General features: G+C 46.9%; 2 protein-coding genes across 12 annotated transcripts in view; both read right to left on the bottom strand.

Annotated features, from left to right (window-relative positions):
- Positions 1-2,862, bottom strand: part of GAL (galanin and GMAP prepropeptide) — a 4,774-nt gene extending 1,912 nt beyond the window's left edge. Inside the window, exons 1-3 of the mRNA XM_081153600.1 lie at positions 2,441-2,862; positions 1,893-1,961; positions 1,234-1,288 (exon numbers count right to left, since the gene is read on the bottom strand). Of these exons, the coding sequence (XP_081009726.1) occupies positions 1,234-1,288; positions 1,893-1,961 (124 nt within the window). The 5' untranslated portion in view covers positions 2,441-2,862. The remainder of the gene's footprint in view (positions 1-1,233; positions 1,289-1,892; positions 1,962-2,440) is intronic.
- A 23,211-nt stretch (positions 2,863-26,073) lies between these two features.
- PPP6R3 (protein phosphatase 6 regulatory subunit 3) lies at positions 26,074-125,739 on the bottom strand. 11 transcript variants are annotated; one of them, XM_081152792.1, is made up of 24 exons: positions 125,598-125,739; positions 97,510-97,661; positions 87,861-88,093; positions 83,332-83,518; positions 80,253-80,390; positions 77,818-77,883; positions 75,588-75,700; positions 73,274-73,387; positions 69,121-69,250; positions 66,474-66,626; positions 64,481-64,630; positions 63,493-63,557; positions 62,194-62,309; positions 60,591-60,676; positions 53,842-53,928; positions 48,471-48,568; positions 46,824-46,878; positions 45,886-46,016; positions 41,999-42,120; positions 39,466-39,619; positions 38,099-38,205; positions 36,223-36,373; positions 30,732-30,851; positions 26,074-27,558 (listed from the first exon to the last, which is right to left on the bottom strand). In XM_081152792.1, exons 3-24 carry the CDS (start codon positions 88,085-88,087, stop codon positions 27,507-27,509), a joined length of 2,622 nt encoding a protein of 873 aa, XP_081008918.1. In that variant the 5' UTR covers positions 88,088-88,093; positions 97,510-97,661; positions 125,598-125,739; the 3' UTR covers positions 26,074-27,506. The 11 variants fall into 11 exon arrangements, with proteins under 11 accessions (XP_081008918.1, XP_081008920.1, XP_081008923.1 ...); XM_081152794.1 differs by lacking the exon at positions 125,598-125,739 and adding an exon at positions 125,357-125,482; XM_081152797.1 differs by lacking the exon at positions 125,598-125,739 and adding an exon at positions 125,357-125,470 and having other exon boundaries at positions 48,471-48,517.
- Positions 125,740-128,140: the final 2,401 nt, after the last annotated feature.

The following is a 128,140-nucleotide window of genomic DNA, read 5'->3' as shown; positions in this document are numbered from 1 at the left end:
GGTTGCAGGCTCGATCAATGACTCATCACTGATGTTTCTCTCTCTCTCTCTCCCTCTCCTTTCCTCTCTCTGAAATCAATAAAGATATATTTAAAAAAAAGAAAAAGAAACTACTGGAAGAAAAACAAGGGATCTAACCAAGTGGCCTGGAGTGAGGAAGGGACGGGTTTGGGCAACTGAGGAGATACTGGAGGGGGGGGAGGAAGGGGGCGGGGCTCAGGGTGTCTGGCTCCATGGCCTGGCGGGTTGTGTCATCTCCAGGACCAGACAAAAGAAAGTTAAGTCATTTTCCCAGACAGAGCTCCTGGCACTAGATTCAGGGGAAGGGGAAGGGAGCTGATCCTTCCGACATGCGGTCGGGCGTCTGCTGCCAACGCGTCCCTCTGGGCGCTGTTTCTACGCGGATGTAGAAATCAAGGGCAAGCACTAAGTTGAAAAGACTTCTAACAACCACCTAGGTGACAGCTCCCAGGACAGCGGGAAAGAGTGTGTCCTAGCTCAGGATGCAAGGTCTCCTAGGTTGTCAGCATTCCAGTGACACAAACACACATTTGTTGAAAGGCTCCTCCTGTCTTTGGGGCCAGTAGCACCCAGAGACGATGTGCTTTCTGAGGGAGAGAACTTGGGGTTCAGGAAAACATGCACCCCTTGAACCACTGAAAAGACCACGTGGGACCTGAGGCCAAATGCACCCCGTGGATCCCGCCTGTGGCCCATCTGGTGTTTGCCGTCTGTGCCGGGCTCTCAGGGACCCTCCAGGTGGATAAATAACCATCCGAGTAGGAGAAAGTGTGTATTTAAACTCTGGGATTAAGAACTAAGATGGCCCCAGAGGCCGTTTAAACTGGGTGGAGGCGGCAGCCCTGAGGCATGGGGCAAAAAGGGGAAATCCAGTGGAGAAGGCAGGAGACAGGGTGCCAGGGTGCAGGAGGGGCCGGGGTTCCAGACCCAGCCCGGTGCCTCAGGCTGGGGAGGGGCCGTGGGGGGGGGGGCTGAGTTCAGGGAGTGGCGCAGGTGCCACCTGGACACATGGCAAATGTTAACCCACATGGAAGCCCATCCTTAGAATCTCAGGAAACCCCCACTTCCCTTTATCTGACCGACAGTGGACCAGCTACGTGTCAGGATGACCACCGGCCCCGCAGATCTCAGACAGAACTGGACCCACGCAGATGGCCGCAGTCGGCCCAGCAGGTTCAGGGTCTCGAGAGACCCTGGACGCGTGTCACTTACGTGGACCAAGAAGGTAGCCAGCGCTGTTCAGGGTCCAGCCCCTCTTTTCCTTCACCTTAAATGGGAGAAAGGGGGTCAGGTGGCCAGGACGTGCCCGGCACAGGCTGTGTGGCTCGGAGAAGCCCAGGGGCAGCTTCCGGGCGCCGCCCAGCCGGGCACCCGCGGGTCACCGGCGCCCCTGGGCCACTGGCACAGGAAGCTGAGCGCAAACCTGCAGCGGGAGGGAAGGAACCCGCCACCCAGGCTTTCCGGGCACAGTGTGGGAATTAGGGCAGCGCCCGGGCTTTCGGGAGCCGCCAGGAGCTCCAGGTTTGCCCGAATACGCCGAGTTCCCAGGACAGCAGGCTGCGGGCTCCACCCGAGCGCAGACCAGACCCGCCCGCACCGCCCGCTGCCGAGGGGTGCCGAGGGGTGCCGAGGGGTGCCGAGGGGTGCCGAGGGGTGCCGAGGACGCCGGCCCGGCCCAGCGCGTCCGCCGGTGGCGCTAAAGCCCGCGGCGCCCGCGTCTCCTGGGCTGTCCACGCGGGGAGCGGGCCAGGCGGGGGGCCCCCCCGGAGCGAGCGCCCGCACCCCCCAGTCTGGTTCCAGTGCGATCGCCCCTCGCCCGGAGGAGATGCGGCTCGCGGGGCGGGGGGGGGGGGTCCCCACGCTGCACTTACCGGGGACCCGAGCCCCAGGGTGGCGGCGAGGAGCAGGGAGGCGAGCAGCAGGGCGCCGCCTCTGGGCATCTGCAAGGGAAGGGCCGCGGGCGTCGGGGGAGCTCGGACCGGCCGCGGGGGGCGGAGGGACCGGGGACCCAGCCGTTCGCGCCCTCAGTGGCCGGTGCCCCGGCAGGGGACGGGGGACGGGGGACGGGGGGCGGAGGGCAGGGGACGGGGGACGGGGGACGGGGGACGGGGGGCGGGGGGCGGGGGACGGGGGACCGGGGACGGGGGACGGGGGGCGGGGGGCGGGGGGCGGGGGACGGGGATGGGGACGGGGGGCGGGGACGGGGGGCGGGGATGGGGACGGGGGGCGGGGATGGGGACGGGGGGGCGGGGATGGGGACGGGGATGGGGACGGGGGACGGGGATGGGGACGGGGGACGGGGATGGGGACAGAGATGGGGACGGGGGACAGAGATGGGGACAGGCCAGGGGCAGGGGCGGCGGCGCCGCGCCCCGGGAGCGCGGGCGGGCACCTCGGTTGGGCCCCGAGGGCGCGGTACCTTGAGCGGGGTCCCGCGTCCGGCGTGTCCGGCGTGTCCGGCGTGTCCGGCGGGCGGTCAGCGCATGGCGCGGGCGCGGGCTCGGCGCGGGCTCGGCTCGGGCTGGACGGGCGGCTGCGCTCCCTCGACGTGTCCGCGCCGGGGCCCCTCTTTATGCGCCGCGTCCGGGGCGCGCGGCCGCGTCACGGGGCTCAGTTCCCGCCCCCGAGAGGGGCGGAGGGACCCACGGCGGCTCGTCAGGGGGTCCCCCCAGCTTCGCGGGGCCACGCGGGGGTCTGCATGGGGGGAGGGCGGCAGGGACAGCGGAGAGACCCCTCCAAGCTCCGCGGGAGAGACCCCAAAACTGAATGGAGAGCCCCCCAAACCGCCCAGAGAGCCCCGAACACCCCGCGGTCAGTGCCGGAGGCCCCACCCCCATTCCCAGGGCCCTGACCTCAGGGCCAGCGAGCCCCGCCCCCCCCACATCGCCCCGCCCCCCAGGAAGGCCGCTGAGCTCCAGGGCCAGAGACCCTGGGGGGCAGGGTGGGGGCCACCCCTCCATCCGAGCCCCGCCAGCCGCACAGCCCTGGGCACCCTGTCTGCTTACTGGCGCCCAGCTCTCTCACCTCTGGGTGCCCAGTGGCCTTCAGCAGCCCAAACCCCAGCCCTGTTTTGCTAAAAGGGGGTGAGTCAGCCAGGGCTGTTGGGCTGTGGGCCCCGGAAGACCATCCCCCCCAGAGCTGTGGGCGCCCCTACATCCCACAGGCACTGCTGGCTTGGAACTGGTCCCTGCCAGTGTCCTCCGACTCCCAGGTTCAGGACACAGCAGTTTCGAGCAGGATCAGGGAGTGGCCAAGCCCTTGGGGACCTGGGGGGCCCAGAGCGGAAACCAGCCCATGCTCCCAGAGGTGGCCAAGGGGTGGACAGGCGGGTGGGCAGCAGAAAGGCTGTGGCAGGCGGCGAGGGAATCAGCCAGGAACCCGCCCGTCTCACTTGCTCCAGGAAAACTTGCTGAGCTTGGGCCAGGCCCGGGGGCTCCTTCCTGCTCACAGACCCCGGGGCACGCGGACAGGGCGCCTCCAGGCTTCTGAAGAGGGGCGAGGCCATGAGGCAGGAATCCGCCCGAGCCCCTCCTCCCTGGCACTGAAGTCCTCCGCAGTGGCACAGAGGCGGCCCCGCCTGCAGGTGCCGCCAGCCCGCGCCAGCTGCCGGGAGGCTGCGGCCTTCTCCCCGCCTGCCAGCTGAAGATGGGGTTGGCTGATGTCATCAGGGACCTGGAGTGAGCAGGATCCAGGACGAACAACACTGACCACGATGCTCCTACATCTACCCTGCATCTACCCTGCATCTACCCTACATTTGTTTGTGAACCTTTTGTGCAGACAGCTCAGGCCACCCCTAGAGGACAGCCATTTGCCTCTGCACAGATGAGAAAGGGCGCAGGGGCTTGAGGACTTGGATCCAGGCCAGCCGGCTGGTTGGCAGGGAGCAGGGTCCTCGCCTGGGTGCCAAGTACTGCCCTGGTTTGCTAGAGTGCCAGGAGGGGCGCTGGCAGGGAGACTTGGCTTGGTTGGGGGGTGTCTTGGGAACAGACTCCTGGCTGCAGTGGGAGTGACAGGGTGGTTCTCCGGGGCACAGTTTGACTTCCAGCCACTTCTATTTCTGGAAGGTGGGAGGACAGCAAGGAGCAGGGGGCCTGACCAGGACGCACAGACTGATGCCCCCAAGGAGGGCAGCGGGAATTGGGGGCAGAGGGACAGCTGAGATGGGGGAGCAGAGGGCAGTGTTCTGTGCCTCATCATGGAAGTGACGGTCACACCCTGTCATGCCCGGTGCCAGAGTATGTGGGCAACATTGGGGAGCGGGCAGGGGCCAGCCACAGGCGCCCCAGCTACCTGAGAACTGCTGGTTTAACGGGGTGTCCTGCCGCATCTCGGGAACACTCGCTTTTCTTCTGAGAACAAAGGTGCCCCGTGCGGGGCGCGTCTTGGCCAGTTTCACCTTCTTCTGTCCCAGGTGAGGCAGCTGCCTCTTGCCGTGGACGAGAGCTTGAGGACCCCTCTGCTCTCAACTCACGTTGTCAAGGGGCCTCTGAGTCCGAAGAAGCAGACATTCTCAACTGAAAACTTGGGTCAGACGCCCAGCCACGGAGCCAGGGTTCAGGCCTCACAGCGCAGGGAGGCGGCCCCTGCAGACAAGGAGCGTGCACGTGGGCCCTGGTCAATGGTGCACTTAGTGGGGGGCCAAGTTTTTATCCAAACAGCCCCAGACCTTCCTGGAAGCAGAGCCCTCCTGAGTGCAGGGCCCGGGGGGCAGCCTGGGGCCTGTCGAGGGTCCTGGCGTGGCCCCGAGGGGTGTGGCACGTGGACTAGAGAGCAAGAACACGCGGTAACCAGACACCTGCCCTCTGGCACGTTCCGCACGTGTCTCGTGGGGAAATCGTCAGCAGCATCCACGTGTGTTATGAACCCATTTAACAAAGCTACACCGGGTGACACCTGTGCTCAAAACCAGCCGCCTCCTCTACTTCACAAGGCCTCTCGCCGTGACCCACGGGGACAGCACAGGGCTGCTCCCCCCGGTCTGGGCGGCGACTGTGACCCTGGGCGGGGGGGCCGGCGGAGCAGGCAGGAGCCAGGCGCTGCCGTTTCCGCCCAGGTCAGCCCCGGGGGCAGCGCTCAGGGAGACAGGCGCTGCTTCCGGCACAGCCTGTGCTGGAGCCACAGCCGGGCTCTAATGGCTCTGTGTGCTCAGCGGTGACCGGATGGGAGTCACCGTCACTTTGTCATCTTGAAGAGGGCCCAGCGTGCGGCAGACAAAATGGGTCACCATTAGAGTAATGGGAACCAAGCAGAAAGCATAATTTTAGCCTTGCATAGCGTGCTTCCCTTAGAAGTCCTGCTCACCACCATCAAGAAAGACCAACGGGTCCGACCAGCGAAAAGAGCACAGATGCGGAGAAACCCGGGCAGTGCCCGCACTGGCACTCAGCCATGCGACGTGCCCTGGGACAGGCCGCCTCCGCCCCCCCCCCTCCCCGGACTGCAGCAGGATCGACAGCAGGCATCCCTGCCCTCACGGAGACCCAAACACACAAAAGCAATTATACAGAGAACAGCCTTGTCATCGTGAGAAGAACCCGACGGGTGAACAGGATTGGCCAGGTGGAGCCCAGCACATTCCAGGTGGAGGGGATCGCAGGGGTGGGCCCCCATTCAGGTCCTTGTCCCTTCCTGCTTTCAGCTGCCTGGAATGTGCACCTGAGGGCTGGAGCTGAGCAGCTGTTTTGGATCACGAGGTGATGACTTCGGATGACAGCAAGACCGAAGGCATCTGGGTCCCTGGGCTGCCCACCTCCAGGCTTGTAGGCCAACGTTATTTGGGACTTAAAAAAAATTATATATAGTTGGAATTACTCCTGTTTAAAACAGCGTTTCACACAAAAAGGTCAACGCATGCTTGATGAATTAATGAATACAAATAAATGAAGGGATGTGCCGCCTGGTGCTGGAAAGGAGCTCACGTTGGCGAGATGGGCTCATAAACGGGAGGGGCTTGGAAGAGGTGACAAACCGGGCTGCCTGCCGGCGACTCATTACTGTTGGAGAAACGGAGAGGCGGCTTCGCGCTCTAAGCTGGCTTTCGTTTGACCCCGCGATGATTGTGTGACCTTCAACCTCCCTCCCTCGACTCCTAGCGGCTAACCCCACCCCCACCCAACCCACTCCAGTAGCTAACAGCGTGAAAATATCCCGCGTCGCCCCCTAAAAACAGCCCGATGGGGACGCGGCCACGGAGGGAGGCGCCGTAGCTCCTTGAGCGGGTTCCCGAGTGTCGCTCCTTGGTCCCCTCTGCTGAAGGATCCTGACGTGTGGGGAGACCTGCTGACCCCGTCACAGGAGCAGACGGGGCTTCACTGGGTGCAGGGCGGAGTGGACAGAGGGGCCCATTAGGCGGCCTGTGGGGAGACCCCTCCTCCCGCTTCTTTGAACCTCCGGCTGTGAGGGGGCTTCGGGGCCGGCACTGGCAGCACCTCACTGAGATCCGGGTCCTGGGTCCAGCAGAAGTTCCGCTGGACGCTGCTGCGGGCAGTTCGCGGGCCGCCTGAGGCCGGGCCCGAGGCCGTGGTCTTCTCAGTCGCACAGTCTGTAAACTTTGAAATAAGCCCCGAGCACGGTCAGTCCAGACCCGGGGGCTTCCGCATCCCTTCCCGGCCCTGGCCGCCCTCGTGTCACAGCTGGAGGCCGCTGGCATGTGTGGCTCTCCCGGGGGAAGCCGCCTGGGGACGGCTGTGTGTGGCTCTCCCGGGGGAGGCTGACCTGGGGACGGCTGTGTGTGGCTCTCCCGGGAGAGGCTGACCTGGGGACGGCTGTGTGTGGCTGTCCCTGGAGAGGCTGACCTGGGGACGGCTGTGTGTGGCTGTCCCTGGAGAGGCTGACCTGGGGACGGCTGTGTGTGGCTGTCCCTGGAGAGGCTGACCTGGGGACGGCTGTGTGTGGCTGTCCCGGGGGAGGCTGACCTGGGGACGGCTGTGTGTGGCTGTCCCTGGAGAGGCTGACCTGGGGACGGCTGTGTGTGGCTCTCCCGGGGGAGGCTGACCTGGGGACGGCTGTGTGTGGCTGTCCCGGGGAAAGCCGCCTGGGGACGGCTGTGTGTGGCTGTCCCTGGAGAGGCTGACCTGGGGACGGCTGTGTGTGGCTGTCCCGGGGGAGGCCGCCTGGGGACGGCTGTGTGTGGCTGTCCCTGGAGAGGCTGACCTGGGGACGGCTGTGTGTGGCTGTCCCGGGGGAGGCTGACCTGGGGACGGCTGTGTGTGGCTGTCCCGGGGAAAGCCGCCTGGGGACGGCTGTGTGTGGCTGTCCCGGGGAAAGCCGCCTGGGGACGGCTGTGTGTGGCTGTCCCTGGAGAGGCTGACCTGGGGACGGCTGTGTGTGGCTGTCCCGGGGGAGGCCGCCTGGGGACGGCTGTGTGTGGCTGTCCCGGGGGAGGCCGCCTGGGGACGGCTGTGTGTGGCTCTCCCGGGGGAGGCCGCCTGGGGACGGCTGTGTGTGGCTGTCCCTGGAGAGGCTGACCTGGGGACGGCTGTGTGTGGCTCTCCCGGGAGAGGCTGACCTGGGGACGGCTGTGTGTGGCTCTCCTGGGGAAGCTGGATTGGGGGCGCGCTGAGTCTGGGTTCTGTGGGGCGGTTTATCCTGAGCTCCTGTTCCCTTGTGCTGCTCCCCTGCCCACAGTGCTCACTCCCTTGGCATCGGGACGCATGGCTGAACGTGCCCGCAGAGTCGCTGGCTCAGCCCCGAATGCCATCACCTCCGGGGAGACGGGTGAACCATGCCTGGGGTCCCCAGAAAAACATGACAGCTGTCCTGGGGGCCATCGAGCCTCTCAGTGAGCCCACAGCCCCACACCCGCTGCACCCCACACACACACTGTGCAAACTCATCCCTCCCAGGAGAGTCTCTGAGTGGAGCAGGGGGACCTTGCTCTGGATGGTCCCACTATGGTCACCTCCGTGTCCCGGGCCCCGGCTGAGCCATCCTTGCCTCCCGGTGGGGAGCCTCCCTTTCCTAAACCCACGACCAGCACCCCGTCCCCCCAGCTCCCCGCCCGCCCCCTCCCCCTGCTCCTCCTCCCGCCTCCATGCCATATCCCCCCAGTGGTGAGTCTGTCCTGATGAGCTTCCCGGGGCATTGCTGCTGGTCAGAGCTCCGCTGGGAGTCCAGGAATCCACTTGTGCTCTGGGCCGACTCACCCAGGTGGGTTTTTCCTGGTGGCTCGGGCTGCAGGAGGGCAGAGCCGATGCCCTGCAGTTGGGGTGCTGGGAGCTGGTGACTCAGCTGCAGGCCCTGGGCAGCTGCACCTGTTTCCTGGCCCTGAGTCAGGCCCACAGGCAGCCCCCCTGGGCCATGTGGGAGCCCATCTGGCTAATGGGATGTGGGTGCCGGGAGAGAGGACAGGTGGCCTGGGGAGGGGGGCACCACGGAGGGCTGTTGTCAGAAGCCAGGGGGCCTGGGCTCGGCCGACAGGCAGCCTCATTGTGCGCCCGCTTCTCAGGGGCACCGGATGCGTCAGAGGACTTGAGACAACGAGCATCCAAAGCCCTTTGGCAGAACAACCCACATTCAAAAAGTGCACAGTGAGTGTCGGGCTGGCTGGACGTTGGCACAAACACAGGGCCCCCAGCCCCCAGGTGGGCAGGATGTGCCCGGTTCCCCAGTCACTACCCGCCGCCCCGCCCAGGCCCCCGCAGCGCTGAGTGGCTGGGTGGGGTCAGGCGTTTCTCCTCCCGACCGCCTGAGTGTCCTCCGTGGGGCTTCGGGTCTCTGTAAACCCCTGGCCTGCGAGGGAGCCCCCCTGAATCGGCGTCAGGCCACAGCCCATCAGAGGGTGATGGCGTCTGGCCTGAGGCCAGCTCAGTGTGGACGGGAGTTGAGTGAGTCACTTAGAAGGCCGTGGGCACAGTGATGGCTATCGGGTCTCAGGGTCTCGTCACTGGGAGCCAGGCTGTTGGGAAGAGCTCGCCGCCCCCCTGCTCCATCCGCTGCTGCGGAGGCCCCGCTCTCCCCTGCGAGGTTCCCGGGAGGTAGTTTGGGGGAACCCAGGAAACCTACACAGAGGCCGGGAGAGGGGCCAGGGGGCGGATTCAAATCTGGCCTCGGCATTCCCGAGCCGTGTGGCCTGGATCTGCCACCAGCCCTCCCTGGGCCTCGGTTCCCTCGGGTACACTCCCAGCTTCCCGGGGTGGGGCGATTCTGCGGCTCCCGAGATTCAGGGGGACGAGGCCCTGCCTGACCCTCTCTCCCCGAGGCCCACTGTAGCCCGGCATTGAGCTACCTTAATGCTTGTCAGAGATGTAACATTCGCAAAAGACTGAAGAGTGTGAGCGGAGTGAGATTCACCCATAATCGTATTACTTTTTAAAACAGTTTTTAAAATGAGAAATGCGAGCTCTGTCACCCCTGCTCCTAGAAGGAACCTCTGCAGCGGGCCTGCGTGCTCTCCTCCCGGCATTTCTGCTTTCACTGTGCTTATACCTGCAATTAAAAAAAAGCAAATGGACTGTTGGGATGTGATTTTTCTGCAACTTGTCCCTTCCGTCTGCACGACTCAGGTTTCCAGTCGAGGACCACCGGGCTCGTGCTCTCTGTGGCCAGGCACGGCCCCGCTGCCTGGCAAACGGCCCAGCTGGCCTCCCCGAGGTCGGGGACATGCGCCCAGTTCCCAGTGTCCTGGGACAGGAAGAGCCCCTTACAAACACCAAGTGACAAGCGACCCCCTGGAAAGCGCTCATCACAGCCTCTGGCAGAGTCCACGCGCCCTTGGCCCCAAACCCTGCTGGGTGCCCGCGAACCTTTAAATGTTTGCCAGGCTGCCGTTAAAATGAACCGAGACCAGCAGCTTAAACAAGGGGAAGGCGGCGCCTCAGGCCTGGGGGCTGAGGCTGAGGGGCGTCCGCTCCGGGGCCTGCTCTGGGCAGTTCCCGGGTCTCCACGGGCCAGTGTCCTGAGGGCTCTGCCCCTCTTTGTGGCTGGAGGACACTGAGTTTTACGGAAGGACCACGCTGCTTGTCCGCTCGTCTGTGGGTGGACGCTTGGACTGTCCCCACCTTTTGGCGATTGCGACGCCCCCGCCAACGCTCATGTACAAGTGTGGTTTGGGCACCTGTTTTCAGCTCTTTCGGGCGGACACCTAGGAGTGAAGTTGCTGGGTCATAGCGCGATTCCTCACTGAGCTCTTCGAAGAACTTTATTTAAATTTTTGATATTTTGCTCATTGTGGATATTGTACATTTATTTATTTTTTAAATGTTTTTATTGATTTTTTTTGGAGAGAGGAAGGGGTGGGGAGAGAGAAACATGAAGAGGCCAGCGTGGGCTCCATGCTTCTGAAAGCAGCCGGGCCTGGTGGGAGGGCGGACAGGACGCTAATTAAGAGGAAGTCAGATCAACAGGACCTTGCGGTCAGAGTTCTCTTCCCGCTGCAACGTGACCCTGGGGAAAAATTAAATTCTCAAACCCTCTGATTATATTTGAAGAGGCAGGATGACCTCCCAAAGGAAGGATCTGCCAATTACCACGGCCAGGGCCATGCTTTTCCCGAGAGCCCAGCTGTCCTGCAAGCTGCCCAGATGGCAGCCCTGCCCGAGGACCCCGGCCCCCAGCCCAGGGAGACTGCACCCTGCTGGCACAGGGGTGGGTGGGGAGGCAGCTGCTGTGATTGTAGCAGAAACACATGGGTGCAGCTGTTGAAACTGCCCGGGGTCTCCTGGCCACTGCTGGCCCCGCTCAAGCCCAGCAAGCGCTTATCCGGGGGGTCCCGCTGAACTCTCTCCCCAGCCTCCCATGTCCAGTGTTTTCGGCTACTTATTGCCATGTAATAAATTGCCCCCAAACTTAGTGATTTAGCCCTAGCTGGTGTTGCTCTAGAGTGTCGGCCTGTGCACCGAAGGGTGGCGGGTTCCGTTCCCGGTCAAGGGCACGCACCTCGGTTGCAGGTTCGATCCCAAGCCCCAGTCGGGGCCTGTGCGGGAGGCAACCAACCGATGTTTCTCTCTCCCTCCTTCCCTCCCTCCTTTCCACTCTCTCTAAAGTCCATGGAAAAAATATCCTCAGGTTGGGTTAACAAAAACAAACGAACAAAAAGCTTAATGGTTTAAAACATTTACTTGCTCCTGGTTCTGCAGCATGGGCAGGATTTGGCAGAGAGCCTGTCTCTGATGACCCGAGTGGCTCAGCAAGGGCAGGTGGATCCACTTTGGAGAAGCTGACTCATGGGCTGGGCGGCCAGCCTCACGTGGCTGCTGGGCCTCCTCAGGCTGGGGCCGAGTTCGAGAAGGAGAGGCCTGGGCCTGGCAGAGCCGCGCGGCTGAAGCAGTTACAGGCTCCGCCTGGGCGCAAGGGGTGGCGCAGTGCCCCCGCCTCTTGGTGGGCAAGTATGGGACTATTTGTGGTGATTTTTGATGCCTCTCACCTGTTACCAGACTCAAGGCGTCGGCCGCCGGGGGTGCTATAGTCAAGAAGGAGCCGCGGTTGTCTCGGGGCAGTTGTATTTATTTGCAGCCAGTAAAAAAGACACAGGATTCGCACCCAGAGCTCTGTGTCCAGAAAGGAGGCTTAGCCATTGCTCAGGGACACTGTTCGGTCAATTACTCATTGACTTCAGTTGGCTGCATTTGTCCCTTGAGTTCCGGTCAAGCTCACCCCGTTTTACAGCCGATCTGAAAAATACTGTGCTGCATTTTAACAGTTAGCAGGCACAGCCTTTAGTGAGGACCCCCAGGCCTCGAGACCCTTGTCCTACCCAACTTCCGTTTGCCTGCTCCTTCCGTCCAGGCCCCCTCTGCGGCGGCCGTTCCGAGCCGACCAAAGGGTAGGTCCAACCACAGCTCCCTCCTGCCAGGAAACCCCGGGGCTCCATCACTGTCCCAGGGATCGAGTTCGAACGACATGCTGGCCTTCGAGGCTGTCCAGCGTCTTTCCATCCCTCCCCAAACATTTGGTCTACACCCCAGGCCAAACTGTACTCAGGGATGCACTTTTCTCTTTTTGCTAACCTGAAATAAAAGCGAGAGGCCACAAGCCTTGGTGTGGTATCGGAGCGTAGCTACTGGGGACGCGCTGATTCCGGGGGAAGCAGAGGAGGCGAAGGTGAAGGGAGCTCACGAGGAGGGGAGGGAGGGCAGGGCAGCAATTACACCCCCGGAAGGGGGGCATCGCTGTAGGTGCAGATACCAGAGCACAGCGATGTTTGTTCTAAGCAGCGTTTGTAGCTTCGAGCCCGGTAGCCGCCAGTCCAGTAGTCGTAGTATCTGCTTTCTGGTTATCTTTGCAGACACTTCTTAGAAGCAGAATGAATGACACTGAGACGGTGACACTGGTCACTTCCAAGGAGGCGGGGGTAGGGGGTGGGGGGCAGGAGGGGGTGGAGGGGGCCCTGAGGACCCGGCCCCTCCCTGGCCGGCTCAGCTCCTAGGGACACAGTTGAGCTTTGAGGCAGATGAAAGCGATGTCGCTGGTGCAAGTCCCGGGGCGCCCGCCTTGCCTGTTCGGGGGCAGTTTGCCGAGTCCCATTAGCAGCTGCTTTCTCTGCTCTGTGTCTGAACTACAATAATTTGGCTCCTTTGGTCACTTGGGTTTGATCTCCCTTTTCCTGCCCCCGTGGGGCATGAGAGGCCCATTACGGGAGCTTTCATCTGAGGGCTTCTTTACGCGTCTGAGCCCTGCGGGGCCTGATGCGTCAGGAGGGGGCCGAGGAGGCAGGCGGTGGGCAGATGCCCCGCAGGCCGCGGCGGGCAGGGGGGCCGCTGGGGGGGTGGCTCCCTGGGGTGGGGGAGCTTCCATGGGGGTTTTCATTCCATTGCAAACACGTGTTGCCAATTTAGGTTGTTGGAGAAGCCTCCCTCCAGCTGACACAGTGAGTCCAGGTGGAGAGAGGGGCAGGCCCCTTACCCAGCGGGGTCGGGTGCCCTTCAGGGAGGGGCAGCTGGTCCAGGGCAGTTGTGGGGCCCTGGGGGGGCGGCCCGTGGAGCTGTGCCCCTGCGGACACTGCCTTGTCCCCTGGCGGCACAGACGCAGGAAGCCGGGAGCAAGTGGCTGAGGGGACATTAGAGGGGAGGCGAGGGCTCCCCGCACCCCTGGGCCCTGCAGCTGGCTCTTACCTACTGGCAGGGCTTTACCTTCTCCCTCGGGCTGGTCATTTTTAGCTGACGTGATTTACTGGGGTGAATTATGACAGATGGAAACCACAGCCGCCTGTGTAATCACAGGTATCATCCCAGTGGGAGCGAAGTTAACTCACCTCCTCGCTTGGTTGCGCAGAGAAAATGTTTGTGTATTTTTAGTTTGGTTTCCTGTTGTTTCTCGCACTCTGTGGATCAGCTAATGTCCCCGGGGCCTCCACGTGTCCCAGACCCGAGCCGCCTCTCCGGGGCGTCCCGATTCTCTCTATAAGTCCCTAACAGTGGAATGACCGAAGGGTAAGGGACATTCTTAAGGTTCTTGACATATGCGGCTGAACTAACTGCACGCGGCCCCGCACCCCGAGACACAGCTCGAAGCTCCTTGAGGAGGCCTGTTCCTGGGGCTCCACCTGGACACGGGGCCCGTGATGCCCGGACGCTGAATGATCGTCACAGCCCCGCGCCTGCCAGAGCCGGGAGGGGGCTCGCGACCCTCTGGTGGCGTTACCGGCGTCTCCCAGGTGCCTGGAGGGGCTTCGCCAGCGGGCACCGTGGCGCGGGTCTGGAAGCCCGGCCCGTGCTCCTGGCCGCTCCTCGCGGGACAGCCACCTGGGCGCGGCACTGTCCCCCTCAGACAGCCGGGTGCTCCCGTTGGTCCAACCCCCTCCCTCAGCACCTGGGTGGGGCCAAGCCCGAGGGGCCAGGTCTGAAGAGTGAAAGTCTCCTGCTAGGAACGCGCTGGACCCTCAGGAGGCTGGGGGGAGAGAGAAACGGAGCCTGGGGCGCAGGGGAAGAGCCCTGCTTCCTCCGTCCCGGCCCCAGCTGCTCCCTTGTCATGGTCCCAGAAATTCACCTTGAACGGAGTCTCCTTTTTAGCTTAAATCACCGTAAGTCACCTTACGCCGATTTGTTACAACATTTTACCCAAGACTCGAAGTAACTTGGAGCCGAAACCATTAACCTCCTTCAACGAGGAAACAGACTCAGAGAAGTTAAGGAACTTGCTGGAGGTCACCCAGCAGAAAGGGCAGAGCCAGGATTTAAAGCCAGGTCACCTGGCCCCCGGGCCCCCTCCCCAGGCCTTCTCTCACCCCACCACCCCCGGGGCCGCCTTCCGCGGGTCCTGGGGGCCTGCCCTCCCCCCGCGCCCGCCCTGAGTCAGTGCTCTAACCCCCGCTGCCTGGCTGCGGGGAGCCTGCTGGTAAGTGGGAGTCTCGGGGGACCTCAGCTCCAGCTGGGAACAGCCTCGCTCACTGGAAGATGTTCCCAGAACCGACGTCAGACATTTCACAGACACGGGCACCATAGCTCCCAGTGCGGGAGGCCCAGCCTGTCAGCTTCTAGAAAGTTCTGGGCTGGGAGGCCCCGGGAGGCCGCTGTCCATGGCGTGGCAGGTGGGGAAACTGAGGCCAGGCCAGCAGCTGGCCCCGGGTGGGGTCACAGGACTCCGGGACCAACCCCGCCCCCTTCTCACCATGACGCGTATTGTCTGAAAGTCCCCGAGCGACTGGGAAACAGGCAGACGCCGGGCTGTGCTCGGCTCACGGCTGTTCTAGGTCAGACGCGGGTTGTTAGCGGGAGGGAGCCCGAGCCCAGCTCCGGCGTGAGTGTGCTGGTGTCGTCGGGTGCAGGCGTGTCTGTGAGCGTGTGTGTTTGTATGTGTGCACGTGTGGGTGTGCGTGCCCTGTCCGGTGTGCCTCTCTGGTGGGACCTGACCCTGGGTCGTGGCCACCTTACCCTGCCTGGAGTTCCTCTGGGGGTGTCTTCTGGGGGTGATGGACCTTTTCTGTTCCCAGGCCCTGCCTGGGGTCTCTGTCCCCTGATCTCGGGCTCCTGGGCGTGGACCTGCCCAGGGAGGGGCGGGGCGGGGGCCCTGTGCAGGGACCTGGGGCCTGAGCCGCTCTTTGCCTTTCCCCAGCTGGCGGCACTGCCCGGGGGCTGGGCCTGGCTGGGGGGGCGCCCACCCTGAACGAGCGCCATCCTCTCGCTCACGCCTCTCCACCTCCCTCCGAGGCCCACCGCTCTGGAGGACATATGGACTCCGTTTACCAAATCGGATTTGACTTATTGGGTTATTTCTGCCCTTTTAAAAAAGCATCACCATGCCTGGTAGGTTTCCTGATTGAATAAATATGTAGCAAATGAACTTTTATGTTTTCAAAAAGCCAGCCCCCTGAAAGCGTCACGAGTGGGGCGCTTCTGCCCGCCGCCTGCCCCCCCCCCCGGGTTCAGTGCCCCGGTGGAGACTGGCCCCCCAGCCTCCGGCCCCGCAGGCCACCAGGGTCACTCTGAGCAAGAAGGAACCCCTGGTACAAGCAGCGCCCTGCGTGGCGAAGGGCCGTTACCCCACGGGAGGGCCCCGGCCCCCCAAGGCTGTGCCCCCTGGCGTTTCCCCTCCCCCTGGGGCAGGCTTGGCCGCTGGCTGGGGACGGTCACCCCGCTAGCAAGGGGGGAGGCTAAAGAAGTGTCCCACCACCAGCCCAGCTCCCAGCCCCCACCTAGCTGCCCACCTGACCCCAACCTGCGGGGGGAGGCAGGGAGCCGCCAGCGGGGCGTCGGAGCCGGGCTCCCAGGCCGTTGCTGAGCAGGTCAGGCCGCCCGCGGGCACCGGCCAGCCAGGTGGGACCGCGGGCTGTCCTCGCTCAGGTGCTCGGGCCTCTAGGCTGTCCCCTGGTGTCCCCCGCGTGGCAACGGCCGCCCGCGCACCTGGACAGCCAGACAAGCAGGGTTCCCTCCTCCGGGGGTCGAGAAGATGAGCTCGTTCCTGTCAAACTCTGGAACAGTCGGGAGGAAAGAGGTGCTCCAGGGGTGCTGGTCACGTCTCCGCGTCACCCTCCCATGGCGGGCACCTTGTCCCCAGATGGGACAGCCCGAGGCACTGCGAGTAACTGGTTCCACCGACACGGCCACGTCACACAGACACTGTATCTTGTGACAAGTTTAGAAGGAGAGCCCCCAGCACTGCACCGGGCAGTTGGGGTCATCCCTGCCTGCACCCCCCCGAAGCTGGGGTTTCCACGGGCCCGGCTGAGGCAGGTTCTCCACTGAAGGGATTCAGCCCCTGGGCACATGGCAATGTCTGGAGACATTTTCAGTTGTCACGACTGGGGGGCAGTGCTCTGGGCGGCGAGTGGGAGGGGGCCGGGGTGCTGCGGACATCTCCCGGTGCACGGGGCACCCCAGGAAGTCCCCCAGGAGCTCCAGGCGGGTGCTAGCCCTGCTGCGGGTGAGGACCCGCGTTCCAGAGGCAGGTGAGGAAGACAAAGCCACGCGGAGCCGGGGCCCTCGGCTTAAAGCACGGTCTGCATTTTTCTTCTAAACGTTGGCTCCCAGGGCTCCGTGGCCCACAGACCGAATGGCCACCTCGCCCCGCAGGGCTCCTCCCACCGGGCCCTCCTGTGCCCTCTGGCCTGAGCCCATTCTGTTCCTTCCCTGCCCTGCCCTTCCAGCAGCTGGCGGCTGGCCTGACACCCAGGTCCACTGTTTCCTGGGGTGCCCTGTGCACCGGGAGAGGTCTGCACAGCTTCCCCAGGGTTTTAGTCTGCAGCTTAACCAACGGGCGTTTCCTTCTCACTGTCCTGGAGGCCGGGAGTCTGAGGGCGAGGTGCTGCGGGGTCATTGCCGTCTGAGGCCTCCTCTCTGGGCGGGCAGGTGGCCGCCCTGTGTGCCCCTTGACTCGTCTACACAGGCAGGAGGGAGCAAGAGCGAGCTCTCCGGTGTCTCTTCGAATGAGGGCACCAGCCCCATGATGGGGGCCCCACCCTCAGGACCTCATCAGCCCTAATCACCTCCCAAAGGAGTTGGGGGGCACCGGGTCAGTCCACAGCAGGGAGCCACAGCTTCACCCTCCCTGCCCCGGTGTCGTTCCTCTATCCCCAGAAGCCCGTGTGGGTGCCTGACCTATGTTTGTCAGCCACACTCCAGGGAGCCCCTAAAGGGCAGTGCCCCCCACCACGTCGGGGGCTCCATAAATCTCGCCAGGGTCTCCGCGGAGCCTCTCTCCAGCGGAGCTGTGGTCTGGTGACGCCCTGCTGGAGACACCCGTGGGCCAGCAGCCCTGCCCAGGGGCCCAGCCGGCCGAGCACCCGCCCCTCCCCTTCAAAGAGAGGAGCCAGGGCCCCACCAGACACCACCCCTGCCTCTCATGCTTGGAGATGGGGCCCCGCGCTCCCTTTTCATCAACAGAGTGGCGGCACATAATGGCCTAATTTATGCTGAAATTATCTGCAATTTGGGCCATTGAAGCTCACGGACTGACGACCTCGGTTCCTGAGCACAGGAAAGACGAGCTCTCTGCAGTGGCTGCTTCTGTGCTTATATTTTGGGGGGTGTTTTTTCAACGTGTCCATAGCTGAGACATGAGCCCCTTCAGTGAAGCCTGAACCCCTCCACGTCCTTCTAGAAGCTCCGGTGCTGGCGGCAGGCGGCCTCGCGGGGCCAAGGCCACGCCGGGGGCCGGATGCTGATGGACGGAGCGGGGACCTGCGGCCGCCGCCTGGGGCGAGTCTCCGTCTCATTTGCATCTTTACTGCGTTACCGCTCGCCGTTGATAACTCCAATATTTGAAAATGTTAAGGCAAATAGAGATTTATAGATGCCTCTGCTCCGGCGTCGCCTAACAAGATTGGAATTTCATTTTTAAAATCACATCTCAGGAACATTTGCTGGAATGAAGAGCTTGAGCGAAGAACGTTCTGGAGAACTGACCCTCGGGAGTGAGGGCCGCTCGGGCGGAGGGCGGGGGAGCTGGGCTGAGCCGCTGCAGGAGTTTACACCCGAGGGCTCAGGGCACCAGGGGCCGGGGCCACCTGCGGCCCTCCCGTGGCAGCCCCTCCCAGGCCTCACCTGCACCTGCTCGGGACAGCCCTCTGTCCCCCGTGAGGCCTAAAGGGCAGCCGTCCGTCCCAGGAGCAGTGACCTTTGGGGCTCCATCGAGGTCAGCAAACGTTTCCTGTAAAGGGCCAGACAGCGACTGCTTCAGGCTTCGTGGGCCTTCTGGTCTCTGTCACAGCTGCTCAGCCCTGACGCTGTGGCCTGAAAGCTGCCACAGACAGCACGCGGGTGACCAGGCTGGCTGTGGGCCAATAGAACTATGGAAACAGGCAGTGGTCAGGGTTGGCCCGTGGCCCACAGCCAGCCGATGCGCTAATGTAAAGGGTCCCCCCGAGTCTACTCAGCTCCTCGCCAGGGTTCAGGTCCACGGAGCTGCAGGGCTCAAACCACAGTGGGGAGCATTCCTGTGGTTTTCGGGCACTTCTGTGAGTCGCTAATGTGGCAATGGCTGTCCCCGTGTGGGCCAAGGCCACTCCCACGTGCCCCTCCCTGGGCTGAATAATATTCCACTGTGTGGATGGGCCACATTTGCTATCCATCCATCCACCGGCGCACACTAAGTTGCTTCCGAATTTCACCTATTGTGAGTGATGCTTCTATGGACATGGGTGTGCAGATATCTCTTTAAGAACCTGTTTTCAGTTCTTCTGAGTCTAAATGGAGACATGGGATTGCTGGATCATATGGTAATTCTAATTTTAGTTTTTTTGAGGGACCACCAAACAAGGAGACAGGAAGGGGTGGGCTGAGCCTCCCCACCCTCAACAGAGAGGACCGGCGTCAGGGCTACTGCTCACCTTCCTTCCCGGGGAGAGAGGGACTGCTGTGAGGACTGAGGGCTGGGCCTGAACACCTTCTCCCTGCCCCTGAGGGGAGGCGCGCCCCTCAGGCCAGGCCAGAGGGCACAGGCAGGTTGACAGAGGCCCCTGGGTGACTGGGGCTCCTGCTGGGGCCCTGGGCAGCTCTCATGTGGCATCCCCGCGAGCAGGGCCCCATCTCGCCGAGTCCTGCCCTGTGTGCAGAAACTCCGCTACCACTGGAAGCCCCTCACAGTCGCCACGCTGTGTTTTCAGAGCAAACGCCCCAGGAGATGTACCAGGGTTGATCTGAGGCTGCAGAGAGCATGGGCGAGCTGTTCCCGACTTGGAGTCCCCAGCAGGAACAGTGGGGAGAGACCACGGAAATCCTAATGCTGACACATGCTCCACAAAATCATGTCCGGGCCCCACAGCCCCAGCCCCAGCCTCAGCCTCGGAACAGCACCCCCTTCCCGGGGGCCCAGGGACCAGAAGAGGGGCCGGAGGAGGGGCGAGGGGGCCCAGCTGGGATGAGGGTGGGGACCCAGGCCCAGGTCTTGAGGCTCCCAAGTTAGGGTGGGCCTCCGAGGGACAGAGCCACGCCAGGCCGGAGCACCCAAGAGCCAGATAAATATACTGTCTGAGAAGCAGGTCATTTTTGTCTCCGCAGCACAGACGCCCATCCACAGCAGAACGGAAGATAAACTGGTCGTTTGTTCAAGAAACTGCAGAGCAGCGAAGACCAGCGAACTCAGGCCACGCACAACCTCGTGGGCTAAGCTCGGGGGCCTGAGTGAGTGGGAAGCACAGCTGTGGGTGACCTACAGGGAAGCTGGGGACTGGCCCCAAGCACGTCCTCCAGTCCATCCACCTTTGGGGGGGGGTGTCAGCTGGAAGGGGGCGGGGTGGGGGGTTCGGGGAACGCTCGATCTTCTGGGTGTGGCTCCTGGAGTCTGCACGTGCGCGTTCACTGAGTGGGTCCTTACGAAATACAAGTTCGCTGCACCTGTTATGCCGCAAGTATTTCCAAGTCTGTGGTTCTGGCTGATGGCAAAGGTGCCAGGTTTTTATTTTGACTTTTGTATGTTTAGGGGCCACCGTCCCCTGCAGAGGGTAAGCTCCATGGATGCTGGGACATGGGGTCCCCAGGGCCTGGCATGCAGCAAGAGCCAACTGAACCATGACTGGATGTGGGGTTAAAGGTGGCCTGCCCCCCAGCCTCACCCACATTTATGGGTGGGGCCACTCCCAAGGGGAATTTGGGTGTTGGGAACCTGCTGGGAAGGGGTGAGGCAAGGAGCAGGGCTGCAGGACAGGCCCTGAAATGGCGGGAGGTGGGAGATGGGCACAGTGTCCGAGGCCTCTGGATTGAAAGTTGCTGGGGCAGCTCCAGCCCAGCACAGGCTGAGAGGGGAGGGGGAGGGGAGCTGTGATGGGTGTCACTTGCTGGCCATCTCCCAGCTCCAAGCCCCAGGCCACTGTCCTGTCCTGCAGCGTGCACTGGGCACACGGGCGATCCTGGTCACTGGCCGGAGCTGAGGGCGTGGTGGGAGGGACCTGGCTCTCTCCCCTCTTCCCTCCAGGGTGGGGTCGGGCCACAGTGCTGGAGAGCCCCTGCTGCCCCCTCCGGCTCTCCAGCAGGAACAGGGGCCCATCAACAGCATGGGTGGGCGGGAGCCTGTGGACCGGGAAGAGCCGGGCAGGGGCTGCGGAGGGCAGGCTGTGGGCCCCGGGCTGGGCTGGAGGCATCGGCCCAGCATTGCTGCGCTGGCCCGGGCTGAGCTGAGAAAACCCAGCTTTGGAGGCTCTTTGGCATCGCCCCCCTAATGGGCTTAATGTCCTGGCTGAACTCTATAATGCCAGTAATTTTGCCTCCCACTCACAGATTTCAGGGAAAAAAAAAAGCATACAATGGCCCGAGTCCATGTTAGCGAGGAATAAAATAGGGAAAAACAATAGTAAAAATTACTGCACAGCTTCCATCACCTTAATTCTTTATCCACTCGCTCATGCCCCCCCCCCCCATTTTCCTGAATTTCCAACAATGCAGGGGGTTATGGTTAATTTCCAGAAAGGGTAACCTTTTTGGAAATGCACCCTGTCCACAAATGAACAGCTGCTTGTGGTAATTAAAGTAATGCCATCCTGGGCTCCAACTGCTGGTGCTAATGAGGCTAATTGACGACAGCGGCATTAACCGTGATTAGTCATAACGTCTAATAGAATCACTGGTGCCGGTGAGTTTCTGCAGGGAGGGCTTCCATCTGCTTTCAGGCTCCGTCTGCTTGCGGGACCTGGACCCTTGGCCGTGCACGGCTCTGGAAAGGGCTGGGTCCCCTTCTGCCCGCATGCAGTAGCCAGGCGCTCTTTCCAAAGGCGCGGAGCAGAGTGCTGGGGAGGGACATCGCACGGCCGCTGGCGCCAGGGCCACCAGCAGGACCTAGGGTTTGGCGCGGACACCTGGTGTCACGCAGGAACCAGATGCTCCGAGCCCGGGGGGGGGGCACTCCAGAAACGAGAAGAGCAAGGGCGTTAGGGAGCCCCCCCTCCCCCAGGCTGCAGCTCCTGTGGCTCCAATGCACCCCTGTAACCCCTCTTGGAGCCTGACGCTCCAGCTCTTAGGTTCAAGGAGAGAGCAATAAAGAAGCGGCTTTGAGTTTGTGTTTTAAGGGTAACAGGAGCTGGGAAGGATGGAGAAACCGAAGGTGACGCGAGGGCACGGAGGAGGGAAGGACCCCGAAAGTGCCAGGTGGAAACCCCAAGGCCCGTTTCAATAACTGAGGTCGGAGGAGGGGCCTCCCTGCGAGGCCCCGCCCCCAACCCGCCAATCTAGCAGCCCCGCCCCCAGGGAAGGCGGGACGTCCGCCTCGCAGGGCATCTGCTTCCGGTGGAGACCGGAAGACTCTATGGAAGAAGGGGCGGTGCCACGACTGCTCAGCCAATCGTGGCTGCGCCTCCGTCTCGCGCGGCTGTGGGATTGGCCGGTCCGGCCTCAGCGGCGACCCGGAGGCTTTGGCGCGAGAGTCCCGGAGCTCTGGCCGCCCGGCCGGTTGCGGGCGCCTGGGGGGGACTCGGGGGTCGGGGGGGGGCGCTCCGTTAGCAGCCTCCCCTCGGGTCCCCCGGCTAGGCCAGGGCCCTTAGACCGACTGGCGCGTGGCGGAGTCGAGGCCGGAGCAGTGGGTAAAGCGGGCGGCCTGTGTTTTTTGAAAACACTTTCCCTTTGCGTTCGGCTCGGCGGGTGACGTGCTGAGCTCGGAATCGCGGGGGGCCCGCCGTCCCTCCGCAGGTGCGGGGCCGCCCCCGCTCCCGGCCCGCGTCGCTTCTAGTGCGGAGTAAGGCGAGCGGCGCGGCGCCTTCCCGCGGCTGCCCCCGCCGTCGCCTGGGGTGCGGGGCGCCCCGGGCGCTCCAGCCGGGGTTCGCTTTCTCTGTGCCCCCGGCTTGCGTGCGCTCCTGGGGTCCACAGCCTAACGCCTCCTGGCTAGTTTGGGGGGACTCTTGCCGATGTCCCCCCGCCCGCAGGCTGCTGTCTCGGGCTCCGGGGACGGGCGGGCCCGTCGCCTGAACGTTTTCTGCAGACCTGTCCGTCCGTTCGTGGCTCTGCTCTGTCCGTACGGGCTGCTTCTACATTCATCGGGCTCCTAATTCCAACTGTTGTACGTCTCAGTTTCAGGATTTCCATTTGAGATTGTTTTTGTAATAGATTCCTGTCCTTGGGTGAAACTCTCCAACGGGTCACCTGCCGTCTTGAACATACCAGTCGTATTTTAAAGTCCAAAAAACTGCAGCATCCGCATCAGCCGCGTTTGGTCCAGTTCACGCTTGTTTCCTGCTGATGGACTATTCGTGTTAACCTTCTGATCCGTTTTCCTGCTCTTGGGACATTTTTTACCTTTTGTCATCACGAGTAAAGCGCCCACACACACACCCTCGTACACCTTCTGTGGACTTTTTTTCTTCTGCGTGAATATCTGGTAGAACTGCTGAGTCATAGGGCAGAAATGTCTCCCAAATTTAAAGAATGAGAAAGAAAACTTGCCCAGCATGTTTCCAAGTTAAATGTATCATTTTAGACAGTAATACATGGGTTCTCGGGGCTCCACACTTTCAATAATTGGTATTGTGGGTCTTTTCTGGCCATTCTAACGGGGGATGTTTTTGTGGTTTTAATTTGCATTCCCTCGTGAATACTGAACAGTGTCCATGTTCTCACTGGCCACTTACATCTTCTTTGTGATGACCTGTTCCAGTCTCTCACCCATTTGTTGACCTGGGCTTTTCACCTTGTTTTTTATTTGCATTGTGCTACTTCCAGGACTTGGGTCATTTTCTCCTGCAACTACATTTTGAAGAACAGAAAAATTTCATTTTGATGAAAGCTCATTTTCTTCTGTATTTTGCATTTGGTGTCCTAAGAAACTCTGACCCATTCCAAAGCTATTTAGATGCTTGTTTTCTTCTAGAAGCTTAAGTGCTTCTGCTTAGACCTATGATCTATTTTGGATTTTTGTCTATGGTAGGAGTCAAGGTTATTTCTTCCCAAATAATCCAGCACCCGGTTGACTTTCCTTTCTCCTCTCCCTGTGATTGCTGGCGATGTTGAAAGTTAGCTGACCATGCATTTGTGGGTCTAGTTCTGGATTCTGTTCCATCTCATTGACTGGGGGTTGGCAAACGTTTTCTGTAAAGGGCGACAGTAAATCTTTTTGGGTTTGCAGGCCATATGGTCTGAAGCTACACAATGTATCTATCGCAGGAGCAGCCAATTGAGAGTTGGGGCCAGGAGCAAGTCGGGGAAGTCCCACAAGTGGCTCAGAAGTCTCTAATCCCGCAAGGTTATCGAGTTGAATTCTCATACACGTTGGTCTGTTTTGTACATCGCTCATCAGCCTGTCTGTTGCTATGGCCGTAACATTTTTATTGTTCTGCTGGCTGGTAGAGATTCTGTACAGCTGGTCTCCACTCCCTCACTCATTGCTCTTACTTTGAAATCAAACTGCCAAAATTCTAAGGAAAAAGCACCAGGATGGGATTGGGAGTGCACTGTAATCACAGCTGATAACTGGGTCAGGCTTTGTTGTTACATCTTAAACGTGTTATAATGTTACACTTAATCTTCACAACTCTGTCAGTTGCTGGGTAGGCATCCTTGGACAAACCACTTACCCTCTGTGTCCCTCCTGTGCGTGTAAAGTGGGGATCGTGCTTTTATATACTGCTGTGAAGAAAAGCCAGTGCCCACAGAGCACTTAGGACGGGGCCTGGCATAGAGTAAGAACTGTGTTATGTTAACAAGTAGAGAATTATCCAGACCACCAAACCAAACTCCCCAAGTGCCTTCCATAGGCAGTGAAGTAGCGTTGGCTGCATTTATACCCTACCTCATAGGGGGCATGGTGCTATCTATCTACTAGGTTAGTACTGAGTGATGGGTATGGGTGGCAAAGGCAGAAGCCAGTGTCCACCAAGTGATAAAGGGCAGTAGGGGAACGGGCTCTGGGGGAGAGCGCTCAAACGAAGTAGAGTGAACACAGGCTGTGGGAGTCACTGCAGAGCAAAAGCCGCCGCCAGGAATGTACGAGCAAGTGGGCAGCCGTGCTCCACTGAAACCCTGCCTACCGGCGGCGGGCTGGAGCTGGCAAGTGGATGCCACTGGCCCTGAAGCATAAAGACCATTACATCCGCCCGCTTGGCACGAAGGCGCTCGCGTTTTCGGGTGGTACAGGTTTTAAATCAAACTGGGCTCAGAGCCAGGATTCAGAGACGAGCAGGTGACACTACTGGGTTGAGAAGTGGGTCAAGAGTTAACAGCTGTTAACTACTGCCAACTACTCCCCGTCGGGCAAGAATGGTTCTGTCTACGGTAAGTCTATGAACTTGTTACTACGGCTTCCCTCTGGCAGCAGCCCCCGAGACTAAGAAGGTAACCGCTGGGACGTGAGCACAGGCCCTGCGCCCTGGGCCTCAATGCGAGACGCCGCGGGGGGGAGGGGGTGACCCATGGGCTCTGACCCCACCAGGGGACGTGTTTATGCAAATAGAGGGGAATGGAAAGTAGTTACATCTTATTCTTACCCTCACCTGCGGATGTTGTTTACACTGCTTTTCAGAGGGAGGGACGGACACTATTGGCTGTCTCTGGCAGGCACCCCATCCAGGGCCTAGGCCGAGCCTGCAACTGAGGCACATGCCCTTGGCTGGAATCGAACCTAGGACCCTTCAGTCTGCAGGCTGGCTAACGCTCTAGCCACCAAGCCAAACCGGCCAGGGCAGGAGGGACCACATTTTAAACACCATTATGGAACAAGGGAGGGATTTTACCACCAGAGTTATTGGTAGAGCTGGAAGCCAACAAATACAGCCTGGGGAAGACTGCTCACGGAGCAGGCGAGCCAGGGGTCCAGACGAACCCCCTGAACGGGAGCGTGGCAATTCCCCTCACCAGAGGAGTGCGCCAAGTGCCGGGGGTGGGACGAGCCCGAGCCCGAGCCCATGGGCGGCGCACTCTGCTCAGGCCACCTGTCGTTCTGCACGGGGTCTGACACACAGCACGGGGGCTCGTGCCAGGACCTGTTACAGGTTGAGGGTGTCTCCCTCGTTACAGCCCCACACCCTGTCTGGCTATTGGAGCCCACACAATGCACAAGAGGTGGTTTCTAGAAATGAAGAATCAGGTTTTATTTTGTCGTTATTTTTCATACAGATTTTTTACTGCAGACATTGGTTAGTGTCGCAATTCAGTATGGCCAACACACAGAAACTGAAGTAGAAACTAGTGCGTGCGCGCCCGGTCTGGTCCTCGGGCTGGCACCCTCCAACCGCAACGTTCTTGCCGCCATTGTGTCCTTCCCCGCCATGTAAGGCAAGCACACAAAACATGGCCCCCAAGAAAACCCCCACGCGCGCTCAGCAGCAGGAGGGGAAACAAAACACTGTTACCTTGGGTGGGATGGCGATCCAACCAAATCCAAGCTGTAGGGGTAGCACATGCCACCCCGGAGCCAAGCCCTGGTGTCGCCAGCAAAGCTCTCCACCAGGTAAGACAAAAGCACGTCCATCCTTCGGCAGTCCCCGAGGTCCTGTGCCACGTAAGTCAACATCCTTGAGACAAGCGGGAGGAGCCCTGTCCTCTGGTGGTGCCAGGTGCCAGAGGGGACGTATGAGAGAGTCTTGGAAGAGGCGCCCACAACAGAAAGGGTTCCTGAGGCGGCGTGCAGAGGCCAAGAGCACCGCGTGCCCGCCCCAGGTACACTGCTGACTCCACTGTCCCTTAGTGCCTGGTCTGCCCAGTAAACCTCGGGAGGAGTTTCCACACCACTTAAAATGAAGAGTAAATAAGAAATAAGGCATCAGACATTTGATTCTTTTATTTCCATATGCAATGTAATGTTTAGGCACGTTGTTTGGGATGCTAGTCCTAAAAAAAAGTGTTGGCCATTTCTCAGAATATCCTTTTGGTTTTAAATACTGGTCAGGAAAAACAAACGATGTAAAAATAGGTGGATACTTTTCTATTACAGAAATGAAAAACTGATTTGCATCTAAAATTGCAAGAGGTGAAGTCATTTAACCCTTTCACCAGACGGCACGCAATATACAACATATTGCTTCAGCTGTTTGAGAAGGCTGTGATGTATTTTTATATTGACATAGAAAATTATAAATTACATTGAATTAGTATCCATAATCACTATATATATACATAAACCAGTTCTAAAAAAAATAGACTGGCTGAGAATTTACGAGTGAAAACCTCACAGGGCACAGGAAACAATTAACATGCTTAGGTGCCAGAATCTGATTTCTAGGTTCACACACTAGCCTTTAAAATGAACGTACTCTAATTCCATTAGCAGCACGAGCATTTTTCGGTGGACTTCCTAATATGATTCAGGTATATTAAATATGTAGATTGCTCTGAAATGTTCATTGGTGATGCCTGTTAACAAGGTAAATTTTGGTGAATGGGTTAAAAGGCAGATGAACTACCGAAACAAAACAAAAACAAAAAACAAAACCAAACCACAAGCCATGTACACTCCAAAAATTCTAGTGTTTCACCTGCAGGAATAATCATTTCAAGCAAACGAGACTTTAACAGAACATATGGCTTCACAATAACATCAGTTCATCAGCTAAGTTGCAGCAATAAATACTTCATCTCTACCGAGAGACTTACATTTTTTGATCCGTTTTAAACAATACAGAAAACAGTTACCAATCAAAAACTGGTTATAAAAAGAACAAGTATTTCTTATTCAAAATCACTTTTGTGAGTTAGAACAACCGAAATAACACTTAGAGGGCATTTTAATCCCACTACTTCCTCCTTGCCAACCTGGAAGAAAAATGAATTCAGAATTTTGTACAAGGTGAAAAAGGTATGAAAACTGCCTAATACTTTGGTCACACTAATAATTGTCAAATAGTTGTTTCAAATACAATAGCTCTGTGTACTCACTTTTATAAAACTATTCTTACAGCCATTTTAACTATAGTATTACCACTATTATTACATGGGTGGCAAGATCTTATTTCACAGGCTACCCATTATTTAGAACAATACAATATAAACATACGCAAAAATTCTTGGTATTTGTCAATGTGCAATATTTGTACATGTCTGAATTTCTCTGTACAATGTCTTAGCATCTAGAGTAGAAAGGTTGCTGGTCCTGATCCCGTGCAGAGTGAGGGCAGCAGGGGCACATAGCGGCCCCAGCTGAAGCCCCAGAGCCCTGAATGGTGCAGCCTGCAGTCCTCAGTCAGCAGCAGAGGTCACTCATCATACAGGGCCATTAACGGATGTGTCGCCTGGCACGCTTGGCTGGTCAGTCCTATGGAGTAAGAGACAAACATCTGAGGCACTTAGGCAGAAATGTGAGATGGAAAATTAACTTCATTTAGCTCCCCAAGGGTGGATGAGGTTTACTTTAACATTGTTTGGGCCATGCCTAGCACCAAGCCTGGCACTTCAGTTACATAATGAAACGCTTTGTAAATGAACTTATCTAAAGCTCCAGAAACACTAACTGAAGAGCACTGGAGCTTCAGTTACCCGGCATCAGCCAGGGCCGCAGACGAGCAGGCTCCGGGGGGGAAATCCCGCTCAGAGCTTAGCGCAGACCCAGGCTAGGCCAGTGCTTTCAAACTGCGGTTCCCAGAGCCTTCGGGCCATTTCCTCATCCCTCCTTCAGTACAGCCTTTTATCTCTTCCATATACTGGGATCCACATAAAATTTAACTTGAAAAACAGGAGTCTGCTACTAAGAAAGGGAACAAAAGAAAAAGCTTGTCAACAAGACCCACTACAAACAAAGATGTGCCCTGGAGTGCCTGGCCGGGTGGCTCAGTCAGAGCCTTGTCCCAATGGGCCAAGGTTGCGGGTTCGATCCCCAGTCAAGGCACATACAAGCAGTGACCAATGAATGTACAAGTGGAACAACAAATCCATGCGTTTGCCTGCCTCTTTCAAATCAATAAAAATAAGGTGTGCAATGCAGCACACATGCCCCCACAAATCAATGTGAGGTTTACGGTGAGGAGGAAGGAGGTGGGGCACTATATGGACAGAATCAGAAGGTGTGCCTGCCCTTCTGCCAAGGTGAAAACCTGAACATGTCAGGCACTCCAATGGTGTTGCCCTAACGTCCCCTAACAACCTATAGTTGGGGAAGAAGGACGCTTAGAGGCCAAACTGGGAAGCACACAAGTACCTCTAAGCTAGCATCAAAACTTACAAACAAGGCTTTCAGGTACCTGCTGGTTGTAACAGAGCCAACATGCCAGCTCCACACATAAACATACTAATTATACTTGATGCTCAGGTCCCACTCACTGTATCAGAAACACAGGAACCGTGAGTTCTGGAAGCAGACATAACTGGCCACATCTCCCTTCACCACTGACAAGCTGTGTGACCTTACGTTAATTTCTTAACCTCTCAGTTCAGTTTTCTCCCCCTGTAAAAGGGGGACAATAATCCCCATATAAGGGTTCATGAGTATACAATGTGTGCCAAGTGCTCAGCATGCCAGTGGGCACACAGGTGTTGGACACACTGGCGAAGAGTGAAAAAAATAAAGCCTGTGGCCCCACAAGTCTTCATGGGCAACAGTGCACGCCTGTCAATGTTCAGCTGTGCCAGGAGCCACACTGGGGAAGACTGCACACGAAGTCTAAGTGGCTCGCTGTCTCCAACACTGCCATAACTGCTTTAAGAACACGTGTGACTCATCAGAAAACTTACCCTGTCCCTGCCGTGGCAGCAGCTCAAATGTCACCTTCTCAGAGGCCTTGCCCCCCACCCTCCCATTTATTCTTCATCCGCACCTTTTCTACGCATCCCCATGCTGCCTGTTTTGCTACTGCTCTCTCCTCAGGCCTAGACCAGCAGTTGCCATGCTGAGCCGTGTGCTGAAAGGATGGAAGGACAAACGCCACATGGACACAGGGGTGTCACTTCTTCCACTGGCTCACCTGGCATTTCCTCCACCACCTCAGCCCTGCAGGTGGGAGGCGGGGCTCTTCATACCAGGTGGCCCTCAGCAGGGAGGAGCACGTGGGTTTCCCGAAGCAAACAGAAGCAAAGAAGTCTGCACCCCCGAGAGCCAGGGAAACATGCCCACAGCTCGTGCCTCTCAGGTCAGAGGAGCCACAACCAGACTCCCGAAGCAACTATCCAACTGGGACAGACTGGATTATCCTGCCTTCTAGGCAGGTCTCAAAATAAAGGAAACTTGTAAGTAGAAACCAGACGCATGACAACTGATTAGGAATCAGACCTATGAAGGGGCTTTATAAAAAACATACACGAAAACCCAGGCAAAAAAAAGTGACTTGCCCAAACCCTTAGAAGCACAGCTGGGGCTGGATTCCCCACAGCTGGAGCATCAACCTGCCTCTTCCTCCCAAAGCCTGCAGTAAAGCCAACATGCCAAAACAGTTCTCATTGTTTTATAAACAGAATATATGTATTTTTAAAATCACATTCATTCTGGCTGTAATTTTCATGAGAGAAACAAAGGCAGAGCTTGCTACACTAAGGTTGTTTGCAGATCAGTGGACAGAGTGCGCCCCCTGCTGGCCCCGCTGGTTATGCTAACCCTAAAACGCCTAGAAAATTGGGGAGGGAGGGTTGGCAAGGGGGAAAGTCTAACTTCTCTGAAATGACCTTAAAGGTTACTTTATTCCTTAGGGAAGGAATATTCAGACTTAGAAATATTTAATCAGAGAAGTTAACTCTGGGAAGTGCTGAGCAAAGTCTCTGTGGTCCCAGGACAAGTCTTCATCCTCTGGCAGGAGCTCCAGGCCACTCTTGATCAGCCCTTGAGGCTGTGTGGTCGCACCGGGACTCTGGCCTGGCCTATCCCTTCAGACCCTGGCTCAGCCTAAGCAAAAGGTGCCCAGAAAGAAAATCTGGTAGTGGGATTTCCACACTTGGAGATAAATATTTTGCAAAAACTAAACCAAATGCAATCATCAGAGTGGAGAATATTTAGCTCCACATACAAAAGGGTCTCCAGGAAGGTTCTCCATGCATGTCACATGGGCACATCCATGGGAAAACGGGCACCAGGAGCCGTTCCTGCCTGGTGGCTGCATGACTCTACAGGGCCAGTGGCTGTCATGACCAATGGAATCCAATCCTGGACGGGGCTCAGGCAGTCTCAACTTAGCGCCTCATCAAAAAACCCCAAAAACCTGTGTGTGTAATGCCAGCATGAGACCCTTCTGTTCCTGAAATTTTGTAAAGAGCCAGTGATGTTACTGTATCTCCAAAAACAGTCCGCCTTTGGCTTCTGGGGTAAGGAGACAAACTGTTATTTCTAAGTTCTGCGCTCAGTCACCCTGATTCCATAAGGCCTGAGAAAATGGTACTCTGTCACTGATGCTCCAGGACCATTGTAATGACTCCCCCCACCCAGCCCACTCCCAGGTGCCAACGTCCCCCCCAGCACCCAGGAGACAACAGCAGTGGCCAGGGCAGGGCCTAGGAAGTGGGTGTTACCTCTGCTCGGAACTACTGCTGGGGGGCCGGGGGGCCGCAGATTTCGCCTGGGCCGGCTCGGGGCTCTCCTCCACACCTTTGCAAGCAGCATCTTGAGAGGTAGACAGTTTTCCTTCCTCGCTGTGGGAAAGAGGAGGAGAGGCAGCATTAGAGCCCTGAGGTGCCAGCGCCCAGTGGAGGACTAGGGCACATGCAATGGTTCTGGAGTCATGACTGCCATGGAGTCAAGCCCTGGGGCTGAGCATGCGCAGGTGAGGGAGACGGGCACGGACAGTGATTGGGGAAACCACAGGAGGAAGGATCACGCAGGAGGAAACTCAAAGGGTCGATGTGATGCAGCTGTGTTGATAAGAACGGCCCCCATGATTTACATACCGATAGGATTTCAACACTCTGACGCCAAGTGTGCAAAACAGAAAAGAAATGTACAAGAGTTTCAGAACACTCCTATAATGAGGGGTGGGGCTAATATGTCCACGACTGCGCATAAGCAAATCTGCAGACTCGGTGGAGGTGTCAAATGAACCTGTTTGAAGGAACGAGTCTTTAGTTAAGCATTTTGCTTTTCGGGCTGAGCCCACCATTTAAACAGCCCATAGGACAGACCCTGTCAGCTTGCTGGCTGAGGTCAGGGGAGCAGAGTTCCACGGCGCCTGAACTTCTTCAGCTGCTCTCCAGGAGTGCAAACACCCTAAGGGAAGAAAGCCGAGAACTGCGGCCAGAAAAGGCAGAAACCCCCAGTGAGGTCAGAGGGCTTGGGGAAGTGGAACACGGAAGGTTTTTCCCCCTCGATGGCTCTTGGTGAAGAAAGACAAGCAGCACTTTCAACTGTTTGTGGGCTAAAATTTCAGACTTTTACCTATTCTGTCTGGATTTCCATTTTGACACAATCAAGATGGCACTAACATGAGGTAAAAGCAGCTGGAGGTTCCCTTTGGGAAGGTTCAGCATTCTCAGAGCTGGGCCCGGTCTTGGATTTGCTTATGAAAAGCCTAATTTTAGGATGACTTCTTGGGTGGCTTTCAGGTGGGTCTGGGAAATTTGTGAGGAGGAAAATGAACTAAGGTCTAAAGATGTGCTGACAACCTGACCTGCCTGGTTCATTACTCATCCTACTCTTGTTACATACATACAGGATGGGTCAAAAGGAGGTTTCCAGTTGTTCATATGGAAAATAATACAAGAGTAAGTTAATAACACAACACACTCTTTTGTGTACTCACAACTGGAAACCTCCTTTGCCCCACCCTGTACTTCATTCCTGTAAAATGCAGTCAACTCAGATGTGTTTTGAGTCACATAACTGGCACCGAACTGTACACCCCCATGTATCATCTCTGTGATGAGCACGCTTTGGAAGGCCCATCTCTCCCTGCACACACAGTGCCCCCCAAGGCGTGCAACTCCAGTTCTACCTGCTTCTGGCAGCGACCAGTACCGAATCGCCCTCCGCCACCTCCACGCCTATGTACAGCAGGGCAACACATGCCACCATGCAGGGCTGCAGGGGACTGCAGGCATTTCTCAGCCGTGGGAAGGCAGCCATCCTCCCATCCACAGGGAAGTCCAGTCTGCATTCCCCCGAGCAGGGCGATGGGGCTGCTGTAGCCCCCCGAGTCCGCCAGCACTCGGCACTGTCCACACACGCCTGCCAGGCTCCGAGAGGCGTCAGGTGACGACAGCCTTCTGAGCATCTCTTGATTTTTAGCCCTTTTGGATTTCCTTGTCTGTAAACTGTCTACTGATATCTTTTGCCCATTTTCTGATTTGGGCTTTCTATCTTTTCCTTACTGGTTTATAGGAATTGAATAGTAAATGTTAGTTTCTTATTGATTTAGATACTGTAAGCTTTATCCCCCTTGATTTGCCATCTGCCTCTTAACTTTGTCTACAGTTTATCAGCCAGAAATTCTTAACATTGATGCAATCCAAGTATACCCTTCGCATTATGGTTTATGCTTTGGAATGTTTTCTTGTTTTGTTTTTAAAAAGAAAGTCCTTTTCTGCAGTAGGCCAGAAAGATGCACTGCATTTTCTTCTAACTACCACAGACTTTGGCCACATCACTTAACTCCAGTTTCATTGTCCTCAACTGGAGAGTGGGAGGACACCACAGTACTTACCTTCTCCGGGTCTTAAAAAGGGAAGTAAATGAACAGTTAATACATGGGAGCCGTTTTAGACAACTGTGCCAGGCACGTGGAAAGTGAAAGCACCACACATAGGCTCCCATCTCAAACACTGATCTTCAACCCACCAGGACCTGCCTTCAGAATGGAGGTCAGGGAGGCTCCGATTTCACTGGTCCCCGGTCCCCATTTGCCCCAAGCCATCCCTGCTGTTACTGGGCTCTCTCCCCAATCACACTGGCCCCTCACCTATTTGTGTGCTAATATCACAGTTTTAATTACTGTGACTCTGCAGCATGACTGAATATCTGCCACGGCAAGTCTCTTATTTCATCTTCCTTACGATTCTCTAAGCAATTTGGAAGCCTTTTTATTATTCCAGATATTTCAGAGTATGTTTATCAAGTGCCTTTTAAAATCCCAACTAAGCCCAGCCAAGCGTGGCTCAGCGGTTGAGCATCAACCTAGGATCCAGGTGCTCGGGGTTCGATTCCTGATCAGGGCACATGACTGGCAGGCTCGATCCCCTGTTAGGGGCGTGCAGGAAGCAGCCGATCAATGACTCTCTCATCATTGATATCTCTCTCTCTCTCTCTCCCCCTCTTCTTTCCTCTCTCTGAAATCAAAGATATATTAAAAAATTTTTTTTTTTAATAAAAAAAAATAAAATCCCAACTAAAACTCTGAGTGAAACTGCAGTAAACATAAAGATGGATTTGATAAAGTGGGAGTATTTGTAACCCTGAGCTGGCCCATCACAGAATAAATGGGCCTCCACTTGTCCAGATCTTCTGGGGCCTCTTTAATTGGCACTTCCAAGTTTTCTCTCTCTCTCTCTATATATATATGGGTAAACATAATTCCTAAATAATTTATAGTTTGATGTATCTTGTGACAGGTACTTTGTCTTTTACTATACTCCTAGTTGCTTATTGCTGATGCACAGAAATGGTATTGATTTTTAAAAGTGACCTCTTACCCAGGAGCTTTGCTAAACTTTTATTCGATAACAATCATTATCATCTGCAAATAAGTCTTAGCACATCCTGTCTAACCTTACCTCTATTTCTTTTTCTTCAGAAATATCAAATAATGTTCTTTCAGTCTATTAAAAGAAGGTGAATCACACTGACAGATTTTCTAACGTTGAACCAACCTTGCATTCCAGGAATAAACTCTGATCATTATGAATTAATTTTAATACGCTGTTGGATTTAGTGAGCAAATACTATAGATAGGATTTCTGCATTTAGATTGCTTGTAAGGAACATGAGTTGGTCATTTTCTGTAAGTATCCTTACCTGGTTTTGGAATTAAGATTTCATTACCTTATAAAGATTGAGGCAGTTTTTGCGTTTTCTATTTTTTGTAACAACGTAAGACAGAAACCAGCAGACTCCAGTGCACGAAACCGCGCTGTGTCACTGCTGTAACTGCCCCGCACCCCGCCAACCTGTGACCCTGCTACAGAGTCGGTATGCTTTCACTTCCCCCACAGGTAATGGCATGTTTGTACCTTGTCCACTTAAACAGACTGCTTCTCTCTTTTTTACTGATATTAGGTTCTTCCTTTATCCTACTACTATTTCTTTGCTGGGTATGGCTTGTCTTTCCAATTTATCCCATCTTTCCCTTTATGGCTTGGCTTTTTTTTTTTTAGTTATAAAGTCCTTTACCTCCAAAGCTAAAGATACCCTCTCATGCTGTCTTCTGAAAGCTGTAGGTGTACCTTTCATGTTTATGTTATCTTTTTTCTCCAAAATGGATCATTATTATCATTAGTCCATTTTTTCTTGCTGAACTGTAATGTCATTCACTCTAACATGTATCAGGTCCATTTAAGTGTAGAGGGTCAATGTGTAGGTAACTCTGGGCCAATGCCGCATCATCTCAATAACAGATTTAATAAGAAGCATTGATACCTCATCTGGTGAAGCCTCCTCACTTTATTCTTCAAAATGATCTTGGTTGTTCTTGGCTCTCTTTGGCCTTCTTTATAAATCTCACAATCAATCTCTCATTTTCCATGAAAAACTCCACTGGGATTTTGATGAGAAACACATTCCTTTTCTAGATTAATTTTAAACAAAACTCCAGAGATATCTTCCCATTAACAAACATGGCATATCTCCCTATTTAGTGAGACCTTTATTGTATCTTTCAATCTTAGTTATCTTATAGGACACGTTTAAATTTTAATTAAAAAGGGGGGACACCTGTAGGACATCATGTATTGGGACACAGCATGCAACTAATTTGTGTATCTAGTAAATTTGGCTAGCAGTTCTAATACTTGTCTATAGATTCAATTACTTGTCATAATCTACAAACAATAATTTTATTTCTTTCAAATCCTTATTCCTTTATTTTTATTTTATGCTCCTTTTGCTAAGACCATCAGCACGGTGCTCAAGAGCAGCAGTAACTGCAGGTCCAATTGTCTGGGCCATGCCTTTGAAGGGGGTCTGTCTAAGGCTCCCTGTTAAGATAAAGTCCTGCTGTGGATTCTTAGTGGACACCATTATCAGTTTCAGGTAGCCGTTTTCTATGCCTAGGCTGCTAAAAAGTCATGAATTATTTTGATTTTTATCAAATGCTTTTCTCTATCTACTGAAGGTCCAAGTGGTTTTTATCATTTTCTCTCTGTGAATTACCTTAATGATATTTACAATGTCACAACATCCTCACATTCATGAGATATATCCTTACATGACTTAAAACATGGCTGGATTTGGTGTGCTAGCTTCTAAGTTTTGTGCATATATGCCCACGCATGAAATTAGCCTACCATTCATTTCCCCCTTTCATGCCGTCTGTTTTGCCGTGACCTCACAATGGGTTGGGGAGTATCCCCTCCTGTGAGTTGAAATGCTCTGCATAACATGGAGACCAAAGCTCTAAGCACTGTTTTAACTGCAGCCTGCAAGTTTATATAAGTTTTTTCATACTCTTTTTTTTTAAAGCTATCATCATTTTGCTACTGAATTCTAAGGACTGCATGATGTTTGAAAAAATGATCAGTGTGATATTTGGTTGTGATGGGCTGAGCTTTGTAGCTTGTATACAAGTCAATTTCTACTATGACTAAAAATCTGCCAATTCTTTATACTCATGTATTTTGAATCTGCTAGACTTAAACTACAGGGAACAGGCAGAGACACTTAGGGACCCAAACGTTTTTTTCCCCCCCAGGAATCCAAACTTTTCATCTCTTAAATTTACTGAGTTTACCGGAGATATTAGACAGTAGGCTAAGGTCTGAACACACATTTGAATCAAATTAAAGACATTAATATTTGAGGTTTCTCCCCATCATCCTCCCAACAACCTGAAGCTGCCAGTACGATCTCACCCCCGGTTACCTTTTGAAGACCGCAGTTTCTGTCTTGGCATCTACAGTGAGGCTGAGAGTTTCCTTCATGCCGCCATTCATCACCGTCTCAGTTACCTTGCCTGTACTTTCTGCATCTTCCTCTCCGTCAGAGCTGGCTTCCATGGCCACACTGCCTGGCACTGAACAAACAAACACACAACACACAGCTGATGGTCACCCACACCAAAACCAAACAAGAACTGTCACCCCTCTTCTTTGCAGATCTGTCCAACCAATGTGACATCTCCACCCAAAGAAGAGTGTGATGGTTTGCCTGTTGTGGCGTGGGCCAATTCTGGATGGGCACCGGCCTCTTCACAATGCCCGCTGGAGAAACGTTCCATGGGTTTACTTCAGCACAGGACCAGCGAGTCCTCGCAGCCCTCCAAGCTGTGTCTGCCTACACACCCAACTTTCCCCAGCAGACCCTGCTGTTCCTAATGCTCTCCAGCCCACAGCTCAGGGCAGAGGAGGCAGGATGGATTCTACCTCCCCTACTTCCACCCACAGGACACACTCACAGTGCTGCCACGGCCTGTCCTCATCTCTTTCAGTTGTCCCACTAGGGTCCTATCCTTTTTTTCAAATTCCTTACTGTGGTTCCTTGTGGATGATTTCTTTTTTGTGTAATAGGGAGCCATCTGGTCTACTGGTTATAAGCTTGGGCTCTATAGTCAGATTTCCTGAATTCTAAGCCCAGCCTCACCACTGACTAGCTATATAACCCTGGGTAAGGCACCTCACTTGTTCGTGAAGCTTTTTTTTTTCTTTTTTAAAAAAAATCTTTATTGATTTCAGAGAGAGGAAGGGAGAGGGGGATAGACAGATAAAAGCATCAATGAAGAGAGTCATTGATCAGCTGCCTCCTGCATGCCCCTAACTGGCCATCGAGCCTGAAACCCAGGCATGTGCGCTGACCAGGAATCGAACCCAATCTCCTGCAATCTCTTGGATTAGGTTGATGCTCAACTGCTGAATCACACCAGCTGGGCCGTACCTGAAGTTCTTAACCACAACATGGGGAATAACTGAACCCACCCATAGAACTGTTGAGGGACAAAGTGAGGTCATGTATACAAAATGTTTAATAGAATGACAATGAAACCAATATTAGTACTGGTTTTATTACTTTCCCTGCCCCTTGATCCCTGTGCCCTCTACTGTATCCTCACCGCTTTCTCTAAGGACTGACTTCTTTGTTCCCTCCACATGCTACAGATTTCCCCTCACATCCCCTTCACCAACCTCCTCCCTCTCCCCCACCTCCCAAAGTCCTGTCCTTCATGCTGAAAACAGTTCAGGGCCCACGCTAGAAACGACGTGCACATTTTGAATACCAGGACAACCCAGGGGTACCCCGACCATTCTCTCTGTTCATGAAGGCGAGAGGGAAATAGCCTCACAGCCTGAGACACACCCAGACACACACATGCTCCTGCAAAGTAAATCCCAAGGGACAAAGAACAGGGTGCTGACTGGGCTTGGAAGGCACATTAATTCAGGTCCTATTCCTCCAGGGACTACAGGCTGAGACCTTCCACCTTTTGGGGCCTGTCTCCTTTTCTGCACATTACGGGACTGAGTGGCTGAGTGCTCAGGGTCCTTACTCCCTCTAGGATCGACATGCTATGGTTCCAGAGCAAACGCACGATGTCTTTTCTCCAGCTGCCCTGTGGACATGAGACCCACCATTTTCCTGGCTCCTTTGAGCTCTTGAGCCTGAGAGTGGACAGTCAAGTGTGGTTTTATAAACCTGCTACATGGATAAAGATACCTTTTCAGATCTAGAAAAGTTAAGCGCCATTAAAGCCTGAACAACCACAAAGTGATGGCCTGCGGGCCGTGCCCTGGCTCTCTGCACCCACCTTCGGGCTGCACGGCCAGTGCGGCAACACTGGGAGTCAGAGGGTCCATCGGTTCAGTGCTAGTTTCCATTTCCACTGGAGAATTACTCCTCAAAGATTCTTTTGTACTTTTAGAAAAGAGAAAATTCATAGGTTAGCAGTGGGTAATAGCCCCCCATTACCATTATTCACAAGAAAACCTTTGAAAATCAGTTCTGCTTCGCTGGGAAGGCACCAGCAGTTGGTTACAGACCCCCAGGACACTCAGATCTACGTGTGGGACGCAAACATCCGTTCTCAGCAGGGCAGAAAGCAAGGACTTCTCCCAGGTTCCTAGCAGCCCCAGCCTCTCACTTCCCCACAATCACAGCTCCCAGGGCAGGGACAACGGCACACACTGCGCAGTATCAAGAGCATCTCCGTGTCAGTCTACAAAAGCCCTGACTTATGGAGAGCCAAACTGCCGGAGGGCCCGGCCCTCTTAGAACACTGACCAAGAAAACTCGAGCTGTGTACAGGAGGAAGGGAAGCAAGCCGCTTCAACAACGTTCTCAGGTAACCAAGGGCTGGTATGGTCCAGTTAGAAAAAGAGAGAAAAGCAAAAGGTGGAAACATGACTAGAGTCAAGATGGTGAAATAATTCATATTTTGGAGACATTTTCCACCAATCTTATTTATTTCTGAAGAGCAGCTTGCTTACTGCTACTATTAGAGTTGCTATAAAGCAACGTGGGTTTTAGCCTACTCTTTGGTTTGTCTAAGATGGTAACTGCTCACTCATCTTTTCATAGAAAAAATAAAACATTCTGCAAATCAAACTAAGTCTAAAGAGATGCAAAATCCATGGTGAATACTCAAATGCCGACAATACTGTTCAGGAAAATTACGAAATGGGCGGTTGCTGTCATCGAGAATAAAAGTAAGACTGACAGCCTACATGCCACACCCAGTAACTTATAGTACTAGATGAGCTACATGTGGGAGATAAGTCCACAGTATTAAACTCAAGACACAGGAGGTTCTGTCAGATCCCTAGCTTCTCATGACTCTCTCCTCAGTCCTGTCCTGACAGCTGGGGGGGGGCCACAGCAGGCCTGGGAGATGCCATCTTCATCAGCAGCCCTTCCACTAGCTCCCTGGGGCCAGGTCTTCCCAGGCTGCAGGTGTAGGACCTACTCCTCTCTCCCTCAGCTCACCCTTGGTGAAAGGAAGGAGGGTGGAGACTGTTGTTCTGGTACCTCGGAGCTGTGTCAATATCTCCCCCATGCTGATTTTCAGTCTTGTTTAAGGGACTTGGGAGTAAGTCAGGGTGACAAACGGTGCCAACGGCAAGCACACACCACCCGTTCTCCTGTGGAAAGGTGTGGAGAGCTGGCGCGCATGCTCACCTCAGGGAGGACGTGAACTCTGAGAAAGAGGCCCAGCCCGTCTCTTTCGCTGGCATCGGCTCCTCTGTGCTCCAGACATCAGAGCCCACGGAGTCTAAGGGAGCACCGTGGGTTGTCTCCATGGGGACATCAAAGTTGGCTGACCAGTTGGGTGCTAAAGAGGGGAGGAATTTCACTTTGAGGACACTTCAGTAGTTAATATAACACAAGGTATTTTTCAAAAACAGATTCACAATGACTGAAAAAGATGGGGGTGTGGGAAAAAGGTATCCCTTCTCCCACAATCACTGGGTAGGAGCAGAGAGCACTATCACCTGGAGGGCAGCCTTACAGTATCCGTCCTATCACACACTGCAGTGCCCTCTGATCCTTAGCAATTCCCCTAAGATTTTTTCCCCAGTAGAATATCACACAAAGATGCAAAGCTACCCATGAAAGAATATACTAACGTTAACGTCTTAGTTTTATCAAATTTCCCAAGGTCATATTAACATTGGGAAGGAAGGTGGGTGAAGGAAGCTACTCCCTGGAAAATCTTTGCAACTTTTCTGTAAATCTAAAATTATTCTAAAATAAAACGTTTGTTAAAAGTAAAAGAATATGTTGCTAATTCAACTGCAGTAAATGGGAAACAACCTTAACGCTTCCCTGTCTGCAACTGGCCTACTTCAGCCCTTAAGGGACTCCCAGCAGTCTCCCGTGGCCAGCCTCCTGTGGCTAATCTCCTATAGTTAGCAGGGACACCAGGAAGGATTCCTGGGATGCAATAAGCAATGTATTTGGTCCCCCTCCCCCACTCCAATCTCTGAAATGAGCTGACTGGTGGGTGGGGGCTCCTGGACCACCTGAGGAGGGGGCTGGTTGCCAGGGAAACCAACCTTGTAGGAGGGAAGAGGGGCTGGAAGTTGAGCTCATCATTAGCGGCCATGATTTAATCAGTTATGCCTACTTCATGGAGCCCCTATAAAAACCCCAGGTATAGGGTCAGAGCTCCTGGGTGAGCCCTGACAAACTGCACGGGGCCAGAAGCTCCTGTGCTCAGGGCCCTTCCAGACTGTCTTATTCATCTCTTCATTGGCTGTCCGTGTGCATCCTTTAAAATAGCCTTGGTGATAAGCTGGTAACAGTAGTCAAGGGCTCTTGTGAGTTCTGTGAGCTGTTTTAGCAAATAATGGAGCCCAAGAGGTCATGAAACTCCTGATTTACAGCAGGCTGGCTGGAAGTACCGGAGGCCCAGCCTTCTGATTGGCATCTGAAGTGGGGGAGGGCTGTAGAAGCAAGCCCTTCCCCTATGAAAGCCCAGCCAACTCCAGGTGGACAGTATCTGAATGGAACTGCAGGGCCCCAGCTGGCATTGGAGCCTTGGTCTGAGTGGGAAAAGCCCACCAGCTGGTGTCAGAAGTGAAGCTGTGAGAGCAGAGAGAGGTTTTGTTGTCTATTTTCTAACTCCTACAGACATGGGCTGATTTCAGAGGTGGGAGGTAGGGATGGCGGGATCTGCATGGAGCATCTGATTCCTGTCTGCAGTGCCTCTCACGATGACACCTGCCTGCCAAGTTTGGATCTGACTTGCAAGTCTGTTTAAATGTCACCTCCTCAGAGATGTGTCCCTTCAGCTGACATGAGGCCTGTAATTTGTGCTCAGTGCACCCCAAGCTTCCCCTTCCCAGCACTTATGCTGACTCCCCAATCCTCACTGGACACAACTGGGTGTGGAAACCCCTGCTCTCTCTCGGGGCTATTTCCTATCACACTGGGGACTCCAGGCTGTATGGAAGGATGCTAGCCTAGGGAATTTGCCAGCCATTTGGAAGATTATCCTTGAGAAAAAAGACTGAGAAGTACCTGTGTACAACAGAGAAGTCCAGTTCTAAAGACCTTCCTGTGACTTTGGGCAAGTTCTTTCACTTCCCCAACCTAGGTTTCCTCATATGTTTAATTCCGGCAGGGACCCCACTCACTGAGTTTCACTGAGGATGCAGTGAGGGCCTGCACATCGTAGGTGCTGAATTGGGGTCTGCTCTGTGCTTCCTGCCCCTCAGTCTGTATGAGTGGGCAGGGCTGCACTGACACCAAGGGATGATACTGAATGCTTGGAAATCTCACGTGAAACGCTTAGAAGGTTAACAGTATTTTTAACAGGCCAGCTAATGCAAGTCTTCTCATCAAGTAGCAGGACATAAATAAGGGAGTTTCAGGGTTGCAGGATTACAAATAAACTCTGAAAAGCCCATTTAAATCTGTTTAAGCTTTAAGGTGTTTCCTCTGGCTCAGTGCATTCATGATTCTATGAATCACAACACCGCCTCATCTTGCCACAGCTGCAGGGTCTCCCCCTTGGCACCAGCACCCAGAGGTCACAGTGTGCCCTGTCCCCTAGGCAGGCTCACACAGGGTTTCCACACAGAGAGGAGAAGAGGAGCCACCATCAGAGGTGTGACCTGCTCCTTCCCTCAGGCCCCATCAAAAGACAACATGTTTTAAGGACTGTCCCAACACAAAGCAGCACACATGGGAGAGCAAGGCAACTCACGCTCGCTGAGGTCCACCTCCATCTTGTCCTCCGTGTTGGCGCTACTGGAGTCAAACAAGTCTTGTTTGGTTCCGTCTTCTTCCTCAGAGTCTGTGCTTTCCTCACTGTCTGTACTCCCCGAGCTAAGAAAAAAGGGACCGGAATAGTTAATGCTGCGTATGGGCCACCAGCTAAACCCAGAAAATTCTACAGGTCACCTGACAACAGAAAAGAGCCTGGCACTTAACTGGAACTTGCCTGTCTAATGTCATTTCATCAGGACTCTGCTCTGTGAGCACACTGCCTAATCCTTTACTCAAAGATCTAGACCAAGACCTAAGGCTGCCTTCCAACAGGTATGCAGAGGTGGCTAGTGGTGGTGCCAACCTGCCTATTCCTAATGACCAAGGATACTGAACTCCTTCTCCCTGCTGCTTTTCTGAAGATTTTTCTCATCTTCAGTGAGCGTGAAAACTGGGTTACTGTCGTCTTTCTCATGATAGTTCTGAGAGTTCTCCACAGCCTCTCCTACAAGTCCTTTACCAGACATGTGACTCGCCATGTTTCCTCCTAGCATATGCTCTGGCCTTTCATTCTCTTAATAGTGTACTTTGAAGGGTAGAAGTGTATAATTTTGATAAATTTAAACTCACTAAAATTTTTTTTATGTATAGTGTTTTTGGTATTTTATCTTACAAATCTTGCCCTGTGTGGCTCAGTGGTTGAGCATAGGCCTATGATCCAGCAAACCTCAGTTCAATTCCTGGTCAGGGCACATGCCTGGGGTGTGGGCATGACCCCCAGCAGGGGACGTGCAGGAGGCAGCCAATCAATGACTCTCATCACTGATGTTTCCATCTCTCTCTGAAATCAAGACATATTAAAAATAAAATTTAAAAAAATCTTTGCTTAACCCAAGGTTATGACGGGTTTCTAGCATAAGTTTTATAGTTTTACATCTAGGTCTATGACCCATTTTGAGTTCCTGTGTATGTGTGGTAAGAGGTATGCACTGAGCTGATTTTTTTGCATGCACATACGCAACTGTTCCAGCACTATTTATTCCAAAGTCTATCCTTGCTCCACCGAATTGTTTTACCATCTTCACCAAAAATCAGTTGTTAATGTACCTATTTATGGGCTCCATTCTGTCCCCCAATCTAGTCCCTGTCCTGGCAGTCACACTGTCTTAATTACTTGAGCTCAGGTTATGCTGGCCTCCAATTCTGTCCTGTATGAAAGCTGTTTGGGCTATTCCAAGTCCTTTGTATTTTCACATGAATTTAAGAATCAACTTGTCAACAGCTAACAAAAACTTATGATTTTGTTTGGGGTTGCACTGAATCTAGACCAATCTGGGTAGAACTGGATTCTTAACTGTACTGAGTCTTCCAACTTATAAACACACATCCTTTATCAAGTCTTGGTGTCTCTCAGCTGTTTTGTAATTTTCAGCGTGCAGGTCTTCCACATCTCTTGCCAGGTTTATCCCTAAGCTTTTAATACTTTGGTGCTACTACGAATGGCATTGTGTAGTTATTTCTATTCTAACTGTCTGTCTATGGCAGTATACCGAAATACAACTGTATTGACTTTGTACTGGGCGATCTTGCTAGACACTTAATTGTTCAAGTAGTTTTTTTGTAGATTCCAATTAACTTTCTACATTGGCAGGCATGCTATTTGCGAATAAAGATAGTTTTATTTCTCCTTTCCAACCTAGGTGTGCCTTTTATTTCTTTTTCTTGACTTACTGCACTGGCTAGAACCTCCAGCACAATAGTGAAAAGCAGTGGTGAGTGTAGTTTATTCCTGACCTTGAGGGGAAATCATCTGGTGTTTTACCATTATGAATGATGCTAACTGTAGGTTTACCTAGAAGCTTTAATCAGGTTGAAGAAATTCCCTTCTATCTCCAGTTTGCTGAGAATTCTTAGAAATAGATGCTGGATTCAGCCACATGCTTACTGACTTTAAAATGTTAAACCAAACCAACTCAGTATCCTGGAATAAACCTTACTTGGCCCTAATATATTACTGTTGCATGTATTTGCTAAAGTTTTAAAAGGATTTTTTGGCTTTGGCTGGTGTGTTTCAGTTGGTTGGAGCATCATCCTGTACACCAAAAGGTTGTGGGTTCGATTTCCAGTTGGGGCGCTTATGTGAGGCAACCAGTCAGTATTTCTCACATCAATGTTTTTTTCTCTCTCTCCCCCCATCCTCTCTAAAATCAGCAAACATATCCTTGGGTAAAGATTAAATATATATATGGAGTTTTTGCATCTATGTTCACGAGAATAATTGGTCACTTTTCTTGTAATGTAGTGTAGTACCAGCTTCTGGTATCAGGCTGTGCTAATGTGGCAGCATAGAATGAGGCAGGTACGATGGCCTCCTTTCAACTTTTTGGAAGCTTCTGTATAGAACTGGTATAATTTCTTCCTGAAATGTTTGCCAGAATTCACCAGAAATGTCTGTAACAGACACAGGACTATTCAGGTTATCTTTTTCGCTTGAGTTTTGGTAGTTTGTATCTTTCAAAGATTATCTTAGTTGCCAGAGTAACCGTCCTAGAGCTGTTTGTAAGTATCCTTTTAGTGAGTATCTGTGGGGGTCTGTCATGATGTCACCTCTCTCATTCCTAATATTAGTAATGTGTATGTTCTTTTTTCTTAATCATTCTGTCTAGAGGTATAACAATTTAATTAATCTTCTCAAAGAACAACTTTTGATTATAATGACCTTCTCTATTGTTTTTCTGGTTTGCATTCTAGTTTCTTAAGGTGGAAGCTGAGGTTATTGACTTGAGATGCTGCTGCTTTTTAAAAATAATCAGTTAGGACTAAAAATGATACTTTAAAGTATTGTTTAACTGCACCCTCCAAATTCTGACATGCTGTTTTTATTTTTTTTCAATTAAAAATAGCGTAATTTCCCCTCTGATTTCTTCAATTCATGAGTTATTTAGCTTCCACATATTTGTAGATTTTCTAGAGCCCTCTCTGTATTTATTTCTAATGTAACTCCACTGGGGTCAGAGAACATAGTCTGTATGACTTGAAACCTTGTTTACTGAGACTTGCTTTATGGTCTAAAAACAGTCTCTCTGAATAACTATTTCATGCGCACTTGAAAAGAATGTGTGCCCTGCTGTTGGGCGGAGTGCTTCACAAACGTCCAGCAGGTCAGGCTGGTTGGTAGTACTGATTTCTGATTTCTTCCTATTGTTTTATCAATAATCTGATTACAACTGTGGATATGCCTACTTCTTGCAGTTCAATCAGTTTTTCTTCATGTACTTTGAGGCTGTTATCGGGACACAGACCTCCAGCTGCTGTTCTCTTAACTAAAGACTCTGACAACGAACACGCAAAAAACAGAAGCACGTCTATTTAGGTTCTTGTGAAACAGTGACTTAAAGAATGTAAGGGGGAAAAAGACTGAATTGATTCTGATGGGTATCAACTGACACGAGTCTGTCTCCCCAAGTTAGATTAGCTCTTAGAAGCTTCTCCCTCCTTGGGGAAATATTCGGTCTGTGTAAGAAACAATACGTACCCCAGCTGCTGCTGCTATGGCTGGTGAAGGAGCACTTACTCACTGCTCCATGACTATGTCCCAAGCATCGTTTCCCAGTGAGACGAGGCTGTGCCACAGTGTTTCATGAACTACACATAAGCACTCCCCGCGTGTTCGGGTGGGTCACCTCAACTTGCCCATTCTCCTGTCACACTAGAGACGGGAGTACTGGCACCAGCTCATCACAGCAGTTAACCAGGTATTTCTGATTATGACAAAAGCTTTGGTCTAGGCCAGATATAATGTTAGAAGAGGCTACAGTGATTTCTCCTAATGATCTTTGCTTTATGCACTGGGTATTATTACTACTGAAAGAGACTCTGCTTTACCTGGACCGTCTTTGGGATTCTGGCGTAAACGCAATGTGCTTCTCCTCCCAGATGTCTTCCTCATCAGAGCCGCCATCATCAAACTGCTGGATTCTTTCCTTACAACATGCTTCAAACAAGGCAATGTTTCCCTAAATAAAAACAAGAGGAGAAAGAGAACAAAAGTTTAAAGCTCAATTTTTCTCCAAAAGTTAACAATGTAAATTGCATTCTTCTATTTCCTTTAAAAAACAGTGATTACATACACCAAAATAAATTGTAAATATCTAATGTCAGCCTCTGTGGAAGTAACAAGTTCCATCACTAAGACTGGACTCAAAACTAGCATTCAAGAAGCTGAGACTGTCTTTGTGGGCTCACTTTCATCTAGTGAAAGCACCCGCTCACCTGAGATGCACTCCCCTATCTGTTGGACAGGAAAAGCAGTTGTATTTCCTCTACTCTTCCAGTTTAGCTAAGCAGTGATAAGCACCAACTGAGTTCAGCACTTTCTACATTATCACATCAGCCAATAAAACAGTGATCTCTCATACTAATCAACATAAAGATCAATACTGTGCCACTCAAACAACACTAATTCAACAGATCAGTTGCTGAATTGGGTGACTGGGTGTCAGAACTGCCCAGGGCTGAGAGGCTGATGATGACCTAGCCCAAACTTCTATTCTGCTGACGTATAGCAGATATAAAAGGTAGCAGGCTAGCATCAAACTTTATTCTGAGTTAAATGTCTACATTGCAATCAAAAGTGACCCTGGTTTTATTAGCCCTGTCGCAGCTTAACCACAGGGCAGGCAGGCCGCGTGAGTGGGTAAAGCCCCCATCTAAAAGAAGGCTGCTGGCCCCAGAGGCCCCAGTGCACACGGCACCCACATGCTGCCTGTCACGCCCAGCTCCCACTTGTCCTTACTGCTCATGCAGGAAACCTGAATACTTACACTTTCATTTGTATTGAGGGTAAAGTTGATGTCTGATACCCGATCGAAAGAAACACTGTAAACAAAATATAAGTGTTGGAATAGTTAATGATCTAGACTCACAGAAACAGTATTCATGAAATTTCCCAAATTTAAAATATTTATACTATCACTAAAATCTCTATACGTTAAAAAAACACACACCCTGCTTGCATTAAATGATCCCCTCCTTTGGAATGAAGGAACTCATATAAAATGGGAAGGCTGAAATGGAAGCCTTTTGAGAAACAATAAACACACCCTCAAAACCGTCCTAGGAAACATTTTTAACATCCACGGACAACCATGGCTCCATAATCAGGAAAAAGGTTACTCGCAAAGAAGAAACAAGTCAAAACACACACAAAAGCTCTCAGACACTAAGCTTTCCCCAGGCACAGCCAAAGTCATACATACAATACACAGACATCCCTGAAATCTTCGGCTCTAATATGGCATCATTAGAAAGAAGGTAGGGAGTAAAAAAATTCATAGCCTAGTAACATAATTTTTTAGTAGGTGGGACTATCATCATTCTTAAAAGATCTGTTCTAATCAACCATTATTCTATGCCCCCAATACAAATTTTAAAGAGATCGTGGAGCCCTAACTAGAATATTAAGTGCAGACAGGAATGTGCTGAGATGCCACGTGGGGAGCCGGGAGGTTCCGGTGTGTGAACCCCTGCGGTTCTGACACCAACACTCCCTTTGGACTTCTCAGGGCTGTTGACAGCCTCCCACTCCTGAGCCGAAAGTGGAGCCTGAGGCGCAGGTGCCAATGTGGCCTTTTGCACGGCAGTTACGGTGTGCTGAAAGTCTCTGAGCTTCTCCATGTCTAAACTCCATGTGGCTGTGACAGACGACAGCTTCCCCTGGCTGTAGTTCAACAAACTATTGTGAGGAATCGCAACAACCCAGCGTTCACAGCGTCATCAGCGAGTCTCCTATGACAGCAGCCACCCAACATTCAAAACTCCGTTCTCAATGAGCTGTACTGCCTGTCTCTTAAACACTTTATTCCCAAGGACAGATGCTAGGTTTGTTTCCATTTCTGTGGGTCATGCACACATCTCCTATCCACTGGTTTTCTACAGCACCAGTAATCCCCACTGCTGTGCTCCTCTTACCCTGATTGCAGAGAGAGTAGTCTGACTGCCTGGCTCTTGCAAAAAACCCAACTCTACTTTCTAGTTGGTCACCTAGAGAAGAGAACACAGGAGGGTGGAGCTGCTCCTGCTGTTACATATACCCGCACCGTGTGCTGTACGGGAAACTGCTGGCTCACACCAGGGAACTAATACAGGGGCTTCCGGCTTTAAATAATGCCACCTAACACTAATAGTTAAAAGGGCAAAGCATGACTGAGTTTCTAAATCTAGTAAAAATAAACCTCTGTGAAAGAGGTCAAGCCCAAAGGCAATGCCTCTTAGTGGGAGACAATCTAATTCCTCCCTGTGTTTAGGGTGCTGCATGGCCGGGCAGGCTGAAAACTAAAGGAACACCAGGGAGGGCGGGTTCCTCCTGATTCACGGATGCGGACAAGTTCCAAAAATCCAGGAAAATCACAAATGTCTCACCAACAGCAGGGGCACACGAAACAAATATGGGAGCAGGAAAACATACTCACTTGCCAATGTCATCTTGATCTGCAAACTTCTCATCGTTGAAGCCAAACTGGTCAATAAAATTGGACGTCATTTGTTGCATCTGATAATCAGAAAAGGCCTGGCAACCCCAGGACCAGTGACAGTGATATAATGATTCTAATGACATTCTACACACTACTTGCCCACTTGTGTTCCAGAAACCACCTTGCTTACACAGTCATGGGGCTTTAAAAGTTGGTGTGTTTTCTAAGAAAAAAATCAAATAATTTCAGACATAATCTGAAAGAGGAAATGCTTGGAATTTGACCCACAAATCACTCTAATGCAGATATCACTGTAATACATGTTAAATGACCACTCTGTCCTCTCCTACATATTATCTTGAGAGAGGACTGGGTTGTCCAGTTCAAAGAGGTAATTTAAGTGACATGTGACAGTTTGAAATTATAAGGTGTATCAGCTACTTCTGGACACAACCAACCTTCTCATTAAGATCCAACACGTGGTGACCACCCACCACCCTCTGCACCCCCCGCCCCAATCCATTACAGCAATATAGCACTAGAGAAACAACCACGACCCTACAGACACAACGTTCTGGGACACTTAAAAAAAAAAATAAGAAAAAATAAGTCTTAGAGGCTGGGAAGAATATAAAAGCACCTTCTATCCTACCTACCTTAGAGACAGGACAGAGAGTTTTAATGCTGACCTGAAACCCCTCTGAAAACCCTACAACACTGTTTCCTACACCATTTCTAGAGAGTATCAGCTCACCTGGGTTTTCTTAGGTGAGAAATAGGGGAATGTTCCAATGGGCTCCACAAAAATGTTGGTACTCTAATTTAAAAGAACAGCAGGCCCAGGGAACAAGTGAAATCAGGGAATATATTCTGTGCCATGGTCAAGAGTAAAGAATTTATGAAGATAAGCCAGTACCACTCCTCAATCTATCCCAACAAAAAATATGGAGACAGCCCAGCCGGGCGTGGCTCAGCGGCTGAGCCTCGACCTAGGATCTAGGAGATCTGGGTTCGATTCCCGGTCAGGGCACATGCCCGGGTTGTGGGCTCGATCAATGACTCTCTCATCATTGATGTTTCTGTCTCTCTCTCTCTGCTCTCCTTTCCTCTCTCTGAAATCAATAAAGATATATTTTTTAAAAATAAAAAATAAATAAATGTGGAGACATAACAATGTGTGTGCTGCCCTGAGGACAGAGCTGTGGACAGGTGAGACTGCTCTTTCCCGCAGGCAAGTCCCATACAAGGGACATGAGCAGCAGCAGACGGCTGAACTAAAGGCATCACTCTGGAGGCCCTCGGAAGGAGGGAGGCTATAGCCAACTTGGTCCTCTCTGAGCAGAGCCCATGATTCCACCCTGCAGACATGTCCCTGGTCCTTCCTTCCTGATTACTCATTCTGATGGCAGGGAATTATGGCATGAATAATCCAAGTTGTGGATAATTGAAAAAAACATGTTATATTTGGCTTTGGAAGGCATCTTTTCCTGAAGTCTGAAAAAAACTTTAGCTCACTGAAACCTAAAACCTCGCCTTTCTCTAACTCCAGACACCCCCTGTGGCCTCTCTGCTCACTCTCACTGCCCACAGCCATGACACTGTGAGCTCCCGGGGGCACAGGCCAGCCGCACAGGCATGCTACTAGGCGACCGGCGCTGAGCTGTGGGAATCTGGCTAAAAGAGAAGGGGAGGCACAGGTTCCAGGCAGCTGGCCTGAGCCTTGGGTATGCTACTGGAAAATATGATGTGCAGCATTCAGATTCATTGAATCATAGAGGAAGGAACTAGCCGTTCTTTTATAAGGTAAAATAACCTTGGTAACTTCAAAGATGTGGTAGAGAATGATGAGCCGTCCTCCTGAGCTCCTAAGTTTACTGAAAATTTGGTCACACAGGGAAAAGGTCCCCCTCAATTGTTTTGCTTCACTTTTTTCCTTTAGTTTTTTGTGCTTCCAGAAATCCTACTCTAAGTCTTTTGGGTGTAAAAGGGAAGAAACATTACCAAAAGTGTTCCTTTAACTGCTTCACGATACTCTTAACTGCTTCATAAACAGAATGCAAAAACTAAATGTGTTATAAATGTGCGTGGGAATACACACATGCACGTACATACAGTCGCCCCTCAGTACCCACAGGAGGTTGGTCACAGACCCCCTCGGATACCAAAATATGAGGGTGCTCAAGCCCCTTATGGAACGTGTAGAGTGTACACCCTCCTGTACACTTCAGCTCATCTCCAAGTTACTTATGACACCTAAGAGAGTCTGTCCACGTTCAGTACAGACCCCTGGAAGCCTAGCTATGTCGCAACAGCAGGACATTTTTCCCTCAATATCTCTATCAGTGGTTGGTTGAATCCACCAATGCAGAACCCGTGATATAGAGGGCTGACTGTATAAATATACATATATAAATACACATACATAGGTACACACATATTTGTATCTATCTGTCTGTCTATCTATGGAGATACAATAGCAACTGACAGGCAGTTAACCTCTGTGCTGACAATACAGAGGGGAAAAAAAAAGAACAAACCCAGTCTCCATTAATGCTAACTCTATTATAGCTTCTAAGAAGATATAAACTAGCAAAGAACTTCAGGTTTCAAACCCAATTTTCACTACTAAAGCCACCACAGCGTACTAAACCCATGTAAGTGAAGACTGCTACTGTACTCTATTTACAGCTACATAAAAAGTGTTTTGAACTCTGAGAAGTCCAAACCTGGAGAGCACCATATGGCTGTGTAACTATTAAAATCTTTTAATTATTAAAAAACAAAAACAGAACAATCATGCTGCCCAGAACTGTCATCCTAGACAAAGCCAGGGACTGTTTAAGTCACTGAGAAGGGAGCCCACTGCTTTAGTAAGCAAATCTCTTTGGTGGTGCCTCCTGAGCAACAGACACTCCTGGACCACTTGGCCTGACCTGCCTGCCTCTAGACAAGTCTGCCTGGAAGGAGCAGTGGAGGGAGGCTGGAGGCAGACCTCCTCTCCCTCCACATCTCTGTTAGGCAGAATTAGGAGGAGGAAGAGTCAGACACCAGAGGTGAGGAATCCAGAGGGGCGGGAGGCAAAACAAACAGGCAGGGGCACAAAAGCTGGGGGACACTCCCTGAACCAAGCATGGCCGCACAGGAGACATGCTCAGGAAACCCTGTTTAATGACCTCTCTATACTCAGGACTTGACCAACATGAGATCTAACTTCAAATGTGAACAAGAACCTGAAGTTCTCATTCACATAAAAAGAGCTCTGACCTAAAGTAACCTGGATTTGTATTCTCAATGAAAAAGGAAAAAATGCTTTAGAGCCTATTTCTTATTTTTAAAATGACCCATGATTGGTTTTAAACATGCACGACAGTTTGATGAAAGCACGCCCATCAGGAAAGAGTGGATCCTTTCCTGCTTTCAGAGGGTAACATAAAGTGGGTCAAGTCCATGGGAATGACCCTGGAGAGAGCTGCGCTACACAGGCAGTTCTGGGGTGACTTCACGTGCACATCAGCAGTCCGTCAAACCACAACAAACTCAGAAACTTCTCCCAGAACAGCCATAATGCTGGAGTCAGGTTTCCTGAGAAGGGATCTATTTCCAGACACCTAAGCCTAACTACTCTTAAGTCAGTAGCCTGAAGCTCCAAGTTTATTAGGTTATGTACAAATACATATTTAGGGGACTCTTTGCCTTAAAGTTATTTCAACAGATACAAAAAATCACCTTGGTAATTGACATTCTCCACTATCATGCTTTATTGTGGGGGTGAAGCAATATGCAGCATAGGGGTTCACACTAGGTTAAGCGGATAACTTCAGGACTCAACCGATGCTCCAGTGGAGGGAAGACTGATGTCTAAGTATTTCCTGGCGCAGCACAGAGAACTCGAACCAAGAAAGGACTGCTTACAGGAACGAGGGCTCACAGCGAATCTAATGGGCAACATGAGTGGCTAGTGCTGCTAACTGGCAAGCAGGCAGGAGGGTGCTAGTGAGGCGCTGCCACCATCTACAGGAAGGCCCTGCTGCTCAACAGCACCCCCTACAGGATGGCTGCTCCCTGCCCCTATCCTTTGGAGGCCGGCTTCAAATTCAAGGGCAGCAGTGTCAAGAATCAAGAGAGCCCTGGCCAGTGTGGCTAAATTGGTTGGGTGTCATCTGTGCATCAAAAGGTTGCTGGTTCAACACCCGGTCTGGGCACATGCCCAGGTTGTGGGTTCAGTCCCTGGTTGGGGTGTGTACAGAAGGCAGCTGATCAATGATGTTTCTCTTCTCTCACATTGATATTTTTTGTCTCTCCCCTTTTCCCTTCCTCTCTGTCTAAAAATCAATCAAAACATATTAAAAAAAAAAAAAAAAAAAGAATCAAAAGAGAGGCCAGGGAAGTGTGGAAATGCTACTCCTGACCTATCCTGAAACTGTGCATGTTAAACTGCCAGATTTTCAAAACCAAGCAACTGCTTAGCTCAGCCGACACTGGAGTGTGGCAGTCTACCTGGATGCCTAAAGACAGGGCCCACATAACCATCAGACGCTTCCTCCTGGCCCTGGGAAAAGACGAGGCTTAAAGGCTGAGAAAGACGCCAAGCCACACTCGGCACCAGGTGGGATGGTGACTACATTAATTCTATTGTCACACCAAAGGAACTGACATGGGAAGGCCTGCTCCTAAGGACAACTCTTCATATGAAGAGCTGATAACTTTTAAAAGGGCTTCTATTTTTAGCTCCCAAACTTGATACCCAGTTGACATCGTGAAACCATTTGTCAGCTTTCCAAGAACCACCAATGGATGATAAATCAGTACATCTATTTTTATATCCTGTTTCCGCCCCACAAAGATTAGAAGCAGCTGATAAACAGAGATAAATTTGGGAGTGGGAAGGGAGGATGACAATGAATTGCAACTAGGCCTTAATTTAGAAGTCACAATGCTAGACATTAAAGATACTGGAAATATATAAGCCATTTGGTTCAGGGATATCTGTGACATTAAAAAGGTCTTATTCCTATTATTTCTACTTTCAGCTTTCTACTACAGTAACCCTTAAGCAACAACTCAACTATTGTAAAGGTCTGCACAGTAAGCATGTCTGAGACACTTACTAAACCATTCGGCTTATTCAAATCTCTGTGAAACTTACCCAACTCATCACTGTTATCAGGCATGAAACATTTCCTGGAAATATAATCAATACAAACCTTCCTCTCATATACCCAACACTTCCTATTTAAGTGTTTTTTCTAACTAATAAGTAACCCCACATCACATCCTAATACATAATCTGTCTCCAAAACTGATTCATAAATGGCAGCTAGACCAAGCATTTAAAATTAAAAAAAGCAAAGCTTTAGGCATGACTCACTTGCTGTAAAGAAGAATCCTGTGAGAAACCCGTTTCTTTAAAGTCAATTTCATCATCACTGGATGAATGAATATGGCAGGTTGTAACCTATATGTATAGAAATGTAAAAGACTATTTAACAGAGAAAAGTTTTGGACATTTGCATCATCATTTTTATGGAAAAATCACAACAAGCAAGAACAAAACTAAGTAACAGTTAAGTTGTAAAACCCACCCGATATTCAAGGGTGCACTTCACTCAACCAGACGGTTTGGCTTCCTGCCCTCTGCCGCCCACTTGTGGTGATTTCACTCATTGCTAGCATCACCAGAAAACAGGTAAGAGATGAGTTACTCCCTTCAAGTGATTTTATCTCCTATAAAATGTTTACAAAGGGAAGGCACAGAAGGAATGGCTCAGATGAAATGTGAAAATAATTTATAGGTGCCAAGCCTGAAATCTAAAACTGCAATTCCCAGGGATTACCAATGAGCCACTAAAAGGGCAGGTTTAAATATAAGGATTTTACTTTACATTCTTGCATTTCCTGCCCACTCTAAGAAAAGCATTGTCCATAAGCACTAAGTATCACTTGAGTCAACAGTTCCCTGCTTATAAAAAGACCCCAAATCTTCTTTCCCTTAAAATGTACCCCTCTGCCCTTAGAACTTACAACCAATTCATTAATTAAGCAAAAAGGCAAATATGAACTGCTCACCAATTCACGGTGATTTTTATTAATTCACAAATGTCACATAATATTAGGGGGAAATGTATTAACAATTAGAATGAAGATATACAAACAACTGACTACAGCACTAACAGCAATCATTGCTATATAGCAAGTAATAAACATGAACAGTCTGTACAGCCTGGAAACCAGCACGGAACTTCTGAGGGTCACTTACACAGCATTTTCTGAGTTATTCTTCCTGTACTTTCTGTAGAAGTGTTTTGGGCAGAGACCACTGTCATCAGGGGAGGACACAAGAGGCCATTACCTACCAGCCCTTGAAGCTGCACCGAAGAGCGTGGAGTTACAGAAACTGGCTGATCTGCTTTGCGAGGTTCCAACACTGGTTCAAGCCCAAAGTAGAATCTAAATAGATCTATATGTGGCATGGCTTGTGAAATCCTGAGAAAATCAGCCTGAACAAAATTAATCTTTCCCTATGGCTGACCATCTTTGGTAAAGACACTAAGCCCAAGTGAATAACCCAGTGTTTCTAGTTCATTCCCTCTCCATCCCCCCTAAGATCTAGAGAACGCACTCACACCCTAATTTTGAATCTGGTCTGATGAAACCAGAGGCAGAATTTGTGATCAATGAAGGAAACCTGCTTACGTTGATCGTGGCTGTAGCGAGTTAACGGGGAAAGATGTGAGGAGAATGGGATGTGCCAGGAGCGCCTAGCGAGATGCAGAGGAGGTGGCAGAATACTGCTTGGTCACAGTAGCTGGCATTTTCCAGGGCCACTGCTATCAAGAGTGGGTCAAGTGGTTCCACTGCAGTGGATTTACAGGAGCTTTGGGCTACTTGGCAGGCAGGCCAGTGCCACAGTCATATTAAGCCAGTGTGTGTTTAGGGGTGAAACCCCATGGTGGGGTACAGAATTAAAGACAATTAACAGAGCAAGTGAGGTGATCTCAACAAGAGAACAAAAAAGAGGTGGCTACTCCTGGAATGTCTTGCTAAGTTTAAATAGAATACAATGTATCCTCACTCATACTTTTACCTTTTGGTATAAAATAAGATATTTAGCTCATTAATTGAACATAAGAAGGAAATTAGCTTTTGCTGAGCAATTACTATGTGCCAGACATCAAAAAAATTCTGGGTGGTATCTAAAATAATTTTTTTTTCTCCAAAAAGAAACTACTGTTTTAAGAAGTTACTATTAATAATAGCAAAATGCATGTATAACTTTGCAATTATGTTATTGAAAAATGTGAGGCTTCTGACTTATTGCTTTGAGATAAAAAGACAATTTAATTTACCCACAGAGGAAAACTTGCTAATTGGAATCAGAGTAGTTCCATCATACAGATGCATCCACCATGAGTCCCTGATCTAAGCTTCTAGACATATCCTTCTGAGGCACCTCCATTCTCCTCCCTCAGCTAAAATTCCTGTCATCTTGCTTTTTTCTGTCTCATGCACATCTATCCGTTCTGCTGTCAAAATATAACCTAGCTCTGGCCTGGTGGGCTGAGTTGACTGGAGCATCGTTTCATACACCAAAAGGTGGTGGTTTCGATTCCCAGTAAGGGCACATACCTGAGTTGTGGGTTCAATTCCCCATCAGGGCCCATACAAGAGGTACCCACTAATGTTTGTCTCCACCCCTCCCTTTCTCTCTCTCTCTAAAAATAAATATAAAATATATGCTAGGGTGATGATTAAAATATATACATATATATAATAAAAATCCTAGAATCCCACTTCTCATTAAATCTTTTTAAATTAAATTGGGGGTGACATTAGTTAATAAGATCACATAGGTCTCAAGTGTACATTTCTATGATACATGATCTGTATACTACACTGTGTGCCCACCACCCAAAGTCAATCATCAAATCTTGAGCCTGGCCGGGTGTGGCTCAGTGGTTGAGCATCAACCTAGGATACAGGTGATCAGGGTTTGATTCCCAGTCAGGGTACATGCCCGGGTTGCAGGCTCAATACCCAGTCAGGGGCATGCAGGAGGCAGCCGATCAATGACTCTCTCGTCATTGATATTTCTGTCTCTCTCTCTCCCTCTCCTTTCCTCTCTCTGAAATCAATAGATATATATATTTTTTAAAAATAAATTTAAAAAAAAATAAAAAATCAAATCTTTATAACCTCCCTAGTGCAGGTCCCCATTACCTACAGTCTGGATAATGCTATATCAAGCAGCTAACTAGTTTCCCTGCCTGCCCACTATAGTCTAGTCTCAATCCAGTAGCCATAATAATCTTTCTAAATGTTCATTACTTTTTAGTTCCTAACCTAACGTCTCTTCATCAAACTAAGATCGCAACCCAAGGGGCTTGCCATGGACTAAAAGCTGTAGGAGATTTGGCCTGCAGAGCCTCTCAGACCTCACGGCCTGTTCTCTCCCTCACTTACTTGGGGACAACGTGGCAGCCTCTGCACACACGTGGAACACCCCAATCTCAGGCCTCTGCACTCACCCTTCCTCCCTCACTGTCATCAAGGCTCTACAAACATTACCTTCTCAATGAAGTTTTCCTAGACTACCTCATTTTAAATTGCACATCCGCCCCAAAACACTCTGGGACCCCCTCCCTGGGAGTTTATCCACCCATTTGTTCTTCCATCTCCATGGAGGCAAGGATTTTTGCTAACCCTGTTTAGTACAACAGCCTCAGTGTCTGGCACACAGCAGCCATTCAAGTATTTATTGAATTAATGAATACTAGTAAACTACTAAATGAGAAACACAATCACAACTTTTAAAGAAGTAACAAGTATAAAAGCTTTTGAAATGTTACTGTCTCTCATAAAAAAATCTTTAGTTTTACTAACTGCTATTACAGGAAAAAACAAGTAAGTGTTTTCTTTATCTGTGCTGATTAGGCTGCTAAGGAAAATCACAAGTATGACTTGAGTGCTAACCTCTGACCTAGGGCTGGTTAGAAACACCAACTCTCAGAGGTTATGTGTGCACAACTGTGATACTGCACACAAACAACCTCTAAAAACTGTCTTATCAGTGCTGGGAAAGAAGCACCAAGGCTTTCCATTCTCCCCCTTGGGGAGAAAGGCACACAATGAAACTCAATTTTTCGAAGTTAGCACAAAAACATTTCCTATGTTATCTAAACTTAGTCTATCTGAACCCTTACCAATTTCTACAGTTTGGGGGCTTAGTCAAAACAGAGAGGTCTCTGGATGTAATTAAAACACCAAATTTCATTCATAATAAACTCTCAACATAAAAGCTAAGCAATCTGTTAGTCTGTTGTGTGTGTACTTTGGCATGATGGGGTCGAAAGATTCAAGTACTCCAGAGCTCTCAGAGGGTGGTAACGAAATCGCTGCCATAGAGGTGACAGGAGTGTGGGGCTGGCACAGCCTATCCCACATAGCCCAGCAAGTTCTCAGGCCCACAGCCAGTAGGACACACAGGTAAATGTTTGGTGCACAAGTGAACAAATCCTTGCTGAGACTAGAAAAGTTAAGAACAGGCCAGGGCAACACAACGATGCAACAACTGAAGCACCTGGTGCTTGAGCCACAAGTGGACTCAACTCCTGGGAACATATCCGAAATGATTCCCAGAGAGGTACCTGAGCCATCCTAAGCAAGGAAACCACGGCCGGGTGTCTAATCTCACTTGTGTATTTGGGGAACGGCCGGGAGTAAGCCATGTATTACCTCTCAGCGGACTTAAGCAGTAATGCGCCTGAGACAAGGTGAAGGAAACGCCTTCACCTGCACCTTGCACAGCATCACCCGCGTACACGCTCTTTCTGCGGGACGTCTTTTCCAGGGCAAGACCCACTGCGTTACCAAGTCATGTTTATAATAATATTCACAACAGCGTATCTCCCCTGGAACATGGCACCCAACCCCACTGGAAAATAACCTGAAACATTCTGGAGGAAATATGAAGAGCTTAGAGGCTGCACTTAAAGTCTCCCTGGTGGCCTAGGATAACTGTAAAAGCATCTTTTAAAACCTGGAACATCTGTATCCCTAAATATCCTATCGGAAGGACTTATGACTAAATGGAGGTGTTATTTTAGTATTGGGTATTTGGGACCAAGGAATTGAAGAGGCCCTGAGAAAGCAACCTCAAAGTCTCAACAGAAAGCAAAGTGGCAGAGTGGGGTTAACTCAACCAGGATATGACCATGTGAACAGGGCTCTAAGTGTGACCATTTTGCTATAGAAGTCACTGCTCCTTATTTCATTTTACTGTAGATTATTTGTGTAGTCCAAGTATGGTGGCAAAAAGTGCAACAGGCAACAGAGAACTGAACTACAATGAGAGCGGCAGGTGGAGCCCATGGGGGTTTTTCCCTCAGCACAGGCGTCATGTCTCATTGTGACTGACCCCAAAAGGCTGCACATCAGTTTGCAGGGCATGCGTGTGGATATGCATGGCAACATTTACAGCTACACACCATGCAAAGTAGCTGAGTGCTACCTGAACTGCAATGAAGTCCTTTATTCAGAACTGCTCACAAGAGAAACGTGCCTGAATTACCAAAAACAAGGAAGTTTTAAAAAAATTCCTTATAACAAGTTTAACTGGACATTTTTTACTTCCACCTATTAATTCTATCAAAGGATAATCTTAAAAGAAGTTTCCCAAGCAAAATGAGAATATCCCTAAATATTATTCCTAAATATTCCTTTATAAATAGAAGACAAAAGTTCCCTGAAAGGAGATGACCTTGCCTGCAAGGAGTCAACACGGGGAACTTGGATAAAGTGAAACGGTTCCATTCAACAGGGTGAGACAATTTCACCCAACAGCAAAACCCTGACTGTCCGAATGGCAACCGATTTGGTGTTTGTTTGTGGGTGTGTTTTTTTGGGGGGGGGGGGGGCAGGCAATCTACAGTGGGTACTACATTCATTAACAATTACTTCACCCTTCCTTGATGATTCAGGGCTGTCACAGTGAACGTGTTTCTCTGTTGGGCTACAATACACTCAGACACTAAGGACCATAAAACCTATTTTAACTAAATGGCCCCACACAGCTTCCTTTTTAGGGTTATCTCTTAACTTCATAATTCCTCTAATTCCTAATACCTACTGGTTCTATCATATATCCACTTTAACAAGACATTAGCCCACAAATCTGTCAAGAGTCTGGAAAAATCTGTGAGACAATCTACAACGCTGGAGGCAATGGGCCCTTTGGGGTGTGACTTGGGAGGACCTAGTGACCGTCTATAAGCTGCCTCAGCCTTTCTATTTCCCTCCTGTTTCTAAATTCCATTTAGAACAGATAAGACTGACAGATACTTGACTGCCTAACAATCGAGAAGTTACTGTTTACTAGAGATTCAGACTGCAGCCGCTGGATTTCAAATATAGAATCCAATGCCTGACACACCCACTTCCACGAGGAAGCAAGGCCACCTCCTCAATCATTGGCTGCTGTGTGCTTATGAAAGGAAATGCTTTCCCACATCTTTAAAAGCAAAGGCAATACTCACCTTAAAACTTAATGTGTTTAAAAATGCATTCCAAAGTCCAATATAATTAGAAAAAAAACTTTATCAATGCCATTATTCCCGGGCTAAAAGTATCAATCTGTTAAGGCTTTAAGCTGGGGTTTCAAAGGCCTACAAAATTTCCACCACTGAGAATGATGTAAAACAAGGGACAACTTAACTCAATAACATTAGAAAACACTTAGAGGAATATTTAGGTTCTCTGACCACCCAGGGTTACCTTTACCTGAGGCAGAAGGCAACAAACCGGACGGAGTGACAGCACACTAGAGGCTGTGTGGTTGAGGCGCTTAGGGAGCAGAGCACTAAGGGAAATGGAAACCAAATCTGGTGTGACGGAGTAGCAGTGGCTTCTTTGTGCCCCTCTGTCGTCCCAGGCAGGAACTAGGAGCTGACTAGGCAAATTAGCAAAAATAATGTGAACATGACCTGTCTTCTTGGTAAAGAAACAAACTCATCCTTGATGCACTATTACTGGGACAAACAGAAGATCTTTCACGATGTTCTGAATAAACGGGCAAAGGCTAAGTGCCCTGAAAACACAGAAATGTAACCTTGTGGAACCTACTAGATCTACCGTGTTCCTCTTGTTAGTTTCTCCTAAGGAGCTTGTGCAGAAAGTCTCCCATCGCTCCCTGACGTCGTCGGCAAGATCTTGAGGGAAAGGAGGAGAAAAACATCATCACCACCATGGCCCGCACAGGCAAATAAAACCACCATGTAACACAGGAGGCCCACCACGCAGTTCACAAAGGGGAACTCAGAGGAACCTGAGGGCTTTCAGGAACCATAACCCCCCATCCTCCAAAAGTCTACGCCTGATGTCAAGAGCCCGCAGCAGCTGTGAATATATTAAGTTTTTTAAATCATTTGGTTAAAAACTTAAACTGAAAAATGTGAGTGTTTCCAATAAACTCTTCTGAGAAAGGCAACAGGTCTTTAAGGCGGGGACAGACACACGCCATCTTTTCCCACCGTCATGCAAGTTTAGGAAATGCCACAATGTCAGCTCCTGCACACTTTCTTAAGATACTCTGATTGACATCTGGCCAAAGAATGTCCCGTGGAACCCAGTTTGGCTTTTCAAATTGATCAAAAATAATGTTTCCTAAATGTCTGTGCCATATGCCAACATGGATATAGATGCAATAGAGAAATTGCACATACTGAGAGTTTTTAAAGAAAAGGGCACACGACCATTTTCTCAGCTTCCTGAGAAAATGAAACCACAGCTGTAATTGCGGATGCCTACCGAACTACAGCTGTCACCTGACGGTTCTGGTTTAAACACACACCTGCGTGCATGCTCACACCGCTGCCGAGCAACTGCCATTCAACAGGCGGATCTAAAACACCCTCTCTCTCTCACCACACACACGGCCTCTCCTCCTTGGTAAGAACATAAAGATAAACTCTGACGACCTGGCTCATACTCTCTCGAGAAGCAAAATTCGTGGGCAAGCCCCAGTTTTCCCATCACTGGGGAACAACTATTCTTTGAATGTACATTCAATAGATAGCAGCCTCTTGAACATGGAACCATTCTTAAAAGATAAAAAAGAACAGGCTAGAAAGTGATTTTCTTCAAGTTATCTCTGAATGAACTCTGTGCTGCCAAGAGTCAGTCCCGGGACTAGGGATTCTGTTGGGACACAGAGCTCTCTCATTTCAGAGGCAACAGACCCGTGGCCTGGGTGCCAATGTAAAAGGCACCCATACACTTTCTTCCAATAACCTTAGGCTGATTAAATTTCAATGCTACTACAGAAAGAGTCCTTGTGTAGCAATGGAGATATGGACAAATGCTGAAAAATGCTTTAATACCCCTGTAAAGGGGCTCCATCCACAGGCTACGCAAGGGTCTTCAGAAGGAAAAAGAAAGATGAAGGAACTATAGCTCAGGGAGTGGGTCCCGAGCAGTGCTCTCTGAGGATGAAGTGGGGGACTCCAGAGCTGGGCCAAGCCTGCAACACTTACCGAAAGGACCACAGGATGAAGAACAGCAAAGAGCTACACTGTTCAGAACATTCTCAAGAACCTCATCAAGTCTCTAGATAAGTATTAAAGAAACCCCACAGGGAACTATTAAAAGTGATAGAATAGTTTCACTTTATCCTTAAATGCTTCTCTGGCCCAACAAGAATGCACCGAGAACTCCAGGAGTCACTCACCTTGGATCAGCTGCTGCACCAGCGCGCTGTTGGGGCCCTTGTCGGTGCTGTGCACGATGCAGTTGGCTATCCTCGTCAGGTGCCCCATGTAGCCGTGCCGCCGGCCTCCCTCGGCCCTGCCGGGGAAGCACACACACTCAGATTCCCGACCGACGGAGGGAGGAAGCGGCTGAGTAAATACCGGGATTTAAGCAATCCTCCTAAAACCCGAGGCACCAAAGAGGAGAAAGGGCAGAAAAGCAGGTGCCAGAATATTACCAGGCTTGGGGGTGGGGGGTTGGGCGGCAGAAACTGTCTACTCAAAGATTATACTGTAGCCTCACTCAGTGGGACAAGGTTTATTCAAATACACCAACAAACAAACCATTCATTCTCAATAACATACTATGTTTAAAAACAACAAAACCCAAGCATTCATTGATGCCTCATGTTTCTGTGACTTTCCCTTTTATCTTTTTTTGTGCAACTATTTTTCAGACTTTAAACAGACTGCAGGAAACTGAGGTAAGTATTCTGCTGGTTCATTTTGTAAAAGGACATCAAATTTTAATCAATTAACAGAGATAATCATCTACCAATGGCATTTTTCAAGTTAAAATATTGGCTGCTTTGAGGACTTGGCCAAGAGAGGTAGTCAATTCGTCCCTGGTCCGTCTACCACTTGGAACACTGGCAAATTATCCCCCACCCCTTTCCCCACCTGGGGTCTAACCTTCCCAACTATATCCATTTTTCCATTTAGACAAACGCCTGCTACAGACGCTACCACTGGGAAAAAATAAGTCTGTGTAACAAGCTACTTACATGTATCAGCTAATGCTTCAAGTAATCTTGCCAATCAGCTAATGGAAACTTTCGGACAAGAAAGAAGGCAACTTCCCCCTCTAGTTCCCTGAAGTGACTCTGCACAATGAGAAACCAGGCCAGGGTAAGCGGACCCCTGGTTAAACCATCACTGAGAAGGACTGGATTTTGTAACTCTTCCTTCAACTCCACATTATTCTCAGAAAAACGGCCATTCAAAAAGGACCAGGAAGCCTCAAAAGTAGCTCAGAGGTGGGGAGTACTCCCAACCCCTGGTTTCCCCTCCAGAGGCAGAAAGACAGAGCAATCAGAAAAGAAATTATTAGAGAAAAACCTGTTACAGTGAAGTAACCTGGGGGCCCTGAGAAAAGCATCTGTAACTACAAAGTGGCACACACCACGTAACCACTTCCACGGCTCTCTGTCCAGGGCATGGGGGGGATTTCTTCATATGAAAAAAACTGAGTTCCTATTGGAAAACAATTATTCACTTACTGTTTCTTCTCATTCATTTCCCAGGCGTCAAGGATTCGTTCTATTAACTGACATTTCTGAAAAAGCTGAATGAAAAGGAATATTCCAGTTAACATTTATATAAATGTCAAAGTGTCAAAATTTTGAAGTGAGATAGAACTAATAAAACAGAACAATGACATGTATAACCAGCCAGCTAAATAGAGCTGTGACTTGTTGGCTGAGTCAAATGCAGTGAATAATGAATTTACCCAAGGCTCCCAGACACTACAGGGGCTCCAGACAGGACCCACGCCTTCAGCTGTGCATCTACTGGGAAAGGACAGTATTTCAAGTACTGCTACGAATGAGCTGCTGACCAAAAGCAAAGTCAGGCTTATTAGCCATGGAAATTGGGCCCAGAGATACACAGCCTGACCCAAATGCAAATGGAACAAAAAAACCCGTGCCTGGCAAAGACTTAACTCGGAGATACTTCTACTTTCTTTTTTTAATCTTCACCCGAGGATATTGTTTTTATTGATTTTAGAGAACAGGAGAGGGAGAGAGAAACATCGATGTGAGAAACACTGATCCATTGCCTCCCATATGTACCCCAACCAGGGATCGAACTCACAACCTAGGTATGTGCCCTGACCAGGAATCGAACCCACAACCCGCCAGGGCATGGGATGATGCTCCAATCAACTAAGCTGCATGGGCCAGAGAAATATACTTGTACTAAAAAAAAAAGTACTTTATTGATTTCAGACAGAGGAAAGGAGAGGGGGAGAGAGAGGTAGAAACATCAACGACGAGAGAGTCATTGATCGAGCCCACAACCTGGGCATGTGCCCTGACCGGGAATCGAACCCTGATCGCCTGGATCCTAGGTCGACGCTTAACCACTGAGCCACGCCCGGCCGGGCTATACTTGTACTTTTTAAATGTGAGCAATTACAATTCATTTCACACTTAACTGGAAAAGCTATGACCAGGAGTAAAGAAAAAAGACATCAAGTAAGCTTACGTGTTTCAATAACAAATTGTCACCAGTGGAGTCTTGATCAGTAATTGTGCTGTTTTCTGTGTTCTCAAAGGGACTCGCAAGAATCAGTGCAATGCAGATTTCCACTTGTGTATGTAAGAAGTTATTCCACGTATATTTGAAGAACATGTCCTACCAAAGAGAAAAACAATGCTTTCTTTTATTCTGTTACCTCAATGTTTAAGCTACTACTTTAAAACACTGACCAAATAGTGACTTAATAAAGTAAAAATGATGTGTTCTTAGTCCAGCAGGACTAATTAAAAGGAATACAAGTTTACTTTAAAGGAGGTTTGATGCACCACTTCATAGACTAACTCACAGAATATCTGCTCATGCGAGACGCCAGAGTTTTCATGAAATCATGAAGACGCCAGCAATAAACTGATGAAGGAAAGGTAAGTGTCTCAAATAGAAAGGGAGAAAGAACCCTTTTATGTTTTCAAAACAACTAATGCTGACATTAAGTTCAGTAAATAATTTTTAAAGAATTTTATTATAATTTCCTTTTGATTCAACAAATATTTACTGAAGGCTTTCTGTGCAGGTGCTAGGTGCAACATGGCAGAGAGAAACACAAGGGCCCCACCCTTGAGGTGCTCACACCTTAACAAAGAGTAACCACTTGGGCATCGGAAACTCAGACCTATCTGCGAATGGAGTAAAACAAGGGTTTTCTGGATTACCTGAAAAGGTAGCATATCACAAAAAGGGAAGGACAATCCCTAAAAGCACAAAACACACAGTTCAAGTATGTATTTAGCATATCATTGAGACTGGTTAGTTCATCTTAAATGAAAAAGTAATAATGATCCATTTAAGAGTTTTATCAAAATTATCACTCAAAAGTAGTTCTAAAGATTAACAACAGAAAGATTAAACTAGTAAGATTAAAGAGTAGTAATTGATGACTTCAGGGAGACTCAGAAGCAGGAGTAGAAAGGTATACTCCTGGAGTTTTACATTCTGGTCCGAGGGTAGGGCAAATGCAATGTCTCCCGGGGCAACAATTATGCCACCAGACTGTTTCACACCTCACTTTCCCCCAGCACAGTTCTGCTCTCTATACCCTACACTGACATGCCGTTGAACTCAAAGCTGAAGTTTACAAAGCAGCTCCGTGATGCCAGCAAGCATGTGGTATGGCTGAGAAGCATGCGTGGGTTTGCAAGTGGATGTGAATGCAAACCTGGCTCCACCACTGACAGCATGGAGTGCAGCTCCTTTCTGAACATGATCTAAAAGAAGGACTCTCCCTCACGGGATTTAATGCTCAGGATCCCATGAGCACAAAGTGCACATTCCAGGGCCTTTCATGAAGTGGGCAAACCCCTACACCCCTTCCTGTGAAACACCCCTAACCCCCAAATGGACAGTGTGATGGTACCTGTGAAACCTGCTAAGTGTTGAACTCATGCCTTCTGGGTGGTGTGGGCAGGTCAGACAAAGCAGGCACGGGCCTAGGGCACCAGAGCAGGGCCTACAGACTCTAAGCGCAAACTCTGAAATGGGAGCAGCTCGGTCCTGGGGTCTTCCTTTTCCCTTCCACTGACAAGCAGGCTAAGAGCTGTTTCAAGGAACAATCTGGAGTCAAGGCTAAAGGCTGCACGGGGTCTCGGACGCATTACACAGACGCGCACAGACTGATGCCTGCCCCTGCCCACTGGGGGATGCTGTCACCAGCAGTACTCTACCGCACAGCCTCCTACATCCGTGCGACACTGAACCTGGAAAGTCTGTCATCATCACCAAAAGTTTCTAGTACAGTTTTCTCTACTCTCAGCAACAGTAACTAACTACTGACAAATTCAAAGCTTCAAACTGGATTAACTCAAGGCAAAAACTATAAAAAAGACCTTCACACACAAACCAAGAGAAGTCAGACACATATCACAAATCTGTGCGGCTGCACCTGAGTCACAGCCATGAAAAACAACGGGCGAACGAACAGGCCGACCTGTCCAGGGTGCCTTACCAGTATGACCCCGATGCTGTTCAGCTCCATGAGGTCCCCGTTGATGGTGCTGGTGTTCGTCTGGAGCAGGCTGGATACCAACCGAATCACGTTCAGCCGGGTGTTCCCGACGGGCGGGTCCAGCACACCCCACGTCGTCTTCATCACGCTCTTCTGAGGAAGAAAAAGCCTCTGATCAAAAGGCTTCCCAGTGAACCCATTTGGCAAACACAGAGGGGGCAGGGCACACACTAAGGTGCAGCACCAGGCACGCTAACCCTGCAAACAGTTTGGCATGAGTTCTACATCTGAAGAAAAGCTGATATTCAGGATCTAACGAAATAACCAAGACAAAACAACAATCAAGTAACGTCCCCAGACTAATTCTGTAAGAAAGAAGTGCCCTGGCTTCAACTCTCTAAATGCCATGGAAAGCAGAAAGCTGCAGGGGTCCACAAAAAACAGTGCAGGATGCCAAACCTGACCGGAAACCAGGTGGTTACAAGTGGTCTTAGAACACAACCCTCCACCTTTGCCGGGTCTGAGCAAACTCAGGAGCTGCCTCTGAACCATAACCAACCTCAAACCTGCTCTTGTCTGTAAAAGGGACTACCTGCCATGTGAAATCACAACAGACACAGAACTTTCAGAATTTCAGTTCAGAATGACAAGTTGTCTCCTGGTAGTGCGGTCACCCTTTCTCAGTGTCCCCATCCCTGTCAGCACGCTCACCCCTTCCTGCTCCCCCAGGGGCTTCATGGAATTGTGAGGCTCACAGTTTTACTCCATGTACAACAGTTCTAATTACCAGACATTTTAAAAAGCTTCATGGATCTACTCACACACCACACCAGACAGTAAAATCAGGACACACTGAGCACACTCATTCCTCCAGACGAGACACTGTCTTACTTTGGAGCGGGACCAAGAATACAAGAGCACACCCTGGCCAGTTGGGCTCAGGGTTAGAGCATCAGCCCATGGACTGAAGGGTGCAGGTACACGCCAAGGGCACGTACTTCAGTTGCAGGCTTGATCCCTGGCTACAGTCGAGGCACGGGCAGGAGGCAACCCATCGATGTGTCTCTCTCACAGTGATGTTTCTCTCCCTCTCTCCCACTCTCTTCGTAAGCAATGGAAAAAATATCCTTAGGTGAGGATTTAAAAAATAAATTTTAAAATAAAAAAGAATGTAAGAGTGAGACTCCACACTGGATGCCACCCTCGCTGTCCCTCTGGAAGGAGCATGGGAGGCCATCAAAGTCACAGACCAGGGGCCCTTCATCACACACCCTCTTCTCTCATTCTTCTCCTTCCTCGACTCCCACTGGGGATGCTCCCTCCTCTCCTAAGTAAACCCTTCCTCCTCCTCCCCTGCTCTCCCCTCTTCTGCCCAGGTCTGGCATGAGGGACGTCACTGACTGTAACTGTTCAAAACCAACACGGGCACTTTTCTTGAGGGAATGCCAGACACTCTGGCCAAACGCAGGGAAGACAACAGGACCACGCTTGCTCACTGTAGCATCAGCCATCTGAAGAGACCACCCGGAAGCTGAACTACACTCCCTGGGTAATGGACATAAATTATTCTGGGCTCCCACTCCACAACATGGCTAAGTAAACAGAAAACACTTCATTAGAAGGGAGAAACTAGCATATTGAACTTAAATTCCCAGTAACTCAAACAGTAGACACCACAGAGGTTTGTACTACAATGGCTAAAACACTGGATCCAGTGACAGAGGGCAGAAGGAAAAGGAACCCGCAAGAGCAGGTGCTGGCAGAACTCTCCGGAACTGAGCCTTCCACCCTAGAGATGCCCTAATCTAAGCCCGTGCACTACTATGCAGGCCCAGAATGGAGCGGAAAAACCACTGGGGACCGTGGACACCGCTTTGCAGGTCTTCACTGTCTGTCCTTTGTGCTCTCATGGCCTGCCCAAGTAAACAGTCGTTTTTACAACACTACACACATGCCCCATGCGTAAAACCTTGGGCTCCAAGTCACATTCAACCCGCTGCTTTTTTTAAAAAATGTGTTTTTATTGATTTCAGAGCATGAGAGAGAGGGAGTGAGATAGAAACATCAATGATGAAAGAGTCATTGATTGGCTGCCTCCTGCACACCCCCTACTGGCGACTGAACCCACAGCCTGGATATGTGCCCTGACCAGGAATCGAACCGTGACCTCCTGGTTCATAGGTCAATGCTCAACCACAGAGCCATGACAGCTGGGCCCGCCTGCTTCTGTAAGCATCTGTCCACCAGATCCTCCACCGCTCCAACTCTGAATACGACAACTCCATTTCCAAGATCAGTGCCTAAAAGACTGGCTTTATTTCAAAGATGGGAAAATAACATGCTATGGGAAGAAAAGGGTTTATTTTACGGGCATATAAGCAACCAGAATTTATAAAAAGAATATAAGCTGAGTTTCCTAAGCAGGTAAAAATTTAATTATACACCATTCGTTAATTTAGACACTATAATATAGGTAAAAACCAATTAGAAACTAGCTCAAAAGCAATAAAAGCAACCGGCAGTGTACCTTATAACACGTTTTGTACATGCTGGTCACAGCCAGTGTACATGCTGGTCACAAGGTTCCTAACAACTGTTCACATCAAACTGTTGAGCTGACCAGCCATGCTTAAGATAGCTGCCCTACCTTGGGTGGCTCAAGCAGGAGTTCATGAAAAGATCCAAGTCTTCCTCGGATGGCTTCTAGAACACTCTTGTTGACCGAACAAGCTGAATGACTCATGCCTGGTGGGCAGATCTCTATATGGCCTTCAAATCTTGAAATAAAGCAAGTTAATTATACTTATTACAATTTCAGAACAAATCACAGTGCTCCTATCAGCAGGTAGATACATACACAACAGCTATGTAAATTTATAATGATTATATCAACATTACTGGAGGGACAGAAAGCATATGGAATAAAAATTTGACAGGGATCAGCCAACACGACCTGAAACCCAGAAGCCCCCAGAGTCAGGTGGGAAATTGTATGTGAATTTCTTCCCATTCACTTGAACCGTCTATCCCCTTGTACTTGTTACACTACTAGCAGCTCTCTAACCAGAAAATCTGGACAGCAGGAGCTCTGACCGTAAATTACAGGGCATACCACACTGCCTGCCATTTGGGATATTATTAACAGGCCTGCATTTATTCCCGTTTTTCTTGGGTAATCAACATTGTTTCCTATTTATTTATTTATATATTTTAAAATATATCTTTATTGATTTCAGAGAGAGGAAAGGAGAGGGAGAGGGATAGAAACATCAATGATGAGTCATTGATCAAGCCCGCAACCGGGCATGTGCCCCGACCGGGAATCGAACCCCAATTGCATGGATCCCAGGTCGACGCTCAACTGCTGAGCCACGCCCGGCCGGGCCATTGTTTCCTATTTAAAAGACTTACTTTATTCTTCTCCCTAAAGCTCAATCTATACTTATTATAACCTACTCCTACAGGAAAAATTACAAGTGGAATGAAACCCCCAAATCCCAATGGGCAGGGCAGGGCAGGGCCCCAGAGGGGAGGAAGGCCACAGAAAGGAGGGGCCTGAAACTGTGGACGCTGTTCAAATGAGAAATTAGCCCTGGAAGTGGTGTGTCAACTGAACATCAGTGCAAACCAGTAGTTAACAACGTCGCTGCTGGAGCAGGATGCCTATGCCCAAGTCCTGGCTCCTCCCTTCCCAGTTATTTGTTCTAATGTGGAAAGTGGGTTCACTCAGCAATGTCTCTCCCAGGACTGCAGTGAGGATCAAGCTAATGTAGACACAGAGCTGAACACTGCCTGGCACACTGCTAACTTCTAGAGTAATTATTATGACGATTACTTGAGAACATTCCACATGTGGAAGTGATTTCTAATTGCAAAAGCTGCATAGAACAGCATTCAGAAACTCAATTACTGGAGAGGGGAAGGGGAAAACAGTACAGTGCTCTTGGATGTGTAAGGGGCTTTAATAATTTATGTGGCCAAATATAGCTTTTCTCATTATAGTTTCTGTCTAAAGAGTCATGCTTAAAAGTTCTTCACAATTCCATAATTCTTTTGAGTGTTTGCATACTTTTCCTTTGGTATTTTAAATTTAATTAATCTGGAATGTATTTTTATGTAAAAAAGGTGTCGACATATTCTTTTCCAAGTGGTGAGTTACTTCTTAGGCGATACTTATAGAATAATCACCTGTCTTGCTTAAGTGAAAAAATATACAAAACCATAAACAAAAGTGCCTTAATCATGCATATAAACTTTGGTGTCACAAATACTAGCATCATGCTGCCCTATTTATTGTATCAATGATGCATCATCATATGCAGGAGGCAGCTTATCTCCATCACTGGTCTTGTTCAAAATTCCTTGGCTAGTCTCACAACTTTATTCTTTCAAACATATGTAAGAATTCATCAATCAAAACAAAACCACGCTGACATTCCAAGTAGAGCTTTATTAAATTCAGAACTTAGACTTGGAAAGGCACAACTGACAGCTGTCCACGTACTGGCAGTCCGTTCATTCCCTTTACTGCTCAATAGCTATTGTATGGGCTTACATGGCCCTTGTCCTTCACCAGCTGAAGGACACTCTGCTTGTTTACAGTCTGGGTGATTATAAATAAAGGTAACAAATATTCACTTACAAGTCTTTGTGTGACACAGTTATCATTGCTGAATAATATAAGAAATGCCTGTTTAACTTGATAAGAAACTGCCAAATGTTTTTAGAAAATGGCTGTGTGACTTTGCATTCTATTCCCAACAAAGGGTGAGCCTTCCAGTTGCTCCCCAACATCACCAGCACTGGGTACTGTCTATCATTTTTGTTTGGTTTAGTCATGCAATAGGCTGAATTGTGGCCCCCAAAAGATATTTCCACATCCTGATCCCCAGAGCCTGTGAATGTTACCTTATTTGAAGATATAGTTAACCAAGGATCTTAAGATGAGAGTATCCTGGGTTATCCAGGTGTATCTTAAATGTCACCACAAGTGTCCTTATAAGAGAGGAGAGACAAAGCAGAGAAGATGAAGTGAAGGTAAAGCAGAGAAAGAGGTGGCTACAAGCCAAAGCATGCCAGTGCCACTAGAAATGGGAAGAGGTGAAGACTGAGTCTCCCCTGAGCCTCTGGAGGGAGCGTAGGACTTCTGGCATTCATACAGAGAAAGAATAACATGTCTTTCTTTTTTGGGGGGGCGGGGGGGGAGGTTAATCCACACATGAGGATATTTTTTCCAATGATTTTGAGAGAGAGTGGGAGAAAGGGAAGGAGGGAGGGAAAGCGATGAGACAGACACATCAATTGGTCGCCTCCTGCACACACCCCAACCTGAGCCAGAGATCGAACCTGCAACCCAGGCATGTGCCCTTGACCTGGAATGGAACCTGAAACCCTTCAGTGTATGGGCTGACGCTCTAACCACTGAGAAACTGGCTAGGGCGAATCTTCCTTAGTATCTGATAAGCCTTTTTTGTCTGAGGATAAATTCCTTCTGGTCAGAAATTTCCTTCTACCATTTCTTTTATTGTTGTATCCTTTCTGATTGCTCTTAAGTTATGCAAGTATGTTATTTTTCTCTTCCATATGCAAAAAGGTATCATTTTTCTCTGGTTTACTCCTTCCTCAAGTTGCAGTACCACTTCATGTGCTTTGAGACAAATTTAAGAGATGGTACAATTACCTCGCAGCAAGAGTGGCAACATAACAGTCCTATATCACTTGATTAATACCTCAATTTTTGGTTACATTATTTAAAATATAACTTACTAGGGAAGATACAGTCAAAATTACAGATACAACCCCAAAATTACAACAGACTTGAAGCAGAGCTGTCACAATGCCCTTCCTTTATCATTGGCCAACGAGTAAACAAACTAGGAAAAGATCAGGAATTTGGGAACAGGGTTGGAAAGGCTGTGTTCACTATTTTGCTAGAAACAAAGATGACATCATTAAAGCTAATCCAGAAACCTTGGCTGGTTGAAACTTCCAATGCTGATAGCAGACCTTTCCTGTCCTCCCCTCGGTGCCCTCTGGTGGACTGGATGGACCCAATAGAGAGTAAGAACCTATAAATTCTAATCTCTAAACCACACATGGCAGAAGCACTTACATATACATTCCTCCCAAATTACCAGGCTCCAGGGACCACCCAGAAAGCTGACAGTAGGTAAATTAGCACTGGACATAAACTGTAAAAAATAACATGGCAAACAGGAAAGGGCACACGTGGGGAGGCATTTCTGATTTGGAAACAGCACAAATTTCCCTCAAGGCCTCAGGCCTCCTGTCTATCCATTATCCATTTTATAACAGCCTCATGGTGCAGTGCCCTCCCGTGTGATTCCCCCTAAAAGCAACCTGGAGCTTCAAGTTAGCAGGCAGAGGGAAGAATCTCAAGGCAGAGGGTCCCCCAATTACCACTTGGAGCTCTGCCCACCAACTGTCACACCTATTTTCATAAGCAAGAAATAAGTTTCTCTTGTAAACGTTTGAGCCGTTAGACATGATTGTTTTCTCAGAGCACTTACTACAGCAGCATTTTCATAAGTACTACAAAAACCCAAATGATCAGAATCCAAATATTGCCAATAAAGTGTTCACCAGACCACACTTTCCAGCTTTATCCCTATGTATTGCATTCACATGAGACTTACTCATAGTTTATACCGCAGAAAAAGATTCAGCACCTGAAATTCAAGGGCATGATATTGTAGCTTATAACCAACAACTCTTACTAGCTTTTAAAAAACCTAAAAGTGAAACAAAACAGCTCCTCTGTAAGATAAAGAAAAGCTTACGCTGGCCGCCGTGTCTCGAGCAGCGTGAGCAGTATCTGGATGGCACTGACTATGGCCGGCTCATTCTTATCCTCGTGGAAGATGTTTGACAGGAGCTGCTCTACAATCTCTCGCCTGGGGAAACAAATCGACAGTCAAGTGCTGATTGTAATATCCTTTACCAGTAACAACTTCAGAGGAGGTCGCGGGATTGGTGAAACAAATATTACACAGCATTCAAAGTCACTTGTGTATGTTTATTTCACTTAACAGTATTTTCTTTTTAATACATTTGTTAAAGTAGGCAAGCGATCTTGCTTATTATAAATGTATCTGTCCCATACATATATTCCTTCCTGCAGCAAAACCATCTGGACCCTGCTTCTTGTTGAGAGCCAGTATTTCCAGACTGGATGTCACCTCCCACTCAGACCAGGTGGTGGGTGGTGGCAGCTGGAGGGTGAGGTGGGATAGTAAGACAGAACCCTTCACCCCCACAAAAAAGGGAAATTTTTCAAAAAGGCTAATTAGAAACCATAAATATTTTCCCACAAAGACACTGATATATAATTAACAAACATCTAACTAAAACAGGTAAAAGAGAACATCAATCATTGCCTTTTACTCTACAATTGAAACTTGATAAATCAAGTGGTAGCAATGAAATGGGTCTGACTGAACTATTGCCCAAAGTCTTCTCTGCAGGCTCTTCCTAATACAGCTCCCAACACAGGAAAGGTCACTATTAATGTAAAACGCAAGGGTAACTGCTAGGAAAATTTATATGAACCTTCTCAAGGAAAATCTCCATTTCTTAGGATCTCAGTAATTTTCAGAATCCATATGGATTAAGAAAAGGAACCTCCCTGACAATGTGACATACAGCTGGGCTGCCCCACTGTTCATGCCAGTCATCCCAAGGCACACTGTGCTCACTGTATCCTAACACCAGGACCCTTGCCAGGCTAGGGCAGCAAGGAGGAGAGAATCTCTTTCTACCTAGGGGAAGGAAATAAAAATGGTATCTAAACTAACTTCAGAGGATCCTCTGCAGGAAGTAGCTTTCAGGTACTACCAGACCTGCACTAAAATTACTTATGAGACCTTGACCTAATACAGCCCTGGAACAGCCACTCAACATGGCCTGGGACTGTGCTCTGGAAGATAGACTGATTTTTTTTTATAGTAAATAGGTGTATTCTTCAAATAGCAGCCTCACCCAAGAAGTGGGGTTCAGACTACAGATGTCCACCTTCCCATTCAAGTGCCCTGCTTCTCACTCACTCCTCAGGGAGCACTGTCCCACTTCATCAACACTGGTGCCTGAGAGGAGCGGCTAACCAAGAGACCCTCGCTACTTGACGGCTGCACTGAATTCCAAGTCTGCTTAGCATTCCACTGACGGACCAGAACGATACACTAACCCACAAACATCTGATGGTCATGATGTATGAGCCATATTCTGAGTCTTATTTAAACATAAAAATTTCACCAAATACTGAAGAAATCATAAACCAAGGGATCAACCTTATCAAACAGGACAAAAAGAATGTCTTTATATTCTTTAAGGCATTTATTTATACATGAGAGAAAAGACACTCATTTTCACATTTAAAAAGCTAGAGTTCTTGGATGAGCACCAGGAAAACGCATGGTAGGAGTTGCCTGGTGCATGACACCATCCAGGGTCTTGACCCCTGCCTTCGAGACAATGGCTCCCCTTCAGTTTTGCTTCTCATGTGGACAGTCGGGGAAAAGACTAACTTCCATAAAACTACTGGCTGAACAGGGATCAAACCCCAACTCACTCCAAGTTCATTAGACTTAAGAGTCGCACAGTCCAACCTTCCCTAACACAAGTATTTTTCAAGGAATTTTTGAACTTGAAAAGTTTCCAGAGCCACTACATTAAATACATTCGATTGAAGCCCAGACTGCTCCCCAAGCTAATATTCATTATCTAGCCCTTCGGCCCACTGCCTTAGAGATCTTTGGGTACCCTACCCATCTTTACCATTCTCTTTAACCTTAGCTCACTTCAAACTTTTCCTTTAGTGCTAACCTACATTTTATACATATGGGGGGGTTAAACTATTTGAAAAGTTCAGAGTCTACATATAAATGTCATTTATTTACATTCTTACCCTGTAGGTCTCCACTGGGCATCATGAATGGCTGGGATCAGACAAGCAATTTTCTTACCTTCTCACCCACCCAAGGGCATCACTTTCTGGGGACGTGATTCCCACGTAAGGAAGACTTAGCAATCTCACAATGGCAACACATCAAACAGCATCAATATGAACAAAGGACAGAAACAGAGCTTTAAACATACTTTTCTAGAGTGGCAAGCAGAGGATCTGGCTCTGGACTGTTCTGAATTTGTAACATCTGGTCTCTGCTCAGGCGAACAATTTCACAAAGTGATTGTGATGCATTTGAATGCCGCTAAAGGGAAAAAGCACAATTTTAACTATAAAACATGTCAAAAGTCATATTTACAATAAAAAGGGAGGAAACTGCTTAAGATATGACACAAATTAACATTGGCCATAAGCTGCAGTGAGTAAAAAGTCAAGCTCAAAAGAAATGACATGTAAAAAGTGCTGAGTGTTTTACTTTGCCAGACTAAAAACTTGACCTCACAATACTGCACAGTACACAGTACTACTTGTGGGGAGAGGCGACAGATGTTTTGGCAAGGAAAAGCTTCTACAACTGAATATCTGAAAAAAAATCCCCCAAACACATACTTTTACCAGCACAGAAAGATGCACATACTTCTCTGGTTAAAAAAAAAGGGCAAATAGAGCTTTCTGGAATATAACAATGGGTAAGAAACACTACAACTTTGCCAAGTGTACAGTGTATTTGCCTTACAGGAAAACTAAAATCTCAGCACCAACACACTGAGCACCACCTGCAGTAGAGGTAGGACAACGATATTCCAGCACAGATGACAACACGAACTGGGATATCAAAATCCATGGATTGGAATCAGGAGCCTAATATTTCTTTAATCAATACAAATTGGTCAGTACAACTTTAGCACATAATTTATCATTTAATACACAAGTATCAACAGGACTGTCCCAAAAGGCAAATTTAACTTTCTTGCAAGTCAAGTTGGGAAGGTGCTGATGCCCCTACTTTTGTCCTTCGCAAAACCACCTGCCAAGAGCTGGGCTTCTCCCTCATCAATTTCCCACACCCTGCAGACAGCTTAACATCCTGCTGAGCCACCAAGGTCCTCTGCTCAGGAGCCTGAACCTAGTGATGAGGAAGCCTGGTCACAGCCACGTGCTCCCTGTCAATGCTCAGGCCATGCTCCTGCCATCTCTCTCCACACACCCATCACATGGAACCACCCACCACCCATCTCCCCGGCCACAGGGGAGGATTACCTCTCGCCCAGACCCAAGGCTTCTTCTAGGCAGGGTTCTCTCGCTCGGACACCTACCACACTGGAATGTGTCCTCAAAGTCAACAGTAACAATACTACACTGTCTCATGAGGAATGATGGAGAATCAACAACCCCTTTAATAGGTAGCTCTTTTCTTCTTTTTAAAAAAAAATGCCTATTTAGATAAACTCTAGCTTCTAAGTTTTGGAATGGACCAGAGTGAAGGGGAGGGGCTAAATCCACCTTAATAGAAAACTGACCTTCATGAGAAAATACCCTCTGGCAACACACCTCTTTTGCACTCTCCTGTCTAACCAGCAACCTACAAGGAACAAGAGGGACCCCTGTGCCTCATGATATATTCTGCACCTTCTTGAAGCCAGCTCCTTCACAGACATTAGGCTGAACAACATGAACTACCCTGTCTGTAGGTAGAATGGTTGGATGTTGGCAGTTCTGCATGGCTCAGCCCACGACTGAAGGTGGCAGCAGGAGCAGAGAAGCACAGTGCCAGCCTCCTAGACAGAGCCACACCAGCTCAGCTGGTCCCTGTGACCCCATCCTGACAGGTGTCCCCTGAGCAGAGCTCAATCTGCAACTGCAAAGCAGTGTAAATCCTAATGCCAAGTCCATCTTCAGCACCTAGGAAAAAGCCAAATCTGCCAGAGCATAATGCCCAGGCCAGGAAGGACAAGCACCAAGAGCCCGTCACTCCAGTGATCCAACAGGACCAAGGCCCTGCTGTGCTGCCTGGAAAGCTTTAGCCAGGACTGAAAGATCAAATGCAGATGTGGCCATGTCCCTTGGGCTAAAGACGGGTATTTTTAAAAAAAAAAGAAAAGAAAAAAAAAGGGAAGTATGAACAGAGGAGGTCTGTAACAAAGGCAAGCAGATTCAGCACGAAATCGAAGCTCTAGAATAGACTGCTGCAACCAGAACTTGCTGCTTTCCACACTTCTGGAAATTTTCTGAGTATCAGCAAAAAACAGAGTAAACACAGTATTTTTAAAGCCTTTAGTGTTTAGAGAATTATCAGCTTTAAGAATGCAGATTATCACTGCTCTACCTGTCCTCTATTTCACATTTCATGCAATTATGCTCTGCACCTAAATAAACACGGCTCTTTTTAAAAATCAGTTTATAGTCAGACCGGGAACTTACATCTTCTTCTTGCGATGGGTGAACTATTTCCACAAGCCTCTGGATAATTTTCTCCTCATTTAACCACTGTAAAACACATTGTAGAAGTGATCATAGCAATGAGTGGCTCTTGTTCAAGCCCCAATGAAGGTTAACATACTTGGAAATATCCATCACATTTTAAGTAGAATGTTACAGGTTTCTCTGGACTTTGAACACTACAGGAAATTAAAAGTCCCCCAAGGAAAACGCCAGTGAATATATCATTTTAACAATAGCCAACAGTACCAACTACTCCCCAACTTATAATGCCCACATAACGAAAATTCTATACATCAGCTTTCTAGCCATGGCATAATGCTCAGACACTGAGACTAAAAGGGTCTGAACTTTAGTTACTGGGGGTTGGGTGGAATTCATATACTTTCTATAAAAGAGTACTGACTTTAACAAAGCTTCAGAAAGACTGAGAAAACTAACATTTAGTATTAAGCCTCTGGGTTAAAACATATTATAAACTTTTAGATTCCAAAACCACCCCAGGAAACGTGGGAGTGGGGCAGCACTACAGAAGCTGAGTTTATCTGCCCTGCCACACGTTGGCAAAGACCTATTATCATGACCAGGACAGTGAAGGAAAACATGAAGGGGATGAAATAAGGAAGAATAAAAGAAAACATAGCTGGTGTAATACTGGCTCTGTGAGGATCAAAAACACCATAACAAATGAAATGCTCACTACCTAAAGAGGACACCCCACCCTGCAAAAGGTTAAGGATAGGGGAAGAGCTGGGTGGCAAGAAATCAAACCTAATTTGCTAAAGGCAGAGAGAGAAGCTGTAATACTGTCTCCGGCTCCTTAAGGAGACACACCAAAGGAAAATGTAAACAAAAGTCATTGGGGGGGAACCACAAAGGTAGAGGCCCAACTTCACAGTTTAAAATCTGTTTTACGGTGTGCAATGTAGATCTGGCTCAGCAGGGCAGGGCAAGACCTGAGCTTCTGGATTTCTAACAAGCTCTCAGGTAATGTCAGGGCCACACCATGAGTAGCAATGTCTTAAAACAGAGCGTGGTAACACCTGTACAAAGGGGATAGGGCGGAGGGTCCTGACCATCACTCATCAGACCCCCACCCTACTGCCTTCACAGCTAGTGACAAGCACCTACATTCCAAGCCCACTTTTAGACTAATCCCCCTCAGTGGGCCCCCAAATAAAGTAAGTCATTTAGGAGTTTTGTGTTAACCTTCCCCTAACCTATGCCTTTATTAACCACCGATCACTGTGTCCCTCTATAGGCCCATCTAATTCCTTCTAAAAAACCATACTAAAAATTTCCCCCATAACAATCCAAATATAAAGGTGACCTTCCCCCTTGTCAACAGTCTCCCCTGAACTCAACCTCTTTTCACAGCCACAAAAACATACCTAAAAGGAACCAGTGTCCCAATTCAGGGACCTTCCACAGGCAGCTGCTAGGACATTCCCTAAGTCTGCCATCTGGGTTCCTCACAATGAGCACAGGTCCCAGTAGACCTCTTCCTGGTTCTTCAGATCTAGCTCCGACCCCACCACATCCTCCCGCTCACACAAACACACACCCTGGAACGCCTGCCCACCTCAGCAGAGCACCCCCCTTCCTGGGGTACCACCTGACAGACCCATCTGTCTCTCTTCTTTAATTAAAGTTAGCATTTCCAATAAAACTCAGAGAAATAAGACGTAAGATTCGAGGCTGAGTATTAAAGATGGAATAAACTAGGGAGTGGTTCTGGAAGAAGGCAGTGAAGAGAACAGAGGGAGAGACAGAAGACAAGAGGAGGAGGCAGAGGAGCCTATGAGAAACCTTATCTCCTCCCTCTTCCCAGCCAAATCTCCCTCGCAGCACACCTATCCTAAAACCACTATCTCCAAACATTTTAAATATGTACCCTTTGGAAATAAGCTCCTTTCTCCTTCTTACCCCATGCTCCTAGGTCCCCAAGAGAAGGAAGTTCCTTCTGAAGCCTCATCCCTGGAAACACAGACTCCTCTCCTTTCCGACTTTTAAAGGTAACCCTATGGTGGGACCATCTTCTCAACAAAGGGCCTTAAGGCATCTCAGGTGAGATACAGCACACAGCGGCATACTTGTCCTCTCGCCACCTGGCCAGCTTTGAGACAAATCCTCAGCTCGTTCTACCTTCTCACGCCACTGACAGACAAGCCAGCACAGGGAACAGAGCCCCTCCCAAGGAAACGTCCCCGGAACCAAGGTGTGGGCACATCTGAAACCTTAATCCTGCAGAATCTGAATCTCTTCCTATCTCGAAACAGCCTTCTTCCCCACCCTCCCCCCGCTCCCCCGTTTCCCAGACAACCTTTTACCAGGCCCTGGAATCCCACCCCAGCAGGCAGCCCGTGGGCTCACGCGCTTCTCCCCACCCGGCCGAGGACAGTCCTAACTCTACTCACATTCAGCACATCTTGCCTGGGCTGTGGAGGCTCGATGCATGTCAGGAGCCTGAGCAACAGGTCCATGATAGCCGACGTGCCTATGTGCTTTATAATAAGGTCTACAAAATCACGTTTCTTCTTCAGGAAATCCACAATCTGGAGGAGAACAAACCAAAACTGAAAGACATGTAACCTGGGAACTATAAACTTCAGAATGCTGTCAGCTCTGCCCCTCCCAAATCCCACTACCACTGTGAGAGGAACGGCGAATGCTGAATTCATAGTAAGATGTCCAGCTGGGAAGCCAGCTAACTGTTATGCTATTCAAAAACCATCAGGAAAACACAGTCACCATAAAAGAATCTTTTTCTGTTCATTTTCATTATTAATTCTCAAAGAATGAAAATGAAAAATGTAATAAAGAGCAAGAGAATATGCCATTTCAGTTTATGAACATAAAGTCCATTAGATTACGCACTACAGTGCGAAATACATATTTAAAATCCAATTATACTCTAGCCAGTGAGAAATTCAAAACATTAAGATTTCTCCACAAAGTGACTAACTCACCTACTACAGAAACATCACATGTGGATTTCATTTTGGTGTTTCACCTGCTGAGACTTACACAGGGCAGTGTGTGTGGCAGAGGCAGTTACACCGAGACCATGACGACGGAAATAAAGTTACAACCCTGCCACCTAGTTTTTTCTGTGCAGGAAAAAGAGGAAGGCTGTTCTGTGTACTTCTGATTTCTGTCTGTGTGCACGAATCATCTACTCTCTAGTCGCAGAAGCCCAGCATGGCAGCTGCTTCAACATAGTCTCACTAAAGTCTCTGAAAAGCCCATGTAGTGGGATTGCTAAAGTCAACGTTGCAGATGCAGAAGCCAAGGCTCAGACCAGTTAAGTATCCTGCTAGGAAGCTAAAAAGTGGTTGTACTAAAATTTAAACTTAGATTTATATGTCCCCAAAGCCATGATCCCGCCATTATCCAATATGAAAAAGTCTAACTAAACCTGCTTCACACACAGAACCAGGTGTTAAGTGCAGGATTGACCATCATATGTGGCTTCTCCAGACAGTGAGGCTAAATGCGGTAATAAACCTTCTAGTAGTTATACAGAATTAATCCACTCACAATTGAGTCACACAAATTCTTAAAAGCACAGTTGAGGAGAGAGGAAGAAAAAGCACCGGATCCGGAGTCCCAAGGCACAGCCAGGACAGCAAGATGTCCTATACAGAGGATGACACTGTTGAGGTGCTAACTCATCCAACACTGAAAGTGCCCTACAACTGGAGTTCCTGCTGCACGAACTAATAAATGTCTGCCTCAGTTAAGCCAGATTGAGTCTGAATTTTTTTCATTACTTGCAGCTGCATATATCCTAATACATCATGTGATGGGAAACCTTTACTTTACACTAATAACTCCCAAAAGGTTAGTGAGGTGGGTTTGACCTTTTCCTGGAGCCAAAAAAACAAAGGCTATAGAATGCGATTGTTTTCATTCAAGGGGTCCTGACCAAGACACACAATGAGCAGCAGCGACTGGGCCTTGTCCTCAGCATTTAATTGGCACGTACCATCATCGTTATACATATACTATGCTTGACCTTGAAGACCAATACAAATACTCAGAAAGCTCCAAGTGCATTCTCACTCATGACACTGAAAACCAGGACTTGTTTCAATGGTCGCTACAACCACCTGGAACTGACTAATAACTTAGGCTGTGGGGTGACTTGCACTTTCCTGTAACAGTCAGCAGTCCTGTTATTTTTCTTCTCATTGGAAGGCAGAAGAGAGAAAGACAATCTGTATCAGAGTAATCACGATTTGGGGAACATTCTCTAAGAAAAAAGAACTTCAATTCCAATACATTTAGGAAGGTAATTCTGCTCAGTTAAGACATGAAAGAATGACCTTGTCTCTCTAAAATAAAGCACGTATCCACTTCACCTTGGCATAGGATAGACGCACAGGACCTAAAATAGTTCCAGTCCGTGTGTGTGTGCTGATAGCAAGGACGGGTCCTGGAGAGTGCTTTCACCATGCAGGATGCCAGGCCGACTGATCTGACTGCCTGCGCCCATCATCACACCCTTGCTCACTGCACTCTGGAGGGCCTGTTATTCTGTACTTGGGCATCAGAGGCTTGATGCTCCCTGGATGCCTGTTTCCCTCCGTGGAGCATAATCTCTGGTCAGCAGATCCTTTTTCACACCAGTATCAACTAGAGCAGTGATTCTCAAACAGTAGCATGCATCAGTCATCTGGAAGACATGTTAAAATCCCAGATTGCTAAGCCCCACCCCCCAGAGTGTCTGAGTCAGTAGGTCTGGAGTGGGGCTCAAGAACTTGCATTTCTAACAATCTCAGGTGGTACTCATGCTGCTGGTCCAGTAACCACACTTTGAGAACCATTACACATACAACCGGTATTTGGAAAATAAATTTCCCAAGGACATCTGAATTGTTTAAAAAGCAAGCAAAGTGGGGAGGGGAGAGAACAAGAAGAAAAAGGGGGGGGTCCTGCCACAACAGCAAGGCAAGAATTTCTATCAAGCACTACTACAGAGCTACACAGGCACTTGACAGTCTACACCCAGATGTCTCAAGCTAAACTCTTTGAGTAGAATCAAAATAGAAAATCACCATTTGTATAAACCAATCATCAATTACATTTATAGAAAAGCTTTTTAAGTTTCATTTGTAATCATCAAGGGAAAGAAAAAAAATAATAAACTGTTAATTTACCAGTCACTAGGACCCACTCACATATGCAACTGCTCAGTATGCACCGTAATGCCATCTACTAGCATCTCATGCTTCTAGCTATTTGTCAAGAGAAAACCACAGTCTACTAAAAAACTGAGATGTGAGGCACTTAGAAAAGAAGTGAGAACATATTCAATAATGTGTAAATCAGTGTTAAGCCAGCGAACATCTAGAATGTTTAAGTTTTAAAACATATTCTTTTATAGAAGCTGGACTTAAAGCATACTCAGGACACTGAACCAACAAAATTACTGGGGATCATCTCAGAGGGATGATCCCCCCTAATACTTACCTTTTGGAAAACAATATTTACCTGTTCTGGTTTTCTGCTGATAAGAATACTTAGCACCTTGCTGAAGAAACTGGCAAGTAGTGGGTTCAAGGGGGAATCGTTTAGGAGGAAGCTATATAATTTCATTAGCAAGGATTCATCTTCTCCCAGTCTATCATTCATCTGGGAGACATCAGAAGTGAGCAACTCACAAGATATATTTGGATACCTAGAAGAACAGGATATTTATATCATCATCTATATTAACAGTATAATCAAAGTAACACACAAATCAGAAAGGCTTCCTAAAACTTTGTGAAAAAAATAATCTTCTGAAAATTAGAAAATGGTTTCAATCTATTCTGTTCAACATCTAGATTAGAGTGAATTTTCAATGTCTAAAAAAACTGTTCCTAAACCAAGATTTAATATGAATACAATTTCCGCAACAAAAACACACCAAGGGCTCAGGAGTGGGGGGGGGTGTCATGCTGCAGGGCGTGGGCCTTCCCAGATGACGTGAGATGTGGCAGGTAAACGCTAGGGCTGCAGCACCAGCAGCTACTCTGGCATGGAAAGCGGCATAGCTTGCAGAACAACCATGGGGACACAGGTTTCTAGGAAACCACACTGCACAAAGCACCCTGTAACTACTCAAGACACATTTAGGTTCCGGGATTGGCCACTTCTAATTTCACATGGGTTGCAAATGGTACTAGAAAGTTGTTTTGGGGGCTTCTCAAATGTTCAGTCTATATGACATCTTAAGACAATAAATATCCTAATACACTGAAGTGGAGAACAAGACATCAGCCTGAGTGAGCCAGGCGGAAAGCTATATATAGAAAAGGAGCTCTCACACCAGCCTTCCAAGGTCTCTGGGCATCAGCCCACCCTCAGATTTCAATGCTATGGGACACAGACCTCTTCTACAGACCCACAGCACTAGAAATTTCTGTACCCCCCCAAGCTAGCTTGGCTCAGCACCACAAGGCTCGCTCTCTCTGAAAAACAGGCAGCAGATCCACTTCCCCCACAACAATTGCTCAGTAGCAGCAGTGCTGCAAGGCCTGTGCGACTACTCTCCCCAACCGACAGTTCACTTCTCTGCTCTTTATTACTTCCTGTTGGGCAGCCAGGACCCAGAATCACCCAGTCATCAGGGAATGGCAAGCTCTAATGCTGACCAGGATAGAAAAGTGATAGAACAGCCAAAAGCGGCTATATGACAAGAGAGGTGAGGACTGGGGGCTGGGACACACACCAAGCAAGTGGCTGTCTGTTCTGAGGCCCCTGGCTGGAGAGGTCACTGGCATCACACCAGAAAGCTACAGCACCTGAGGGGTCTGGCATGAGGTCAGAAGACTGAGCAGTAGAATATCCCCAAATGAACCTCTGCAGGGAGAAAAAAACTGAAAAGACAACAGAATGGGCAGGTGTGTGGGAACAAAAGTCCCATTACCAAACAGCCTCTTCTGGAGGCTTGTGGCTCAAATCAAATTAGAAGAAACATGTTGGTATATAGATGTCATAATATAAAGTCACCATTACCCTGGGGCGCAGGGTCATCCAGTGATTACAGGTGTGAGTTCTGGAGTCTATCATCAAGGTTAGGAACCTGTCTCCACCACTTACAAGCTGTATCTTGGGCAAGTTTCTTAACCTCTCTGGGCCTCAGTTTCCAAGTCTGTCCTGTTAAGACAATAGTCCTACCCCACCAAGGAGAGTCATACATACCAAATACCGAGAAGGGCCTCAAATAAATGAGTGCCAAGTGCTTGTATTCCTCCTTACTTTCTACTTTGTAGAAGTGCTGAGATGCTGCTACAGGGCTTGGGGGGCATGCCCTCCCTCCTTCCTTAACTTTAAACAAGCTTCAAAAACACCCAAAGGCCCCCCTCCTCCACCCCACCCCTAGGCAAGGCCTTTGCTCCTACCCCACACATGCTCTGACCTTGATTCCCTCCTTGGTACTGAGAAAAAAAAGGCAATCAGAAGAGAACCCAGCCCGGCTGCATCCCAACCTGACCATGGGCCCCTTCCTCCTCCCCCTACACGGGAGCCAGCCTTGCTCCTAAAGCCACCCCTCATCTGTCCTCTTGATCCCCTCCCTGCCCACATACTCAAGCACAGCACATCACTCCATCTCCGTTCCTCTACACCATCATCTCCCTCTGAACTGCACCACTCTCACCAGCATAGAAACAGACCATTATTTCTTCTATCTAGGGGCAGAGTCAATGCCACCCCTTTCCTAACTCCACATCTGCCAGGAGCTCCCACTTTCTCCCTCTGTTCCCTTTCCAGGAAACTACCTGAAAGAGCTATCTCTGTCTTGTCTCCAATTATTCTTCAGAGGCATCCAGGGCCCATGTGCTCTGTGATGCAAACACCGACAGTCACCTAGCTCAGCAGCAGCAGCCCTGCCCCACTGTCCTGTCCCTTCTTCCTGAAGCCTGTCTTCCCTTGGCTCTCAGGGTAGCAGCCCCTCCTGGATCTCCTCTTGCCTCTAGCCATTCTACAGTCCCTCTGTGGGGAAATCTTGACCCAACCAATAGCATTTTAGTTTTTGGATTTATACTTCTACTTAAGGGCTTTATTTTTAAAATTCTGTTAGTTAAAAGTTCTGTTAGTGTAAAATGACAATCCTTTAATACATTGTATATGATCACCAAACTAAGTTGGAGCAGTAATGAGTTTAATACACATATGTAACTAATGTACAGTTATGAAGTTCACAAAATACAGCAATCACTCCATCATCCAGAAACTACAAAATGCCAGTCTCAATTTCCTTAGGTGACTACAGTCAACATAACTCTGAAAAGCTTTCAGATCCCATTGGAAAACCCCCTCTACACTAACCCAATTGCCTGGGTCATCCAGCTGTGTGTAAGGTACACACAGCTGATGGCTGTGCCTAGGCCAGAAGCACTGCACAGAACAGTTCTGCCCAAGTTATGTTGCTGAAATGGTGCCATCCAGAAGGCTGTGTCCAGGGGTGGCACACCTGTTCTCACAACCTCAAATGTAGTGCAAAAAACCACCACCAACAAAATGCAAACGAAACAAAAAAACAAAATGCTGGCATGGCACTACAACAAAAGCCACGACTACTTTTTGGTAAAAGCAGCGCTTTCCATAGGCATGCCTACTATTCCCCCAGTGAAAGTGGTGTTAGCTTCATTCAGTATAGGAGGAAACAGACCCCAGAAGGGCAAGTCCCCTGCTCAAGTTCTCAGAGCTTGTTAGAGGGGAGGCCCGCCCTGCCCAGGAAGGTTTGATACAAAGCGCACACCTCACTGCCTCCTACTAGCATAAGCTCCAGACAAGCAGCGCCCACACGGAGTGCCTCTCTTTTGTGGGATGGGAACACACTAGTGTTTCTGCCTCCAAATTTCTTTCCTCTCCTTTTTTCAGACACTGGTCTCTGAGTGGAGGCTGTCAATGAATGCTAGTTGTCAATCTTCATGGCTGGCAGAGAACATGACTGAAAACATTAGTATTATTAACCTTACAGCAAAATTCTCACCATGAAGAAATGAAAAGATATCTAAGGAGGGATATTCTGGGGGAGAAAGGGCAAAAGAGAACCAACTAAAAACATAATTCTTCCACCCTGGCCAGGCTCAGTTGGCTGGAGCATTAACTCAGACACCAAAAGGTTGCGGGTTCAATTCCCAGTCAGGGCACACGCCTAGGTTGCAGGTTCAATCCCTGGTTGGGGTATGCACAGGAGGCAGTCAAAAAATAGATATCACTAAAAACATACCCTGGGTAAGGATAGAAAACAAAACAAAACAAAACCACCATAATTCTTCCTAATCCATTAAGTTTAATGCATAATCAATAACTTTTCGTTCCTGAAGTTGTACTATTTTCCCAAGGGGGGGAGAAGCCAAATATTTCAATAGAGTTGGAGATGGAAAAACAACTGAAACCCCAATACTTCAAAAACATATGGAATATTCAGAGTATCCAGGGGTCTGTACAGAAAGCGCCAGACTGTGACAAAGGGTCTCACTGCACTATCCGTCTGCTTGTAAGCAGGTGGAACTAGTGAGTAGAAAAATCCACTGTAGTTATCCAAGGTGTTACGTGCTTAAATTTAGCACTTTGTCTTTCTGAGTGCACATTCATTTTTAAAATCCTGTCATTTCACTAGATTTCCTTTTAGATCAGATTGTGTGCTCCGCTAAGCCTATCGTTTTGGTTTTTTTTTAATGTTTTTATTGATTTCAGAGAGAGGAAAGGGGAGGGAGGGAGGGAGGGAGGGAGGGAGATCAACGATGAGAGTCATTCATCGGCTGCCTCTTACACACTCACCTACTGGGGATCAAGCCCACAACCACAGCATGTGCCGTGACTGGGAATTAAGCCGTGACCTCCTGGTTCATGGGTCGATACTCAACCACTGAGCCACACCAGCTGGTTGAGCCTGTCATTCTTGACCGTCTAAACGTTTTATTAATGGTCTGCAGCAGCCATAGGGAATCGCTGTATGAGAATGAATAATATTCTACCCCCACTTCACTTCAGTCCCACCCTAAAGAGAATATCGAATTTCTTACTTGTATCTGATCTTTTCATCCATGTCTTGAGGTGGTTCTTCTATAATGAACGAGACTAAATCTTCGAGACATTCTGCTTTTAACAGAAACTCTATAAGTTTGCGGTTCTGAGCTTTACATTCCTGTAAAACATCTTCCTCATCCATTAACTCCTTCAGTGTTACATCTTCTCTTTCTAGAAGTGTGTCTATGTGGGATGATGAGTGAAGATCAAATTTCCAAAACATGCTGGTCTAAACAAAACGCAGAGAGTATTCAAATACAATGTTAACTTCACATATTCATTTCAGTTCAGTTTTACAGTCTAAAATGCCATAAGTAGAATAAGTTTCACATTGAACCTATAAAATACTTTGTAAATAAGCAGGATTTTTTTTCCTTCTCAGAAAAAAATTATTGATAAAAATTTGACTTGAAAATGCTAAAAGAATGCTAAATCTTGGGACTTTAAGCTGCAAAATGATCACATCCACACTTGAAGAAGTAACCCCTTTCTTAAGGGTGAAGAACACATTCTTACACAGGACAAATATCTTCAGCAACAATGACAAGTACTAAGACCTAGACTATGGGGCCAACTTCTCCGGCAGCGGATATGGCCATGACAGCTTTCTCCAGTGCGCTGTGAACAGTAAAAACCTCCATGTACCCTCCCCTGCCTCTGGCCGGATGCTGATGACATAAACAGCTCTAAGGGAAAACTGGAGATGCTCCTGTACCCAAAACACTACAGGGAAGAAAACTGCCTGCCAACCCCAGGGCCTGCCCTCAGCTGTTATGGTGAGCCATCCTACCTACACCTGGGCTGTGTCCCAGCAATGTAGTGTGGCCCACCCAACCAACCGGCTCCTCTAATCCCGAGCCTGTGACTATGCACTTTATTATATTTATTTAAACACAAGAAAAGGAATTCTTTAGCAAATATCTTCTTTATTTTTTATTTTTATTTATTTTTATTTTTTAAATAAATCTTTATTGATTTCAGAGAAATGAAGGTAGAGTGAGAGAGAGAGAGATAGAAACAACGATGAGAGAGAGTCACTGACTGAGCCCGCAACCCGGGCATGTGCCCTGACCGGGAATCGAACCCCGATCTCCTGGATCCTAGGTCAATGCTCAACTGCTGAGCCATGCCCGGCTGGGCAGCAAATATCTTTTTTAAATGCCTAACTCTTTTTGCTTTCCAGTACCTTGAATTACAATAGCATATTTCAAGTCAAAACGCTAACACATACAAATTTCCACAGTGCATTTTCTTTAAACTGGGTACTACAAACTTAAAAATAAAATATAACTATAGTAGATTCCTAAAGCAAACATTATGTGCTTTACCTTTTAGCCAAAGAGCAAATCGACTGGAAATGAATGGTGTTGGTAAAATAGTTACCCTGGCTTGGCCCTAGCTTCTATTTGTGCCCTTTGAAGTAGAAGCAATAGTTACAAAGATCACCTGCCCAGGACCCTGAGGCAAAATGGAGTCCTTTTAAAAATACTCTAAGACATTCAGAAAAACTGAAAGGAGTCAGAATTTCAACAGTTCATTTTTACTAAATATAAACACCCTTTAAAGGTCCTCCCACAGGCCTGGCAGGTTTTCTCAGTGGTTAGAGCGTCGGTCCTTGGACTGAAGGGTCTCGGGTTTGATTCTGGTCAAGGGCACATACCATGGTTGCAGGCTCAATCCCCAGCCCCGTCGGGATGCATGGGGATGGCAACCAATCGATGTGTTTCTCTCACATCTATGTTTCTCTCTCTTTCCTTTTCACTCTCTCTGAAAAAGCAACGAAAAAATATCCCCAGGTGAGGATTAAAAATTAAATTAAATAAATAAATAAAGTCATCCCACAGCTATAATTAAGTTGCTTGAAAACAGGATTTTCTCCAAAAGGGCTGAAAGATTATTAGATGGGTAAGGCCACCAGGGAGTTACCTGTTACCTGATGCCACAGACCTAATGGCCTCCGCTGTTTTCTACCTTCCCCAAAACTTAAGACACAAGTGAAAATTACCATCTAATATGTGCAAAATAGGGCCAAAGGACCCTAAACCTATTCATCTCAGATCAACTGCTTTAATTAAAGGTCATCTGAAATTATTGAAATACCATCCTACTCAGAAGCAAAATCTGGGCCATGGTACCTTTATGTCACAGCATTTAGGCAGTGACACTTTGCTTCTGAAAGAAAAGGTGCCACCCTGTCTCTATGACACAGGAACTGAAAAGGTGATATGCTTTAACCATCCAGAAGAGCAAGGACAAGAACACCAGTCCCTCCGGAGAACGTGCCACGCACTGATGCAGAGTAATTTCATTCAATAGGGGCCCAATTGTGGTTTATGTAAATCACCTACAACTGCTTGCTTTCACCAAATAAACGCCATTTCCCACAAAACCTTGTTAGGACTATTAAGCATCTAAACAGACCTGAATTCCAATGCTGGAATGACGTGAATTAGCGGGAAAGCTACCTCACCTCTCTAAGTCAGTATCCGCCCAGGTAAACTGGCTATAAGGCGTCAATAAGAAAGGCCCAATACGGCAGCTGGAACATTCAGGCACTCGGCAAATGGAAGTTACTGTGCAGTAAAATGCTCACCATTGAAGTAAGCGAGCTTCAAACCAGTGTTTCCCAAACTTTCATGGGCATAGGTAACACCTAGTGGTCCTGTTAAAATGCAGTCTCAGATTCTGACTCAGAAAAGCAGGGGTCAGGCCTGAGCTTCTCTAGCAAGCTCCCAGAATGCTGCCTTGGGTTGAAACCACTGCTGACCAGTTGTACCAAACTGCAATAGCCCTGGTTGGTGTGGCTCAGTGGTGTGTCAGTCTGCACACTGAAGAGTCCTGGGTTCGATTCCTGGTCAAGGGCACATACCTCAGTTGTGCATTTGCTCCCTGCCTCCATCGGGGTGCGAGTGGGAGGCAACAGTCACTGTGTCTCTCTCACATCGATGTTTCTCTCTCTCTCTCTCCCCCTTCCCCTCCCTCCCTCCTACTCCCTCTGAAAAGCAATGGAAAAAATACCCTCAGGTGAGGATGAACGACAACAAAAAGAACTGCAATAAGTAATTCAAAGCAATTATATAGCCCTGAGAAACAGGAAAAGCATGTGACTGTTTATTTCAGAAACTCCCTGTGGACAAGCTGATATTAGCAGGCTTTCTTTCAACAGGACAGAAGCGGAACATAACATATTATATCACTTTCCAACAGGGGCCAAAAAAAGTGATACCACAAACATGCTAACAGATAAACTATTAGAGCTCTGAAGAGAGAAACTGCTAATCATCCTATCTACAACTGAGAAGCAAACTGTGGGAATGACAAGGGCCTTAACAAATTGAAAATTCAAAATCTCCTACTCATATAAACTAACTCTGCTTAAATTTAGCAATTTTCTATCCAAGTAGGATAAAACCCCAAGTCTACACGTTGCTATCAACTGTGGAATACTATATGCAGGACTGCCAGGGCACAGGGCAAAGGTTCAAAGACTAAAAAAAGGATTCAGCATTATGAAGAATTTCAAGACAGCAACAGCAGCGCATTAAAGCAAATGCTCTGGGTCTGGGGCCCTGTGAGACTGCATGGATTCCACACCCATGGAGCCAGCCCCATCTATACCATTTCATAACTGGCCCCACTGGGATCCCCAAGATTCCAAATCCTAAGTGAATATTTGCTATCATCTCCAGTCTTGCAATAAACTTTTACAAGATATTTTTAGTTTAAACAGTTGCAGTTACCTAAATGTACAAACTACAAAAATAAGAGAAGCAGCTGCTTCCAAATAAGATAACACATGGAAAAGAGTTAAAAAAACAAAATGTGTTATAATTTTTAATACTATTTCTTTAAAATATGTTACGAAGGGAATCACTGTAAACAAATTTTGTCATAATCTTATACAAAGGTATGCAAACACATATTGCCCAAGTGTACGTCTCCCCGCAGCACTGCCTAGAGCCCCCCCTTTCTAAAATTGATTTCAGAGAGAGGAAGGGAGAGAGAGAGAGGAACATCAATGACGAGAGAGTCGGAATTGATTGGCTGCCTCCTGTACGTGCCTGGACTGGGGCTGGAGACTGAACCTGCAACCCAGGTATGTGCCCTTAACCAGGAATCAAAGCCAAGACGGGAATTGAGCCGACGCTGTAATCACAGCCACGCTGGCCAAGGCTGTTCCACTTATTTATGCATTCATGGGTTGATTCTTATTTGTGCACTGACTGGGGATCAAACCCACAACCTTGGTATATTAGGCAGGGCAGTGCTCTAACCAACGAGCTACCTGGTAGGGTGCCACATGTAAGTTTCAAGTTTCTAGTAGCCACATCAAAGAAGTAAAAGGAACCCGGCAAAAATTAATTTTAATAGTGTATTTTATTTAACCTCACATATCCAAACATTATTTCAATATGTCATTCTTTTGGTACTAAGTCTCCAAAAGTCAGATTTCATGTACTTGGGAGTCACATGTGTCTTACGTTTCTAACAAAGCAACTGGCAAGCAGCATTCAAGACAGTGTGATTTCAGGGAAAGTAAGTGGTACCCATGCTGTAAAAGAAGTAGTGATGTTTATTATAACACTTCTAATACAGATGTTTCTAAGGAACCTACTTGCAAGGTGTATGCAGACAGGGTCAGTTCAGGGAATGGAAGTGATACTCACTCTGCAATGCAGGGAGTGAAGAATGTAACAACACTTGTAATAAAGATGTCTAACAAGGTTTTAAAAAAGTTACATGTGGCCAGTGGCTGCTGTGTTGGATAAGGCAGCTCTAATTATATGATTACTACAATTATGATTCAAAGTTTCTCTCCTGGTCCTAAAATAGCCCCCTATTCATCTACTTCCACTGCCAAAGTCAATAGTTAACCTTTCCACACAAGGGCCAGTGTGAAGTGTGGGTGGGGAGAAGTTATGGGCCACGTTTTTCCTCTCTTCTAAAACAGAAACATACATGAGAAATCATGTTTATTCTTAAAATGGAGAAGGCTAGGTGTTAAATCAGGAGGGCCACCAAGTGGCTTCATTACTGGTTTAGATATATCTACCTAAATTTAGAAAGAGGTGCTTGTAACTGGGAGTTTATTTCATTTTATAAACTAATTAAAAAATATTACAAAAGGCTCTGGCTGGTGTGCTCAGTTGGTTGGAGCGTCATCCTGAACACCAAAAGGTGGCAGGTTATATTCCCAGTCAGGGCACATACAGACCCAGGTTTCAGGTTCTATCCCCGTTAAAGGCACATGTGGGGAGGCAGGTGATAGATGTCTCTCCCCGTCGCAGTTCCTCTAAAATCAATATTTATATAACAAAGGGAAAAAATGGCTAGGTCACACAAACATGTGGGGAAGCAATGATGTTTGATTAAAGTACTTTAAAAAGTACACACAAAAAACTAGATTCCCCATTTGTCCGGGAGAAAACTGAGCCTCATGGCCTCCATTTAGATTCAAAACAACTTGCCTATTCCACCAGCAGCGAGCACGCTTACACCAAACCGTTGGCCCAGTTTACAAGAAGCCTGGGAACAGGATGTGTTAAACACAGCAAGCTGCTGAAAGGCTCTTCTTACTGGCTCACCTGCTCCTGCCAGGGTCGACACCTGGAGTCTCAGGGCCCCTCCCTGGGCTTGGATTCAGGTATCTGGGGAACTTAGCTGGGCAGCGTCTACAAGACCTAAATGGGGAACTCCTGGGTTCAAGAAGGGTTTGGTGGCTGCTCACTTGGTACACCGAAAGCCGCTTAGAAGGGGACACTGGAGGAAAGCATCTATAAATAGGAGAATGCAGAGTCACTCCGAAGGAAGGTCATCTCTCAGCGTTATACGTTAACCATAAACTCCTCCTCCTAAGAGCAAAGCTCAGTGCCCAGGCAAATGTAATAATTTTCACATGAAGAGGCAAAAGCACGGGACACAAAGAAGAAATAACAGCTGGCCTTCAAAGGCAGCTCTCACTAAGTCCTGAGGAAGAAGATCACAAAGCCCTGGAAGGCCACCCAGTAGCTGCTTCTCCATTCTTAACAAGGCATCCATGTCATACAGGCCCCACCCAAAGAAGGACTAATTAAATCAAATGTCAAAGCGCCTGTGAGAGAGAACGTATTTTAGAGCCAGTTTTATAGTGTTTGCTCTGCAACTACTTCTTTCAAAGAATGTGCAAAAGGCAATCAAGTTTCTACCATCCAGACATTCCAGAATCTTTCCCAGTTTTATTTTGCAATTTCTTTGATATTTCAGCTTTTCTTTAGTAAGTAAAAAACTCAACTCAACTCCACTTAATATGCACGACACGAATCAACTGGTACTTGTAAAGCATACACCGTACTAAAGGATGTCACCGTACTCTTGTACGGTGTGACAGTCCCTCCCCTGGAGGAACACAATAAAACAAGGAGAGAGAAAATACAGAGGATGAAAGATAAAGAGAATAAAGAGATCCACCCCAAGCCTGTTCTGTAGGAAGGGAGCTCAATGGGAGGGAGCCCGACCAGAAGAGATGTGATTACATGGAGGCTTTAGAAGAGAAGTAGAGTTTAGTAGGTGATGCGGAAGCACAAAGTATCCCAGTCCACGGGAAACCAGCCTGCAGGCACAGAGGACAGGAAGACCCAGCAGCTTCAGGAAGTTCACGGCAGGGAGAATGTCCTGACAAAGAGAAGAGCGAGTCCTTCAGAAGGCACGAGGAATAAGGTCGGGCGGCACAAAGGCAGGCCTCAAAGGGCCGTGCAGGAATGAGCAGCAGAGCACTGTGCAGGCTTGTTAGAAAAAAAGAGGGAACCAAGGAGTTTAACTGAGATAAATGTACGTTAACTATCTACATAAAGATTAAGCAGTGTATTTTAATAACCAAGAAAATTCTGAATAGAAGTAGAGGAAAGGTGACATAGAGAAGACGTTTAAGCTGTGACACGTATACTTTCAACAGAGGTTGCACTCCTAAAAAGGCCAACTCTCTGAAGGTGAGTGGCACGTGGGCTAGGGGAGGGCGTGCTGAAGACAAGACCACTAATGTGGGTCACTGGAGAAACGGTACACCCTGCTAAGATATGGCAAATGAGCGACAAGATCAGATCTATAGTTTAAGTACAGAATTGTCAACAACGTGAAAGATGGACTGCAGAGAGCTGAGTCCAAAGGAAGACTCCAGAGCCCATTTAATAACTCACAGAAGCCCGGCCGGGCGTGGCTCAGGGGTTGAGCGTCGACCTAGGATCCAGGTAACCGGGGTTCAATTCCCAGTCAGGGCACATGCATGGGTTGTGGACTTGATCCCCAGTTGGGGGCATGCAGGAGGCAGTCGATCAATGACTATCTCATCATTGATGTTTCTATCTCTCTCTCTCTCTTCTTCCCTCTCTCTGAAATCAATGAAGATAGATTTTAAAACAACTCACAGAAGATGGCAAGGCCCTATCACAGTCTCTACTTTGAAAATGAAGGTTTCCCCTAAGAGCTTCCATACTAAATTAGCATTCTCCTCACATTTCAACCACAATTTTGCTTCCTTAAAGTCTAATCTTCATGCTCCCTTCATTTCTGGCTGTACTTTGGTATCAGATGATACAATTTATGGCTTGCCTTTGGAATTCTGACCTGCCTGGGAAATACATGACCCTTAGAAAGCACATGCCTACCCACACACTGGGGCTAACTCTAAATACACTGACTGCAAAGATGATAAGGGCTGGGAGAGAGATAAGATCTTATCACCCACTTCACTTTTACATTAAAAAAAGTCAACCGCCAATCAAGAAAACCCAGCCTTGCTTTGCTCACGTAGTCCACATTAAAGCAAGTACAGTGAGGTGTTCCTACACAAATTCTCACTATGAAAACGCAAATGTACATTCATTTTGGAGCAAAAATCCCACAATTTCAAAAACTTCAGGGCAAGTATATGCAAAGCATGATTTATTTTACTAAAGGTTTTTTTTAAAAAAACACAACGAAACAAAACACGTAAGACTGGGGGACTGGAAAGACAAGTAATGAGGATGAAAATGGTAATTGGGACTCGCCAGGCCCGGCCGGCGCGGCTCAGCAAGAAGCATCGACCTATGACCCAGGAGATCGAGGTTCGATTCCCGTTCAGGGCACATGCCCGGGTTTCGGGCTCAATTCCCAGCAGGGGGCGTGCAGGAGGCAGCCGATCAATGACTCATCACTGATGTTTCTATCTCTCTCCCTCTCCTTTCTTCTCTCTGAAATCAATAAAGATCAAACAAACAAACAAACAAAGACTTGCCAGGATCCTTGTTTGAGATTAAAAAAATAAAGACAAGGAAAACCCAGTTGGATCTAGGTGTCCACTTTGTGTATATGTGCATGTGAGCATGTGTGTGCAATAAATGTCAAAGTCAAGTGAGACTGTAGGTCCTAAATAGAGGCTTTTCCATTGCAAGCATCCAGGAGCCTCTCAATCTCTGAAACCAGGTAGGCCTGTCAACAAATCTGAGTCAGACTTGAGAAAGAAGTGACATGTAACTGGAGAGCAAGAGGAAACAGGATGTGATTAGCATGGCTGTTATCCGCAATAACAAAAAACTGTTTCTAAGCCCAACCCTAAAACTGTAGGGAGGAAGGGCAGTCCTGAGAAGGAATGACATGAAAACTGCCCAGCTAGACACAGAGCTCGACACTAACATGGGGTGGGGGGAAGACTTGGAAAATCTAACTCGCCCAAGTTGTCATTAAGTGAAAGCAAGTTACGTGCAGTTTATGAGTCACCCAACTTGAGGCAAGTGACAGTGGCCACTAAGATTCCAGGCCTCCTGGCGACTTCTGGGTAATTTCTTACGAGAAGAGTCCATCTATTACTGATGATTAGAAGGGCGTAAAAAGAAAAAAGGGAGGAATAAAGCTAAAGGTAAAAAACTGTTCTAAAAGCTACCAAAGTTAAGAATCTCTATCAGCAAAGAAAAAAATAAGTTTTAAAAAAGAGAGAGCAAAAGGGAAAACAAAGTTTTTAAAAAATGTCATACTGAGAAGTGTCTCTAAACCTTTGGCTCCTACCACCAATTAACAATACCTATTATTTAAAAAATACTAAAGACATAAAGTAGAAGTCAGAACGTCTTGCTCACCAAGCGCTTAAAATCTACATAAAGAGAAGAAATAATCCTAAAATAATTTCATGAGGTACTCTAAGAATTCACAAAGGAGTGACTACTGAGCCAGAAGTGAAATATGCAAAGTCAACCTCTGGTCTTTAATGAAGTTAAAGGAGTCAGGCATCTGGCTAAAGCCAGATGTCCTTTGGCTGGTAAAACATTCTCTCTCTCTCAGGAACACACATACACACACAGGCAGCCAGGTGACCTAGAAGCAGCAGCTGATCTACTTACTAGCAGTCTTTCTCTGTGGCTGCTTCAGCTTGCTAGGCCTGGCTGGTCCCTGGAGCCCAGGCTCAGTCCTCCCAGGATACTGGGAATCCCATGGGTGCTGCACATGTCAAGACATACCACAGCAACTAAAGAGGCTGCTATTTAACTTCCTAAATAGTGCCACAGAACTATACTGCACCTGTCTTAAAGGGATGGCCTAGCCTGGTGCACCAAGACTCCAGAATCTCATGACAGTACACTGCTTTCCTTGACGTGACTCATAGAAGAAAACTCCTGATACACTTAATGGTCTTACCTTTCAAACCAAGTTTAAAAATTAAAAGAAATATTTTCTTCCCGTGGCTCCTTGCCCATTACAAGTTATCCTGGCAATGGTTGTCTTCCAATTTATTGCATCAGCAGATTAGCAGGAATAAAGTGGGAGGTGGACATAAAACAGAAACTCCCCTATAAAAAAAAAAAAAAAAAAAGAGCATATAATCACAACATGTACTCTCTTGGTCTGATGGCTGCTGTCATTAAAGACACTGGCTCAGGGTCTTGACTTACACAGAACTATACCTCAGAGGATTGAAAAGTTCTAGTTAAAAGAACTTTTTCCTGTATAAAAACAGGAAAAAAGGAACAGTCATCCTGGTATCTCAGCTTTTATCCTATACTAACAATAACTCAGAAATGAAGGCACCGTAATAGCACTATCAGTGAGCAAATAAGAAAAAATACATATTTATCTCTATATTATAAAAACACCAATGAAATTCTTACCCAACATAGGATTGACTGCAAAGGCACCATACTTTAAAATACTAAAATTTTAACAGTGGCTCCCTCTAAATGCCTGCAAGTAGTCCCATTTAATACTATTAAGCAATTGTAACTTTTACTAGAAACTGTGAGCAGAACATTAAAGTCACTGAAGTACTAGCTGTCTCTAATGTCAATTAACCACACACTACACATGGAAGAACTATAAACTGTCATCCAAGACATTTCATTTAACTTGATACTGCAGAAAAAGACTCAAACGCTGGACAATATACTAATCAGAAATTCCGTAAGAATGCAAAGACATCCCGCCCCCCCCAAAATGCTTTCATTTAATGCCTTTCTTCCATAAAACTGATATTGCACTGTGATCTCAACATTTCCCTTCAAATAAGATAATAAATAGAAACAATACTAACTGCTTCTTAAAACAAATAAAATGAATCAACAAAAGAGTAACAACTCTAGGTTAAAATGAAAAGAATATTTAATTCTAAGTTAAATGCGTAGCTGTTGAGCCACCCAGCCAGGGCTAAATACAATTTGAACATACACGTGAAAAAGTATAATTGATCATTTAAATTTTTGCTTTAAATCTTAACAGTTCATGTGTTACCACGTGCTTAGACATGACAAGCTCAACATGTTAGTGTAAAAAGTGCACTACTAAACGTCAGGGATAATTCCAGTCCCATCACCAACACTCTCTAACAGGGGTTCCAGATTCCTTTCAATTCTAGTAAAGTTATATACTCCACAGAAGGTACACACACACACAATTTGGCATTTAAATTCTAGTGACTGGATGAAAAGAGGAGGCCAAAAAGGAAGGTCTTGAATTGGGAGGTCCCAGCACAGCTGGAGATGAGCCCGCCACACTGAAAACACAGGGACTGTGGGAACTGCCAAATGAATGCTGAGACACAGGCACACCTCACCCCAAGCCAGATCCTCCTACAAAGCTCCAATATTCCCAACCAGGTTGAAGACTGAAAACGTGTCTTCTGAATGATCTGACCTCCATGAAAAAAGGCCTAACAATACTGACACTGGGGGGCCTCCCAACCAAAGGAGCTCAACTAATCACTGCTGGGAAGCTTACAAGCACTGAGCCCATCCATGATCAGAGCCTCCAATGAACCTCTCTTATTTCAATCTGGCTTTAAAAAAATCTTTTCATTGTGAGCTTGCAGAACATTTAGAGGAGCAGTAGGAGAAAACACCCACAGAGCCTCCACCTAGATCCCATCAATCACCGTGTTCCTTTTGCTTGACCCCTCTCACATGCATCCCCAACATCTGATCCACTGCAGCCATCACATCCTTTACCTTCCAAGGTTCCCTGTGTATTTCCTGAGAACAAGGACATTCTCTTACACAACCACACTACATAGGTCAAAATCAAGAATTAACAAATTAATCATCAGATACGGATTATACAGTTCCTATTTTAATTCTGCCAAATGCTCTATAATGTCCTTTATGGGAATCCCCCTTCACCTCAATCCAGAATCACATATCACACGCTAATGTCATGTCTCCTTCATCTCCTTTCATCTGAAACAGTTGTCCAGCATTTATCTGTCTTTCATTTCATTGCCATCTTTGGAGAATACAGGTATGCATTTCTGAGAGAAATACTACATAAATTAAGTTTTGTTTTTCCTAGAGTATCACATAAAGAGATAAGATGATGTCACTTTGTCACATTACTGGTGATATTTTTCATTACTCCGTTAAAATTTGCCATATTTCTCCACTGTAGAATAACCATTTTTCCCTTAGTAATAATTAGTAAGTAATCTGTAGAAAGGTATTTTGATTATGTTCTTAAAACATTCACCCAAGAATTCTAGTACTCACTAGCAATTCTTGTCTGAATCAACTGTTACACTAATTGTTAAAAATATCTTTATTGCCCGGCCGGGCGTGGCTCAGCAGTTGTGGGTCGACCTAGGATCCAGGAGATCAGGGTTCAATTCCTGGCCAGGGCATATGCCCGGGTTGTGGGCTCAATCAATGACTTTCTCATCATTGATGTTTCTATCTCTCTCTCTCCCTCTCCTTCCCTCTCTCTGAAATCAATAAAGATATATTTTAAAAATAAATAAAAATAAAAATATCTTTATTGATTTCAGGGAGAGGAAAGAAGAGGGAGAGAGAGAGACAGAAACATCAATGATGAGTCATTGGTCAGTTGCCTCCTGCATGCCCCCGACTGGGGATCGAGCCCGCAGTCCAGGCATGTGCCCTGACCAGGAATCGAACCACGATCCCCTGGATGCTAGGTCGACGCTCAACCGCTGAGCCATGCCCAGCCAGGCTGTTTTGTTTTTCAAAATCTACTGTTCCTTCTTCATTTATCAGTTGACACTCTAACTTCAGTAAGGTATGTTCCCTTCTCCCCACTTTTTTTCTCTTTAATTCATTAACAGGATGGACTCACAGATTCTTTATTTATTGTCATTATTCATCCTGATACTCAAATTGTCCCAGATTTGGCCAGTGGGAGCCCCATCTAGCAGACTCATGTGCTTTTCATATTTTTTTAGCACTTCCTTATTTCCTGGAATAACATGTTCCAGATTTATCTCGTACGTTCTCTGCCTCAGCTCTGAAATCAGCCATTTCTCCAAGGAGCTCTGGTTCCTTTTAGTGGAGGGTGTTAATTAGAAATGAAAATCTGACAGCTAAGTATGTTCATAACAGTGTACAAAGCTGGAAAAGATGGCAATTTCATATGAATCAACTCTATGTGCTGTCTGTATCTGACTTTTAAATATGAATGAAAACCAAAGGGTTACCAGACATCTCAGGAAAACCTTTATCATGAAAGGTAGAGAGCAAAACAAACAGAAAATGCTGGTTGAAGAAAAGACTATATAAGAAAAAAGAGAACATAAAAATAAAATTGTTATCCTCAGAAAGGTAATGAATCCATTAAGTAAAAACAACTACAAAAGGAACAGACTAACAGAAAGAAAATGATTTCCAATTCAGAAATCTATACCCAGCCAAACTATCAATCAAGAATACATAAACAGAGAAAGACCCAAAAGATTTGCCTCCTGCGTACCTTTCTCACAAGAGAACTACTGGAGACTGTATTCCACTGAAACAGGAGAGAGAGCAACAAGAAAGACAACAACAGATAATAGAGAAAGAGGAAATCCAATGTAGGAAAACGGCAAAAACACAACAACAACCCTCATCCTATCTCTTGGATCACAGTAGATCACTGTATTCCAGCAGGGAGGGCAAGCAGTCCAGACTGGAGCAGGAAAAGATTTCTTCAAAAAGATAAAGCTGATAGAATACCTGATCATGTAACTGGCTAAGATTTTGAGACTAAATTCGTGATTAATATACTTAAAAAAAAAATCCAACATTTCCAAGGAAAACAAAAGTTGTTTATAGAAGGTCAACTATTTGTAACTTACCACTAAACACGGTATCCATGAAAGTATGAACTCTTCAAATAGGCTCTTCAAATAAGTCAGCCAGAAAAACTAAGAACCATATGATTTCACTCATATGTGGGATATAAAACTGAAACTTGTGGACACAAACAGCACTGTGGCGGTTGCCAGAGGGAAGGGAATGGGGGGATGAAGGGGGTCCCTAATAATGGTGACGGGAGAAGGTATGACTTTGGGTGGTGGGCACACAGTACAATATACAGATCTTGTAACATAGAAACCCACACCTGAAACCTGTATGTTCATATTAACCAGGCACCCCAATATATTTTTAAAATATATATATGCTCTTCAGACATGGAAGTAAATATGTAATTTTTAATTGGCTAAAAGAGTTCAAAGTATTATAGTTGCCTTCAGGAAAGGGGAAAAGGGGGTAGGGTGGCTAAGAATTATTTTTTATCTTATTCAACCACCTAGACCTAGCTCACTCTTAACTGTGAATAGATAAAACTTTGATCAATAAGTTTTTTAAATAAATTTTTAAGAAGAATGCTAGACTGGGACCAAAAGAGCTGTAACATCAGCTACGCACTAGCTGTGTGATCTCAGACAAGTCATTTAACCTGAGAATCCTACTCTTCATCTACAAAATAAAGGAATTAAACTAAATTAACTCTAAACTTTCTTCCTGCTTCAATAATTTATGACTCCAATATAAAAATAATCAAAGCTTTAAATATGGTGCCAGTCACTACAGACATTAGCAAACTGAATTACAGAAAGAACTAAGCAGGACTTGGTGAAAGGATAAATGCAAAGAGAAGTACAGTAGGAAAAAAATCTGCTTTAAGCCTGTGGGTACTGAGAAGGTACTGACAGTAAAGGAGAAGTTAGAAAAGCACTGTTTAGGAAATGAAGACAAAGCTCCTGACCCTGGCCTGTAAAGAACTTAATTCAACTGGTTAGAGCATCATCCCAAAACGTCAAGGTTGCAGGTTCAATTCCCGGTCAGTGCAAATACAAAAATCAACCAATGAATAAGTGGAACAAATCGATGTTTCTGTCTTTTGTCCCCTCTCTCTAAAATCAATTAAAAAAATTTTTAAATAAAAATTAAAGGACAAATATGAACAAGGGGCATGTCTAGACCAGAGTATTGAAAGACAGTGGGAGCAACAGCACAATGACATGGAAGCTAAAGGAGAAAAGGACATGCATTTGCTAAAAAATAATGTCACTTAATAGTTGATGTCTTAGTCTATTTCAGCTGCCATAACAATTCCACAGCCTGGGTAAACAACAGGAATTCACTTCTCACAGTTCTAAAGACTGGGAAGTCCAAGATCATCACATCTGTAGATTCAGTCTCCAGTGAGGGACCACTTCCTGGTTCAGATGGCTATCTCTTCACTGTGCTCATAAGGAGCAAATGGACTCTCTGGGGTCTCTTTTATAAGGGCACAAATAGTATTTACAGGGCTCCACCCTCATGACCTAAACACCTCTCAATACCATCGCACTGGGGACACAAATGCTCAGTCTATAGCAGCTGGTATCATGAGATTATTCTCTAAGAGTAAATGGATCCAGAAGGGCCCCCTCAAAGTAGAAAATCAAAATTTTTTAAAAATAATATATTTTTATATTTATTTTTGTCAATTATTCCTTAAAGGAGCCACCTTTTCTTCAATGGCCTTATAACCTCACCCCATCACAGAGTGTCTCCTCATTTCAACACTAATGATTCTGATTAAGACCAATGAAGAGAAGGCAAGAACTACAAAACTGTATCAGTCAGAAATGAGGACTGGTTAAGCCTAAAACAGCAAAAGAACAGATTCTCATCTAAACAGTATCTAAATGTGTACTTGCTTAGTCACAGAGCTCAAGAATAGCACGAACGAACATCTACCCATAACAAGCCCTTTGTGCTAGCACTATACAAGTGCTTCTTGATCCCCTTAGGCATCATTCCTATGTTATAGTTGAGGATAATAAGAATTTACTCCAAATAACCCTTATATGAACATGAATTTATTTTTTTTTTAAACTCACCTTTAGGGAAAAAAAAGCAATAATCTGTTCCCTATGCTGTCATTATGAATTTTTACTATGAATCCCACAATATTTCTCACTAAATGCAAATTCACAAGAAGAAGCCATAGCTCTAATATAACATACAAAAAAGCACATTCTCCTTGTATCTGTGATATATCATAAACAAACTAAAAACACCCTCTCAATTACAGACAGGTGATACAGGCCAAAGTGTGGACACACAAAAGTAAGTAACTCTACTTCTCACTAATATCAGGAAGTCCTAAAGTAGGCCAACTCAGAGTATCATTTAAGGTGGATTCCAATCCCATTTCTGCAAGTATCCTCATTTATGTTCTCCAAAACACCCAGTCTAAAGAGATGGGAGATGAGATGGGAAGATAACCATCTCTATGAGGTCTTGTTCACCATTTTATCCTCAATATGTAGCACACTGTAGATTTTTTTTAAATCCACAATATTGTGAATACAAAATTCATTGAAGCTGAGCATGTGCGCATGTGTGCACACACACCCCCACACCCACACACACAGCCCAGCTAATTTCAGAAACATCAATCATTTTAATACAAGCCATGGCAAGAATATCAAGGCTTCCCAACCACTAATCAAAAGTCACTGTATCAAGAATGCAGAAAGAGCTCAGCCGGGCATGGCTCAGCAGCTGAGCATCGACCTAGGATCCAGGAGATCGGGGTTCGATTCCCGGTCAGGGCACATGCCTGGGTTGCGGGCTGCAGCCAATCAACGACTCTCTCTTCACTGATGTTTCTGTCTCTGTCTCTTCCTCTTTCTGAAATCAATAAAGATATATTTAAAAAAAAAAAGAATGCAAAAAGACTACTGTTTAAAGTATAAAATGCCCAAGGTACGTCCATACCGCCACCTTTTAAAAGCAAAATCATGTATGGAAAGTACTTTAAGTAAAAATGTTGGCACCTGATTGGATTACATCATCGTCTGGTTATGCACCCTAATGGACATTCAAATCACTGCAGTCATGCATGAAGCCAACCCAATCTAAGTTGCTATTAAAATGAAGCCAAGTCATAAATTAGTAAATGAGCATCCAAAGTAAAGACCAGAGAACCAACTCTGCCTGTTATAAACAACATGCAAAGACGTAGAACAATGGTACAAAAGATGTCTCAATCCCAATACCAAGCTATACCCAGAGCTGGCTCAGACCCATTATTTCATCAAGCTTAATTTGATGTATAAACCGAAATTTCCATAATCCAGAGTATCACAGCAAGAAAACAAAAACTTTTTGTAGGGCATCTTGGTAATCAAGTGATTAATATGTAAAATAAAAGTACAGAGACTGAAAAACGTGCTGAGCACCGTGAAGGTGGAAGAATGTGTTCACTGAAAATTCAACCCAAGAACAGAATTTTCAACTGGAAAAACAAGATACCTAAGTGATGGAAAAGGAAGAAAACCCTTCGTATAGGTTCTTGATTGCCCTTCTAAAGAATGGGTGAAATCTATACAAGGCCTAAGCCATTACCAGATGTAGCACTGTCACAAACTCTTAGTTAACTTTTCCTCCTACTTTTGAACACAAACCTAATTTCTAGTTGGCAATTCTAATTATACTCATAAAGCCTTGATTTCCACCACTAACACTTCTGAAGTTCTCAAAAAAAATTTTTAAAGGTAAATGCTCTAGACCTGTGCTATCTAACACACACAACTAGCTATTGAGTACCTGTAACTAGTAAGACTAAAGAAACTGAATTTTCAATTTTGTTTATACTGAGCACAGATAAAGAATATCATTATACAAAGTTCTACTGGATGGCACTGCTCTGACTCACATTAAAAACTAAGCACGGAAAAATGTTTATGGTCTATAATCTTAGATGAATAAATTCACATCTCTAGGCTTCAACTTCCTCAACCAAAAAATGTAGAGTTCAACTAGATTATCCCTCTGTAGCATATAAAGTAACAGTCTCCATTAGAACTGTTGCAATGTAATTAAAACCACACACATCCCTCACAATTACGGCAGGCTATCTAGGCCTGATGATACAAGCGTACCATATTACCTCACACCAAACTTCACGGGGAAGACAACTAAGAAAACGCGGACTTGGTCTGGTTAACAATTTGGGGAAGCAACCTCATCTCTCCAAACTTGTTTTCTTATCTGTAAATGAGAGGATTAAACTATAGAGATGCTTCAATTACGTAAATTTAAACAAGATCTTAGAGAGTCCTAACAAAAGGGAATTAAAAGTTGTACAATATCAATGTAATCTGGTGGAAGGCAGATTTGGTCTATTTGGATGTGCCTTTTTATTATTTTTCTTTAAGTCCATATATGAACACATGCTATCTCCAAAGAAGGCCAAATTGCAGAAAGGTCAGTAGAACTAGGTTAATGTAGGTGGCAGGGAAACATACAGCTCGCAAAGCTTTGTATGCCCCTTTCCCCGACAAAATGCTGACCAATAAAGTCTTCCTCATCCATCAGACAGCTATCGCATAAGCCCATTGCTACATTCCGGGTTCTCAGACTGGCCCTGGCTCCGCTTTTCCCCACCAATCCAATCCATCAAAGTTTTGTCGATTTCACCTTCTGAGCATCTCCCCTTCTCCATCTTCTTCTGCCACCACCCGTAACCAAAAACAGCTTCCTAATTTATCTCCCTGCCTTTCCAAGTCATTGTCTACTTGGGCTCCTAGTCAATGTTCCCTGCTACTCCATGTGAGCACTGATAATGATGATAACTTTGATCTAGGCAGTTCACTATAGTATCTTTGTATATACTCAACAGAGATACATAAGGTTTCGAATACTTGAATGCAGCTAGTTTGAACTGAAATGTGCTACGGAAAATGCATATGATTTCAAAGACTTAGCATACAAAAAAGAAGTGAGAACATCTCAATAATTTTTATATTGATTACATGTTGAAATGATACTATTTTGGATTATTGGATTAAATAAAATACATTAAAATTAACTTTACCTGTTTTGGGTTTTCCCCCCATAAGGCCACTAAAGAATTTAAGATTACATATGTAGCCTGCATTGTATCTCTGTTGAGACACAGTCCTGAGCATTTCATGGAGGGCATCAGCACCTTGGCCATCTTTTTAAACCATGTGTGGTCAAAGCATAGAAAGCACCAAGCCTGGCATGGGGCAGGTACTCAAATGTTAGCTGAATAAATTATGGCCAACAACTGGTATCATTAAAGTAAACTCACTTAAAAACAACACACTAAAAATTTATGCTTACTTGAAGTTGAACAATACTTCATACAGTTGCTATTAGGAAAACAAGATTAAACCAGAAATACATGAATTTTAAGAAATGATATCTACTTCTCTTACATTTATTCTAATCATGTTGTCATTAATATTTCTAATTTTTCATTGCTAACGTTTCTATTAGAAGGGAAAAACAGACTGGGGAAGACTGGAAATTTAAAGTAGCCTAAAAAGACCTTAAGACTCTGAGTCATCAACCCTTAAAACACTGGTCACCACAACTCAAAAACTCAGCTGCAAAAGGAGGAAAGCTAGTGGACAGCATAAGAAGAAAAATCAAGTAGACAATAAGTACAGAGTGTCTAAGTCAGCGACTTTCAACCTCTTTCATCTCATGGCACACAAGCTAATCACTAAAATTCTGCGGCGCACCAAAAAATATATCTTTTGCCGAGCTGATAGGAAAAAAAGGTATAATTTTGATTCATTCACACCAGACAGCTATTATAGTGTTGGCTCTTGTCACTTTTTAGTTTGACAATGTAAGGGAAAAGAGGTCAGCACCCCTGACTAAATAGTCAGGTACTGTATGTTTTAAAAATTCCTGTGGCACACTGGATGAAAATCACTGGACTAAGTAACAAGAGCCCGACCTCCTTATGTTATGCTCTGCAACATTTTAAACTACCAGAAAGGGTGTGGTGCACTCCAGATGACAAGGCTTCCAGTCAGTGTGCTGTCATTCAACAGAAGACAGAAAATGCGTGCTCGGATGGCCTCACAAACACACAGAAAGCAATGGGGAAGAAAGTTGATTCCAAAACAGACACCATTACATTTTAAGTATAGAACAACTCTACAGAAATTGAATTTCAATGTGATTTAGTTTGGAAGCCCTTCAAAAATTTCAATTTGGGTCCACATTCAACCTCCAGAGACAGATCACAACCAAAGCAGCAACACCAGTGAGAATGCAACACAGCTCACCCCCTTGCCCCAAAGAGAAACTTACAGCTACCTGGGTACAGAACACAGAACACAGAACACTGTGGGGACGCCACAAAACAAAAAATCCAAGTCTTCCAAAAAGAGATGGCAGGGGTTGGGGGTGGTGTAAAAGAATGATGAACAGGGAAATCTACAGATTTTTTTTTAATTGGTGGGCCTTATCTGGATCCTGACTTGCCGAAATTATTGAACTGTACAAAAAATTATGATATTTGAGACAACTGAAAATTTCAACTCTAAGTATTGAATAATATTAAGCAACAACTGTGTGGGCTTTCTTTTTTAATTGTGATAGTTTTGTGGTTATGTTATGGTTAAAACAAAAACAAAGTGTTTATCTTTGAAAGATATACTGACATAGTATTCACAGAAAAAACAAAATCATTATTTTGGGATTTTCTTCCAAGTAATATGAAATGGGCTGACCATAAAGGAAAAAATTGGTAAATGAATTACATCAATAGTAACTTCTCTTCTTCAAAAGACACGACAACAACCAACAGAGCAGGCGAAGATACTTACCATACTTAGTATCTCCTGACTCATCCAGAATAAAATGCATCCTACCAAATGTTGTGTTTGAAAATATGTCCAAATTCTTTGACACTCATCCTTCCAAAATAATGGTACCCAACTCCCTTCCTTTTGAATGTAAGATGGGATGATTTGAGTGACTTCTAACAAACAGCACATGGCAAAATTAAATGTCATTTGACTTCTGAGGCTAGGTCATAAAAGTAACAACTTACACTTGGTGCTCTTTCTCTCAGATCATTTTCTCTAGGGAAAGTCAGTCACCATGTCCTGAGGATAGAACACTTAGGAATCCCTTACAAGGGCACAGGTGAAAGAAACTTTGGCCTCCCACCAACAGCCAGGACTAACTTGCCAGGCATGTGATTGAGCCAGGCATGTGATTGAGCCACTTCCAGAAGTGTACTCCAACTGCAGTCAAGCCTTCAGAAGACTGATCACATCCAAGCCAGAACCACCCAACCAAGCCACTCCCAAGTTCCTAAGCCACAGAAATGCATTCATATGTTCACCAAAAGACACAAACTTTGAATGTTCAGAGCAGCATGATTTGTAATAGCCCAAAATTGGCATTTATCCAACTGTCTGTCAACTGAATAAATAACTTCAATGAAATTGTATATAGCAACAAGAACAAATAATCAACAACGACGTGCAATAACATGGGCAATCCCACACACAATGCCAAGAGAAAGAGCTCAGACACAAGAGAACATACTCTAAGATTCTACATATTTAAGGAACGAAACTGGGCAAAACTAATCAGTGCAGTTAGATGCCAGGTTACCAGTTGCCCTTGGGGAGGGAATGGCTGGTGGTGGGCAAAGAGGACACCTGCACTGTCAATTCCCCAAATGGGTTTCAGCTGGTGAAAATGCACTTGTGATATGTAGACTTCTCTGTATTTGTATTATAATTCAATAGTCTTAAAAACTAACAATACAGGAGAGAAGTGCGGAATGGGGGAATAAGTGGGCAGGACTGGCCTTGGGTATATGGTTGCTGGAACTGGGTAACTGAGGGTTCATTATACTATTCTGTTTATGTTTGTGCATGTGAAATTCTCCCCTAATGAATTTTTTTTAATTTCTTAATATAAAACTGGCCGGCCCAGCCAGAGTAGCTCAATGGTTGAGTGTCATCCTGTGCACCGAAAGGTTGACGGTCAATTCTTGGTCAGGGAACATACCTGGGTTGCAGGTTCCATCCCAGGTTGGGGCACATACGGAAGGCAACCAATCAATGTTTCTCTTTCTCCCCCCCCCACCCCTCCACCCTCCCTCCCTCCCTCCCTCCCTCCCTCCCTCCCTCCCTCCCTCCCTCCCTCCCTCTCCCCCTTTCTAAGCACATCCTCAGGTGAGGATCAAAAAAAGAGAAACTATCACTTAATCCATTTGCTTTTTTTAAAAAAGGAGGAAAACTGGCTGGAACTGCTAGTAGAAGTATAAACTGGCATGGTTTTTCTGGCTGTAGACATAGAAAGGTATTAAAATCTACACACCCTTTGACCAATTGTTCTATTTCTATGAGTTTATCCTAAGTAAAATGTCTTTTAATGCAACAATATCCAAAGAATTTAAAACAGAAAAAAAGAGAAATGTGTAAATATAGAGGACACAGGACACTGTTGAGACAACCACAGGACAAATAATCCAGGTCATCCACAACTACATGGTATTTAAATATCCAATGACAAATAACAATGAGTTTATCTGCACCAAGTTCTTTTACCCATCCAATGAAATACAGTCATTAAAAATGATGTGATCATATGAAAAGATGTTCCACAACATATGTCATCAGGAACATGCATATAAAACGAGTTACCACTATACACCTGTTAGAATGGCCAAAATATGGAAGACTGACCACACCCAATGTTGATGAGGCTGGAGCAACCAGAACTCCCATGCATTGCTGGTGGGAATGAAAAATGATAAAGCCTCTTTGAAAGACGGTTTGGCAGGATCTTACAAAACTAAACATACTCTTACTGTAAGATTCTACGTATAATCTAGCAATCATATTCCTTGGTATTTATCCAAAGGAGGTGAAAACTTATCTACACAAAAATCTAAACAGATGTTTAAAGCAGCATTACCCATAATTGTCAAAACTTGGAAACAACCAGAATGTCCTTCAGTAGATGAGTGGATAAATAAACTGTGGTATATCCATATAACAGACTATTATTCAGCACTAAAAAGAATGGGCTTGAGAAGTCATGGAGGAACCCTAAATGTATATTCCTAAGTGAAAGAAGCCAGTCTGAAAATGGTACATACTGTGTGATTTCAACTATATAACATTCCAGAAAAGGCAAAATTATAGAGAAACTACAAAAAGGTAAATGGGCCCAGCCAATGTTGCTCAGTGGTTGAGGTCAACCTATGAACGAAGAGGTCACCAGTTCGGTTCCAGGTCAGGGAACATGCCTGGGTTGTGGGCTCAATTTCCAGAAGGCAGCCAATCAATGTTTCTGTCTCATCGATGTTTCTCTCTCTCTCAAAAAAACCAATGAAAATGTATTTTTTAAAGAAAAGATAAATGGTTGCCAGGTGTTAAGTGGGAGGCAGGAATGAACAGGCAGAGTACAGAGGGTAATTTTCAAGGCAGTGAAAGTATTCTGTAGGATACTACAATGTTGGATACATCTCATTATAGATTGTCAAAACCCACAGGATATACACCACCACGAGCGAACCCTCATGTAAACTGTGGACTCTGGGTGATAGTATGCCAGTGTAAGTTCATCCTTTGTAACCAATGTACCACTCCGACACTGTTGATAGTGAGGGGGGTGGGGGTGGCGGTGGGGGCAGGGGTATTTGGGAACTTTCTGTATTTTGGGCTCACCTTTGTTATGAACCTAAAACTGCTCTATAAAATTAAGTTTATTTTTAAAATGGTTAAAATATAAATATTACGTTATATGTATTTTACAATAAAAGATTTGCTAATTGTTCATTTATAGTAAAACTTAAAAGCAATGTCACATGTCATACATCATTTGAAAAGGAGATAAACAGGAAAAGCTTTCTTAAAAAGGGTTTTTTCCCACTGCTTAACACTTGTGCTTTACATGCAAAGACAAAAAGCAAAAGAATCCAGCTTGTAATTTAGCATTTTACCTATTTCTGCGAACACTGTACTTTTAAAAGCTGCTAAGAACAAAGTGCTCATTATACCAAACGAAAGCCCACTGATATGGGAAATGGCTATTAAGTACACTTTCACTATGTAGCAATTAAGAATGTGCCAGGCAGACCTCTAGACACTGCATGGGACTCAGCAAAGAGTGCTGAAATGATTTCTTTTAAAATGTATGTTCCCAGCACTATATAGTTTCCATAAGAACATATGTAAGTATGCAAATTCATAGGAAAAAAGTCAAGAAAGTACACACAAAACTATTAACAGCAGAAGGTGGAAAAGGACTGGGAGAAGGTGATAAACAAGAGATTTTAGTCCTATCTATAATTTTACTTTTTTGCAAAGCAAATATAATCACACATTGAGTAATTTAAAAAAACAAAACAAAAAACTAGGACATTGTATTCCAAACAGAGAAATGGCAATAAAATAAAAAAGAAAAATTCACAATATCCTACTTCTAGTCAAGATTTCAAAACCAAAGCCAGTAAAAGAGTTCATAAAACATATTAATCATTAATAAAGTCAGCTTGGCCATAACCACTTGTTCTATGAAAGTTTGACTTCTACATTAAAACACTTGACCCAAAAAACCCACAAATACAAATTACCCAAAGTTATTTTCTCTGGAAAAGAGAGAACTTTAATAATATTTCCTTTTTACATACGAAGAAACTGGGGCTCAGAAAGGTGAAATAATTTGCCCAAAGTCAGACAGCTAGTCAGTGGTCAAACCAAGGGTCCAATCCGATTCTCAGCAACTTAATGTCCCTTCCTCCAACACGTTCTGGCTAGACTGCGTCCCTCCCTCCCAGAGGCTGCTTCCTCACGTGAAAGATGAACACCCCAAGCTCATCTTGAGGGGAAAAAAAGTTAAGAATAATGCATGGAATGAATCAAGCACAATCGACACTGTCATAACAGACACTGGGCAAACAAAATAATAGAGAAAATTGACACCTACCCAAGTGTAAGGCAATAGGTGAGCATGAGTAGGCCACTGAAGCTTTACACTAATCACAAGGCAATAATACAGTGGTAACTGATGCCAAAAAGTAGAAAACTAGGACTGAGAATATGGTAAATGGCAAGATGGACTCTCCCTACTTTTTTCTGGGGATTAACACAAACATGCCCAGTAATGTTTATTTTCAGTCCTCACAATTCTGCTAAACAATTCACGCTCCCTACAATTCTTTTTCGTTCTTTCTTCAATTCCCTAGAAGATGATCGAAATTTACTTTTTGAAGTTTGATGAAAACAACAGTGACATTGCCTATGCATTTCAAACTCTTTGGCCTGAGTGAAAATTACTGGGATGGGATTAAGTCTTTGCTCCTGGGATCAGCACTGCTGGCACCAAACCACTTACCCTTCCACAGGGAGACTATGGCAGAAGCAGGTCCTCAATTCTCAGGGTCTGCTAACCAGTGTCACAAAGTGAGGTGCAACCCTCGCCTAGAAGTCTGCATGCCGTCATGTCTCTTGATGCCTCCTCTGTCTCTGATTGCCTCTTTTTCACTTATTAGTCAAAGTGAAAAAAGACTTTTTTACTATAAAAAAGTAAGTATGGCCAGTTCTTCCTCTCCCCTGGGACAGGCCACATGTTACAAATGCTGACCCCACTCTGCTGTCCTTCCCGGCTCATCATCTATCTTGACCCACACCCCTTCCAGGTTTGTTTTCACTGCTCTGCTCTTGGCTATAGTCACATGTAAGGTTCACATAAACGTTTTCGGGCAACCAAATGATCCCAGTTTTAAACGGTAATTATCCTTGAAATCTTTCCCATTTCTGGATATAAAAATTAGCTAACTAATGTGAAGGAGCAGAAAACCTCTAAGAAATTCTTATTGACAGAGGAACACTCTATATTAAAAAAGAAATTCACATTTGCCAGCTCTTAAAATGAACATCCTCCAGGTTTGCTACAGTAACTGTGACGATAGAAATGTACTAGCCTCAGAAGCTACTGAGGTGGGCCACTCTATCCTAGCACAGTGTAAAAAAAAATGACCATCCTCTATTACTTGTACTTTTTAAAGTTTTTTTAATACTTATCCAAAAACACATGTCTGGTATTTGGTTATTCAGAGTTAGCCAGACACGAAAAGAGTAACCCAAAATAAAAGATAATACCAGCAACCTAAAAGGAAAAAAGAAAAAACATATCTGCTGGGCTGGCCAACATAACAAGTGCTTTAGGTACAGAAACCTCGAACTTCTGGATAAGGAAAGAGCGACAGCTACCTTCTAAGTAATCTCAACAGCAACAATGGAAAAGGCAGGAAATGCTGCCAAAGTGCTAACGGGAAATAATTATCCACCTACATGTGGGTGTTAGGCAAAAGGCCTTTCAAGAATGACATATATTATATTAAACGCCTAATCTGTGGCATTTTAAAAGCAACAAAATGAAAATTAGGCAATAACAGCATAAAAAATATTAGACTTAAAGCATTCTAAGATTCTTATAAGGGCAAAGGTATCGATTAACTTTAGACTTTAAGTTAAATATGAAATATCTAAGACTACCAAGAAAAGTAATCAATATATTAATGGGTTTGAATAAGTGGGGGGAACAGAAATGAAGGGAAAAAATTCCACAATACAAAGGCAAAGGAAGAAAAAGAACAGAAAAAAGCCAAATTAGAAAACTCAAAATAAGATCATAGAAATAAACTTTTTATCACAACATAAATGGACTAACACATCAGTTTAAACTCTAATTATAAAAATGCAATCTAGCTGTGTGCTGCTTTCAAAAGATATACCTAAAAAACATTAAGGCCATAAAAACTTGATAGTGAAGGGGCAGAAAAATATTATCAGGCCAACATTAGCCAAAAGTCACTTGGCACAGCTATCCCAATATCTGACAGAATACATTTTAATGGAGAAAACATTCCTAGAAACAAAGATTCACAAATTGTGCAAGTCACTGCAAATTTAACAATTCTCCATTTACAGGCACAAAGCAAAAACAAGAACTACAGAAATTTGACAAATCTCCCATAACAAGGGATTTTAACAACACCCCTCTCTCTATAATTGATAGAACAAGCAGACTAAACTAGTTATGACAACTAGTTTGAATGTAAATTCAAGTAATGAATTTTACCTAATAGATATAAAAGAACTTCACCTTAAAACTGTAAACACATTCTTTTTAAACACAAATGGAATACTGGTAAAAATTTGCCATAAACTAGGCAATGTTAAAACAGCCTCAACAAATCTCAAAGACTCACAATCACATTGGACCACATTTCATTAACACAATTCATGTTAGCAATCAATAACGAAGATTTTTAAAAAGATATTTTATACACCAAGATTTTTCAATATACTTTCTAAAATTCTAAGTCAAAGAAATCAAATGAAAATCTGAATATACTCAGAACTGAAAGACAGAAGTTCTATAGAGCAAAACTTCTAGGATGTAGCTCAAGTGGCACTAAAGAGGCATTACTACTTTATTTAGGTACATATGTATATTTATGTATATGTAAGTATATGAAAAAGCTAAAAATTAATGACCTAAGCATCCTGTTTAAAAATTAAATATTAGTGATTAATTACAAATAAGGCAGAGATTTAAAAGATAAGAAATTAGATTTTTCTGCCAGTGTATCTGAAAATGCAAACAAACAAATTTTAGAAAAATGTAATTACCAAGTGTAACTCAAGAAAAAAAAAAGGATTATGATAATCCTGTGACTATTAAAGGAACCAAATCAGTAATTTTGAAAGCTCAGGCAAAAAGCACCAGGCCCCAATGGTTTCACAGGCAAGTTTTACCAAACACTGAAGAAACAAGTATTTCCACTTCACGTAAGAACTCTTTCAGAGACTAAAAAGGAGGAAATACTACAACTTATTTTATTGGACTAGAATAAGCTTGATGACCAAAGTAGTCAAGGTCGATACAAAAAGGGAAAATTACAGACTAATCTCTTCAATGAACACATCCATAAATCCTAAGTTATTAACAAGTCAGAACAAAACATACCCCAAAAGTTTTGTGTGTTTTTTTAAAACAGTATGTCATGATTAAGCTGGATTTATCCCAGAAATGGAAGGTTAATTTCAGTATTACCTTTCAGAGCAATTTTTCACATTACCAGATTAAAGGAAGAAAAAATAGTATTATCATCTCAATATATGCAGATAATGTATTCATCTTAAGTTCAATACCCACTTGTGATTTTTCTAAAATTGTCTATAAACTAAGATGAAAGAAATCTTCCTCAACCTGTTAAAAAAAAATACCCACACATTTAAAGGTGAAAGATAAAAGCATTTCCTTTAAAACCAGAATACAATGATACCTTCCAGTACCATTTATATTCTCCATTGTAATGGTTGTCCTGAAGCACTGCAATAAAATATAAAAAGTAAAAGGACTGGAAAGAAATGAACTGTCATTATTCAAAGGTGAGATGATCATCTACATAAAAACCCCAAAAGAGTCCACAGGTAAATTATTAAGTTAGAGAAGTTATTGCATAGAAGAGCTGCGTATAAAGTCACCTGCATTTCCATTTACCAGCAAATAGAAAATCTAACTTAAAAAAATTATTTACAACAGCAAAAAACCCTGTAACGTACCCAAAGAATAAATCTAACAAAAGATGTGTAAGACTTATAGAGACAAACTATAAAACTTTTAAAAGACAATTACCTATAAGCCAAAAATCTATTTCCTCTTCTACCTGTGTAGCATAAAGGCTAGAAGGAACAATTTGAACACTGAGATTCTTTTTTGCCCTTTTATTGCATGCTTTCAATAACCACTTTTTAAAGATCCTGTAAACACAGTAAAAAGGCAATTTACAAACCGGAAAAAGGTATCTGTCACACAGACAATTAATAAAAGATTATTAATCAGAGTATATAATTCCTACAAATAAGGAAAACCAAATAACTCAAAAAAGACAGACACTTCACAAAAGTGGGAATCCAAAAAGCCCAAAGATACTCCACTTCATTAGTAATCAAAGAACACTAAAAACATGCAAAAATTAATTAACAAAAATGGGCAATGTTTTAAATACTTTCCTCTAAAGATATACAAATGGCCAATAATCACATCAGAAGATGCTCAACAGCATTATCATTAGGGAAACGCAAATCAAAACCACAATGATACCAAGCTTCACACTCCTAAAATGGCTACTTTTTTTTTTAATGGAAAATAGTAAATGTTGGCAAGGACATGGAGAAATTGGAACCCTGATATAGTATTGGTAAGAATATAATTCCGTGTAGCCACTTTGTAAAACAGTTTGGTAGTTCTTCAAAATCTAAACACAGTTACCACATTACCCAACAATTCCACTCCTAAGGATACACCAAGAGAAATAAAGACATGTCCACCCAAAGACTTGGACACAAATGCTCATAGCAGTATTATTAATAATAGTCAAGAACTGGAAACAACTCAGACATCCATCAACTGATGAATGGATAAGTAACACAGTATTATCCATACAATGGAATACTATTCAGTAATAAAAAGTAATTAAGTACTGATACTGACATATGCTATAACATGAATAAACCTTGAAAACATTCTAAGTTAAAAGAGCCAGACACAAAAGACCACATACATATTATATGATTCTATTTATATACGTAGTATGATTCCATTTATTTGAAATGTCCAGAATAGGCAAATCTACAGAAAGAAAAAGTTTATTAGTGGTTGCCTATGGCTTATGAAGAAATGAAGAAAGATTACTAATGGGTACAAGGTTTCTTTTTGGGGTGATGAGAATGTTCTAAATTAGACTGTGGTGATCATTACACAATTCTATGACTATACTAAAACCCACTAAATTTTTAGTACACTTTAAATGGGTGAACTCTATGATATGCAAGTTGTATCTCAATAAAACTGTTATTTTTTAAAAAACAACAACATATAAGTTCACACCCAACAAATTAGCAAATAAAGTCTGACAACACCAAGGGTTAGCAAGGATGTAGAACAGTGCTGGTAGGACAAGCATTTGGAAAACATTTTGTATCAGCTACTAAAGCTAAAAATGTACAGGCCCCTCTACCCTGCAAGATCTGTACCCTAGAGAAATGTTTTTGCACTTGTTCACATCAGTTTCTTTACTGGAAACAATCCTACCCTCCAATGACAGGACAAAGAATAAAATGAGATGTATTCAGTCTAAAACAGGACACAGAAGTGAAAAGGAATGAACTACAGCTACATGCATCACTGCTGACAAACCTCACTACCCATGTGCCCTCACTTCGTCCCTTCCCAGCGTCAACTCCATGCCCCACCAGTAGACTCATTCCCTTGACCTGTGCTGGTGTTGACACTTTTGCTGGGGAACAGGGCAAGGGCCAAAATTCCAACACAACTGCTCTTCCCCTCAAGTCGCTCCCCTCAGCTAGGCCATTCCATGTTGCCAATCCACTCACACTCTTATCCTCCTCAAACAGAATATTCCATCCCTTCTCTCTCCCCACAACCCACTAGCCCCTACTCACCCTCATTTTCACTGACTGTTGATAATGCCTTCCTACTTCACTGGGAAAGACAGGAGAAAATGTCCACCTGCTCCCACTATCCTAACTCCCCTACTCAGCTCTCCCTCCTCTCACCAAGGAGGAGCCTAAGGACTCTCCACTCAGCTTACCCTGTGACCTTCCAAAAGCAAGGCTTCACAAGTATCCCCTCTCCCACTTCAAGTTGTTCACTCTGTGCAGATTCATTTCCCACCAACATGACAGAATTGCTGTAATTTCTCCCATCTCAACAAAACCTTGTCAGGGACCCAAATCTCCCTGCAGCATCGCGGCACCTGCGAAAGAGCTTTCTCCACTTGATGCCCTCTTCTCTCAGTTCTTCATGAACCCTCCCTTCCAGGCTTTTCCTGCATCACCCTGTGGAAGTTGCTCTTGTCAAGGTCATCAATGTTCTATGCTGCCAAAAGCACCAGACAAGCCTTGGCCCTCATTCGACCTGACCTTACGGCAGTAACCTTGGACACAGGTCTCACTCCCTCCTCCATGACAACATTCTCCTTGGCTTCACAGATGCAGCACTCAACTGGGCTCCCTGCTTTCCCTGCTGACAGCCCTCACTCCTCAGTGCTTTCACTCAGTCTCAGGACTTTTACATGTCACATTTCTATCTTCAGCCCCAACCTCTCCCCTCAACTCCGAATGTTTTACTTTTATTTATTTTTTAAAACTATATCTTTATTGATTTCAGAGAGAGGAAAGGAGAGGGAGAGAGAGACAGAAACATCAATGACTAGAGAGTCACTGATCGAGCCCACAACCCGGGCATGTGCCCTAACCGGGAATCGAATCCCGATCACCTGGATCCCAGGTCGATGCTCAACCGCTGAGCCACACCCGGCCGGACAACCCCAAATGTTTTAATCCTACATGTCTCCAGGTGGCTCTAAAAGCTTCAAATGTAACATGTCCCAAACCCAACTCCTGAGCTTACTTCCACAACCTGTGCCTCCCTCGGTCTTTTTCTTTAAAATGGCACCTCCCACAGAAAGCAAAACTCCCTAGTATCATCACCCTTCACTCTCAGCAAATCACAGTCACTGCCTTCAGGATGCACCCAGAATCCAACAGCTTGCTTCTCATTGTCACCCATGTTCCCCCTCAGTCCCACCTGCTATAATCTTGCAGCAGTACAGTGACAGCTATTCTTAACAGCTTTAGAGGGACCTTTTAAAAACATAAATCATATCTCACATCACAACATCTGCTCAAAAACACTACAATTTCCCATCTCATTCAGGGAAAAAGACAAAATCCTAGCATGTAACAGGTTCCCACCCCCACCTTTACCTCCTCTGACTTTATCTCCAGCTACTCTCCCTGGGGCTCTCCCTATGGCCAAGCTGGCCTCTCTCTACTATCCCTCCCTCCCACCCTTCTGAGCACCTCAGGTACACTGGGCTCTCCTCCCATCCCACCCACACTAAGAGCCACAAGGCTCTCTCCCTCATCTCATGTTAACAAGGGCCCCTTTCTCACAGAGGCCCATCTTGATCACCATATTTCAATCTGCAAACAGCCCCCTCCCACTCACCCACTTCCCTGCTTTACTTTTCTCCTGCTGGTCACATATGACTGCTGTATCTGACTCTTCTGTGAATTTTTTTTTTCCAGAGAGAGGAAGGGACAAACAGACCAGCCACCTTTTGGTGTACAGGACACTCCAACCAAGCCACACCAGCCAGGGTTGTGAAGTGTCTTTCCCCACTAAAATGTAAGTTCCATGAGGACAGACTTTTTTCAGCTTTCCTCACTGCTAATATACCCAGCATTAGAACATAAGTCTCAGTGCCTAAGACATAAGTACCCGTATTTAAGTAAACGAATCTGCCTTCTCTTCTTGTCAAAGTGTCTCTCTAATGCCAGCACTGTTGTTCAGATATGCATCCAGGTACAGAGAATTCAAGGCTCCAACTAGCAATCTGCACAGCTTTCTCCAAGTCTGACTCAACATTCAATCATATAGTTACTTCTGCATCTATCAATTTTATTTTTTTCTGCAGCCTTTTTAGTTCTGCTCTCTAATGTTCCAAAAAACAATCTTTCACTCATCTTTCCTTTAGGCCACCAGACTTCATGGCAGTTAACCTCTGGGGCGCACAAACCATTCCAAGTTGATATATATTCCTGCTACAAGAAATTTTGGAACGAATACCCTAGTTTTCTCCAGAGTCATTAAGTACAAAATCAGAGCCTCCTTATATCAGTAAAAAGGTGTTCATAACCTATCAAACTTATTCATATAAATTCACAGCCGACAGTGTCGTCTTCGTTAATACTTACTTATAAAACAGGTCAACACTAGCCAGCTGTATGTGACAAGTAGTAAGCCACCTCTACTCAGAGTAAACCTGGATCTTTGCCAAGTCTGTGACATGAAAACGTCCCAGTTAAGGTAAGAAGCCTTCCAAGTACTGCCAAGATCCCTTTTACTTGCTTCTTTACCATCTAGCCAATTTACGTGGTATCCGGATGTCAGTTCATCATCACCCAAAACCTGAAATAAATTGGGTATTGATGGGACTATAGTAACTAATATCTTCCCTTCTCCCAGGAAAGAAAAATAAAGAGGGAGGGAGAGAGGAATAAACGGGGTTTCCGTGGCAACTAAAGCTAAGCCAAAGTCAAGAGGCTGCAAAAGCAAATCTCCAGTCAACCTAGACCCAGGCAGCAAAAGCAAATCTCCAGTCAACCTAGACCCAGACGGCAGCAGAAAAAAAACCCCATTCCCACTGGAGGCACCGTCGATTTCAAGGATACTCAAGATGTTTAGCATGAACCTACACTAAGCCCTGATCAGTATGAAACTGGTCATTGTTTCAAGTCTGACTGACAACCAACATCTAGGGTGCAAAAGACATTATAGATCAATCATATTTGTCATTACAAAGCAGCTTCACCAGCATGGGAAGAATGGCACTGCTTTTTAAGGCACACCAAGCCCAGGATGCGAGTCAACATAACCATTTAATACATAGGAGAAACAGAGGTGTAACTCATTTATTTTTTGGCAAAAGACTTCTGGCAATCTCAACCACCTAACCAGCAAATACAAGCTCTTTCCTCTGAGCACTTGAGGGCCTCTTACTAAGAGCCTACTTACACCACATACAATTTTAACAAGCTTTGTTATCTGGTCTCCCAGCCAAAACTCTCTCTTGTAATTGCTCTCCCTCCCTCTAGACTGCACATCCTTAAGCACCTGTTCAAGAGTGAATCCCTAATACAGTTTCTGGCAGAGTAAGGACTCAATATATTTGCTGATCAAATAAATTAAGATCAGAAGTAGATGAGGGGAGGAGTTGCTTGTCATTCTCAACTATGGCCATATGTCCAACTTCAGGATGTAGGATGAGAAAGTGCCTGCGTGATCTTCTTTTTTAATGTCCAGGTATTAACATTAAGTTGCTGAAAACCTGTATATAGTTTTTATACTAACATTCTTCCACTCAATAAACTAGATAATTTAATGTTAAGTGTGTGTGAGAAAAGGATCTCTGCCCTTCTCTCTACTACTGTACCTCATCTGCCCCAGAAGCAAAAGCACCCATTTGGGTCAGAGTCCAGGGCACCGAGGAGCCCCCGTTACCAGCAGGCAAGGGTCACTGTGTGAAAGGTTAAGCAGGGAGTATGCCTCTCTCTTGCCCTCAAAGGGAAGAATCGGCAAACTAATCCAGGGCCAACTCTCTGGGAATAAAAAAAGATAATGATGAAGCTGGCATCTAAAAACAGAACTGACAGATGACGAAAAGGATGAGGGTAAAAGATACAAAACTCAAAAATCACAGTAGTTTAAGGTTATTTAGCATAGGAGCAAACAAGCCTAAATGCCTGAGAGTGCTGGTAAGACTCAGCACAATGCAGTAATTTTTTTTTTAATGCTCACCTGAGGATGTTTTTATTGATTTTAGAGAGAGAGAAAGAGAAACATCTAAGTGAGAAACACACATCAGTCGCCTCCTCTATGTGCCCCCTCTACCAGGAATCGAACCAGCAACCCAGGTATGTGCCCTGACCAGAAACCAAACCCACCACCTTTTGGTGTAGGAGACAATGCTACAACCAACTGAGCCACCCAGCCAGGGCACAATATAATTATTTTCATGGAGAAAAACACTGCTAAATTATCTTATGAAATTCATTAAAAATTTCTTTTAAAGAGTTGGGTGGAGGGGGACAAACAGGGAAAAAATGGGAGACATCTGTAATACTGTCAACAATAAAAAAAATTTTTTTAACTTAAAGTTCAGTCTTCAGGCACCTAAAAATAATGTATGTACACCATCTCTTCCACTACTAAGTAATCTCCAAGGTAGAATCTAGGTACAACAGACAGCTCACAAATCACCTAATGCATTCCTTGACCCACAAATAGTTCCTAAAATTTTTGGTGTAGCTCAGTGGTTCCAAAACCTAGCTACACTGCAGTATTACTTGGGGAGCTTTTTAAAAACATACTATCAATCCCACCACAAATTTCCAGAGATGGGATCCATCACCCATGGTCTTAAAAAATATCCTAAATGATTTTAAAGGCCAGTCTAGCATCTATCTAGAGCAGGGTTTCTCAACCTCAGCACTATTGATATTTGGGGCTGGATGACTGTGTGTGCTTGGGGGTGGGGGGAGATGCTGTCCTGTGCATTACAGTATGTTCAGCAGCATCCCTGATCTCTACCCTCTAGAAGCCAGTAGCACACTGCCCACTTCCCACAGTAAAAATATCTCCAGACATTCGCAAATGTTTCTCTGGAGGCAAAATCATCCCCTGGTTGAGAAGCACTGATCTAGAATAAATTTAAAAAATCCCAATCATATAAGGTTCTTTTAAGAAAGGAAAAAAGAAAAAAAAGAAAGCTGCTTCAAGCCAAGAGGCCGGGTCTATTTCTTCAGTCCATCACACCTAAGAAAAGCAGCTAGCACTACGCAGCCCATACTGGCACTGAGATCTTGACTTATGAGGACCACACCAAACCTTCTTGTGCTTTTTGTGAAATAAACTCAATGCTGAATTTTAGTTGAGCAGATGGTCAGAAGAGCTTCACTGTCACTATCATTTACTCTTCTTAAGAGTATACAAACACTTTAACATTTTAGACCAATATATATACTCAGCCTACCTCTCAAATATCCAAACAATAAAACTGCAAGATACAAGTTTATCATAGAAACAACTAAATATCACAAATACTGTTTTAAGAGCTGCTGTTCTATCTGCAAAAAGCACTTTATCTTTGTACCAAATCCACACAAAAACTTATCTTGAAGAAGTTAAGCAAACTTCACCCTGCTGAATCTAAATTTTATTGCTATGCATTTTATGTCCAGCTATGGTCTGACTCTCAAATTCTCAAGTAGTTAACTGAAACTAGTAAGTTTTTTGTTTGTTTGTTTGTTTGTTTGTTTTGCTAGACTCTACACAAAAGCTAGTTTTCTAGCTGCAAACAATCTTCCTCCTGTTCTTGGGTAAGTTACACCAGCAAGATGCTCATCTCTACTTAAGACTGAGTCTATCAAAGGAACACTTTCCCAGTGCGAGCCAGGTCCCAAGCAAGTAATGCCAAGGGAAGGGTGAGCGAGCATGGTTTCGAGTACCAAGGAAAAGAGCACGGAGCAGGAATTAAGACTGTGAGTATTGGTGTGACTGAGTGGATGGAATTTTATTAGACATTCTAGAATCCCTGATCAGACACACTTAAGTGCAAAACAGCTTTCAGAGCATCCATCCGGGACAACAGTTATTTCCCACACTATCTTCACTGAAGCACACCACACTGAGAAACCCTGGGGTTAAACGACCTGGGTGCCAATCACACTTAGGATGTAGCATCCAAAAGTCGGAGGAACAAAATCCGACTTCAGCTCCTGATGGGCTTCTCTGTATTTCACCACCTAAACAAAACACTCTAAGGCACTACCACTACTAATTACTCCGGGAAATGTTTGTTTAACTCAAATGAATTAAAAATTTAAGAAATGTCCACTTCATTTTCTCAGTCCAGCTGACTCTTAAATACACAAAGGCTTCTAAAGACACTCACCAAGAGGCAGGGCGTAAACACTCATTTGACTTCCTAATAACACCTAAACATTTAAAAGTCAAGCTTAAATTAATAATAGCCACTAATGACTGAGCTGATTCTACATGCTGGGCACCTTTTCTAGCTGCTTTACATGTATGAACTCATTTACTCCCAACAGGCTTGCATTATTATCCCCACATTAGAGGAAGCAGAGAGGTTGAGTAACTTGCCCAAGGTCACAAAGCTACCCAGTGGTGACACCAGGATTCGCACCCAGGCAGCCGAACCCCCGAGTGATGAAGGCTCAATCTCCACCACCGCTTCGGAGACACCCCATCCTGGTGGCTGGAAACCGGGAGCCCCTTCCCCGGACCTGCTGCCCACCTGCAACATGACCTTGGGGACAAATTCGGAGTGAAATTCACATTCGCGAAGTGGGACTGATGGTCCAGGTTATCCAGCGCTGTGAGGATGAAAGGAAACACTACCAAGTGCCCCTCCCAGGAAAGCAAAATATAAACAAAGCTCTCAGAAGGGACCCACGGGGAAAACGGGGAAGTACCGGGAAGCTCGGAGGTTTGAACCGTCAGGACTCAGGGCTACAACCCAGGACTCATCCCCAGCACCTACAACCGCAAGTCTGAGGGGTGACCGGAGCAAGCGAGCCTAGGGGGAGACCCCTCCAAGTTAGCAGCGACCGGGCTGCTTTAAGAGGGAGGCGCTCGCAGCGGCCAGGACCACCCCCCTCGCTCATATTCGCCAGGGAGGCGATCGTGACCCGGTCTACGTTCCAGTCACAACGCCGGAGTTAAAAAACGCTCGGAGAACTAGTCGATACCCCGAGCTGGTGTTTGCGTTTTGCGAAGAGTCTGCGGCGAATGAACAGGAACCCACAGAACTTGTTTTCCGGGGAACGGGGTCCAACAATGGTCTTCGCGAGTCCGCGGCCAGCTGCTGCCGCTCAACTTGACACGCTCCGGGGGCCCGCGCTCGGGGAGTTGTTCCCCGGGGCCCGCGCTCGGGGCGGACAGGCCGGAGCGGAGCGGAGCGGGGCCCGGCCCGCTGAGGGGCGCGCCCGGTCCGCCCGCCCGCCGCCGCCGCCGCCGCGCAAGGCCGCGGACCTCAACACCGGCGCAAAGTTCGCCGCCGGGTCCCCGTCGCACCCCGCGAACCTCGGCGGGCGAGGGGGCGGCTGACAGGCGCGGGCGGGGACGGCCCGGGGAGCCCGAGCGCCGCGCCTCCCGGGCCGCCGAGCGGCGAATTCCGGGGGGGAGGGGAGGGGGCCGGGACGCTCCCTCCCCGCGCCGCCGAGGCCGAGCGGGGGGACCTCGCCGCGTCCGGGCGCCGCGCACCCCGAGCACCTCGCGCCGCCGCGCGCTCCGTCGTCCTCCTCCCCCTTCATTACCTGGAGGTGCCCGCGACCCGCCGCTAGTTGCGCTCAGGCGGGAAACGCGCTCACCGACACCATCAGCGAAGCGCCCAAAATGGCGGACGTATCAAGCAGGCCTTGACTTCCCCCCGCCCTGCCTCCGGCCGCCTCCAGACCAATAGCGGTTCTGACCCCGCCCCCAGCTCTACGCTCATTGGCCTTCCCCTCCCGCCCCCTGCAGTCTATTGGGGCGCCCGGCGGCCCCCGTTGCACTCACTTCGATTGGCTTTCAGGCCCCGTCAGTCAAGAGCGAGAGGCGCATTCTTTTCCCATGGACTTGACGGATCCGGAACCTCTAGGATCCCCGGAGTCTGGAGAAACAAATCAGAAACCAGGGGAAACCTGGCTGGGTCCCCCTTACGCCGTAGCAACAGCCGGGCCTCCCCTTGACGGACGTGTGGGGCCACCAATCCGATAGCCAATGCTTTTTAAAACTCAATTGAGCCAAACCAATCATGGCTGTGGAGCTGGGAGCTGCAAGGGAACCAATGGGGAAGCGAGGCGGGCCGGGGCCCGGAGGAAGCCGGCGGTGACGTGCGCCACAATGCGCGCCCCCGGCGGAAGTCGCGGCAGCTGGGGAATTAGCTCAAATGGTAGAGCGCTCGCTTAGCATGTGAGAGGTAGCGGGATCGATGCCCGCATTCTCCACGGCGGCATTTTATGGAGGCGGGGAGCTCGCCAGCACGTCGTTCCCTCAAAGAGAGACGGGGGCCGGGCCCCCAGCCGTGCGGAGAAGGGAAGCGCGCCGCGCAGGCCCCCCTTTTATCTCGCAGGAGGATTTCCCCGCCACCGTCCCCCGAAAGCCGGGCCGCCGAGGACCAGCGCCCCTGGAGCCCACCTTGCGCACTTAGTCATAACCGCCTTGGTCCTGAAGGCGCCAGAGGGCGACAGGTGTCGGCGGGGCTGAGAAGGGCGGGCGGCGAGGTCAGCGCCGCGCGGAGCCGGGCCGGAGCCCACGCGCCAGCAGCGGCGCCCACGAGCGCGGGGCCGCGGGCACCCCCGGTGACTCCGGGGCGGTGAGTGGCGCAGGCCGCGGAGTGGCGCGGGCCCTTCCCGAGCGGCGGGCGTTCCGACGCGGGGACGGGGCACCGAGCCGCGGCTCCGAGCGCAGGCGGCGGGCAGAGACCAGGCCCGCGGCGGGCCCCGGGCGCGGCGGGAGAGGCGCCTGGCTGGGAGAGAGGGCGGCGGGCGGGATGGGAGGCGCGGGACCTCGGGGACAGGAGGGGGAACTTGGGGTTTATGCTCAGAGAGTGGGGGCCGGGAAGAGCTTTGGGCAGAGGGGCGCGCGCAGGCCTGGGCATGCTGTGGAAAGGACGGCGTGGAGCCGGAGTAGCCCGCGGCCGGACCTAGGAGCATGGGGGAGGCTAAAGGGGACACCAGGGCAGGGCTTGGGGCCGGAGAGGGCCCGAGGGGGCAGCCAGGGTTGGGGCCTGCCCTCCTGGGCATCCGGGGAGGGCCCAGCTACCCACCGATTTCTTGCCGCATCCATCATCCGAGGACTTGCAGGACCTGCGTCAGGCTCCTGCATCCCAGACGCTAAGGTGGGTCACAGGGCCATGTGCACGATAATTAAATAAAATAAAATAATGCAGTACTTCGCCTAACCTAAGTGGACCCCAAAAGTCTTCAATTCTTGTAACTCCTAACCCAGCAACTGTCAACCTTTTTTTATCTCATGGCACACATAATTACTAAAATTCTGGAGCACACCAAAAAATATATTTTTTGCCAATCTGATAGACAAAAAAAAAAAAAAAAGTAAAATTTTGATTCATTCACATGGGACGGCTATTGTGTTGGCTGTCATTTTTTTATTTGACAAGCTAAGGGAAAACAGGTCAGTGTCCCTGACTAATGTTTTAAAAATTCTTGCAGGCCGGCCTGGGGTGGCTCAGAGGTTGAGCCTAGACCTAGGATCCAGGCGACCGGGGTTCGATTTCCGGTCAGGACACATGCCTGGGTTGTGGGCTCCATCCCCAGTCGGGGGCGTGGAGGCCGCAGCCGATCAATGACTCTCTCATCATTGATGTTTCTGTTTCTCTCTCCCTCTACTTTCCTCTCTCTGAAATCAATAAATATATTTTTTTAAAAAAAAAATTCTTGCAGCACACCAGTTGAAAATCGCTGACCTAACATAAGCCAAAGGGTTGAAATCAGGAGAACTTCCTGGAGGAGGAGGCATCTGAGCTCAGCCAATCACCTAAGGGCCATGGGGCTTTAAGGAGGAGAGTGACTTTGAAGCTTTGCATTGGTCTCACCATTGTAGAATTTCTATATTTCACAGATCACCACCTCCCCCTTTTCTCTCTAATCTTTTTGTGATTTAATTTTTAATGTTTAAATTGTCAACCCATCTACTTTTTAAAATTAATATGACTAATTTCACACATACTCAGCAGTAGAGAGAAACATACAATGAACGCCCATGTGCCCATCACCCAGCTATTACTCCTTAATTTTGGAAACAGACACAGAACTACCAAATTTAATTCTATCAAGTAATGATTTTTTAAAATATCATTTATTATTGCCATGATTTCATAAAAGGAAGGACATCTGTACACACACATACACTCAAGAAACATTAGCTCAGGATAAAGAAGAAGTTTTTAAATTGAATAAGCTTCTCCTGAGGACAGAGACACCCCACATTGGCTTTCCTTTTGCTGTGTTACCAGGGTTCAGTCCTGATCCAAGGGCTAGAGTGGGGCCACCCTGGGGAAGGCCATGCTCTGGAGGGGCCTGGGCTGGTGCTGGGTC

This window comes from Miniopterus schreibersii (genome assembly GCF_964146895.1).
Source record: "Miniopterus schreibersii genome assembly, chromosome: 12".
Classification (NCBI taxonomy): domain Eukaryota; kingdom Metazoa; phylum Chordata; class Mammalia; order Chiroptera; family Miniopteridae; genus Miniopterus; species Miniopterus schreibersii.
The sequence above is the reverse complement of the archived record's forward strand: the minus strand, read 5'-3'. Positions and strand labels throughout refer to the sequence as shown.

Excerpts from the sequence above, each read along its gene's own strand:
- PPP6R3 (XM_081152792.1), bottom strand. The coding sequence starts at position 88,087 with ATGTTTTGGAAATTTGATCTTCACTCATCATCCCACATAGACACACTT. Across the intron at positions 83,519-87,860 it reads GATGAAAAGATCAGATACAA|GTATCCAAATATATCTTGTG; the intron begins GTAAGAAATTCG and ends CTGTTCTTCTAG. Across the intron at positions 27,559-30,731 it reads AGCAGTAGTTCCGAGCAGAG|GACTGACCAGCCAAGCGTGC; the intron begins GTAACACCCACT and ends CTTACTCCATAG.